This window comes from Leptonotus elevatus, chromosome 7, assembly GCF_054856555.1.
Source record: "Leptonotus elevatus isolate MCC_2025b chromosome 7, RoL_Lele_1.0, whole genome shotgun sequence".
NCBI lineage: Eukaryota > Metazoa > Chordata > Actinopteri > Syngnathiformes > Syngnathidae > Leptonotus > Leptonotus elevatus.
This window is the reverse complement of record NC_141245.1, coordinates 16,293,814-16,437,992: the sequence shown is the minus strand read 5'-3', so window position 1 is coordinate 16,437,992 and position 144,179 is coordinate 16,293,814. Positions and strand designations below refer to the sequence as shown.

The 144,179-nt window shown below is 38.5% G+C and overlaps 4 protein-coding genes across 8 annotated transcripts in view; 3 read left to right on the top strand and 1 right to left on the bottom strand.

The window, feature by feature from the left end:
- The window catches only part of LOC147171263 (uncharacterized), a 26,970-nt gene extending 24,635 nt beyond the window's left edge, over window positions 1-2,335 (top strand). Inside the window, exons 30-32 of the mRNA XM_086079874.1 lie at window positions 1-96; window positions 1,276-1,446; window positions 1,554-2,335. The exon at window positions 1-96 is cut by the window's left edge and continues 51 nt beyond it. Coding sequence (XP_085936000.1) covers window positions 1-96; window positions 1,276-1,446; window positions 1,554-1,667 — 381 coding nt within the window. The 3' untranslated portion in view covers window positions 1,668-2,335. The remainder of the gene's footprint in view (window positions 97-1,275; window positions 1,447-1,553) is intronic.
- ttc12 (tetratricopeptide repeat domain 12) lies at window positions 1,493-50,013 on the top strand. Of its 3 annotated transcripts, none has more exons than XM_086079876.1 (23): window positions 1,493-1,523; window positions 5,979-6,084; window positions 6,585-6,670; window positions 6,934-7,088; window positions 7,189-7,210; window positions 7,367-7,444; window positions 7,558-7,679; window positions 8,559-8,618; window positions 9,716-9,787; window positions 10,348-10,408; window positions 11,788-11,976; window positions 13,627-13,696; window positions 16,362-16,450; window positions 17,154-17,322; window positions 17,762-17,857; window positions 19,520-19,583; window positions 19,655-19,789; window positions 20,760-20,852; window positions 20,961-21,029; window positions 22,617-22,718; window positions 24,464-24,563; window positions 24,749-24,977; window positions 26,507-28,070. In XM_086079876.1, exons 3-23 carry the CDS (start codon window positions 6,601-6,603, stop codon window positions 26,574-26,576), a joined length of 2,115 nt encoding a protein of 704 aa, XP_085936002.1. In that variant the 5' UTR covers window positions 1,493-1,523; window positions 5,979-6,084; window positions 6,585-6,600; the 3' UTR covers window positions 26,577-28,070. The 3 variants fall into 3 exon arrangements, 2 of the variants coding, with proteins under 2 accessions (XP_085936002.1, XP_085936003.1); XR_015095505.1 differs by lacking the exons at window positions 1,493-1,523; window positions 5,979-6,084 and adding exons at window positions 37,970-38,041; window positions 49,673-50,013 and having other exon boundaries at window positions 6,302-6,670; window positions 26,507-26,580; XM_086079877.1 differs by lacking the exons at window positions 1,493-1,523; window positions 5,979-6,084; window positions 24,464-24,563; window positions 26,507-28,070 and having other exon boundaries at window positions 6,302-6,670; window positions 24,749-24,924.
- A 3,221-nt stretch (window positions 50,014-53,234) lies between these two features.
- ankk1 (ankyrin repeat and kinase domain containing 1) lies at window positions 53,235-63,421 on the top strand. 2 transcript variants are annotated; one of them, XM_086080609.1, is made up of 9 exons: window positions 53,235-53,576; window positions 53,645-53,945; window positions 55,005-55,156; window positions 55,354-55,403; window positions 55,751-55,906; window positions 59,036-59,160; window positions 59,698-59,731; window positions 60,044-60,284; window positions 62,030-63,421. In XM_086080609.1, exons 1-9 carry the CDS (start codon window positions 53,386-53,388, stop codon window positions 63,063-63,065), a joined length of 2,286 nt encoding a protein of 761 aa, XP_085936735.1. In that variant the 5' UTR covers window positions 53,235-53,385; the 3' UTR covers window positions 63,066-63,421. The 2 variants fall into 2 exon arrangements, with proteins under 2 accessions (XP_085936735.1, XP_085936736.1); XM_086080610.1 differs by having other exon boundaries at window positions 53,663-53,945; window positions 62,030-63,418.
- A 26,140-nt stretch (window positions 63,422-89,561) lies between these two features.
- drd2a (dopamine receptor D2a) lies at window positions 89,562-142,571 on the bottom strand. Of its 2 annotated transcripts, none has more exons than XM_086081076.1 (8): window positions 142,060-142,571; window positions 106,634-106,944; window positions 101,358-101,467; window positions 98,047-98,183; window positions 96,267-96,475; window positions 92,872-92,955; window positions 91,328-91,700; window positions 89,562-90,491 (listed from the first exon to the last, which is right to left on the bottom strand). In XM_086081076.1, the coding sequence occupies exons 1-8, from the start codon at window positions 142,127-142,129 to the stop codon at window positions 90,295-90,297; spliced, it is 1,491 nt and encodes a 496-aa protein (XP_085937202.1). In that variant the 5' UTR covers window positions 142,130-142,571; the 3' UTR covers window positions 89,562-90,294. The 2 variants fall into 2 exon arrangements, with proteins under 2 accessions (XP_085937202.1, XP_085937203.1); XM_086081077.1 differs by having other exon boundaries at window positions 106,634-106,877.
- Between the last annotated feature and the right edge of the window lie 1,608 nt (window positions 142,572-144,179).

Below are 144,179 nucleotides of genomic sequence, written 5' to 3'. Positions count from 1 at the left end.
GGCTTTTCCCTGCTGCTGCTGCACTGTTTGTCCCATATTGCAACCAAGGACTTGATCAACGATTCCGCCCCTGCCTTTGGAAGACTCTTCTGTAAGGTACCAACAAACAAGCATCCTGGAAATGAATCCCGCTTTTGAGTGTGTTTGTGGACAGATTGGACTTTAATTGTACCTTGAAGTGAGACTATGGTTCTTTTCCATGGTGCAAGTCTTACCTATCAAGATCGATTACTCTTCTGAACTTTGTAACAATTTGCCCAAACATATCTTTACAATAGCCTTTTTATTTGACCATTTTAGACTGAAACATTTTTTAAATGAGTAGATTAACACCTTAACTGCTCATAACGGGTTTCGGGTTCAAATTTCCCACCCTCTGTCTGCAGATGTGCGCATTGTGTACGTGAAGAAGGGAAAATGCAGTTTCATTTTTCAGCCACAGGTGGCAGTAGCGATTCAATTTTCTGCGTTCAGTAGCTTTTAGGCCATCTTTTGGATGACATTTTAGGATGAACAAAAACGCACTACAACATTTGCAACTTAATTGGATCTTTCTATACTTCTGACGGTTTCACATCACGAAAGTAAGACATCGCCTCATAGTTGATCATCAGTACCCTTGTCCAGGTGCGATCTACTTGTCTAAAATGAAGAGTCTCTGTAGCGCCCTCAGGATGTAGCATGAAGCACGACACGAGGTTTAGCAAAATAGAGGGTTAGTTCCTTGGCAACCCGTGAGAACTGGGTATAAACATGGATATAAAGCAAATCATTACAAGTTGCACTTACAAACAGTAAATAAAAGACAACAATTGTCAGACAAAGACAAATAAACAAAAAGACATACAAACCTCGTGGGCTCACATCCACAAGGGGCTTAATATGCTTCTTAAACTTGCTTGTCTCCTTCTTTCGTGCTTTTAGTCCATAGTTGATTCTTTGGCGTTTTAACTTTCGTAACGGCTGCGCAGAGCTCATGAAGTTGACGTCTAACTGCGTGCGTGTTGGCGAATTATTAATTAATTGGTGTCGGGTCTTTTTCCCTTACATTGGTTCCTATTAATGATCACCACTAGATGGCGCAGGATCACTTGTAATGCAAACAACTATTGTAAGCAACTAAATAGGGAATGAAATGAGAGACTGTAACAGTCTCCATTTTCACTTCCTGGTAGTGTCAGCTCAGGACTTCCAAATATGGCCACGTGTGTGACCCTAACACACTGAGCCAGTACGTCATGATAAGGCCTTTACTGTTGTCATCTGCCTCCATAGGTACTGCAGGCATCTCTTGGGGAGCTATTCCAGGCCAAACTGGGCTTGGGTGTCTCCGCACAGGAAGCCCATTGGTCATTTCGGGATGACGAATCCCTTCAGGGACGCTCAAAATCTTTCATTCCTCACAGCTGTGGAGAATCCTCCGCTTCTCTGCCACAGCCGAGCAGCGTGAGTACAGAAAGATAGTAAAGCCAGTGTGACCACTTACTCCCCAGTGTGCCAACGCCTCCTTCGCTGTGATCCAAGTAGGTAACAAACATTTCTTTGGGGAACAGGGCATGGAGGAACTCGGACAGAAACACAAAGAAGCGTCTCGGGTTTCTCAACTTGAAGGGGTTCTAAGACGAAGAACCTCAATGGCAGAGGAAGGCCAAAAGCATCCTTTATAAGGAGCAAACATGTTGGGCAACAAGTTGAACCATAAAGCTGTCATGTGGTTTCTTACAGCTAATGAGCAAAAAAAAATAAAGTAATGGGGGAAAAAAACATGGTGGAACAAGTAAGGACGGTCCTATAAATGATTGCAGTGGGCATGACATATTTGCGTGTCTAAACCAATAAAAACGCATAATTTGGATGACATCAATTGGATCCTAGCTAACCAATCACAATCGCAAGTTGATTTGCATGGTGTTCATGTTAAAAATGTTACATAAAAGCTTGGTAAGTTGACAACACGTTACAGCCATACTATCCGTGTGTCCGCTATAACAAATAAAAACATGAGATAACCCCAAAATGTTCTTTCCAAAAGAGTCAAAACCAGTAGAAAAAAAATGCAGGTCTGAAGGTGTTAAATAATGACACAAGTTGCTCTGTAAATTGTGGCTCTCGGGTAAGATGCATTTTTAGGGTGGGCTAGTAAGAGAGGTCGAGAATGCGCATTTTAGCGAGTTTAACACTATGCTCCACAAATTCAGTACAACATAGTTCTCAGTCTTTGTAGACGTTTTCAGCAATTAGCGTAATATCATGATTGCATTGTCCAAGTCATTCTTGAATGTTTTTGATAAACAAGAGAGGGGACACAGCAAACAAGATAGAGTCCAGTTGCCTTTAATTCAACATTTGTTGATTACCATGACGAATAATCTGCAAAGACATGAATAAAAAACATTTTAAGCAAGGACATCGGTGTTTTTTATTTATTTATGTATTTACTGTATTGAAATTGTGATGAAAAGGACTTTGGCAATTATGCTAGCAATCTTTTACATAGTCGATTTTATTGTTCTGCAATTTACTGTAAATCAGCATCAAAACTCCCTTGTCACATGATTATTTATTAACAGTATTTTATGAATTTTAAATATTAATGTGTGTGTAATTTTAATAATGGATTTAACAGAAAGTTAATGTAACCATAATCAATTGGACGACAATAAGAAGTTACACATTTTCCTGATAACACTACAATCAACACCCTTCACTTAATACATACTTTTATAATATCAATTCTGGGAGAGTTACACAATAATAAGTAGACCACAGTCTGCTGAGTCAGAAGCAATTATCAACATTGTTTATTTTATAAAAACTAGGCTGTGTTGATGACTTCCAGGTGTTTGTTGTACTTCTTCGTTCTTCTTCTTTGAAACCTACATCGTCTCAGAGTAAGTTGTGTGCCGCTATAGTGGTCAAGAATGTAATTACACCCATAATAGAAAAGATTCAGAACAACAAAGGAGTTATGAACTGTAGGCTACATAGGTCTAGAGTAAAAAAAAAAAAAAAAAAAAATTGCAGAACAGCATGAAAATAATGTGCGTAACAGCAGGATCGCAAACGGAACCAGCGATGGAGATTTATATACTTCAGGGTTCTGCACAGAGCTTTTTGAATGTTAAAATGCTACTTCAAAAATTGGCCCTATGTGATGGTCTAAGCTTGGAGGAAATTAATTTAACTGATGATTGATTGGCGACCACCAGCCTGGTATCCAAGCCGACTTTGACAGAGGCAGTACACACTAGGCTAATTTTGAAACACAAACCAGCGTCATAAAGCGAATTGTGTTCCACATTGGAGGTTACACCGAACTTACTATAAGTTTTGCCAAAAGTAAATAAAGCCTAACTTGTAGTATTGCAATTGGGAAGTCAGCGGGGCATTTTTGGAGATAACCCCAGAGAAAAGACTCAGAGCCTCGAGTGGATTGATTGTGGAAAGGCAGATAAAGAGCGAACAGGCCATTTCATCAATGACACGGGCCATTGTGCACTGAGACATAACCTCCGTGACATCCACAGCAGTTGCAGAGTGACCACAGAAAAAATGAGTCATCACTGAAACTTTGTTTTGTTGCCACCAAACTTCTTTCGCACGCAACAAAATAACAGCCAAATTATCTTCAGGTTACTTAACATCCTCGTGCTTCTTCAGTAGCTCTTGACCTCTCAAGTTGTGAACATGGAAAAATATCAACCTTGCTATTTAGAGACTTTAAAATCCTGACACTGTGCAATGTGCTTGATAGAAGAGCAGCGAGATGTGTAAACAGACATGATATCAAATGATGCAATTCATGACAAAGTAATGTTAACGTTGCTGTAGAAGAAGCACACGCAGAAGGGAAGTCAGCCCCATGAGTGTAAATGTTTTAAATACACCTAAAAAAAAAAGCCCAAAATTATTTGAATTAACTCATTCACTGCCATTGACGGCTATAGACGTCATAAATTAATTTAAACTATTTCTATTAGTTTAACATTTTTTTCCCACTTTTGTTAACAAGAGTATTAAAACCTAGATTTTTTTTTGTACATTTACAACAGATATAAAATTTGTGATTAATCGTGAGTTAACTAGTGGTCATGCGATTAATTACGATTCAAATTTTTAATCACCTGACACCCCTAATTTTTAATAATCTTTTCTTTTTTTTATTTAAGAAAAGATGATTAAAAATTAAGGGTGTCAGGCGATTACCATTTTTAATCGTAATTAATCGCATGACTTCACTAGTTAATTCATGATTAATCACAAATTCTATATCTGTTCTAATACAATACAAAACAATCTAAGTTTTCATACTCTTGTTACCAAAAGTGGGAAAAATGTTAAACTAATAAAAATAGTTCAAATGAATGTTTTATGTCTATAGCCGTCAATGGCAGTGAATGAGTTAAAAGGGAAGTCAAGTCAAAAATCGTCTTGACCATATTATGTTATATGCAGCCTTACTCGTCTAAACATGACATTTTGATTAATACTGGGTTTGTTTTTTATTCATCTCATGGGGCGACCATTTTGCCACTTGCTGTCGACTGAAAATGACACCACAGTTGCTCAGTTCAGTTGCTTATTTCATATTTCACAAATGTACTTTTAATCAGAAGACCGTGTTGAAACTAGTGGGGCGCAATATTGTTAAATATCGTTTTCTTACTTAACGTCCCCTTTGAGGTAGAATCAATTTCACTGTACATTCTTTTCATAATATTAGAATTTTTTATTTGTATTTGTTTGCTTTGCTTTTGAATATCTCTGACAGAAAAATGTATTAGTTTGAACATTAAATATATTGTCTTTGTGGTTGAACACGATTTGCAAATCATTGTTTGTATTTATTTTGCAACAGTTGCACACAACGTCCCAGTTTTGGGGATTGGGGTTGTAGATAACAGATAAGGTGAGGTTGAACTTTATTTTTTCAGGACACTTTAAATGAGTCATTACTATAAAAGCAGAAATCTGTTTTTCATACTTTATACGATTAGTATCATTGTATTTATACTGATTTGGAAGCTAACGGTCCAGTTAGTGTTAAATTTTGGTTCATTTCTAGTTAGTCGTGCACACACGTAGATACTAGATACTATTCTCAGAAATAGTGATAGGAAATAGGTGCCAAACCTCAAAACCCACATCTTGTTCCATCAGATTTTTTTCTACAACAGAAGAAGCTCTAAAGTTCACTTTAAAAACTCCTTCATCAAATTCAAACCTCACATTTATGATAAATGCAGCATGATAACGCTGAAAACGCTGGATGGATAGGTTATTATTGACTTAACGTTAGTGCCCCCCTCCCCCTTGCGCACTTGGTGTTAAAACACATTCACTTTTATACCGAATATAATGGTCTCAAACATATCCGTCTGTCCTTGGCCCTAACTGGTTTGTAAAATATAATCTAGTGCACAGTAACCTGCAGTCAGACTGTGGTAGGCTACTTGTTTCTTAAATTGAGGTATTTTAACTTTTTAGTACAAAACATTTCCATTCCATCTTTAAAAACGTAAACTTTTATTTAGGTACAATTGTCATGTAGCTTTTATGCTACACTTTTGAAGTGAAACAGCTAATTTTCCTATTGTAGTGTTGTGTTCAAACTGTAAACGTGTCTGACAATATCTAATATACTGTTTAGGAATAAAACTATTATGTGTTGCATTTTGGTGAATACTTACTGTATTTTAAGGTCATGGTGGTGGCGTGGTAATTATTATTATTATTATTATTATTATTATTATTATTATTATTATTATTATCATCGGCTCTGCTTAATTCGTTTGAGAACGACTGGCACTGTACAATATTTAAAAGAAACGCTAGGGGGCACTACTATACAACGGATGATATATATATTTTTACTATTATTATCATCATCATCATCATTTCTTTTAAAAATTGTAGGGTCTTTAAATTATGCGCGTTTGAGAACTGCTTCTGTTGATTTTGATGTTGTTTTGATACAGGCATAGACGAGGTCACCTAACCACGAGGTCTCTGAGGGTCAGATGCTGCTGCTGATGTACCTGCTTAAGAAAAATGAAAAGGGGGAAAAAGTGTAAACTACCACAGGTTCAAAGTCAATAACCTACTATGCTCATTCTACAACGTGTTAACTTTTAAACTTTTAAAGTGTAAATAATAACTACAGCATATTAAAAAAAACCCGTTTAAATTACAACGTAACAAATAAAAAAACGGGGATATGTTCGTTATGAATTTGACTTGAAAAGGTAGAGGATATTTTTGGACCAATAGATTGTATCTAGCTTTTTTGTTATAAATCGACTAAATGTGATGTTTAGACTTCAATTTGTGTAAACGGCGTCATCATGTCCGTATTAGGTTTGATAGTGGAATTTACAATTATCTTTGAAGGCATCGCGTCGTCATGGTAACCCACATTGTTGACATATCGGTCTCGCTGCCAACTCACCACTATTCGCTGGAGGCATAGCATAAGACGCTCTGTAAATGCAATGTGGTATTTTATCAAATAAAATTGACCTTGTTTAGTGCAGGGGAAAAAAAGTTAATCCATGTAAAAACTTGCCTGTGTACTTCACATATAGAAAAAAAGAGAGCGAAATGGAGCCAAACAACTACATAGACTCACTTGAGGACTTGGACGTTTTCTTGAAGAATGTCGACGATATAAGTAAGTGTTATCCCTAATATGTGGTCATGTAATTTGGGATTTGGCAGTAAAAAAAAAGAAAGAAAACAGGGATGTTTTGGCTGAGTTAGCTTACATTTGCGTTAGCCTTAGCCTACAGTCCAACAACGTTAGCCTCTATGTTAAATTGATCTGAGGTGTACAGTTTATTTTAATATAGTATGTTATGTTATTTTATACATAACAACATTGCTAATGACTACCATGCATTGTGAAATGCCCCCCACCCCCACCCCACCCTCCAGGCAAGCTTGTGAAGGACCTAAACTCATCAAACGTGGAAGTCCAGCAAAAAGCTATCCAGAAGGCAGACTGCCAGATTGCAGCCTTCAATGGATCCTGCAGAACAAAAGTCAACAAGACCACAATCAATACAAACCCAACACCAAAGCCTCCTATGGTAGAGAGTAGACACACACACAGACAGATGTAAACATTTTCCCTTTACAAATCTCTTAATTGTCAATAATATATTGACAATTGCTCTTTATATTTTGCAGGATGCACAAAGTGAAAATGCAGGTAAGGCCCAATGAAAATAAATATTACACTGAATGTCCCCTGTAATGAAGGGCAACAGATTCTTTATTCTTCTTTTTATTGTTGCTGTTTATGCCACCGGGGGCTCTACATCGTAGACATAAATGCCAATAGAAGTGCTTTTCTTTTTATGGCCAGAGAATTTCATGAGGTTTATGGAGAGGGATGCGGAAGACAGGAGGAAGAGGAGGCTCGCTCAAGAGAAAAGGGCCACTGGTGTGTTGTTACCTGCCACTTCAATCTGCTATTGGGAGGTGGACAGGTTGTTGTACCGTCTGCGGGGCAAGCTGTATTTCCTGTTTAGCGTTGTATGCTTTTTGTCTGCACAGCGTTTAAGGAGAAAGGGAACCAAGCCTATGCCCAAAGAGATTATGAGACTGCTGTGAAATATTACAGTGAAGGCTTGGCTGAACTACGCGACATGCAGCCGTTGTATACCAACAGAGCGCAAGTAAATACTTTTATAAATGTTTTTGCCATTTAAGTGTTCCACAGTGGAAATAATACGGAGTAATATAGAATAGTTGCCTGCAAAAGCATTACCACTTTATTTGGCATTGCTTGCCCTTAACTCATTCACTGCCATTGACGGCTATAGTCGTAAAAAATTCATTTGAACTATTTTTATTAGTTTAACCGCCCCCCCCCCACACACACACTTTTATTGTATTAGAACAAATATACAATTTGTGATTAATTGTGATTTTACTAGTGAAGTCATGCGATTATATAAAATTACAAATTGTAATCACCTGACACCTCTCATTTTTAATAATCTTTTCTTTTTTGAAAAAAGATGATTTAAAAAAAAAAAAAAAGATTATTAAAAGTTAGGTCGTCAGGCAATACATTTTTAAAATTGTAATTCATTTTTAATAATCTTTTCTTAAAAAAAAAGATTGTTTAAAAAAAGAAAAAAAGAAAAGATTATTAAAAATTAGGGCGTCAGGCGATTACATTTTTGTTGTTGTAATTAATCGCATGACTTCAATAGTTAACTGATGATTAATCACAAATTTTATATCTGGTCTAAATGTACAATATTTTTTTCCCCTAGGTTTTCATACTCTTGTTAACAAAAATGGGAAAACTAATAGAAATAGTTCAAATGAATCTATAGCCGTCAATGGCAGTGAATGAGTTAAAATGAATTTTTGACGTTTATAGCCGTCAATGGCAGTGAATGAGTTAATGAGTGAATTCCGCATGTCTTTCAGTACGGCTTAAAATATGAGATACCGCAAAGGTCTTTCCTCGACATATAATAGAATTCTGTGTTATATGTTGGCAACTATTTAAGGCATAACATAGTGAGATTGCATCTCCATAGGCTTACATCAATCTGGAAAGGTACGAGGAGGCCATTTGTGACTGTGAATGGGCTCTGAAGGTAAGGTACTGCTGGATGTTTTCTTCAGTCATTTGCAGCCTCATTTGTCATATCATGCCACACGGTGGTCGGATAGATTAATGGGATGCACTTCACAGCAAAGCAGTCATACAGAAACACTCAGGCCTGTTGGCAAAAGTGGAATTTAACTGTTTGTAATCAAGCTACAATTAAAGGCAGTTTTACTGCCAACAGCTGGCATCATTTTGTAAGACTGCACAGTTTATGAAAGTGGAAGTAAAATGTTGTAAATGTGGCTGTTTGGACACTTTGGTGTTCATGTGTTAGTCAGCCTTCCATTTTGTACCGGGGCACACAAATATGAAATCGTATCGGTCGCAGGTCTCACATTTTGCTGCTTTGGCAGCTTCAACCTTTCTGGGAATACTTTCTACGACGACATAAGAGTTACACGACTTGAGAATTTTTTTTAAATTAGGGGCATCAGGCGATTACATTTTTTAAATCGGGATTAATCGCATGACTTCAATAGATAACTCATGACTAATCACAAATTTTATATCTGTTCTAAATTTACAATTAAATGTACAATAATTTTTTTCCAAGTTTTCATTCTCTTGTTAACATAAAAGTGAAAAACATTGAGTTAATAAGATTTAGTTAATAATGTTTTTTCAAAAAAGAAAAGATGATTAAAAATTAGGGCGTCAGGCGATTACAATTTTTTATTGTAATCAATCGCATGACTTCAATAGTTAACTTATGATTAATCACAAATTGTATATCTGGTCTAAATGTACAATATTTTTCCCCCCTAGGTTTTCATACTCTTGTTAACAAAAGTGGAAAAAAAAATGTTAAACTAAGTTCAAATACATTTTTGACGTCTATAGCCGTCAATGGCAGTGAATGAGTTAAAAGCCATATTGCACACATTTTTGGTGGTAGACTGGAACAGATTCACAGCATTTCTATTCATTTAAGTGGGGGATATATGATTTAAGAATTGAGTGTTTTTACAGCATGAAAAAAATGCATACGTCAAGGCACTGCTGTCACAGGAAACACCTCACATGACTATCAAATTGCGAGATGTTTGTGCCTTTACTAAAACTGTACTCTTCTTTTTGTATCAGTGTAATAAGAACTGCGTTAAGGCTTACGTCCACATGGGAAAGGCTTACCTTGGCTTGAAGAAGTATCATGAAGTAAGTAGCGCTCATTTTATCCGATCACACTGTTTCTGTGTGCAGCCACAGCATGCTCACCGTCTCATCGAATCATGATAGACACGTTTTAACGCCGATACTTTTATGCTGGTGATACGTTAATAAGTTAACAGAATTTCAAGGCTCAACATGATTCGAGTAAGCTGCTTAGCATGAAAGTCGTTTTCGTTCGTCAGCTTTCATGTGAAATCTCCTTGGATCTTTGCTGTCGTCTGTTTCGGCAGTAGCACTGATCCATATTTCTGTAACATATTTATGAAGAGGCAGTAGCTCTGGAGCTGTTCCGACGGTAGCGGTTGGAAGTGGAAGCATTTTGTGTGTGTGAATATTTAGAGATGTGAGGATGGGAAAGGTGGAAAAGGAATAATGCAGGAAAGTGCATACTTGAACATCTCATTAAACATGGCAAAAACATGTTATTGACTCCTCACTTTTTTCTGGGTAGCGCCTTTGATGGCAACGTGGTAGATAATGAGATAGTAATTGAGTCAATGTGGATACACAAGACATTAAAACAAATGCGTCTCCCTTTTTTCCAGTCCAGAACATGCTTTGAAAAGATAGCTCAACTTGAGCCACAGATGGAGAACATGGCTAAAGGTAAAGTACGAGTCGTTTCCCATGACTCATGTTAAGACGTTAAGACAGAAAAAAGAAAAATACTGGACCTTTTTTGGTATTTTGATCATTTTATTTTTTTGGGCAAATAAATAGTTTAAATGGCAATAAATTTAATTTGGGTGTTGTCAATAGGAGTGGGAATCTTTGAATTTCTCACGATTCGATTCCGATTTTTGGGTGTGCGATTCAATTCAGAATAGATTTTCGATTAAGAAAGATTTTTGATTGACAATGATTTGATTTTTGCTTCAATTGATAGATGTTCAAGGAATCGTAATGATCTACTCCAGTCTGACACTCTAATTACTACTACTGCTACTGGCGGCACTTTTATCACTCAAAAGAACGGCTCCACGCTGCAAAAAAACAACTTTTATTGGAATAACTTGATCGTGACTTTTTCCTTCTACTCTCTAATGGGGCTACAACTTAACAGTGTATCAGACTGCGTGGAACCACACTGCCCCTAAATGGCCAAATCGGGTACAACATGAACAGCACTCTTAATAAAGGCACACACAAACAAAGGGAAGACAGTATAAAGCAGTTTATAGAGTAAAACAAAAATGTAAATTTTTCTCAAATAGCAAAGAAACTGATTATTTTGCAGTGGTCTCTTTTTTTGTTTTTGTTTTATTTGGAAGGTCTCTTGGGCACTTAATTTGGTACACCTTCACCATCTAAATCAAAGATTCATGAATCCAAGGATTTTTGTTGTCCATATCCAAATACAGTAGAATTTCTCAGTTAGTTTTAGTTTGTAAACATAAAATTTAGTTTCAGTTAGTTTTTGTTTTTTAAAAATGATTTTCGTTTTTATTTTATTTCGTTAATGAAATTGTTTTTTGAATTTTAGTTTTAACTATGTAGCGATTTTTTGGGTTGCCGTAATGGCTTAATGAGAAATCTAGACGGTACTGAGAGGAGTTGTAATTTCCTCAGCAACCTCTGGGGCACCACCTTGACTTTGCTTATTTGTAGGAGCAAAATAAACGATAAAAATCCTATTATCAAGTATTCATAATCTGAAATTGCTACTTTAGTTATTAATGGAGTTCTTTGCTTTCATAAGAGAATTACTAATCCACTCGGTAAACACAAATGATTTGGCAGAAATTGAATTTCTAGACAACAAATTTATTTAGTAAACACACATATCAGTCACAGCCTAACCTATTAATGAAACGGAATAACAATGCGAATCAAAGATAAAAAGAAAATTTGCAACCTAACTAAGATAAAAAAAAGGTAGATGAAAAGATAGGTGGGGGATAAAGATGGAAACGTTTGACCTGTCAATTCTTTTATGTTTGGCAATATTTGTTACTAAATAATATAACCTTGTTCCTGTAACACAGAATACCTGACTAAGATGGAGCTGGAAGAGAAGAAGGAGAGTGACGAATTCAATGCAAAGCAAGATTTTGACAAGGGAGTGGAAAAGGCCAAGCTCATCCCTCAGCTTCTGGAGAAGCTGTCAGAGCCTGGGCAGATGCTGCTCTTCTACTGCGGAATATTGGAGATTCTCTCTCAAGCAGTGGCCGACTGTGAGTGTTCTTTAAAAAAAAAAAAAAAACTCTTTGAACAAGTAGCTGTCTCCTCTGAATCCATTTGTGGTCATTCTAATCTTTCTTCATAACTTGCTCCACTGATTCACCGATCTTGGGAGGGTTCCGAAGTTAAAAAAAGGAAATAAGTCAAGAAAAAGCAGTATTTAAGTGCTTGTAGTGACTCACCTGAAGCAGAGTAACAAATGGGACTTTTTTTTCAATTCCAATAATGAGAGGTTAAACCTAACAGTTTTAGTAATCAGTAATTCATGATAAATGCAATAATTTTTTGTGATTAACTCATTCACTGCCATTGACAGCTATAAACGTCAAAAATTAATTTGAACAATTTCTATTAGTTTAACATTTTTTTCCCAATTTTTGTTAACAAGAGTATGAAAACCTAGATTTTTTTGGGGGGGAGGGTACATTTTGAACAGATATAAAATTTGTGATTAATCGTGAGTTAACTAGTGAAGTCATGCGATTAATTACGATTAAAAAATTTAATTGCCTGATGCCCCTAATTTTTGATAAGCTTTTCTTTAAAAAAAAAAAATATATATATTTTTTAATTTTTAATAATCGTTTTAAATTTTTTATTTTAAGAAAAGATTATAAAAAATTAGGGCGTCAGGTGATACATTTTTTTAATCGTAATTAATCGCATGACTTCACTAGTTAACTCACGATTAATCAAAACATTTATATCTGTTCTAATACAATAATACAAATCTAGGTTTTCATACTCTCGTTAACAAAAATGAAAAAAAAATGTTCAAATGAATTTTTTACGTCTATAGCCGACAATGGCAGTGAATGAGTTAATTAATCAATTAACGCTTTAACTTTGACAGCACTAAAAAACAACAACTAATTACAGCGGTACACCAGCATACCACATGATGACATACAGTATTTTTCAAATCGATCAATCTAAACTCCTGAGTAGATAAAGCTCCTCATTATTATTGTTATGTATCATTATTGTGTGACTGTGAAGCTGTTGGAAGCTTCAGACTTTCCTCTCATAAAGCTACCACCACTCTCCCTCATTGTGACCCAACAGTTGACTTTGAAAGTGTGTACAGCTTACACCAACTTATTTTGAGGCATTGCCAAAAGGCGGACATTGTAGTTTGCATATAATCCATCACGCTCACTGCCTTCTTTTTCTTCTATATGGTAATTTTGACACACTTTTGCAACCCTCCCACCCCAGCATAAATACAGATGACTACATCACGCCAAGAATGACGGCACTTGATTCATTTCGTGTAGTAATCGTTTTTTTAGGCATCACTGTTTTAGTATATCTTCCTTCACACTGACTAACATTTCTCATCTCATATTTCTTTTTCTTCATTTTGATGACTACTTCGTGATAAAAAAAAAAAAACGGTCTGACAGTGCCATTCAGTAGTAAAGGGCAAGACTTACATAACCTGCCGCTGAAAGTATCTCAGCAGGGTTGACAATCCGCCTTATAAAAAATAATGCAGCTCATTGTTAGCTTGGAATCACACCATTGCTTCCAAAGCTCACTCCAACAATGTAAATGCAACTAAATGTGAGAGCTTCCGTACGGGAATGATGAAATATGCTACACTGTCATCTCGTGTCATTTACGACGTTTCGCCCTAACAGGCAGTGGCCAGACGCTTTTCAGGCTGCACAACGGCTTCAGTGTCATCGACAGCAATGACACAACGAGGAGGTAAGGAGACCAGAGGGAGAGTTGGCTGTCAGCTCTCAGCGGAGCTTTGACAAATGAAGCAGCAGATAGGCACATTCACGGACAATGATGGCCGAGTGAGGGGAGATCGCTTCCTGACCCGACTCCGCTCTTGTTGCGCGACGACAAGATTATAATCAGAAGATTGAAATAAGTGAGCTTTTTTTTTCTCACTTCTTTCTCAGAAATTGCGAATCCTGACTCCCTCATGGCACATCAGTAAGGTTATAATTAACTTGTCGCATCCACATCAATTGTTAGCACTGACATTACAAAGTGGGAACACTCAGTGTCAGGGGAATGCAGCTGCAAATTGATAAAAATAGTGGATTTCTATACTGCCGCATATCTGGCAGAAGTGTTGAGATCATTGTACATCCACACTCAGCAGACACTTCATTTAAGTTCACATGCACATTTAACTCATTGACTGCCATTGACGGCAATAGACGTCAAAAATTCATTTGAACTATTTCTATTAGTTTCACATTTTTCCCGCTTTTGTTAACAAGAGTATGAAAACGTAGATTTTTTTTTATTATACGTTTAGAACAGATATAAAATTTGTGATTAATCGTGAGTTAACAAGTGAAGTCATGCGATTAATTACGATTAAAAATGGCGATTACCCTAATTTTTAATAAACTTTTCTTTAAAAAAAAAGTAACAATACATTTTTTTCTAGGTTTTCATACTCAGGTTAACAAAAGTAGAAGAAAATGTGAAACTAATAGAAATAGTTAAAATGAATTTTTGACGTCAATGGCAGTGAATGAGTTATAATGAGGTCCAATTTGACAAATGTTTCAATATGGCCACCTTAGTTTTGACAGGTAGAGAGAAAGGGGAAGTCAACCCAAATGTTTTTCTTTGCAGTGCAGGTAATATGTTGTATGTGCCACCACTAGCCTAAACACAGCATTCTAATTAACTAATTCTCTGCCATTGACGGCTTTAGATGTCAAAAATAAATTTTTAACTATATTTATCAGTTTAACATTTTTTCTACTTTTGTTAACAAGGGTATGAAAACCTATATTTGTTATTGTACATTTAGAACAGATATAAAATGTGTGATTAATTGTGAGTTAACTAGTGAAGTTATGCGATTAATTACGCTAAAAAATTTTAATCGCCTGACGCCCTGAATTTTTAATAATCTTTAAATCGCGTCAGGCGAGCAAAATTTTTAATTGTAATCAATCGTATGACTTCAATAGTCAACTCACGATTAATCACACATTTTATATCTGTATTTCCCCCCCAAAAAATCTAGGTTTTCATACTCTTGTTAACAAAAGTGGATTTTTTTTTTCAACTAATAGAAATAGTTCAAATGAATTTTTGGCGTCAATGGCAGTAAATGAGTTAATATGTTATGGACTGCTATTTATATAGAGCTTTTTTTAGCTATAGTGCCCAAAGTGCTTGACAAAGCTTCACATTCACCCATTCAGACATCAGTGGGTGGCTGCTGCCACACAGGGCACTGCAAGCAAATCAGGGTTCAGTGTCTTGCTCAAGGACACTTGGATGAGCTCACCAGGTGTGAGGATCGAACCCACAACCTCACAGAAGGGAGACGGCCGCTCTACCACTGAGCAAAATCCATCCGTTTTTATCCATCTTAGCAGGGTGGCCGTTTTGCCACTTGCTGTTGACTGAAAATGGCATCACAGTTGCTCAGCGCTCAGATAGCAACCAATCAAGGTTCAGCTTCAAAAAACAGAGGGTGGATTTGGCTGCTTAACTCATTTTCCACATACACAATATTAATCAGAATAGTGTTTAGACTTGTGGGGCTGCGTTTTTGGGTTGACTTTCCCTTTAATGTAACAATGCAGCAGTGTCTTGAGAGCAGGCCAGGTAGCTGCCAAATCATTGGACGGACAAACTGAGCATGGGGTCGATATTTATTTAATTAACCCTGATTGTACATCTTAGGGCCAAAAGCTGAGCATCTCTCTTGAAGACACATTTTCTCACAAAAATGTACATGTATTCAGTTGTGTAATTTCACATTTTAACTTATTCACTGCCATTGACGGCTATAAACGTCAAAAATTCATTTGAACTATTTCTATTAGTTTAACATTTTTTCCACTCTTGTTAACAATTGTATGAAACCTAGAATTGTTTTTATTGTACATTTAGAACAGATATTAAATTTGTGATTAATCGCAAGTTAACTAGTGAAGTCATGTGATTAATTACGATTAAAAACTTTAATTGCCTGACGCCACGAATTTTTAAGAATCTTTTCTTTTTTTATTCTTCACTGCCATTGACAGCTATAAACGTCAAAAATTCATTTAAACTATTTCTATTAGTTTAACATTTGTTCCCACTTTTGTTAACAAGAGTATGAAAACCTAGAATTTTTTTTATTGTACATTTAGAACAAATGTAAAATGTTTGATTAATCGTGAGTTAACTAGTGAAGTCATGCGATTAATTACAATTAAAATTTTTAACTGCCTCTTGCCTTTAATTTTTAATAATATATATATATTTTTTTTTTATGAATTTATGGCAGTAAATGAGTTAATGGCTGGCCAATTACCCCAGTGCCCCAAAAAACAATTTAAAAGTCAATTTTAATCAGTTAGTAGAAAACAAATGATTTTATCTTTGTTTTTTTCCTCAGTTGTCTGTTGCAGGAAGCAAATGACCCGTGCAGCCCAGACTTGTGTGTTTGCATTCTCAATGTTTGGACAATCACCTGCAGGGAAAACGGTATGTAGATTTATTTTAGTTCTAGTGCTGTCAACTAATCGCACACATTTCTGTAATTAATCGCGATTAATCACATTTTCCTACTCCTGCTTCTACTTTTTTCTTTAAAGCTTGCAACAGATTTGCTTGAGTACACACTCACATGCACGCACACATGCACACACACATACACACGCACATGCACATACTCACGCACATACAAAAAAAAAAGAGAAAAAAAAGAGAGAGACATGTCGAATCGGTAAAATTACCGAATGAACAATACTGAGCTCTCTCAAGAAAAAAAAGAAGATTTATTTGAGTAAAATCTTTGAATGAATATAAAATCCTCAAATAGAAAGTATATTTAGAATCAAAGTTCTAATAGAATTCTAGGATCCTTGAATAGAGAGTACAGGCCCCCCGTGGAGGTAACTTGAGCAGCGTATTTTGCTCTGAGATATGCCAAAGACGTACAACTAATATGCTATTTGAATTTGGCCTTGTAAAGTGCAGAAATTACTTGAGATTTCTCCTACAGGCGTCAAGTAAAACTGAAAGTAAGCCAGTGACTAAGTTTGCCTGCAGGTTATTGGCCATAAAAGGAAGTAAATGGAGTCAACGCTTTCATTTTGACAGCCCTAATTAGTTCCCACTGTGTGTTCCAATACTTTTGTCCGTATGTCTTGAGATTGATGTAAACATCTCTCTGTGTGATTTTCAGAAGAAAACCAGAAAACGCTGCTGACATGTCCCGTGTCCAAAGAGTCCATTGTTCCCTTGGTCTCATCGGAAGATGATGCAGTGCAGAAAGAGTGCCTGCAATTGTTACGTCTGTTCTCGCTTACTGCGCATGGCCGACGTCTTCTCTTTGACAACTTGGATGTCCCCATGTATGATGTTTTGTTTTGTCATCGTCGGATACGTGCTGTCAGGTTTTTGTGCTAACTTTTTTACATTGCTTTCAAATCTGTTTCGAATGTGATGCAGTTATTTCCTTTATTGTCACTAATGTGTGATCATGCCAAATTGAATTCCAGAGCAATTACAGTTTATAATGCAGCTTGATTATAGCCTTATTAAAATCCTAATGACTTAGCTTTGGAATATGATTTTAGTGTGGGGCGTATTAGCATGCTATCCGAGGACTTCTTTCCTCTGCATTTTTGCCTCGGCACAACCCTCTCTCAGCATTTTCCTACAGTTTCCGACGGAATGCAATTTCAAGTTAATAAGGTGTCATTTGCCAGAAACGCTTTATCATTTCTCCCTTTTGTGTCCTTTCTTTTGACTTTCCTTTCCTATCTGCCCTTCCTTAATCTGACTCTAAAGGTTAACGAGAAGCCTCATGGCGTGCATCTCGAGGCCAGGGCAGCAACGGGAGAACAGAGCGCTCCTCATTTTCCAGGAGTTGGCGAGAGAAAAAAAGTACAAGCACAGCACTACAAACCCGATTCTCCTCACATACCACCATATGATTCGTGTTTCCAAATGTGGGATTACACCTTTCGAGAAATGAGTGTGACCCACAGGCCAGCCTATTTTACCTCCATGTATCATATCTATATTAAACGCACTTCAAAATCTGGCTCCATCACGAAAAGGTTCTCAGAGAAATGGAAAAGGTAGCAAGTGTTAATGTCGCTTCAAGGCAAAAAGCTGTTTTCAAGCTGTTCCCCTTTCCGAAGCTTCATGAAAACAGACATGAAAGGACAACTGGGGCTCTTGAACACAGCAGGAAATAAGTCGACGTGCCAAGCACTGAAATCAATTTCCGCCGTATCGTCCTTGGAGAGTTATGTGGCACAGAGTTCAGCGGGAACACAATCGTGCGTTTTGTCTGTATTCACACTTACCGACCACAAAAGAAACATTGATACCCAGCAAAATTAGAAAACGAATGGAGACTTTTAAGTCTTAATTCAATTTGACAGTCAGGTATTAATTCAACAAGTTATAGACCAGTCATTCTTAACCTGGCTGGAGGTACTTAACCCCGCTAGTTTCCTATGCATATTCACCAAACCCTATGCTATATTATACCAGATCGAATGAAAACAGCAGAGGCCCCAGAACGGAACCCTGTGGATCACCATACGTAACGTTATACATGTGAATTCATATTGCACAGATTCTTCTGACTACTTTCTTTTTTTGCTCGGCATAGTATGAAATCATTTTAATAATGAATAAATCACGACGTACCATACTGAGCGCGTATGTTTTGGATACCGCTCATGTTTAGAATAGGGATGTAACGATAACGGTAATATCGTGATATCGCAATATTAAAACTGCCACTATATCGCCGTTGTCATGTCACGATATTAAAAGCAGCACATCTGTTATAAAAAAAAAAAAAGGTCAGGTTGATTTCCATTTGTGCAGTTCGAGCACCCTCTGGTGGCTAGTTTTTTTTGGGGTGCAGATAAACAGTGATGTTTTGGCTCTTCTATGTTTAAAATCTAAATGTCAGATGAAGGGTAATGCAATATGCCTTTGAGTCATAATGTGTGCGTTCATTAGCAAGTAAGTGCCTCAATATTAAGCGTTATTAGAGATCGTAGTTGGTTTATATGCATTGCTGTTATGTACAAAAGCACAATATGCTTTTTTTTCTCAGTATGAGCTCTTTACTGCCCTGAGTGTTTTAGAGGTGGTACGCTATGCAAAAACTCTGCTCTACGTTATTCAGGTGTTCCAAATGAAGTGTCCAGAGAGTTCTCTTGTGATCCTAAAGAGCAAAAGCACCACAGGCGATTGATTGAACTGGATTAAAAGTAGTTTTCATCAACTCGGCTTTACGCCAAGTCAAATCTTCCAAGGCAATCACAAAATACAGAATTGGAGAAATGTTTCCTAATTGGTTTGACATTTCTTGTAAATTAGGGAGTACAAGATGGTCATTTAATTTCACCAATTTGTCGTCTTGAAAGGTTACATTTGCTCTTTGTAAATGAAGTCTCCATATGGCGCATATTAGGTCGTGTGCATGTTGGACTTAATCGCACATTCATTATTAATTTTACCCGTAATGTGTGGCAACATGCACACATATCGGCCTTACTTGCGTGTTATCATGTTTTGCAGATTTTGCCTTCAGATAAGGAATGTACTGACAGACTCTGTCTCTGAGCCGTTCGCAACGATAACGGTGAGATGATAATATATGGATACAGTATTTACTTTTTGTGCATGTATGTCATGTATGTTTTCACTTTACAGAGCAATATCGGCAAGGACAATCGGCACGTAGTCCCTTCGCTTTTATCAGCTGTTGGCAGTCTGAGTAGAGATGATGTCATCCGTCACACTCTCGCTCACGATGCAGAATGTTGGAAGGCCTTCCTGCTTGCTATCGTGAGTGCCATCGCATATCTGTATTGTTGTGTAGAAAACGTAGAAGTAGTCATGTAGATCAAAAGAATTGCTTTGATTTTTTTCCCTGATCATGTCACATGTTTGTGACCACCAATTACGAGGCAGACTTTCAGCAGGGCTCCACCAATTTGGAGTTTTTGAGGTCGGATGTCGATTACAAAATTTGGTAGAAAAAAAGAGCTGATGAATCGGCTGACTAGTTTCAAAATATAAATAATGACTGAATTCACTTTTTTGGTCACTTAACGCTTACAGCAATACTGATGTGAATTACAAGCAGATCATTTGAGTGTTTTGCAACACTTTTTCATTATTTAACTTGGGCTCAGCTTGCGAACGTCGGATGACCAAACCCAGAAAACAGGTGAGCCATGGTTGGGTGATTTTCAATTGACAGCAAGTGGCAAAATGGCCGCCCCCTTGAGATGAATAAAAACAGGTGGATTTTGCTGCTTAATTCATATTCCACAAATGCATTTTAATACATATTAATCATAATGCTGTGTTTAAACTAGTAGGGGAACTGGACTAACGCTTTAAAAAGTTTCCCATAAAAGTGATTCCAACACAGTGGAATTTACTTAGGAGAAATTAAGTGTTTATCGTTTGTTTAATTGGCAAAACGCCATCCAATTATAATTGTCTTGAAATGGGCTAATATAAGCCGATGTAATCAGCGGACTGTTTAATCAGTTAGGTCCTATTTTATATATTTTATGCCATACTCATAACTGCCCCATAGGCCAATGAAAAAGATGCCAAAGGGGGGACACACTTAGGAAGTGACAAAAAAACCAAACAAAAAAAACCACCATGATAAGATTTATCTGCGTATGCATACACATGAATCTCACAATTTTAATTGTCGTAGTTTCCCAAGATAGATTACAAGTCTTTACGTTAATGGAAAAAAACAAAAAAACATACCATTCACTGACTGTCTTTACAGAAGCAATGCATCACATGCAGTTACAGTGAAATTCTTTACCCTCTCCTTGGGTTGATCATCAACCTTTCAACCCTGACCTCCCCTGTCATCAAGGTAAGGTTATGTCATCCTCTTTGAGAGCCACATAAAAATAAAAAGCAGCATATATGTTGAGTGTAATGCTTGATTTCTTCCATTAAGAAGTGAGAGGTTTATTTGTAGGAAAGCGCAGTTTCACTGTGTGGCTCCTGTGTGGACCTGCTGAAGAATGACGACGAAGGTGTTGTTACGGTGAGTAAGAAATCCTTTTTATAGCAATGTAACACACAAACAAAATGCATCGCAATGGCCTAAGTCCCTTCAGGTTTTCATTTTTTACAGTCGCACTGAAGTTTCCTGACAAGTTTTATTTTCCAGAGCAAAGCCACATGACATTTGTGGGGTCATTTCCTGGCTTGTAAGGCCTCTGGCAACAAAGTCCTCACGTCGAAGCTGAATTTCTCATTGTTCAGGGGGTGCTGTATATACCTCACTGTATTTGATTAAAAGCTCCAGCTCCAGGTGCTGCTGTCTGTACTAACGGCTGTTTCAGCAGTTCCACTCTACCTTAAGTGGCGGCCTTAGTGTCCCACACCTGCACCCATCTGTCTCGTCACTCACTTTTACTGCACACCAACTGCCTGGCAAGCTCATTGTTTTCTTCCTGCCTCATGTCAACATCCTTTTTTTTTTTTTTTTTTTACATTGTCCAATCTTCTGCCTTTTTAATGCATTGTTGGGTTCGCTAACATCCCTTCAAGCATGAATACCAAGTACTTTCTTCTTAGAAGCACTTATCGATGCCCTTTTTTACATTGCCTTTGAAAAGTATTGTACCGTTCAAAATATGTGACAAGAGACACTATATGGACAGATGTTTTGAGACACACCTCTTAAATTGATGCATTTGTCCGTCAGATGTGATGCGAGACATATTGGCCCTTTATCCTGTGCTTCTATGCTTTCAACCTTATGGGAATACTTTGGGCAAAAAAGCCTCACAAAATGAATGAAGACCACGACATACTACCGGTATTCAATTAATTGGGAAGGTATGGGTTGGGTTGAGCTGAATGCAGTTATATAAGAAGCAGGAAACAGTTTGTGGAAATAGGTGACCATAAATCTGAGTACAGCAACATCACACGTGGAGTACCACAGGGGTCAGTATTAGGTCCAAAAATATTTATAATATATTATTGACATGTAAAGTATGAAAATTGTTAAAGTTCAATTTGTTTGCTGATCACACAAATATTTTCTGTTCCGGGAGAGTTTTCAGCCAATTTTAGAGGTGATTAACCCTAACCCTAACCCTAACCCTAACCCTAACCCTAACCCTAACCCTAACCCTAACCCTAACCCTAACCCTTACCCTTACCCTTACCCTTACCCTTACCCTTAGATACTGAAGCAGTGGTTAGTCCCTAATCTATAAATTGCCTCCCAAATCAGACAAGACCCTGGGGTCTTTCTTAAATACTTGATTTTCTCTTTTTTTTATTGTCCTGGCCTTTATCTTTTTTATGGCCACACTACAAGGCTGAACTCTTAACCACCTGCAAAATGTCATTTTCCTTCTCTATTTCTTTAAATCCAGTTTTAAATGCTTATTGATTCCATGTAATAAAGCTTGCATCTGGTATTCTTTCTCTGTTTTCAACCTATCTCCATTAGGAGTCATTTTCCTTGAACGCTCTCATTCAGCCTTTTTCCACTCAACACAGGAATTTCTTGATACACTCCACACTCTTGATTCTCTACCACTTTTGTTTTATATTCCTTCTACATTTAGTCTGAATGGCCATTGTTTGGATAACATTCTTCTTTGTCCTCCAGAGAGCCATGGGTGTGTTGAGCAGCGTCCTCCCTCAGTCCTCCGAGGCTGTTAATCATGTTGTTCAGCGAGATGTGGTGAAGACGGTGCAGCGACAGCTCAAGGTGCCCAACTGTACACACAACCACAATCGGTTTAGGGGTGATGCCTGAAATGGAACATCATCTATTTCAATACAGACAACCAAGTTCAATTTATAGTACAGTGTAATCAATATCGTAACCCTCCGCATACTTGCCAATTTTTTACTTGCTTCGCCTTTTAAGGTTTAGGGTTTTTTTTGTTTTTTTTTGCACATAGTTCTATATACCCCTTCAGGTCTAAAACACACCATTCTGGTTAATATTGCGTTTGTGAAGGATGAATTAAACAACAAAACCCACCTGTTTTTATCCAGCTCAGTGGGCAGCCATTTTGCCACCTTCTGTCGACTGAAAATGACATCATAGCTGCTCACACTCTAAATAGAATTATATATATATACTATATATGTCAAAAACGGACCAATTCTCTCCTTGGGTCAATTTGACCCAACTTTGAGTCAAGAAATGGGTCGTTTATAGTATATAAAGTGGATCGATCCATTTTTTATTCATAATGGTAGATGCCACGCATTTTGGACTTCCAGGTTTCACACATCAGCATTGTTTCCGGCCACTGATGGCCGCGTTTCAACACTCGCACCCCCACCCCTGCGCCCCCCAATCGCGCGTTCCCGCCCATCTGAAATGCTTCGGACAACTGCGACAAACACACGACACACTCGCACCGTCGACGGGAACGCGCAACCGAGGGGCACAAAGGCGCAAGAACTGGGACGCGGCCCACACGTTGCAAACAGGAGATGGAAACTAAGCTGATGTTTGAAAACCAGGAAGTTGGAAGTCCCGCCTCCTCCGTGGCATATACCCCCATTGGGTTACTTTTGACCCAACTGTTTTTAAGGTGCAGGGTTCAGGTAAGGACCAATTACAGCTCACCTGTTTTCTGGCTTTGGTCGTGTGACGTTCATAAACGTCAAATGATCAGGTCCTGAGCCGTTAGGAACTGTGATGTCATTTTCAGTCGACAGCAAGTGGCAAAATGGCCGCCCCCTGAGATGGATTAAAACGTGTGGATTTTGCTGCCTAATTCATATTCCACAAATGCAATATTAATCAGAATGTCGTTTCTAGACTAGACGTCATAAATTCATTTTAACTAGTTCTATTAGTTTAACATTTTTTTCCCACTTTTGTTAACAAGGGTATGAAAACCTAGATTTGTTTTGTGTACATTTAGAACAGATATAAAATTTGTGATTAATCGTGAGTTAACTAGTAAAGTCATGCAATTAATTACGATTAAAAAATGTAATCACCTGACACCCCTAATTAGTGAAGTCATGCGATTAATTACGATTAAAAATGGTAATCACCTGACACCCCTAATTTTTTAGAATTTTTAAAAATTAGGGGTGTCAGGTGATTACATTTTTTAATCGTAATTAATTGCATGACTTTACTAGTTAACTCACGATTAATCACAAATTTGATACCTGTTCTAATACAATAAAAAAAAATCTAGGTTTTCATACTCTTGTTAACAAAAGTGGGAAAAATGTTAAACTAATAGAAATACTTAAAATTATTTTTTGACATCTATAGCCGTCAAAGACGGTGAATGAGTTAATAGATGTTTAAGTTTTATTTGTGTAATTATAGGTAGTGCCATTTTTTTATGCCTTACCTTGCTCAAATCTGATCATTAGTTCCTGTTATAGTGGCCTCTGGGATACTTTTATTCAGTTCAAAAACATGTCTCACAGTATAAGTCGAATAATGTGTTGTTTATTTTGACTGGCTGCCAGCAAGCTGACTTGGCTGCCACTAAGTACGCTATAAAGATTCTGACGGTGTGCACGGCCGCCAGCCAGTTGGCCCGTGAGGAGCTGGTGAAGTCTGACAAAAGTAAGAAATGATTGACAGATTGACTTTCCACAAGCATGGATGATATTTTAGGCTTGACCAAATATGCAAAAATACATTTGTGCATGCCTGTTGATGCTCACGCCATTGATTGCACATATGACTGTTCACATATTTGAACACTCATATTCTCCTCTAATTTGCTCTTTGTCTATCATTGGCAACAGAGCTGTCTGTTCTGCGTCGTTTGCTGAGCTCCGGCTGTGATGAGATGGTGTCAGGAAATGCGGCCCTGTGCCTGGCCCATTGCCTCGAATTGAAGGGTATTGCCAGCAACCTGCTGGGCACTGATATCGTGCTTGAGCTGCTTCGCCATGCTGCCGGAGACGCCAAGAGGACAGCTGTGCAGCAAAATGCAGCCGTTGCTCTGGGGAAGCTGTGTCAATTCGAGCCCAGGTGCGCAATCACCTCACTTTGCAAAGCACATTGTCGTGATTATACGACAGAACGAAGTCTGAAGCAGCAATAAGTGACGAAATGGCAGTTAGCTAATGGTTTCCCCAAAATTCTTCAGCTCAGAACCCAAATTTGAAATTGAGTTCCTTGCTAGCGTGGCACCCGTATTTACCAATATACAGTTGGAACAGCAAGGCCAATTCTTTTGCGTACTGAAGACATTTGAGTTTCAGATCAAAAGACGAATATGAAACTACATTTCAGAAATCCAGCTTTTATTTCGTGGGATTTACATCTAGATATGTTAAGCAACTCAACACTTTTTTTGAACCCACCCACTTTTCAAGTGAGCAAAAATGTTGGAACAGACATTATTAAATAAGTTGAAGTGAATAAGGTGACAATGGTCATACATTAATGGCTTCCGGCTGCATTTACATTACATGGTTCAAGTGTACAGCAAAATCGCCAGTGTTAGATTAACACTGAAAGTGTTAAAGATTAACAATGAAAGTGTTAACTCTAACACTAGAAAAGTGTTTACATGTGTCCGCGCCAATGAGTGTAACTCTTACACTTTTTAAAGTGTTACTTTTTTTTACTCTTAACCAATGTCACTCCAACACTGTATAGTGTTAAAAATCTACACTGGTAAACACTGAGTAGTGTCGAAAGTACTCTACACTAGTGTCAGTGTTAAAAATTGGACTCAAATGGTACTTCATTTATATAGCACTTTTCCTCCTTACAAGGCCCTCTAAGCGCTTTATGTTTTGACTACTGATGATGCGGCAGTATGGGGGTTCAGTATCTTGCTCAAGACATAGTCACACTGGCCTGGGATCGAACCCACGCTACCACTGAGTCACACCGCCCTGACAACAACAACTGGATGTATCGCTATTGAAATGTCGACAGCATGCTGGAAAATTAGAAAGGTTCTCCTTTATCGGAAATGAAGGTCAATTTAACATTCGAGGAATTTACTCTGACTAACTTTTTATCTTAACAGTGCTAAAATAACACTGCTTACTGCATATTTGATCAAACACTGAAAATTTAACACTGGAAATTTAACACTGACCAATTTGCTGTGTATCGCGCGCTCGCATGAATTGGTCATTGATTCCCAGTTAAACAGTATTGGAGCATTTAAATAATTTTTTTTATCAAAAAGTAGATAAAAATCGTATTAAAAATATTTGTGTTATTTTATTTATTTACTCTGTAACTTACGAGAATAGGAGAGAAAGAACAAAGCATCAGAGAATAAAGAAGTTCCTAAATCTATTTATAAACCACGTCCGCTTGCTATATTTAGTCCACAGCAGAACTTGTTAATAACTCTCCTCATCGACAGCTATTTTCCTCACTGATTCGACCCGATGTTGCGTAAAATCAAAGTCAAGCACATGCTGGAAGTGATGGGCCTGCAGCGACACCTTCACTGTGTCGCTTTGTTTTCATTTTTGTTCTCATGACCAAAGAATATGTTTACAACTTGTCACCGTTCTAATTTTATTTTTCAGACACGTGAGCAAACTTCGAGAGCTGCACGGCTTTGAGATCCTGCACTCCTGTATGAAGCTCATTAAATAAGGATGTGAGGATAATCTCTTTTTTTTTTTACAACTTGTAACTGACCTTGTTTTCTAAGCCCATGTGGAATGTAGACTCATTAGCATGAAGATGCAGCGGCGATGGGGCCAGTTCAGTCAGCTTTGCCATATTAACGTGATTAATACATTCCCAAATCGCACTGACTGTAATGTTATTAATTATGTTGGATATGATACATGAATCCAGCAAGACGTTTGTCCCAAATACTTCAGCAACCTCGCCACATGAATGAGTGATACTCGCCAAGCTGCAGTAACGCAGTTGGAATAATACGTCTCTGCTTTAAATGCGCACAGCTGCTATAGTTTTAAATTGTGGTCATCTTTAATATTCTGAGCATGTTCTTTCTTTTTGACAGTTATGTCTAGTCTATATTAGGAATAATTGATTCCTTTGCTACGTTTTTTTTTTTTGCCTGTCTTTGGATGGTGTAGATGGTGTCAACATATTTTAAAATGTTCTTACATTATACACGTGTGTTGAAAAGTGAGTATTAAATGATGAACAAAAAAAAAAAGTTTGAACATTTTATTTAAGAACTTACTGGGTCAGATGAAGGAGGAACTATCTAAATATTGAACAAACCCACAGGGGGAAGGTCAGAGCTGGAACTCTGAAAGAATAATGTTTGCACACCCCATATGTGTTTGGACAACTGTTCTGCAGATAAATATGAACCTTTTTTTCCCCCTTCCCTGAACAACAATGTGAACAGATGAATATATGGAATGAGGTGGTCCTATAAATACAGGTACAGTAATTTCTGGACTACAAGGCGCACCTGACTATAAGCCGCGCCAGCTAAATTTGGGGAATACTACTCATATAAGCCGCACCCGACTGTAAGCCGCAGGTGTTTTTAATGTTACCGCACCGGGTTCCCGCTACTTTATTTTCCATAATGAGGGTGCAAATTGTCTCGCTCTCGTTCTGTCTCCTACTGTATTTGGGCTCACTTGGTTTGTTTTGTTCTGCCTGATGCGCTTGCGCTTCCTTTATAGTGCGCCCCCTTGTGATCTGATGGATAAGCCGCACCTTTGTATTAGCCGCAGGGTCGAATGCAAGTGAAAAAAGTAGCGGCTTGTAGTCCAGAAATTACTGTATGCCCAGAAGACATTGTTTTGGAAAATTAAATCAGGGGAAAACATTCATCCTAACTGTTTATTTAACTATATTTATAGCTGCTTGTAGTCTCTTCACTTTATTTTACTATATTTTACTTTATTGTCAACATTCTGCATTATTTTATTTATGTACACAATTTGATTTTTTTTCCATTTATCTAATGTAGCCAAACATTAACATAACATTTTTAGGGGTTCACTAAATCCACGATTCAGAAGTATTTTTATTGTTGTTATTGTGGTATGTAAATATTTTTATTAATTAGAAATATATATTTGTCTGTCCATGCAAGAGGCATCCTATCATGACAAGCAGAAACATTAAATGCTCTTCCATTGAACATGTAGATCTCAAGTCGTAGCTTTCAAGTTTCAATCAATTCCAAGTTACTGTGGAAAAAATAAAACCAAGCAAGTCAAATGGCACCACAAAATGTCTGTCGAGTCAAATCATTACTTTGCTGAAGCAAATCCAAAGTCAAATCATAGACGCTAACTCAGCAAGGCATAGCCTATATTGGAGTGATAAAATATTTTTTCACTGATCAACACAAAAAAAATACATTTATATCTCTAAAAATTCAACTTAAGAGTATGAAATAAATGCATGCATATATTGTTTAGAAAAAGGCACGTTTTATTTATTTATTAAATATCTCTTAAATAATAGCTCAAGTTAAACAAGTCTTACAGTATTTGATGCACATAGACATATATGTACTACCATAGTGATTTCCAGCTAATTGTGATCTCTCCAACGCAAGATCTCTGTTGTATGAAATGGAAGCTTATTTTATGCACGTATGGTATGCTGGTATGAGGTCTCGCTGCCGTCTGGTGTGTTATGCAAGTAATGCAAAGTACTCCAAATATGTACTGTCGTTCGTTAGTCTCTTTTGTTCCTGGCGGGTGTCGCAAATGTTCAAGTGAAAGTGAAACAACCAGGAGCCCCCACAAACAGGCATGTTGTGTACTGTACACATCATTTGAACTCTTCCTTCGTTTGAATTTATACATAAAATCGTCAGGCCACTGCTCCAATCTTAATTCATTTTGATTTCTTTCTTTTTTTTTCAATTAACCAAACATAAGAACATGGCATTAAGTAGCATAACAAACGTCTCTAAAGCTTTGTAATAAGTCAATTTTGTCTCCAACTTTTTTAGGTGTATTTTTTTCTGTCTGGCACCCGTTGTACATTTTTCTTTACTTCTTTTCTGCATGGCATCTAGACGCAAATCTAAGAAAACTTTGTTCCACATCTCATTTGTACCATGAAGATGAATTTCAGGAAGACTTATTATTTTTGCAGTTCTGGCCACATTGTTCCTAAAGTTAAAATAAGACACCTTTCCAACTTTTGCTTCAATTTTTCTTTTAGAACTGCTTGCCTCTACTTAAGTGCTTCCTTACCTGGGGATCTTCAAGGTGTTGGAGCGTGTCTGTTTAACATTTTCACCATTTAGCCAGCTGGACATTTGAGGGATTTGGGTTGAACCCCAAAGGCATTTGATAAGGTTGAAGTTTGTTCTTCTACACCCATGCGTTGTTTTATGGGACTGTACTTTCTTAGTGAATTGGGGCACAGGAAAAGGGCCTTCCCCATCGAACCATACATTTATGCAAAATGTTTTGGGAAAATTAAGAAATAATATTATATACAAAAGACTGTATCCCAACCCCTGATTAATTGAGGGATTTTGAGTTGTGCCCCAAGTCTTTTCCAGTGACGTGCGGTCAGGATAGGCAAGGTAGGCACTGCAAAGTTGAAACTGTTTGACTTTTTCTATTTATTTTAATTATTTCTTTCATTTCAGAAAGCCTACACTACCTACAGGTTTAAAAGTGACAAGATGTGGTGATTTTCATACCTCAATTAAAAATGACTTATTACTTCGTCTGGCCTGCAGGCAAAAATGCTGCAAAAAATGATCCTCCTGAAGGCACACCGCTAGTGTGCTTTTCCCAGCCCTGTCCGCGTAAATAGGCAGATTGCTACGCAGCCTTTTTACGTCGCTGTATTATACCTATGCGAACGTACGTTCGCACAGTGCATTCGTGAATTCAAATCACACTTCTTTTTTTTTTTTGCCTAATTTTTTTTTTCCACTCAGAAAACACGCACACATACAAATATGGTCTCCCAGGTAGGAAAGCGAAATTCAAAACACACTTAGTGCACAGCAAAGTAGTTAGATGCCACCACTCTAGAGAATATAAAACTATTTTCACGCCTTTCTTTTGAGGAAAAACATCAGCTTCTGAAGGATGGGAGACCCAACGCCTCAGCTACCGGATCTTCAGCAAAGTAAGGGACAAAGAATTATTCGTACTTTTCACAAAGAATGGTGCAAGATTGGCTTTGTGGATGTGCTTCGATTAACTGGCTGTTTCACTTTGCATGGTGTTTGGCATTGCTATTGCTAGCTTGATTTTGTGAGGAGCTAGGCTGTTTTACAGGGAGATATTCACTTTATTACATTCGTCCGGGCGGGTTTGGAATTGTCCGTTTTACCTTTACTGTGGCTGGCAGACTGTGCACGGGTTGACGGTGGCCCAGAACTTTAACTGTGTGGCAAGTGTTAAAAAAACCATTTTTTTAAAATGTAAGACTTCAAAAAGAGTATTGTTTTTTTTGTTTTATTTTCTACCCATACAGAGGAGACATGTTAAAATAGAATGTATGGCATCTTGTACCTGAGTATCAAGTATCTCGAGGTCAGGCTGAGTGTCCTCTTTTTTTGGAAATGAAAATATGGTCACCCGAGGATACGTTGTACTTGCCTGCCGACACACAAATTTGTAATTGGTGTGTGCGTCTCAATTTGCCACTGCCTGCCTACCCAATCCTAGAGCTCAATGCACATCACTGCCTTTGTCCATATAAAGACTTCTACAGTCCCTACTCAATTCTTCTACAGAAAGATCTGTGATATCACCCGGATACATGTTTAATGCATGCACTGTTTGCCCTTGTTAATGTCCTGGCACATGTGTTATCAGATTAATAGGTTTTCCATTCCCTCCTGCAGAATACATTACAGCCCTGAAAGCTAAAATAAATTCTTAATGCTTGATTTTAAAAAAGTGGGGCTGTTGGGATAACAATAGGACTGCTGGGGGAGGAAATCAGATATAGAGAAAGTGAAGCAAGGCAGACCAGAAAATAGCAGAAACGGCACCCGCACGTGTCGGTTCAGGAGGCAGGACTGAACTCATTATAAACTCTACATACACTGAATCTACCGAAATGAGATGGACAAAGATTAAAGGTCATCAGACAGCTCCCATATGTTTTGTCGGTAAACTACTTACTGAACTGCGATTGGCTGGCGACCAGTTCAGGGTGCACCTCGCCTTTCGTCCAAAGACAGCCGGGATTGTCCCTCCAGTGACCCTAATGAGGACAAGCGCTTCAGAAAATGAACTGTGACCGATTTGTGAAGCACTTAAATTTGATTTACATGGAATATGGAACAACAGTAAATGGTCATCAAGAATAACACTGTAACCAACTGCACAATAAAAATAAATGTGCAGCTAGAAATGAGCTCTTATGCCTTTGTATACGTTAGTTGCATCAGTTGGCTCGGTAAACATGTTTATGAAGGCAATTGATTTAATTTCATGTGTTTACCCCTTTTGCACTCTGCAATAAGACCCATTTCCAGTTCTATGCCAAAGCAAAGCAACTTGTAGAGTGAATTTTTTCTGATGCGCACGAGCTAAAGTTTAATGAGATTTGCGAGATGATTACCATGACCTGATAACTTTTGAGGATTATTTTTTTTTTTATAATTTTGGTCACATTCCTGTTTCGGGTATAGTTAGTTACACAGTAGATTTTGAAAAGTTACACTTGGAAGGGAGTAAAATATTCATAGTAAATTTTACTCAAAGTATTTTTACTGTGTACGAGAGGATTGGTCCCATGACAAAAACCTAGTAAAGTTTTTTTCACAGAACATTTTAAAATGATTTTTTTTTTGTACATCTTATTAGTTAATTAAAAAAAAAAAGCCCCTGCTGCTGCTCACCGCTCCCTCAATGGATGGGTCAAATGCAGAGAACAAATTTCACCCCACCGGGCGTGACAATCAAAGGTACTCTCTCACAGAAGATCTCCAAAAAGACATTGCCACCTGATATGAACATTGACAAGCACACTGGCTGCCAAATGAGGCCAGCCATTGTGATCGTCAACCCTCAAATGTCCCAATATTGACTATCAATTAAATTCACCTTCAACTCATGATTCCAATTGATCTCAATGAAACCATCATCTGCAATTAAATTAGTGATGAATACCACCCCGAAGTCCAAATTTCATTCGTACACATTACATTGAACTGGTCCGCGCTATACATGCTAATGAAAATCATAGCAGCATTATCTCTATATGACTGCAGTAAGTAGTTGCGGTTAATGATGACAAGCAATCTTTAAACAACGATGAAAAGAGGCTTTTAAACCAGCGACCCAATGAGTACCAATTAGATTGCATGTGATCCATCTTCCACTATGACAGTGCTGAGGGTTTAAAGCAAGGAAATATCTTGACCAAGTTCAGTTTCATCCAGCTGATAGATGGGAAGGGGTCAATTCCTTTTGCGTATGGAACAATCCCCAACCTCATTACTGGGTTTATGTCACTAGTGCCTTCAAGAGGGAGAAGATATATTGCGGGGGGAGAGATAAGTCACTAAAAGATTACTGTGCAGGCGACATGTGTTTTTCTTTGCTGAATACATGGCTCAAGTGAAATAATACTTTAAACAAAGAGAAAAGGGATGCTGTGTGGAGAATATAGAAGGGATTCGGGCACTGCAGTCCTGACCACAAGGACGCATGTTGACTTGGACGTCTTCAAGAAAGACATCTGGCAGGACTGGAATTTTCTGATCAGAAAAAAAGTGCTATTTCACTTATCTGGTTCAAATGAATTAATAGGTCTCATGCTCAGGTAAAACTTGCGCTCATCCTCCTATTTAAATACCATTTAAAAACCCAGAATGTAAAAGTATTTTTACTTTTTATTTATTTTTGTAAAATGCTTATCTCGCCATGTTTAAAAAACAAAACAGTATTCCAATTCACGGCAAAATTCAATAAGTCCATATCCTGCCACTCCATAAAGCTGTGAGCAATCTTTTGTTATTGCACAATTCTGCTAATTAACTCCAAAACATGCGATGAAAACTTGATGGTAAAAGAAAAGGACTGGAAGGCTAGCACCTCTAGATTTTGAAACAAATAACGGCAAATGAAGACATGAAACTGCAGGCAAACTAGGGGCAGGATGTGACCTGCAATTTTAATCCTATAAATTTTTACAAAGGGCATGTTATTCCTTCCTGGCTTTGATTTAATAATTGAACCACAGCACCAAGGAACAGCCATCTGGGTAAATCACTTCCAGAACTGATAAAAAGCTCTTTCATACCCGTAGTCTAATATATCTAAACCCAAACACATCAATCACAAAACAAATCTCCTAAAAGTTTGCCATAGAGCTAGCTGTTGATGTCAGTGCAGTTATGCCTTGACTTGCAAAACAACACAAACAAAAGAACCAATTCCAATAACAATCCTTGGAACTCTTTGGCAAGTCATTTAAAAGTTATCACGTCGCGCGTTCACGAAAGCTTGAAGCCAGCAATTTCCTCACATTAGTGCGACTAAATCAGTTGTTTGTATTGAATGTCATCAGTCATAATTTGTCATCCACTGCCTCCCCAGCGGCAATCAAATGCAGGTACAGAGTGCTCCAAAGTTAAAGTAAATACTTCTCACAGTGTAATTGGATTCTCGATCGGATCACACATGACAAATCTTTACAGGCCTGGCAAAGAGCAAGTGGCACATCTTAAACCAGGCATGTTTATTTAAATGCCAAAGACACTCTGACCTCAAGCATGATTCAAGTTGTTTATTTTATTCCGAAGAATCCTTTGAATCATTTTACATATGTACAGTACTGTGACTCGATCATTCAGGTCTTCCACAGTCCAAGAGCAGACTGCCTCTGAGGTTCTCAAACAAAACAAAACAAAAACCGATGAATTCCCTGTCAGCGACACGTCACAGCATCCACATCTCATGCTGCTTGAAGGTGACAATTTACCTGGCACCTGTAATCAGACATAATTAACCAAAGAAAAAAAATATTGAGGGCACATTTTGAACCCAAATATGTCAAGTGCGAGTGGCCATGCTGGGTCCATGTTAGGCATAACTGATGAGACAATTAAGTCAAGCTGCTCGGGACTGTATGCAAACTCAAATGACCTCTGCTGTAGAGCGCTCCTTTGCAATTAGGCGGCAATTGGCAAAGAACGGTGATTCAATGAACACATCAGTTTTAATAATACAAATGCCGATGTAAACACCATCCAATAAATCTGATGAATTGAAAAACCAAAACTGACAGTAAAAAACAAAACAATGAAGGCTGCCAAGCTGACTTGTTTGTGGCATCAATGATGATGAATGAAACAATAGAGTGGAAACTACTTTCAGAATAATCATCTGGTATGTTTTTGTTGCTGTAATAACAGACACAATATTGGCCACCTTTGGATGTTTGTCCCTTTTTCCACAAGGATGGATTCCTAATTTTCATCAAAATAAGCCAATACCATGTGATTATTTTATACGAGGCAAATAAACAATCATTAAGTGTTGAAACCACACATTTGTTACTAAAGACAAACAAGCTAAAGCCCACTAGCAACACTTCGCACTATTTTCTTCTAGTTCAACGAGGTAATTGACAAACTGCACAATTCTCTTATCAACACGAATGTTGCCCTCAATCTCCACGGTCCATCCGGGTCACAAGATCATTACTACTCAGCACAACACCATAATGAACAAATCCAGTCCGAGTATGAGAAGCGGCAGTGTTATGGAGGCTAAAATGGCAGTCCAAGTAACTCCGAAGACACTGCTGTGGAGGAAAACAAACGGTAGGAAAAAAAAAAAATCGACATCAAGTTAGTGACCAATGTAACTCATCTTCATGACCTCACAACGAAGCCAGTCAGCCCAGAGGCAGCAGTGCTCATTAGGAAGCTAAAACCCATCTGCTAGCATCAGTCGTTAAGAAGGAACCTGTTAGTAAGTCAAAAAAAATGTTTTTTCTTTCTTTCCTTTTTTTAAATGACGAGTGATCATGACAGCACTATACGCTTTTGGCTAGAAATGTAGACTGAAAGAAGTCAAAAACCTAAGCCTACCATGAAGGAAATTAGCTAGTATCCTAACGCTAAGCTAGTCAAGTGTAACACCTGTACAGTTTGAAGATGTACAGTATTTTCTGTTACCTGCTCTGAATATTATTTCCCCTGAATATTATAGCAAAAACATCAGCAGTCAGTCTTGAAACTCAAGGAGCTAACAACTGTGATAGCAGATTTGTCTTTTGTGTTCACCACGCGTGGGAGACACGGGTTAAGTCACCACTTTCGGGACTTGGGACCGGCTTGGTTTGCTTGCTCAACTTGATTTAAGGTTGACTTGACAGGACAAATCCAGCCTGTTTATATTTGAGTGTATATATTGAAGTTTGTAACTCAAAGATAAGAGACACAGCGAGTGATGACATCCAGCTCTCTCAACTGTCTCTACGAAACCCAAAGATATGTAAATCATGTTAACTTCACAGTTTTAGCCAACCAATCGCTCGTCAAACATCACCTTCATGTCGGTTATTCGTTTAAATAACCTGATGAAGTGATAGTCAGCATACAGTATAAACTGGTTTGAGACCATTACAAATGATAAATTATAAATAAACACAACTACTGTTGTAGTTACCTATGGTTTGCAAAGTGGCTAATGCGTGAACATAACTTGTGAGTGAGAAAGATTGTAATCACTTGATTTATGTCTTGCTAAGGCCGGGTTATGAGTTCTGTTCAACAAACTTAAATCATAGGGTTTCTCTTATTAAATATATTCAACGTAATAAGGACATCTGCATTTTTCCAGTTTTCGATTAGTTCATCTACGTTAATCCCTCTGATTAAAATGCGCACCAAGGACTGATATACGACGATGTTGGACACAGAAATTAATTTTCAAGGTTTTATGAGGCGAGATTAACCAACGTTGTTGTTGGCTTGCTTGTTTCAACCTGGAAATTAATTTTTTGAACACTGTCAGCTGAGAATGTCTGAGTGGAACAGTTCACTTACACGAACTGTGTGGCTGGAGCAAAGACAGATGGTCTGCCTGCATTTTAATCTCTGGTGAGTAAACAAACAATATTTACAGTTTCTATGTTTATTGTGAACCGCTATTTTGTAGCGTTGACGTTTGGAGCTGTTTGGGGGTAACGTATATAGGAAGATAAAGGTAACTGTTACTTCTTTAATACCCCGCATTATTTCGCATATCATTACATTATTTTGCGACGTGGATGGGTTTATTAAGAGGTTTGATTCGGTCGCTTAGAAACCCACATCATGCCCACCACTACTTCCACTTTTGATTGGACTGCCATTACAGGAGCGAGCCGAATCATTCGTCTTTCTACTAAAGCGTACCGAATAATAACAGTCATTTATGATAGAGCGTTATGAGGTATGTACTGAAAAGCATCCGTGATAATGATGCTCATTTTCACACATTCAATTCGAAAGTGACCTTAAGAGCGTCATTTTTTTAGTCAGAAGTACGGTATTCGGAGATTATGATCCTTGGTGTTATGGTGCATTTTCTGTATTTTAATCCGTCGAACTGAGGCTGTATATTCAAAGAATACAGTACGTCTCATAGTGTATGCTAAACGAAGCAAAAAAAAAGAAGAAAAGCTAGTAACCTATGCAACTGCTTTGACGTGAGAACTGTGAAATTAAAACGCATGCCAACACGTGGGACATCTGCAACTCCTAGGGAGAACAAATGCGATGAAACAAAAATCAATATACACATGTTGCATGAGCTGATATAGTCACAGAACACAGTCTTATAATGGCAAAAGTGGTACAACTAGGAAATATCGCCAAATCTAGACTATTCCATCTCTTAACAAGGGTTGGAAAACTTTCAAAGGGCCTTTGAAGGCGTCGCCTCCAAAGACGTATCAGCTTCGTCCTCCAAAGGTTAGAGTGCAGAATTGTTTCAGAAAGTCTTACTCTTAACCTTGGCTGGAGTTTTTATAATGTAAGGAGAAATGAATTAGGAAATTCATACAAAACATCCATTTTCTACCACTTATCTGGTTTAGGGTCATGGGTGAGTTGGAGACTGTCAGAGCTGACCTTGGAAAAGTTTTAATCCACAAACTTTGTTCCCTATGTATGAAATATGATTAATAAAAATATATGTGACCTTGCTTTAGAACTGCAGCAAAAACCTATAGAGTTGGTGTTGCCTGTGTCACGGAGTAGACTTGACCTGTTTCTTTGCGAAAAACCCAAAGGAATTCAGAGAATTGGTGTTTAGAAGTCAGGAAGCTATTGCGGCAAAGGTCATTTTTTACCTGAACTTGAAGATGAACAACTACACAGACAATTGAAAAGTGTGCCGGCCACCGCTGACCATAAAAAAAAAGGAAACCCCAAACAACAACACAATTATACGGCAGCGTAGCCAAAGCTGAGATATTAGAAGCACAAAATGCCACCAGGTCAGCTTGTGTTGTGGATAAAGGAGAGATAGCAGTTCATGAGTCTGGGCGCAAGCTGGAGCAGGCATCGACATAGCCGGACTTAAACACAAGGGAACGACTACAGCATCTTTATCTGCCTGCGGAATCTTATCTTGTATTGCTTTCATAATAGCTTTTAGAAGAGCAAAGAATCAAAAATAAATATTGAAGGTCATAGCTCTTTGGCCACGATATACCATTTGCAAGGTAATGAATTCCTAATGACACAGAAAGGCAGAAGAACAATGATAGACTGCCAAAATTCCGCCTTCACAGGGAGCACGTGGCAGAATTTTGGGACGGGGTGTGAAGTTTAACACCTAAAACTCCTGCTGCCCTATTTTGTCGAACGCAATGTTGTTCCGCCGCAACCAAATTGGCCTTGGCTTCGTTACAGTTTTGTCCTTTTTAAACTTATTGTGAGCGCCGGGCCTTCATTTCCTTTGTCACAATTTGGTAAGTTTACTATTTTTTTCATAAATATGTGGGTGTTATTTTAACACATTTTGGTTGGTCTACAGATTCATCTTATGTCTCCATGTTTATTGGTTCCCAAATGTAGTTTGATCGGATGTTCCCTGAATATATTTCAGGTCTGCAGTGTGCTCTTTTTTTCACGAGTTGGCGTCCAGGATCCCAGAGGGTGCTATTATTCCTCGGTAAAGGTAAGCTGTTACTGATATAGATACACTTGTTGACATTCCGCACAAAATCAAGTTCAAGGGCAAACCATTCAGTATGTACAATGATCGTGGGACAATGTGTAAAATAAAAACAGAATGCAATTCTTTTTCCCCCCAAAATTTTTTCAACCTATATTGGATTGAATACATGACAAAGACAAGATATTTTATTTTAATTTTTTAATTTTTTAAAGAGCTCAGTATTGTTCATTCGGTAATGTCATCATCATTGCTTTTTTTTTTTGTATGTGGGTGAGTATGTGTATGTGTATGTGTACGTGTATGTGCGTGTGTGCGTGTATTCGTTAGTTAACCAAAAACCTATTTAAAAAAATCCCATACCGTTCACCTAAACCGAACACCGCCGTCAGGAGACCCGAGGAAGGACCAAAGAAAACAAAGGAAAGTGAAATTTGTGAAAAGACAAGATATTTAATGTTTTAACGTTTTACACGACATCCCATCTTCAGTCACGTCTGTTTTTAAAACCCACCTCAAAAAACATTTTTATTCCTTGGCTTTTAATGCATCTTGAGATTCTGACCTTGTTTTAGGGTCTCATTGATTTTTATGTAAACTTGATCTTTTTTTTTTGGTTTCTGAATTATGTTAAAATCATTTTATGCAAAGCACTTTGTTGCTGCTGTGCTCGTGATAAAATGCTGTTGGGCTGAATTGAGGTTACACTTGTTCCAGATACAGGTATGAAATAAATTCCATTTCACACAAACACACTATGTTATATGGAAATGATCAAACCTTGAGAGCATGGCCCCCGTCTTTACATTTAAATTAAAGATGTTGCACTTGCGCATTTCGGAATAATCTCAAGTCTTATTTAAGCAACAGAAATGTAACCATGTAATACTTGGTTTGTTGTTTCACAATTACCACAATTACCACAAAGGAGATTGCGTATTTGAACCTATTTAACCTATGAACACATTTGAAGAGGAATACAAATTGATATGGTAATTCAATTATAAATATGTGCTGTTAGAAGCTGAGAGTGAATCAGAAATGGGGTTTTGTATACACCATATTATACGATTACTTGGATGAATAATTCATAAAAGTCACCATCTTTTGGTCAAATGTCTTACTCAATTTATCTGGACAACAAGTTTGAAACAAGCTATTTCAATCTGAAGAACCACTGGAACATTTTTTGAGAACTCCTATCATTTGATAGTAAAATGGAGGGGTGCTATTAAATAAAATCAAATTAAGAAATATCCCTTAAACCAGATACAAAAATCTATCAAATAAAAAAAAATGGATTTCATGACTTGCCCAATGTGATAACTGAGCGCACAATGAGCAACGATACTAAAAGGGATGTTGACCTTTACTTAACATTTCTTCTCTCTTAACCTTTTAACTCAATTCAATTTAAGATATTGATTGCAAGCCAGTCTGCATTTTCAGTGCCTTGGTGTCGTTTGCCACTTGACATTACCTGCGGGATGTGGTCAGCGTCAGGTTTTCCTTCCCTTTTCTGTTGTAAAAGGGGTTTATTGCGAGACTGCGTTGGTCTCTTATGTTGGCCGGCGGGGGATCGCGCTGCTGCCTGCTGCCCTGTCAAGTGGTGCCAGCCTCGCCATCGGTCTCCAGCAAATGATTAATTACTATGTAGTGTACGTGCACTGTGATCTCAGGACTTGCCTGAGGAAGCTGTGAGAGGGTAAGACAGTGGCGAGTGGGTGTACTGAATGTGAGTGGACGAAAGGGGGATTTAAATTTAGCAACACGGGGGGGGGGGGGGGGGGGTGTTTGAGCGTCGCTGCGAGAGAGAAAAAAAGGCAAGGATGATGTTGATGACGGTCTGGGGAGTGACGGGAGGGATATAGTATAAATGGGTGCTTATATGATAAAACAGTGAGGGGAGGAGGGAGTATTATTTGCAAGTGAGACCTATTTTTGCCATATGAAGTCAAAAGAGGGAGGTTTATTAAAAAGTGACGAGTTCAATTTCAAAAAAGAGATAAAAGCCATTCTTAAAGTGGATAAAGAATGAATAATAGACTCTCGCGGCTTTCTACATCTGTCATGTCGTTAAGCACTCTCAAGGTCAGATATGGGCTTCAAAGTTAAAGTACAACACTAGCAGTGTGGAAAAAAAGGACGCTGATGTTCCGATACGAGCTCCTGTCTCCGGATGTTGTGGGAATGTCACGCAGCAATTGGTTTCAAATCTTTTTGATGTGTGCCTTTGAGAAGACCCAGTGATGATGAATAGCTCTAATAAAACTCCATATAAACAGCGCTGAACGGTATGGAATAATATGGAACTGTGTATAATAGGGTTGTCTCTGTATAAACGGCATCATGGAATCAAGGTGATATACTGTAGTTGACCAGGTCATTTTATTCCTTCCGTTCCCATATGTTACGTGAAGCCGGTGACTGAAAAAGAGAACGACCGTCACACATGATTGAAAATTCATTTCCAAGCCGTAAACCACAATTTTAGATTATAAGGTTTTCCCAAGCAAAAAAAATTATTTTTGTGTTGAGCTTTGGGGCTGTGGTGACTGCAGTTAGTATTAATTCAGCAACGAGCCACATATTCAATGTCATTGCATGTACAAAGCTACATACTAAACCATAATCATAAACATCGTCATCTAAATCGGTCGCGTCCAAACTACAGCCCGGGGGCCATTTGCGGCCCTCCATACATATTTTGGCGGCCCTCAGCATATACTAAAACAAATTTTGACATGGCCACAATGCTATTTTGAAAAAAATAGGGTGGATTAAACTTTTCTAGCTATGCAAACACACACACATTTACAGCTAAAAAAGTAACTGAATTTCTGTTTGTAACACTGTGGAGATCAAGATCATTCAGTTTCAGAAACGCAAATGGTTTCATCCACTTGCTGCTTAGTGTCAAGATCCGATTTGTGAAAACATCCCATTAATGGTTCTAGTTTACTGCAGATTGTTCTTGTTGTGGTTCAGAATGTTGAACTCGGGATTCAGCTGCTGTTCAGTGGAAAAGCGGATCTATTTTAGTGGCGCACAGGGAGCATCCCAAAACAAGATTTCAACTATTTGCCTTATGACCTTTAGCAGTTGCAGTTTTTCATAAATAACGACATTATATCAACAATGTATAATTTCTTCATTGGTTTTACTGTGTAAAAAAAGAAAAAATATATATTTGTATTTTTCTGTATGTGAAAAGTTTGGACACCCCTGATCATGGCGTACACATGCTTAATTGATTAAATCCATTTCTCTCTCTCTCTCTCTCTCTCTCTCTCTCTCTCTCTCTCTCTCTCTCTCTCTCTCTCTCTCTCTCTCTCTCTCTCTTTTATTTTTTACAATCTATCAGCAGTTTAATATTATTAAACAGGCAATTTGTTACTAGCACTTCATTGTCACTTTAGGTCTGCAGCTTAGTTATTTTGATTAATTATTCTCTTACTAATGCAATGTTAATGAGAGTACGGCCACAAATGATGTATTCATCAGCATCCTAAGTATGAACTCCAGAAGTGTGATTTTGATGATGTTCATAGAACAAGAAATTCAAGCGACCTAGCATGAAAACCACGCAATATGGCTAAGCTAATTCTAAATAAAAAAGAAAAAAAAGAATGTAATTTACACTGGAAAGGGAGCTGCATTCATATATAAAGGTGACCTTAGTGGTTCTTTTATTGTTGTTATTTTGTATGGTGTTATTTGAACAAGGTGCATACTGACACATCTAACAATGCTGACATTCAACTTTCTTGAGCTGCTTTTGATTTGTTTACGCATAACAAACAAATCCATCTTTGCCTACATGCCACTCGGAGAAATATCACTAACAAAAAGCTCTAGATTAGATCTCACAGCACAGATGGATGTGTGATTTAAAAGACAGTGTCACTTTAAAGCTCAAATGATTCTTTTGCACTTCTGCTTTGCATGGTCTTTGTCACTGCACTTGAATACCCCAAAGTAAACATTCTGACATTAATCATAGAGCTGCGCTTGTATTACTGCATTTGCCATGTGTCTGCATTGCTCCTGCTATCTTTGAAACAAAAACAGGACCCCCATCCTTCTTCCAAAAAAGTGAATTACCCGTTTGCTACTCTGACATTTTTCATACTCGCACGCTACATTTTGCTTTTGTCTCTTGTTCCCACTGTCTTAGGCAGGAGTTTTCCCTCCACAGGCTATTGTCTGCATTCTCAAGAATTCCATACACTTTGGTTGAAAGAAGTGAAAAACTATGTCTTGCCAAGGGTGAGAAGTAATTATTAGCACTGCCTTAAAACCCAAATGATCAATCTGAGATAACAGGCCAAGCATGGGAAAATGCTGCAGGAAAGGAAATTGTGAAATGGGCATCCCGTTTATCTGTGGTATGTGACAAGAAGAGTCGCATTGCCTAATAACCTTTGGTGCGCAAATACGGGAGATAATAATAGCTTTAGAATAAAATGTTCAAAGGCATTCATGCCTAAAGGAGCCAAAGGTCTTGGTGACATACCGCCAAATTAATTAATCAGTCAATTAGGTGATGGGCTAAAATCTCTTTCAATCTTAATATTTCATTTGACATCTTGGATAGTTCTGTAATTCCAAATTTGGCAAAGTCATTTTTCTGTTCCAGAAATGACAGTTTTTACACCTCATGCTAGCGTTGTTGTCAAGACCACACCAACCGAGACCAAAATATTATCCAGACTAAAGATTATCAAGACAGAGACAAGACCAAGACTTTTGGAGGTCAAGACTAAGACAAGACCAAGACTGTCTTTACCAATGAAAAATCACATAAAAAAAACACACAAAATGACTAGTAACTTTTTACAGTACGTTTGCATCAAAAACAAATTCTGCTATGTTGTTTTTGAAATAGTACAATGAAACAAATCTCAGTCTATGTACATTTGTTGTTTTACTGATCACAGTAGTACTGGCCTGGTCTCCACTGGCCTTGATGAAAAATCGGATTCAAAGTATGAGATAGAGTAAAAATGCCTTTGATTCTGAGACGAGGCCCTTAAAAGGTAGTCTTGAGACCGAAACACTACCTCATACCTTTTCTGATACTGCTCTCCCATTTACATGTGAATGTTGGTTGTTAATTAATTTGCTCCCAACACGTATAAAAACGTTCTAATAAAAATTTTGACATGGTCCCCAAAACGTATATATACGTTTTTTATGTTTGTTTGTTTTTTTATGCTAGAGCATACAGAAGGCTTTGAACTCTGAACTAAAGAGAACGCTTAAAGGTGCATTGTGCCGTTTAAAAAGGTAATGTTAAAGCATTTTCTACATCATGCATGCTCCACCAATGCCCAGATGAGTACGAAGAGCCCTGACTGTTTTACTCTGAATGCATCCATCAGCTTTTATCTTCCCTTTATAGTAGAGTGTGCGGACCCTCACACTCCACAGTTTCTTTGCTGAGTGGAGGGGAGGAGTTTTTCTTTCCTCATTTGAACTCATGTCTTCCTTTGTCAACTGTAGCTGTCGCTTTAAGATCGCGCACATACTCGCTCGCGCACCATAAACGGCCCTGACACAGATGCTGCAGTTACGCTTTGGGCCAGAGGTGGCAGTCACGAGTAAAAAAAAGTGACAAACTGCACAAAGATCCTTTAAAGCAATGGTAGTTCTTACAAAAATGGCCAGCAGGTGGAAGCAGAGTATAAGAGATCAACAAGGGCCATGTCCCAAAAAGCAAAAAGTTTTAAACCGATTTGTGAATAATGATGAAACTTAGTTATAATCTAATGCCAATTGCTGCAAAACGGAAACAAATAGAAATATATGTTTTTTTCCAGATGAAAGAAGAGACTCTAATATTTATTTTGGTATGTTCCATGTTTTTATAGCAATAGAACATAATATTCTGTGGGCCTTGCAAAATCAATCAAAATCCAGTAAAACAGCTGGGAGCAAAGGGGGTTGCGTCAGTGAAAATGGATGGGAGGCACTACTGTGACCTCACTGCACACTGTATTAATAAGTCAAATAGTCTGAGAGACACAATCCCAAATCTTGTTGAAATAGCCTGGGGTGCCACATCCAACATCAAAGCCTGCTGAATATTCCTCCCAATATGTGTTGCTTTGACGTTCCTGTCAGAATATAATCAATAACTGTCCACCAGAGTGACCTTCTTATACTAGGTTGTGTTTTAAACACCTTGATTTTTGCAGCTCACCTCATACTTCCTGATTTCTCCGTGTTTGGAATTCTCCTTTCCAGAGGTCTTCCCAAAACTGCAAAGGGTTAACCAACTTCAGTTCTGTTTTTCCACGTTATATATTTTCAAAAGTAATCATAGCTGGGACCTGGCTTTAGGCATTTTCAGGCCAGTGGGGGACTCCTCTGACGTCACAGTAGTAGCTGACCCACCTTCAATTTCAGCGAAACAACCTTCACTTGCGGCATGCTCGTTTCCTGCTTATCGAGGAGGACACACGAGCCTCGAGTGACCGAGGAAGGACCACCGCCAATTCCACAGATCATGTCCTTTACCAAAAATAGCAGCAGACAATTACATTAGTCAACAGACAGTGGTGCAGTCAATTGTATTAGCTCTATACAGCGGACAGCCATATAGAGCAGGCCGTGATTGTGATTCAATTCATATGTTTACCTCCAGGTGCTGCAGTCAAATTTCAAACATAATCACAAGTGGCCCAATTAACGGTCGTTCAGCCTTAATACCTTGGCCGAAGTGAGTAAAGCTCCTCCCCTCACAGAGCAAACAAATCAATACTTTATGAAATTGGACTGCAAATTTGCTAGCTCATTCATATAGGTTGTAATATAATGTATGCATTGGTGACATGCTATTGAGCCGCTGCGATCAACAGTCCAGCAAGGGTGTCTGGGAGAGGGGAAATTCATGCTCTTTCATCACTGCAAGAAAATAGGAGCGCTGTGTAATATCGATCTTTGGATTTTAGATCCTGGGATCATGACTGTCATGTTGTAAATAAAGTAGCCATTACAAATAATGGAATAAACAAATACTGTTCTTCATTTAGTATTTTTTTTCTTCTTAAATTGCACCCAAGAAAGCCCAAGTCTAGATTCTCAAAGAGTTCATAAAGTGCAGAATATTAAGCACCTATGATTGGTAAACCCATTTCCTCGTAAAACACAAGCATATGTATTGTACTCTATTCCTATTTGCATAGATAAAACATTCCATGTTGCCCTTGACTTAAGTCGGCAGGGTCATAGGCATAAATACAAACTAAGGGGAGCAGTCGATAAGAGAAATTGAAACGTGTTAAACAAGGTTAAAGCCAATGGAGCACCAGAATCAAAGAAGAAAAAAACTATAATTGCGACCATGGATGTACAAAATTTATTTATTAATGCAATGTATTATTTAGTAATGTCTTCATTGGATACAGAGCTACAGACAAAAAATAAAATAAAAAATGAAATGAGAAGTTGGAGGCCAGCCCAGAACTTGACTGATTCATTTATGCACTGGAAATCAGTGGGATGTAAAGTCTCTAATGCTTTATAAAATGGTGCAGATAAAATCTGTATAATCATTTTGATGGTATCAGATTATTTGTAATCAAAATATGGATAATAAACAACTCAAGAATCCATTGATGCGTTCGTTTTAACGAGAATAAGTCGTTCATCCACATACTTCAATGTGCACGAATTCACAGTAAATCACCAATTTCTTGAAATATCTTTTGTGACATAATATAATTCTTATAATTTGATTTAATCATTGTCACTGATAGTGTAACGGTTCAGTAAAGGCAACATGGCTTTAGTTGCACTTCCTGCTCCATGATGGTTTGCACTCCTCGACCCTAAAGATGATAAGCGGTATAGCAAATGGATGGAGGAATATTTAAGGATTTTATTTATTACAGTGGTCCACATAATAAAAAAAAAAGAAAGATTTTTTTTCCCGTTTTTTGTTGTTGTTGTTGCCATTTTGGTAAGTGACTAGGTCACTAAGTCACTTTTAATCCCAGCCAGTGACTTTGAAACATGTGAATGTTTATCAGGAGTTTCCAAAGACCAGCTAAAGGTATGTGCATCCTCTACTGGTGGTAGCCTCAACAAACAGTCTGTTATATGCATCCTAGACCATCTGAGGTTTAGTTGATAGCTTAAGACATATTTGAGTGGGCAAGCATTGTTGTTTTAAATTGTGGCTACTGCCATGTGAACATTTCTTTCAGCTTTGTTTTGACAAGTTATTATTATTACTATTATTTTATACTTTTTCAAATTACCTAAAAAAAAAAAAAAAAGCGGACCATATAGAGAAAAACTAATATTTGGATTTGACCTCTGAAACCTATAGAAAATGTTGTCTACTTAGTTTATGTGGACTAGTATTACTGTTATTTACCTTATTAGAACAAATTTATTAACTGGTGAATTCATATGTTATATGTTTCTTCATAAAGTATTTGAGCAAGATGTAAGAACACATTTATTTATATTTTTGTTTGATAGTGAACGAGGCCCAATTTTAAAGGAAAAAAAACAAACAATTTTGATGGAAAATCAACAATCCTTATACTGAAGCTATTATAACCAGAAATAGTACACTGACAAGCAAAACTGGATTCCCAAGCGGATTGACTAGTTTTGCGTGCGGCAGGGCTAAAATTGTCACCTTGAGAAGATGAGTCAAAGGCAGACAACCACGAAGTTATTATTTTTGGGTGGAGTAAATTTGTACGTCAGCAGCGGAGTGTAATAGAAACAAAGCAGTCAGAGACAGATGCAATCGTTGTAATTATGAACACAACAGAGAAGGTTCAGATGATAGCTTGAATGTCCCTCGGGGTCGGCGTTTTGTGCATCTCATTGGTTTGCATCTGGAACACTCTCAAAGAGACAAAAAGTTGTCATTAACCTTTTTAACCTTCTTCACTGAAATACCGGATAACTCGCTCACACTTGCCCTCCGAGATGTTTGCATGTGTGTTGCTCATACAAAGCGAAGACGGAAATAATCAAATGGAACGCACGAGCCACTTATTTGTCACTCCTCTTTTCCCATGCTGCCAGAAATACTTTTCCTTCATAATCTCGACACTGCGTCTGTCACGGTTGCCTCTCACGCACGCCTGCAGTTTGGTTATGAAACACACACTCTCCTGTTGATTCTGGAAGTTTGCCTAGCGTATCTTGCCCCAGTACAAACCACGAGCTAAATCAATTATTCAGTTTGCTCTTGGTGATCCATTGAAGAGACTCCCTCTCCACATGCTGGCACTTCTCGAGCTGCACCAGTGTTGTACAAAAATGGTGTTGAGTGCAATGTAGGGCTCTGTTTCTCAGAGGCTCGCTATTCTTTAATTTATAAAGCTGCTCCTTTATAGTTTACCTTCCTGTCATGTTTCCCTTTCGACATTATTCAGATTGAGTCTTCCACGCACAGAAGTACAACTTGAATTAATTCTGTGACGACAAGAACACTCCTATTTTAAATCATCTTTCCCCATTGAAATGAATGGAAACGCCATTAATCCGTTCCAGACTCCCATTAAATTTTATTTTATTTTTTTAACATATTTGGTCAAATGTTTTGTTTAAATTCAATGGACATTGCGCTGCTTCTTCTGGCGTTGTCAGCTGGGGGCAGATTTTTTTTTTTAACTCGTAGGGTCACTTGAATCTCAAGCTACCGCTGTGTAGTCCTTGTCCACTGGATTGGTCTACGCCAGCCCCAGGACCTGTTTGGTTGTTGTGTTTCGGATTTATTGCAGAAGGGATGCCAGTGCCCTTGAGCTATGCACCGAAGTCTTTAACTACCATATGTATGGTGTTCATTTGTCTGGTGTGTTAATGGGGGAAAACTAATTTCCTGTGGGGGATTAATTATCTAATTTTACTCATCAAAACTGATCTCTCTTCGTTTAAAAAGTCATCAAGATTCTCCCTGAGACTAACAGAGAAGTAGCAAAATACGCACGGATATGGGCGAGGCATCATGATAACAATCTAGCATTTTTCCTGAAGGCTAATTATCAATTACTATGCAGACTGGTGCGAGACTAAGTGGGCTAATGGTGGAGAAAGAGTGTTTGTGTGTTGGCGTACATTTCAGACTGCAATATAAGTTTTGCAAAACCCCACCCACCCATCTGTCTGTGTGAAATATGCGCTATTATTGACGTCCTGTGCATCCCTTATCGCATTACAACCTTCCCTCATATGTTAATTAGCCTTGGGAAATATACGTGGCAAAATGTTGGTACTGAGCACAGAAACAAATTAATGATGGAGTGACTTGCATACTTCAAGCATTCACTGTGCTCGATTTCCGCAGTGTCCCTTTAGTGGCCGTCGCACTTCAATTTTCTTTGGGTCTGTTTCGCACCCTCCAAGCCGACAAAACAGACAAAAGACACTGGATTTTAAGCAGGCTAGTTAATAGAGGACATTAGGGGGCGAGAGTGGAGGCTGGTCGGCTTGCCCCGACGTGGTGGAGCCTGCTAATGTGATTGGCCGCCTGACGACATGCAGATTCCGTCAGTGAAGATAGACTTCTTCCCCCTGAGGTAGCACATCAGGAATCCGATCACGAGCGCCGGGTTTTCATTGGAACATCAATCCACGAGTCTGTCCCAAATAATTGCGTGAGTTGGTGGAGCATGAAGAAACCGCGGCCGCCAGTGAATGTTAAATTCATCAATTGCAACACCTGCATACAGAGGTGCAATTGAACGTTCCAAGGCAGACAAATTTGTACAAATGAACCACCAAAGTCACACAATTTATTCTAAATTATTTTCAAAAAGTTATGAAATATATTGATTACAATGATTAAATTATCACTGTTATAAGTAGAGGTGGGCATTTTGTGAATATTGACGAGAGGTGCTGGATTTCACTTTCCCTTCTTTTCTTTGATCCTTCCTCGGGTCTCCCAACAACCTCACGACTCTAGCTTCTAGATTCTGAAGTATTCGGTTTAGGTGAACGGTATGGGATTTTTATTAGGTTTTAGGTGAACTAATGAGTACACACGCACGCACGCACACACGCACATGCAAATACTCAAGCACATACAAAAAGAAAAAAAGAAGAAGAGAGAGAGAGCAATGATGATGACATGTCGAATCGGTAAAATTACCGAATGAATCTGAATAGAAGTTATGCTGTATGTACAACAATTAATTTTGGGAAATTTATCATATTGTGATTAGATTATTTGTATATGTAGGGCTTTATTTGATATTTTACACTAATATCTGTGCATTTAAGAAAAGTGCATGTTATGTTTATTTTCCATTTGTGTTTTTCTTCATTTGCTTTATTTTCTATTTTAATGATTTATTATTAAATATAATAACTTATTGTACATGATATAAGTTAGTGGGGGTAGGATTAGATAAATTCTTGTACTTCTGACTTTACTAATAATTATTTTCCTTTTTAACTTTTATTTTCTTTATTTCACTTTTATTTTGTATTGCATTTATATGATCAATAAACCACACCAAAACAAACCCAAAAAACGAATTATGATATAAAATATATATGCTGTATAACATATTTTATTTTTTAAAACCTAAGGGGGAAAAATATTTTATTATCTCCTTTTTTTTTTTTTTTGCCCTGCAACTTGGCCCCCCTTCCAAGGAGCAACCGCCGAGTTCGTCGTCCCGGCCCTGACAGGCTAACAATGTGATCCCAATTGTAGAGGAAGACAATAAATCCCACTGAAAGAGAATGACTCATTATGTCATCCACGTCTTTTAAACGAGAGTCATACAGTCAGAAAGGATAACAGAGTCAATGACTGCAGAAATCAAACCCGTGATTCCCCCCTCATGAGACACAATCTGTCTGCCAAAAATCACAATGAATCCCTTTTACAACAAAGCGGAATGAACTGCTTCCCAGTGAGAGTTGCTCACGATTGCGAGCATGCTCACAGTAGGAGCCACACCGTATCTAAATCTACTCTGGATGACAAAACCCACGGGAGATGGCCCAAATATTTATGTGACTGAAAGTAACTTGCTGTATACGTGCACACAATTTTTTTTGTATGTGTCAGCATGTTTCTAAAAATGTGCATGTTTGAACCTGTCTCAGGCTACAAAACACCTCGCGTCCCCTAGAAAAGATGCAAAAAGAGACTAGAATGTGGTGAAATACAAGTGATGAATCTGTTAAACCCAACAGCAGGCGGAAATAGAAACAGAGGTGGGAAAATGTCCTTAATTTTGGGTGATCGGTTGATCCTTTGAAATAAAACCAATCTCACATCCCTCCTCTGAGGTCTATACAAGTCAGCCAGCGTCCTCTTCTGCTGAGATGACTAATAGGGGACAAAATCGATTCGGCAATATATCGCAATTCTCGAATCGATTCGATATGCGGCCGAATTTTTTATGGGAATATTCAACAAAACGTCTTACTTAGGGAATAATGTTACATTAATGGAACATTAAGCCTTAATATTTTATTTCATTTCTGTTCAAACGTTAAATGCAGTGGCTCAGTTATAAGCCTGAATTTTCAGATAAATAAATACATTTTCATACAAATCTTACAGTGTACATGTACAAGTTTATTGATTAGTATTTTTTAAATGTGAGTTTAAAAAAATCGCAATAATCAATTTATAGAATCATATCGGGATTAATCGGTATCGAATCGAATCGTGACCTATGAATTGTGATAAGAATCGAATCGCCAGGTACTAATTCACACCCCTAATGACTAATATTTTCTTTTTTTGAGGGGATAGAACTACTTCATGTGATTGGTGCACCCCTACAACTAATGCTACCACACCAATCACATTACATGGATTACCTTAATCATTAACGGAAAAGTAACTTTTAAAGGGCCAATTTAAATCATAACAACGTTCTTATTCTCTAAATACCTCCAGATAACTGTATATGAATAATAATGTACAATGTCACAGTTATATCCAAAACAAGTGAAACCAGTCTGACTAACCACAAAATGGTGCATGAGAGAGAAACACGTGTTTGGAGAACTCCCAATTGACGCTTGAAAATGAAGGCGTCGGCTTTGGTTGACAAACTGAAGTTTGTGTTCTTTTGACATATTGACACCAAACAACTATTCGCCTCCACTTTTGCCTTCACCTGCTCTCACCCCCGTTGAATGAGAGCTGTTAGCATTCAGCTGTGCGCTCGGAAAATCCGCAGCATACAATTTATCTCAGAGACGAATCAGCATAAAGACGTTAACCTCCAAGCAACAGTTTTACTTCAATTCCAAAGAAAGACTTGAAAAGGTGAAAATATGCAGACTGATACAAGATGCAGGTCTACCCACTAAATCTCTTGAATTAATGTACATTTTATTGTTAATTATTTTTGTCTTTCCCAAGTCGTAAGTCATGCAGTTTGGGCTGTTCAGAGTAGTCACACACGCACACACACACACAGTTACACCCAGGGCTGGACTGGCGCGATAAAATCGGCCCTGGCATTTTAACTTAACCAGCCCGCTCTTGCCTAACATCATGTAGTTCTACCACTAATGTTTATTGATGATGATTCAGTTTGCTACCTATATTCAAAATGGATTAATGGACTGGTCCTTCTAAATCTCTTGTTGTAAAACGTAGGGAAATAATCATTAAAAAGCACTGCATCTGCCCCAAAAGAGGCCGGCCCACCGGGCATCTGCCCTGTGCGTCAGATGGCTAGTCCAGCCCCGATTACATCCAACTTAATGGCTTCAACATGAAACCGTCAAACTGCGGACAAGTGAAGTACGGAGCAGGCAGCGGTGAAGTGCCTTGTTAAAGTGCGGTTTGGTCGGTCCATTAAGCACATCATTTACTATAAATATATATGCTATATACTTCCCTTTATCACAAAAGAAATTGGAGCAATTGATGACGGGAATGTACTTAAGAAACGCCAACCTCTAAATTGAAACGGATGTGTACTCTGACGTGTTCCCGTGAGAGCATCACAGAATCCATCTTGAGATATTTTGCTAGCCAAAATAAAACATTACAAATCATTCTTCATGTTCTGTTGTATATTAAGTTGTCAAGGAAATAGCATTGTTAGCCAACAAGTATCAAACGACGCTTTTTTGGTTTAAGCTAGCAGTCAAGAACAGCATCCGGGTATTCCGTACGTTTTTTTTTTTTTTGTTTGCTTTAAGTATTATTATTTGACTTTTGCCATTAATGAACAGGACATATGAAACATGTCAAGGGATTCTTCCCACAGTCGCCTGTTCTGAGGACGAGTCTTAATTGTGTTTTGCCAGTTAGCTACACGTGAACTAAACCTTGCCGCCGTTCTTGGTTTAATCATACTTTCAATCCGAACAGTTTCACGAAATCATATGAGAACAGACAAGAGCGCAAAATGAGAAACGGCCGTTGTTTTTGTACCTGTGATCCCGTTTTGAATATAGTCTGTAAGAGACTTACCATGTGTTAAGGGCACCGTTGTTCCACAACCCCCACCCCCCACCCCCCACCCCCACCACCCCCCCTCATCTCGTTTTCTCCTGTTTTTCATTAGGACTCAGGTTAAGGGTTTGTTTTTTGATTGATATCTTTCCTTGTAGGTCACAAAGTCGTGTTGGCCGTTTTACATCCGTTTTGTTGGTTGCCTTGGCCTATTTCTCCCTCTGAAGACTTAGAACAACTAAATGTTGTGTACATTGGGGATACTCCGGAGTGAGAAGCCAGTGTAAACTTGCAGTCTGAACATTACAAATCATTCTTCATGTTCTGTTGTATATTAAGTTGTCAAGGAAATAGCATTGTTAGCCGACGGTAATTTTGCGTAATTTGCACTCATTAGCCTTTGGGGCTTAAATTGTTCAATTGATCAGAGATAAGTGGGAAAAACATGCGATATAGTATGTAGTGCCAAACCCTGTATTTTGGTACTTGGGCCTATAAATACACACACATATATACATGTACTGGAATCAGTGTGACTTTTAATTACGAACTGGAATACAGAATTAAATGCCAAGAGAGTACAGTGGTGCCAAAGTGGGTTGGTGTCACAGTATGCCACCATGGGGTGTCAATCATTTGTGCAAATATGTGTTGCTACGTCCCTTGTCAGAAACGTAGATCTGCAGTATTGTTGTTAGTCAAAAACCGGCTGAGCAACATTTAGCACAAACCGGTTCTCAAGACTCGGCTCCTCCCACATAACAGCTGATTCAATGTGCCTTTCACTTGATTGTGGATCCGTGTTTTGCATTTTGCGCACAAACCCCGGGCTTCGCCGAATCGACGGGACTATGAGGAAAAGCCTTGTTGATGGTTGGGATTCGCGAGCGAGCGCCTTCACGGGATTTGTGTGAAGTGGAGGACAGCACTCATGGATTGTCCGGAGGTGGAGGGGTTCCCTGGACATCTCAGGAGTTTTCAGAAGACCGACTTTGAGACGGACTGGACTAAAGTATCAGAAGGCAAATTTGGCCAAGTCTTCCAAGTCAAGATCAAGCTGTGGCGGGAAGTTTGTGCCCTGAAAGTTTTTGACACAAATGTGGGTACAGGCAAACTTTGCAGGTGGGTTTTTTTTTTTCACATTTTTATATTTTATACATTTGTATTGTACCACATTGTCCTCTTTGAAGACCATTGTTTTGTTACAGGAAACTGGTGGAGGATGCGTCCAACATAGCTAAAGTGAAATTCAAGTACCTAGTGTCGGTCTATGGACTGTGCAACGACGTGCCTGCCATTGTAATGGAGTACATGAGTAATGGATCCCTGAACAGTCTCTTAAATAGTCACAATCTGATGTGGCCCAAGAAGTTCCAAATCATTCACGAGGCCTCCATGGGCATGAATTACCTCCATAGCCTGCAACCCCCGTTAATCCATCTGAACCTGAAGACATCCAACATCCTACTGGATGACCATCTGCATGTCAAGGTCAGTGACATGTTGAGGTAACAGCGTTACCTTTGATTGCTGTTGATTGAAAGATTGTTCCATACAGAAATACACAGAAATATTGTACAAAGTACAAGTACCTATCCCTCCGCGTTCGCAGTAAATAAATCCTGTTTTTCCAAAAAACTAACTTAACTTTTCATCTCACAATATATTCATGCTCAAAGATGTGCATTATAAAATGAATTTACAGCTGAAAGCGTTCATTAATCATTCATTATCATCAAAAATTAGGTTGTAATTGATGAAATACAGTGTTTATTCGTCTTTCAAATTTACATCTCAAACTAAATAAGCACGGGGTCATCTAGTGGTAGAAATTGGAACTGCAGTGTACCCAATATACAGGAAAATTGAACCAAAATAGATAACTGTAACAAAAAATAAAAAATAAAAAATCCTCGAAATAGCAGGACAGAAGAATCCATAATGGAGGAGGGTTTATTGTATTTGAAATAATAATAATAATAATAATTAACAATAATAATAATAAGCAACCTTCAGTGCGTGCCACAGATGTGATTTAATAATAAAACTTGCTCTGTGGGAGGATGAGAAAATGCTGATGTTAATTTGTGCCAGCTTGGAGGCCTTGCGAGGATGAAAGAAAAATCTGATTGTTTAAAGATTGTTAACATAGTTTACATTTCATTGGCCAGCACTATTGAGTCTGAAGGCCCTGAGCAGATTGAATTGACATGGTGTCTATTAATGTAATTACTTAGAGGCTGTAATTGGATTAGACACACACACACACACAAAACAAAAAACAAAAAATCCGCCATTCATATGTGCACTGGAAGCAGTACATCCAATAGAATTGCTACAAAATAAGACAGTAAACTGTTGGGAATAAATTGATACAATTTCATGATTAAAAAGTACTGAAAGGTGAATCTGGATGCTCAGCAGCTGAATAAACTGCCTGACGTAGGCAGTGAAGATTTGGCACATTTTCTCTACATCATTCACATTCACGCCGCACAAAATGTATTGAATGCAAGCCGCACTTTTCCCAACATTTTGATTTCTGTTTAGATTTCAGACTTTGGTTTAATCCACTGGGAGAAAGGGACAAACACGAAGTTGTTCATGGAGCATTTGACAGCAAGAGGGAACATAAGCTACATTCCTCCTGAGATCTTCAGTCCGTCCTGTGATCCTCCTGGACTTTCCTTCGATGTTTATAGGTGACATGCAAATCACACGGGCATACTCCACATTGAACAGCTTACACCAAGTACTCTTTGACAGACTGCCAGTAATTTCACATTTCAGTCTGATGTATCCTTATTGAACTCATGAGGGATTTGGAGTTACACTAAACGCAAATCAGATGAAAGCAGTCATTTAAAACTCAATTTTCTCTCACTCTTTCCATCTACAGCTTTGGAATAGTTATATGGGAGATTCTGACACAAAGGAAACCTTACACAGGTAGGAACAAATGTTTTTTTTTTTTGGTTTGGTTATGGTCTTCATAGAAATTGAAAAAAAAACACACCATAACATTGGATCACTGCCTAACCTTTTACAAACGGTCATTGCATTTCATTTTATTTCATTGCATTTCATTGCATATGCATTGCTTATTTTTCTAAAAGGAGGCAGCATCTCTCGTAAATTGGATTCTCTGCCAAAAAGGCAACATATAATCCCATTTTGAAACGGTGCTGCCTTCAAGTGTCACACAAATGTATCCTCCAGAGCTTTAAGTTAATGTGGACACCCATAACCAATTACTTTTGCACCTGTCTTGGCTGACATCTATTTTGTGGATGCAGGATGCAGCATGACCACCGTGCTCTTAAATGTGTCACATGGCAGGAGACCCTGCGTGGAGATCATTCCTGAGCAGAGGCCACGTGAGTGTGATCAGATGATCAGCATCATGAAACAGTGTTGGGATCAGGAACAAAACAAGAGGCCACCCTTCTCAGGTACAGCACATTTACTCATTTGAATCCAAAAACGTGTAAATACTTTTTTTATTACTTTGTCCTTCAATCCCAAAAACGTATTTACACGTTTGTATGCGTTTTTTTTTTTTTGTTTTCTTTAATGCAAGAGCATAAAAAAGCTTGGTTGCAGCTTCTGACATGAAGAGGTGGCTTAAAGCAATGGTAGTTATTACAAAAATCGGCCAGCAGGTGGCAGCATAGTATAAGAGATCAGCCAGGGCCATGTTGCAACAAGCTTTTTTTGCCAGTGTTTTCTACAGAAATGTTTTTATAGCAATAGAACACAATATTATATGGGCCTTGCAAAATCAGTCAAAATCTAGTAAAACAGCCGGGAGCTGTTTTAGGCATCATATAGGCATATAGATAGGCATCATTTTTGTCTGTCACATCACATATCCATCTGTCTGTCCATTCACATAACATCACAAGTCTGTCCATACACTTTGTTTTCATCACTCTGCCCGTTCAGAAATGGCCAGACAGTCAATTCACATACACATAAATGGTATACACCAGTATGTTTACAAACACACATTTACATACAACAGTCTGTTCATTCACATACATCATGTAAACATCATTCTATCTTTTGCTCCACAAAATAAGCACGTGTCACTCTGCCCCATTCATACATATATGTAAAACCTGCAGTATGCTCATTTACATATATAAAACATGACAAAAGCTGGACTACAAGAAAACTCTAAAAGAAAAGAAACCAAATCTTTCTAATGAGCTAGTTTCTTTTTATTTTAGTTAGCAATTTTAAAAAGTATTAAGCTCCCTTTGATTTAATGTCCAAATACTTCTGTTCATATAATGTATTGTGCTTTGTAAGGACTTCAGGCCAAGTGCCTTCTATTTTCAGATGTGGTAATTATTTGTGGCTGCAACAGAGAAGCAGCTGAATTCCCAAATGGCCACCTATGAAAAGGCACATTATCCGCTATTGCTGATAAAAGTCAAGGGTGTTTTAAGGACAACTCTTGTTGTTATCAATGTAGACACAGAGGCGATTATTTAACACTCTGTAAATTCAATTTTCAAGTTTCTAAATACATTAAATATGCTTGAAGATTAAGTGCTGAAAACATGTGCGAAGACTGACAACAATTTAGTACGGTATTGTTGACGTTTAGCCTTAAACTCTTCTTCAGCTTCTTAGTTTTTTTTTTTTTTTTGGTCATTGCTAAAATGGGGCCCAGATACATATTTGGATGTCTAGCATATGTCAGCCCTTTCCTACTATATTTCTACATTTCATCTGTGTGTAGCCTATGAATAACTTAGCCCTTTTCTACCACTACAGCATGCGGTTAGCTAGGAAGCTATGCTAAAAAAGGCAACCTCCCCTAAGTGTTAGCCTGTGTGTTTTGTGTCATTTGGGCAGCATTGTCTGTTGTGTGGCGCGCGGAATAAGGTGGCGAATTAGATAGTTCGCTAGTGGGAGCTAGCAGCTAATAGTGGGCTAGCAGACCGACGGACAAATACACGCATGGGTCTACTCAACAGAGACACTTCAGTGAAAGCGAAACAATTATTACGCTACAAATGGTGGCTAGCTTGTGAGCTAACAGGCATCTCAAGTTGACGAGGGGTGGTGGTGGTGGTGTTGGGTAATCCGATTCGTCAGCACAAAGTTAACCGTTATTAAACACAGTAGCACATAATCCAGCTGTGGCTCACACTACGCATACTGGGTTTGCTGACATTTGAGCTCATACTGTGAAAATGTACTGTTTGAGTGGCAGTCGGGAAAAGTGTGTTTCCAGCTTATTCAGCAAACAGTGTCTGAGAGCTGAGGGGAAAGTCTCAAATTGATATTGTTAGAAAAACAACTTTTTGTTTTCCCGTGTTCACAATGTTGATTATCAAACTCAGACAATGAGATCGGTGAAATCAGGATTTATTTTACATAAGCTTATGGACACATGGAGTTGCAGCCAAACGCCGCCATTTTTTCCCCGCACGTGTGTCCTTCCTCCTCCGAGCAAATCACTAGTATCCTCCCCTGATTCTTCAAACCCCTCCCCGTCTTCTTCGTCCAATCCTCAGCCGTTCTTCTCCTTCCCAGACAGTCACATGATACATAAATACACTCACCAAACTTCCCCCTCTTACAATGATGTTGTTTTCAGAGCAAACCTAGATGTCCCTTCCCCCTGACCACAATGATGTTATGCAGAGATCAGATAAGAATTTGAGTTGTTTTTCCAAGCAGACCTGCTGACGCCTATTTTAAACAAAAAGATCTAATTAACACATTCGCTCTGCTCTCAGTACTGTGAAAAGAAAAACTCCCTCTTCACCTTAAATTCCCCCATAGAGACATACTGAGTAAATTAAAGCAATTTTGTCCACTTCTAAATAGTAATATTATAAAGCAAACAGTTAAAATTAATTAATTCATTTCAATATCATTTTGAAGCCTGATTTCATATTCTTGAACACTTTTCTTTTCATTCAAATTTGCCATTCTTGTTTAGAACACTTCTTTGTGAAGTGTCAAATGTTTAAGACGTCTTTCCCCACTTTACCGTGTTTGTAAGAAAATATACCATTTCTATCAAATATCTATCAAATTCATAAAAATCACATTTTCAGTCTCCGTGCATAGAATCCAAATTGGATTTTACAGGTTTGTGCAAGCCATCCGTAACATTTATTTGTACTACCAGCAGTCAGTTTCCAAGCTGTGACAAAAGATTGTGAGAAGCGCTGACAACATGCACTTGGCTCCATCAACAGTGATTTGCCATGTGTTTAATTGCTTTTTCCGAGCAAAGTTGTTTTTTGTCAATGCGTGTTATGCATGAGTGACGTTGGTGCTTTCAAATGAGATCAGATGATACATCTGGCCCAGCGTTGCTCAAACACGATCTTACACCTTTATGAAGTCATGTTTATTCATGAACAGTAGCTAATAACATAGATACAGTCTCTATGAGAGCATTAACCTGCAAGTCATGTGTGAAGGTATATTCCATAATATTGCTACAGTGATAATAAAATTCCACGGGGGTTTTCGAATCATTTGCAAACAAATTATCTGGTTTAATTAGGTAAATTCATACTCAGTCCTTGACTGCTGTTGTGTTGTTGCAGAAACTGTGAGGAAAACAGAAGCCCTAAGTGAAATCTTGAAGATCCCTGGACCAATCGATTGTCACAACAGCCGGGAAAATGGACACAGTGTGGAACCTCGATGCCTATTTTTCCCCGTCTATGAAGTTAATTCCGTTTAATAAATAGAAACACACAGGTCCCAGTTTAGTAGAATGTTTAGAACTTCTTTCTTGAAAAAAATCACTTCTTCTTTTTTTTTTTTACATTAGAAAAAGCTAATGGCACACCACCAACTCCAAAATTTATAATGGCTTGAGGTACTCATTCAATCGCCTTGGCTCAGATATTTGTTGGAATCAAATTCTTGCTTTGACACCAAATTCCCAGCATTAAAACTAAAATCGTTTTCTTTTTTTTTCTTTTTTTGCCCTTAAGGGCCACTGTAGTTTTACAGTAATGTTGAAGTGAGACAAAATGCACCTCAGTGTTGCTCCAGTGGCCAACTGTAGGACAGTAATGGCATAACAAAGGTTTGGGAATTGCAGAGCCATAACAAGCCAAGTTTTGACTGAAATAAAGACATCAAGGTCTACCCGCGACCAGGATCGAGTTGTGTTTTTTGCGTAGTGTTATGCTTAATGAGTAGCCACAAGCAAAATGTCATTTGTTATGTTTTCTTTTCTTTGTCATTCCCTCCTTAGATTTCTTCGCCTCAGTTACCTGACCTTCCTGCAGGTAAACACAGAATAGAGCATGATGGATCCTCCGCCAGAGGGGTTGCTATTTCAAAAGTGTGTCATGTTGTTAATATTATGGCATTGCAGAGTGAACAATCAGAGTGTGGAAGAGAATAAGAAGCTTTTTTATCCCCAGTATCACACGCAATGACTCGCGAGCAATCTTTTATTTGATACGTTCCACTGTCACTACATTTGGGAAATTTGGCTCTTTTCCAATTGTTTACATAGTGGACTACATACCAGAACAACCTGACTTGAAGGGCATCGCATTCCTCTAACCACCACGTCCTTTGCTCTCGTTTGACAGAAGAGCAATGCGGCAAGGACAACATGCTCTCCCTCCTCTTCAAGAAGGACTTTGGCACTTTCCGATCATCTGTGAAACGGGAGCACGTTAGCAAGCAGTTTAACGGTAAAAAGAGTCTCCTGCACTACACGGTGGCCAGCGGGGATGCAAAGAGCGTGGAGCACGTCCTGAGTCTGGGCGCGGAAATCGACTGCGTCATGGTCAAAGGATACACGCCGTTGATTGTGGCTGTCCTCAAAAGGTCCGTACTGAGACGCATTTGTACACCGTTGCAACGTTTGGGATTGGTCGATGATTAAAACTCTTTGGGAAAGGTCAGGGGTGGGACGGGCAGTCCACAAACCGTCCCCTTCAACGTTTTAACGAAGACTTGTTCTGCATCGCAAGCTGCAATCTCACAGTTCCAGCTTGTTAAGTGTTTAATGGCTTGACAGGTGTGGTGGCGGTTGATCAACCGCGCGGCATGCAGTCGGACTTGTGGTTAGGGGAGTTTCTTCGTTGCTAAGTAATTGAAGTGGCTTAGAAAGATTACCTGGAAGTGTCTGTTAACCGACAGCATGTGGTGGGCACTCAGGTAGGACAAGATTGACACGTACTGAAGAGACAGGCAAAGCCTTGGCACTCACATTCACACCAGACAATTGAATTGAAGGGTGGAGGCAATTTGTGGGTGTTTTTGGAAGGATTCGGTAGGAACAAAACAACACCCTGAGTGGATCCACAACTAATTAATTGCGATTTGACAAAAATCGAAATTAATTAAAAAAAACTTAACAGACTGGTTGAATGTTTGCAGTAGTCATGAAGGTCAGGGGTTGGACGATTAAAATTATTTTTTTTTGTGATTTGACTCATTGATGAGGTCATCGATATTTTTTATTTCTTCGCCCCCAAGCCCGAACTCGCTCACTCTCCCTCCTCTTCTTTCTCTGACGGTTAAAAGTGGTAGTTGGATTGTTTTTTTTTTAGCAACTTCAAATGTATATTTTTATCTGTTTATTTTACAATAAAGAGGTTATTGATAGATCACCGCTTACCTTCATATTATCGTCACCGACCACCTGCTGACTTCAGTAAGGTATTCGTGGCGTTAATGTCAAAAGATGCGATTGGTTATTAATCGACTTAAGCTGTCGTCATTGAGCAGTGGTAAACCCGATGTGTTCACGAGTCGACTATTTGATTGATCTTTTATAAGGTATTTGATGTCTGAGAAAGTGATTGGTGATTGGTGGAGCATCCAGGAAGTAGATAAGACAGCCGCCCATTTTCCATACAACTTGTCGTTATTAGGGTCATGGGTGAGCTGGAACATTTTCTACCTGACTTTGGGACATAGGCGGGATCTCGTCTTGGTGTCATGGGGTCAAAATGTGGACAACGTATTGAAAGAGACTGCTTAACTGCCAATTTTTATCGATCCCAGAAATGTATACGTTGGTTTTCGGTTCCTGTCTGTGCGGGTTGGACCATAGAAATTAGCTTGCTAGCTAGCAATTGGTGTGTGTTTGACTCCAATCAAGTTATTACAACTCATTGAATTATTTAGCGATTTTGATGAGGATTGTTTTGTTACAAACATTTGACATGCAGCTATTATACAAGCCACGTGTTATTTCGTAGTCGGGGTTTTACCACAGACACCATCGCAAACTCCTTGTTCAACATGGCAACTACTCAGAGTGAAGGACCTGTGTATATATGCTAACGGCCGCTTGATGAAATGTACGTGTTTTCGCGTAGCATTTGAAAATGTCTTGCACAGCTTGGTAACTTGTTGCACTGTTGGCGTGTGAATTAACAAAACCGCGATCAACACACGCATTTATATTTGCTTTACGTCTTGTGTTTTAAGTGCTCATTATGCTCATTATTTCACGAGGCTGGGCAAGATTGTTGTCACGGGACATTTACTTTAACTTTTGTTTTGGCTGCATTGTGCACGCTTAAATGTTGCTTCAGCTCACGGAAGACTCATTTCTGCAGGCTTCACGATATCATTTCTTTGCTACTGGAGCATGGTGCCGATCCCACGCAGGGAGATGAGGACCACTGGACGGGCGTTCATTTCGCGGCGCAGAACGGTGACGACAAGTCCGTCCGCCTGCTGCTGGACAAGGGGGCGGACGCGGATCCTCGTGAAAAGTCCGGATGGATGCCGCTGCACTTAGCCTGCCAGAACGGCCACGAAGCGGTCGTCCGCCTGCTGCTGACGCGGCTGTCCGTCAAGGCGATCAGCGAGCGGGAGGACGTGCAGCAGAGGACGCCGCTTCACCTGGCTGCCGCTTATGGTCACAACAATATAACCAAACTGCTGCTCTCCAAGGGAGCCGATCTCAACGCTTCTGACAGCTCCCTGTCCACTCCTCTCCACTTGTCAGCCGAGGCGGGGCATAATAGAATCGTACGGCAGTTTGTGAAGGACGGAGCTGTGGTTGATAGTGCGGACAAAAGAGGACACACTCCGCTTCACCTGGCGGCTCTCAATGGCCACAAAGGTATATGCAGGCAGCTGCTGGTCAACGGGGCCAGCCCGGACGCCAGGACCCACCAGGGCTGGACCGCCTTGCACCTGGCCGCCATAAAGCGCCACGAAACCACCATGGTGGAACTGAAACAAATGGGTGCGAGCGTCAACGCTCCCGGTGATAACAGTTGGACTCCGCTGCACCTGGCCTGCCATCAGAGCGAGGCCGAAATGGTGGCCAAGCTCCTGGCCGCCCAAGCCGACCCCAACGTGAGCGAGGACAGCGAGCGGTGGACGCCGCTCCACGTGGCCTGCGCCAGCCTCAGCTTCCCGAGCATCCTGCACTTGATTTCGCATCGCGCAGACGTGAATGCTGAGAGCGCTGAAAAAGCCACGCCTTTGCACGTTGCTGCCCAGCACGGCAACGTGCCCATTGTGAAGGCGTTGCTGCTCAACGGGGCAGACAGAACTCGACAAGACTCCACTGGATCGACACCTGTCGACGTGGCAAAGAGGCACGGAAAATGTGAAATCGTCCAATTACTGGAGAAATGACATCTAGTTTTTACTTATTATTATTATTTTTTTAGCTCTCCTATTCATCTGCTTTGTTGTGCAGTATTGGTGGAATTGTATGACTTTTCATGTTGGAACAATGATATTGTGCAAGTGGAGCGTTAGGTATACGTCCTCTGTTGTTATTTATAATGACATTTATTGGAAATGCGGTCGGACAGAACAAAGCTTGAGCAGACAGACAGCAAAAAGAGAAGAAAACTTTTTTTCTGTCAACAGAAAGTCATATTGCTCTTGCTGCATCATGTATGAATTAAAAAACGTATTTAAAAAAAATAATATTTCATATTATTTGTTGTTAGTGGTGCAACGGATCACAAAAGTCACGGTTCGGCTCGGATCACAGATTTGAGCCACTGTATTGCTTCATCAGACCTATTTAATTAATCAATATATGCCCAAAAACGCCGTGAATAAAACAAGAAGTTCATTCCATGGTCACCGTCATTTGCGCCACTTCCAATCTTCTTACATAACTTTTCTAATTAAAAGTGCACTGATGGTTTGTAACGAGGTAAAAAGTAACGCTGCAAGATAACTCCAACCATTAAGTCCGTCCCTGCAGACAAGAGAAAAGCGCAACTCCGCATGCGTGCCGCTCGTTGACCACAGTGACACCTTATTAAATTGAAATGAAATGCATGACGTCTGAAGATGTGGTGACCCACATGTTCCTTTTTTTTATTTTTATTATACTTAAGCAGCCACATGAGACTCAGACTTGGCGATGAAGGCTTGTGAGCGAGGACGCATCATTTGACTTAAGAAGACTGTTTCTGTCTTTCATTTCCAAATGAATGACTGTTGCTTAAATGCTAAATTTCTTTGCTCAATTAGGGGAGTCCGGGGCTAGTTGTATCGTTTTTTTATACTTTTATATATTTCTTGGAATCAATACATTATATATAAACAAAATGTATACCAGATGAAAGACTAAAATCTTATATATATATTATATTATATTATATTATATATTTTTTGTATTCATGTCATTTTCATACTTTTTGTCAGTGCAGTTATAAGCCATCAAATAGAGGGAGTGAACGTGTGACATGTTGCCCCACCAATGGGTAAGTTGTCACACTGTATGGGGTTAGGTGTTACACTGGATTTTGCAACTAATCCTTGTTCTCCTGTTTTGTTGGTTTTTTTGTCAGCCAGATAAATAGTTTATCATTGATAATGAAAACGTACCATAGTCATTGAGCAAACTTTAACATAAAATATTACGAAATGGATTCAAGTCCTTAGGAACTGCTGGCATGTAGATCATAGCTCTCAGCTTCAAATGCCCGTTGTGCCACCCTTAACCCCTTCAGATCCATAGATGGTCCCAGTGGGCATGATATATTCGTGTGTCTAAACCAATAAAACACATCATTTGGATGATATCAACACTTCTGGTTCATGATTGGATCATAACTAACCAATCACAATCGCCAGATGATTTTCATGTTAAATATGTTGTATATAACATTGGTATGTTTACAACACGTTACAGCCATATTATCCTGGCGTCCACTATAACAGAAATAAAGTTTGCCCAGCAGAGAAAATGCGGGTCTGAAGGGGCTAAACAGAAAATTTTTGATTAATTTGAATTAAAAAATTGTTTTTAACATTTTGGTTAATGGATGGATGGTTCATCATGAAACTTAAACCAGTTCTGACATGTGGGCATATAGTTGTTCCAACAACTGGAAAATGATTTTTTAAACAATGAAACAGAACAACAACAATTCTGGCATACGTAAACCGAATTGCCAGAGTTGCATTTTTCTTTGGCCCATTCTTTGCATATGTGACAACCAACCCCAAAATGAGACAAATTGCCCCAAACTACCATGTTGGCTAATACTTGCTCTAGTTTAAAGTTAGCTTAAAACAGAGCAGTGACTGAGGCATGACAAGATGCCCGAATCTCTCCTCTAACGAGTCCACATGATTTGTTGCTAGAATTCGTCTGTGTACGACGCTTGTTTTAAAATATATGGAGGGATTTTTTTTTAAATTTGGGTTTTGCAAAACAGATAACTGGTACTCATCTCAGCTCACAATGTGCTATTCTTTTCTCAGACGGTACACAACCACTGACCATTTATACGCCAAAAAAATAGTATTCCACTTTTTGTGTGGAGAAGAAAATTGCTAGCTCCAATCTCCTATTAAGCGATATGTTTTTTCCACAACTGTTTTATCTCTTCAATTTGTAGAAACCATCCTCGGGATGGGGGGAATAGCCTCATCTTGTTTTGGGAGTTAACTCCTGTTTTGTTTTTTCATATTGGCGATATATCCTTGCTTAATCAAGGATTTTGGGGGATTAAAAAATAAATAAATAAAAATAATGTTGCATTTTCAGTGCAATTATAATGGTGTCATTTATACATGATTTTTGCTATTTATTATTTATTTTTAAATAAGAGTTTAGTTTGGCAGTGCTAGGAAATGCAATATCGAATGATTCTGTCATTATTAGGCGTAGTATGGCTCTATTTTTGCCTAAATGGCAGTTTAAAAGAGCAAGCATAAATCAAATATTCCTGAAAAAAGAATCCCCCAAAATATCATGAAAGTGATGGACGTGCCTCAGACTTACAGCCTTTGATAAACACTTTCCAGATCTGCAATCATTTTTTGCCACTAATGGGCAAAAATGTCAGTACACAAACCTCAAAGCACTGATTCGTTCTTATATAAACCCAATGTATAACATGTTCCTACTTTAATGCATTGACTGTCTTTTTCTCCGCTCGGTGATCACTGCACTCCTTTCTAATCCTTTTGGACAGCTATCAAGCAGCACTAGCAAAAGCTGCCTCCGATTTAGATGAACGACATGCTGATTTATGGTGTCAGCCAAGAAAAGAATCAGTTGACCTTGCACTCGCCTTCATTTATCCAGTAGACTTCGCGGCGTGTGCGAGTTCGTCCGAAATTTTATTGCATGATTTATGGAAACAGGCTTCCCTTCGGTGACAGTTTGAAAATGATAACGCCCTCAGTATCTTAAAAGTTGCATATAAACCACATTGTAATCGCGCACAGTAAAGCAAGTGAACTGTCACATTTACGGAATCCATGCGGGCGTCGTCGGGCACGTTTAACAACATTGATCTACTTCCGCCTGTCAAACACACTTTCTGCGAACATCGTTGTCATTCCAGGCACTCGGCAAATAAACTCCCTTTTGAAACAACGTTCAATCAGCCCAATCAATGGTGCCTCCGCAACCTTTGAACACATAAGGTGACACATCGGATCCCCTCTATTAGCCGCTAATTGAGTTAAGGCGCCTCAGCTAATTTTATTTTGCAGCAGGCAGGAAGAAGGAAGATTCCTCCCCCAGATTGCTGCACCGACACAAGGCTAACGATGTGAGAGGCGGGCTTTGTTGTTGTGGCTCATTAACTGTGGTCAATCTCTGATTTGTTGGACTTTGAAACATCGAATAAAAGCATTTGCAGCTCGTGGGTCACTCGGTACTGGGCCGAAGTGAGAAAAAAAAAAGCCTCCCCATCAAACTGCTCGTCTCTGTCATGCGATAAGGTAGTAAAAAAAAAAAAAGGAGAAGAGGTGATAACTTATTTTCAAAGAAAGGGTTAAAAAAAGTTGATTTCTATGCTTTTGCATTATTTAGTAATCAACATGGGTTTGGTGACTTATCAATAAGTGCCGAAAATGAGCTAATCGTGACAAGAAACATGTCAAACTGAATAAAGACTTAAACCCTAAAACAACAAAAAGAAGACATGAAAAAAGCTTTTCATTGCAAAAACGAATTTATTTACGGGCGTACAACTGTGAAAGGCACCGCGAGCGACACTGGGTAAGCACATGCACGGCTCAAGTTGAATGTCAATTGCTTTTTTTTTTTACATGCCGTTTATCATTCACACCACGAACCGTGTCATCTTTTCTCAGGATCGCAACACACAATTTCTACCAGGCATATTAAATTCTGATGATATGATAACCACGAGAAATATACAGTATGGTAATGTTAAAATTAGAAATATATTATGGTATTAATATTTGCAAAATATTATTTTGGGGAAAATATTTGTGTAAATTCAAACTGCATTTTTTTCTCCAATGAACAGTGTTTATTTTATTTTTTTTATTTTTTTTAAACAAAATGTAGATTATTTAGTACATGAAGAAACTATAATGAGTTTAAATGAGTGATGTCAAAATTAAAGCGGTAAGAAATTATCGCATTCATCATGTATCAACCCAAATTAATCACAGTATTAATTTTGACCACAGATGATCTTTTAGCTGACCAGCGGATGGTTACGTCAAAGGTAGCACAGGTTGTGTTTGAGCAATTGACATAACTACATGCATTAAAGTAAAGCATTTAATAAATGTTTGTAATTGACATTCAGAATATTTGTTCATGTCAAAATATTGGGGACTTTTTTTTTTCATTTTAAATTAGCAAGCAATTAACTGATTCGAAAAAGAGGAGGATGAGAGTGTGCAGTGGATAATTTTTTCTTGAAGATGTCCTTGATCACATTAAATGTAGAAAGAATGAACCCTTAATTACCCCATATATCTATATATATATATATATATATATATATTAGGGGTGTTAGAAAAAATGTATTGCGATATTAGAGCGCACAATTCTCGAATCGATTCAATATGCGGCCGAATCGATTTTTAAACATACATTTTTTATGGAAATATTCAACAAAACGTCTTACTTAGGGTTAGGGTTTACACATTAAGCATGGAAGAATGTTATATTAATGGAACATTAAGCCTTAATATTTTATTTCATTGCTGTTCAAACATGAAACAGACTGCAACCTGTTTGTTAAATGCAGTGGCTCAGTTATAAGCCTGAATTTTCAGATAAATTAATACATTTTCATACAAATCTTACAGTGTGCATGCACAAGTTTACTGATTAGTATTTTCTAAATTTGAGTTTAAAAAATCGCAATAATCAATTTATAGATTCGTATCGGGATTAATCGGCATCAAATCGAATCGTGACCTATGAATCGTGAATTCATACCCCTAATATATATATAATAATATAATTCCCCCTTGCCCCGCTCCAAATAAAAATGATAGCCTACTTTTTGTCAGTCCACACGTGTGGGTGTTATTTATTATTAGTAGTAGTAGTAGTAGTATTTTTATTTTATTTATTTAATTAATTAATTATTATTATTATTATTATTTATTTATTTTACAAATTATTGACCTGTCTTCGGTGTTAAAAATGACTTTCTCTGTTTAAAGATGCAATGTTAATGGTTTTGGGGGTCTCACCACCGCTGTATTCACAACCAAAATTTACAAACTTACTTTAGGGACTTTGTGTCTTACACACATTTGTAATGTTTCCCATATCTCTTTGCTGTTGTGCTTGAGATGATGTCATCTGGGCTTTCTATGCGAACATTTCGCTTCTCAGCGGAGAGCCATTACAGAACCCCGCTTACTGTAACTACATCGCGGCGGGCGCCCCGCAGTCTTTTGTAGATACGGCGTTGGTGTGTTTTGATTTCCGCGCGCCATGCGAGCGGGTCGTCCGTCTCTCCTGGGATGCTTATTGTCATGTCGGTGACCTCTTTCTTTTGACAGCGCAAAAAACACACAAGCAGGTTGTGTCAGAAGCTCACGCTGACTGTCGCCTCCTTGACGGAATCTCACGGGCAACTGTGAAACGAGGTTTTTAATGGCGATTAAATTCACACACTGGACTCAAAGACGACACACAATGAGTTCATAAAAAAAGAATCCTTTTAAGCTGAAATCATTGTCGCAGCTATTGAAGTGTAGCCTCTGAAGGGACTTGTAGGTCCCAGTATATTCTTATTATCCCTTCATGCTGATTTTTCTTTCTCCTGTCATGTTCCTCTGCAATGATTAATGGTGAATGCCAGCGCTATCTCACAAGCACAGAACGCAAGCCCCAACACGCTTTACAATATTTCAATGCAACTCACTCACTATAGATTGGCAACGCTTCTCCGTGGGGTGCTTCTATCAGTATCGGACGCACACTTTCTTAGAAGCATCCCAGTGTGAGTTCGCATCACCCCCGTTTGATCGACAGTGTAAACTATCACAGCTGACGTCCAGCTTTGATCATAAAACTGTCATAAGAAAAAAGCCTGCTCGAATTTGTAAAGCTTCTCAGTTTGATAAAAAATATGAGCACTCGAAATGAAAATTACGATTTGATGTGGTATGATGATCATCGTGTGTTGAGAAGCACCAATTGGCGTAATTAGATATATAACTGTGACAAAACTATTTGAATATTGGCAAGGTTGAACATAAAAAAAGATATGAAAAAACATAAAACTGTATTTTTAGCTCAAATAGGTGATGAATGCAAATTCGGGCATGCATTTATTTATTAGCAGAAAAAACCCCGTCATGGGGTTAGCTTAGCGCTACCTTAGCGCTAGCTAAAAGGCTGCGAAAAACATGACACAGATGGATTTAAACGTTACCAAACGTGAAAAAAAAACACCCTGGATTCTGCCTTTTGGCCAGTGTAAAGCGTGGGAGGCTGAAAGATAAAGTAAGTTATTTCAAACCTTTAAAACTAAATATAAAAAAACCTTTCCGTAGGCTGATGTGGTTGTGTTAGCCTGTTGGCTGCGTATGCACACCCAGATACAGTATGTTTTCAAAAAAGTCAATATGAGGCTAGGCGAAGTGCTTTGGACAGCATATGGTGCAGAGATAAAGCACTACAAAGTCTTAATTGGATTTTGGTTTTTTGGGGACTAAGACATGTTTTTCAGCAAAAGTACAATTAGTAATTTCATTTGAATGGATTCAGGATTCGGTGGTTAAATAGCAAACATGGAAACACACATTTGGTGGCCCTAAGATGTGTAAAGTAATGTTAAGTCAAATGTTTTATTTTCTCTTTTGTATTTACAATTGCTCTTTATGCAAGTAAAATATATTTTATCCAAATATTTGGTTATTTGATTGATATTCATTAGCTGCTTTTTACACTGGAAGAAACGTAGGTTAGTTAAACCCTTTTTTCAAATCAACGGGGTCAAACCGCAAAAAAAAGTTGCTCCTCAAATGATATAATTGATTAGCAAATATGCTCCTCAAAGAATTTTTTTAAATTCTAATTTAAAAAAAAGAACATGACACATTTTCATCAGTCTTTCAGATGGCGCAATTTAAAGGTTTTAATCCTAGCAAACTAAACCATTTAAGGATGTGTTTAATTATGCAATATTTACACCGTGCTCCCACAATTCAAAATTTCCAGTCTGAACACTTGATCGAGTATGTAGTATCCTTTCGGCAATACAAATGTCACAAAAGAATATTAATATTCTACTTGAACAAAATATTAATGTTACAACTCCACTTCATGTTTCAATTTAACCCAGGGCAATGATTGCATTTTGTGTATCTAGTGCCTGAATACATTCCAATAAATGGTGTTCAGGGACTTTGTGTTTATCATGCATGAGAGTGTAATGAATTGCAAAATGTCACTTTTCAGTGTTTTTGTTGATCATCTATCAGAAACAAGGGAAAAGGGATTATGGCATTAAATAAAACAAACAACAAAGAAAAAAAAAATCAAAGTTCCTGTTATGGGGAGAGTGCCTAAGCGATCCCAGTATCAAAACATCCAAACACGTCCTTGCTGTAGATTGCCAGCAGGACCGAACCCACAGCGAATTAAAGCCCACTCAGATATTCATCTCTTTCATTTCCTCTTCACTTCCCTCCTTCCCCTCTGCCTTATATCTATCCAACATCCACATTTGTTTTCCCTTATAAGCCGTTATCCCTCACTGGGAAAACACTTGCGCAAAACCATCACCAGTGCTGTCACTTTAAATAAATAAATAAATAAATAAATGCACAGTGCTGTTTTGCACACAAGTGGTCATGCATACACAAGCTTTGCACAACGTGTAAAAGTTAAGGTATATATATATATATATATATATATATATATATATATATATATATATATATATATATATATATATATATATAATAAATCATTTTTCACTTTGTATGTGTTCATAGCTGTTTTCTTCATAATATTTCCAATTTGCATATTTTCACATGGAATGTTTCACATAAATTTGGTAGCTTAGCTGTAATGCAAAACAACACTACCACCACTAATACAGGGCACATACTATAAAACATTAATGACAAAAGAAGGTACAATAAAAAATAATACAAGTCATCCAACTTCTGAATTTTTTTTGAAGTCTTTGCTTTGATTTGCAAAACAATTTACTTAACAGTAGTCTCTAAGTAAATATTAATTAATGTTGTGCATTCTAAACATCTTTAGTTTGGTTTGGCAAATTGCACTTAGCTGGATGAAAATTGATTGGAGAAAAATAGTGCAACTCACAGAAATGTCGTACCGCCTCTACCATTGATCAGATTTCCTTTCATCATTCATGCTGTCATTGGGCAGTCTACCTTACAATAGTGTATAAACATGCTGCAAACAGGACAATAACAAAAAAGCAACAACGAAAAAACTCTTAAAAAAAAAAGAGGACGTGTATAATATCTCAAATGTGTCTGCATTGCAAAGTTTGGTAACTTTTTGAGTATGTTGAAATCACCAAAAACAGTGATGTAGTTTCCAGAATAAAAACGAACGGACATAGTAATTTTTTAATAATAACAATAATATTTTTATGAACAATTACAACATCTAATATTTGCCTAGTATTACAAAAATATTAACTATTAAACTTGACACAGCCACATCCGTAATAATCTTCTTGGCACTGTAAAAGCACGTCTACGCCAAATCTCATTTAAATGCGGCACAAAATTTCCCTTGATATTCCTCATTGCTGCGAGGTAGGAAAAATTAATCAGAAATCCATTAGGATGTGCCTTTGTGAATAAATTGCCAGGATTGAGAGCGAATGCATATTCAGTGTGGGCGTGTCTTAAACTAAGACTGCGACAGGAGCGAGTCTAGCGTGTAATGGCAGTTTTGTAGGGATACACTGCATTCTGGAATAATAGCTCTAAATATAAATTTCCCCAGATCATTGGATTGGAGGAAATACTCAAATTAAATCAAGCAAGAATTTGCGTTTGACAGTTACAGTTACATAGAGATAGGAATGATCAGTTGTTTACACGCTTTTTTATTTATTATATTTTCACCTTTTTTTCCAGAAATAGAAAATAATTGCACTGAAAAAGGGATAAGCTGTTTTTTTAATACTGTATTCCTTGAACAAACATCATACTTGAAAAATTATTGGTTTGTTTTATATTTAAACTTGTTTGTTTACAGTAAGTACAAAAAACTAAAAAACTAAAGTGCAACAAAGGGAGATTTCTTAATTTCATTTTTGTCTAGTAGTTTTGTCAAGATTTTGTATAAGTTGTCGGCGACTGAAGCAATTCATTCATACTAAAAGAAACATCTTTGTCATCTTTCTTGAATTAAAAATATGCCAATTAAGTCCATTAAAATGAATTGACTAAATCAATTGTTGCATTTTGATCTTTTGGATAGTATTTTAATCATCATTTAAAGGAATACTTGACTCATTGAGCTACTTTCAGCAGTTAAAAAATTATATTTTGTCTGTCTGGATTTGATAACTTCATTATTTTTCATATACAAATAATACCTTTAAAAACTAATGTTTCCACTTGCTGTCGACTGAAGATGACATCACCTGTGCTGAGGAAGTAGGTAACGACCAATCACGACTCACCTGTTTTCTGGGTTTGGCCAGCAAATTGAGCCATGATTGGTCATTACCTACCTCTGTCATGTTCAGTCGACATCAAGTGGAAACATTCGTTTTTAAAGGTATTAATTGTACATGAAAAATAATGAAGTTATCCAATTATTTCTAGACAAAATATGAACTTTTTACTGCTGTAAATTGCTCAATGAGTCAATTATCCCTTTAATGGAAAGCAAATTCCAATGGAACATTTATGTCCTGATCTCTGTTTTGGTTATTTCGCTTATATTTACTGTATGTTTTGTGTTGATTTCCTGTCTTATTCGTTTCTACCTTTTCTCATCAGCCTTATTTGTTAAGAATTCTTCAAGTTGTTTCGTTTGTAATGTTTATCAATGTCTTATTTTGAAACGTCGTGCCATATTTTCGCTTCCTGTTTTCCCGTCCTCCGTTCGTCAGGCAGCTCGCAGCGTGCAGTAGTAAATGACGACGTGAGTGTCCATTTTGACTCGTTACGATTTTAATTCATGCAAATAAGTTCTTATATGTGCTTAGTAAAAACTATGAGGGTTAATGTCTCTTATATGTTCGTTTTTTTTTGTCTAATGTTTGCACTTTGTATCAGTAGTTGATAGCTAACTGCTAGCGTGTAACTGTTAGTAATTTGCCAATGTAATCTAATGTAGACTAACAATATAGTTAGTTTTTCATACCAAAACAGCCTGTAAACAATTTATTCATTTGAGTTTAATTTCATTAGGAGTTTAATTTGCTTTGAATGATAGAAGCACTCATATAGTTGCTTTAAAGGTAATTGTTTTCTTTCTTTTATTTTTCCAGAAACTGTAAATTTGCACTTGGCTGCATTTTGAGTTTAATAAATGGTTGAGTTCAACTGAAGACTTGCATTCTCTCTTATCGGAGCGCCTTGTGGTGGTTAATTAATCCTAAGTAATCAGTTCAGTGGTTGAATACTCAACACTATTCTTTGTCTACCGGCCACTTGTGTCTTGTCCAGGCATGGCTTTTTGTCTTGTCAGTTTGCTTGTTATCAGTTGACTTGAGTTTGTTGCAAGTTTGTGTCGGCTCAGTGTTTCTATATGTTGCTGTTAGCGGGCAAGTAACCTTTTTCCAGCTTTTTGCCACCAAAACCCGCAACCGTAACACTTTCAAGTCAAACAAAATCAATTAAAAATAAATAAATGCCAACTCTAGCCATGAATAGACAATGACGGTCGTTCTAAGACAAATTTCAAAACATGACTTGACTGACCTCACCGCATGTATTATGTGGTTTTGGTTTTCCTGTAGTCCTCCACTCGGACAACCTCAATAAAAGCGGTCGTCGATTTGCTGTTGGAGGTGCTCAGGTCCTTGAATGGAAGTTTTGACTAGTGCCTTCAAATCCGCTTGCTCATAATTGGTTTGCAGGCGTATTGACAGAGCTAAGCGCTTATCTCACTCAAGGTAGGAATACAGCTATTGCTGAGGCCATAAACCTCTTGAATGGCTTCGTATAGAAGCCCCTCTGGGATGACATACAGGCTGTGATACAAATGGAGTTTTTCAGCGAACAAGAATAGTGACGTCCTCCTTGGACCATCCTCTTGGAGTAAGACTATTTCCGTGAGCTATGGTCTTGTATTCCAAAGGGACTCGGCAGCCCATCGACTCCTTTGAATTACCAAGATTTGACGTTCTTTTTTCTTAACAGTGATTCATAAGCCCGTAATGTAGTTTTCAGTTCCAGCAGTACAGTACATGATTTCGGGCCAATCTCGGGAATAGTACAAATCACTCCTCGCACAACATGAAGCCATTTCCCATTTTCCCGTACTTGTATTCGAGCAGTTTAAATGGATTTCACTACCTTACTATCCTCCGAATCATAAATGTACTTTCAGTGCACTTACCATCCTGATGTGATCCAACGCAAGGACTGTTTGAAAAAAACAACCCTCCATGCTATTAATAATGTCAATTTGCAGGGCTTTGTTCTTGTTGCACAAAGCATCAATTCCCCCACAAATCCTGGCAGTTTTAGAATGTATGCCAAGCTTATACACGCTCCGACTATTTGTGTACCCCTCTGGTACTTTGGAATGGGAGGGATGCGCCTACGCAGCTGGCAGATCAATTCCCTCATGCTGAGGATGGAAAGAAGACATGAATTATTACAACTGAACTCTTCTCCATTTTGTGGCGACTATTGGTGGCAAACGCTCGCTAATTTGCTTTCTTACGAGACATGTTGGCTGCTCTACATGAGCTTGATAAGAGTGCTGTGTTGTTACCGCAGCGCTATCCGACAGTCCAAATTTTACATCTGGCCCACAATGGCTTCAATGATTCATTTACTCAACAGGTCTCACAGGAGACTTAAAAAAAACCAAAACAGTTTACAGCTGTTTACATGGCATGTCTGTGAAATAGTTTGATCAAACTACACTAGTCAGGTTTCCATCCAATTTCCAATTTTTTAAATGCAAATTTACTGAAAATGCGCAAAACGGACGTGCGACTTATGCCCGTTTTCATCTGTTCTTCTTTTGCGAATATTGAAAGGAGACTCCGCCGCTGTAGGTGGCAGTATACACCATAAAGATGTGATCCACCACTAATTTAAAAGAAGAAAAAGAAGACCAGGAAGCAACTGCGCCGTGCGAGGCCGTTGTATGCGTTTGCTTTTGTAATTCTATTTGTATTTTGTATTTTTTATTTTAATTTAATTTTTTTTAATAATTCTTGATGAATTGTAGCGTTTATTTCCTTTCATCTAAAATAGCCTTAATATTCTCTTCTTTATTTAATTCCAAAAACATTTCAGTTTTGTCGCCCCCCCAAACATACCTTACTTATCATCCGACATTGCTTTGGGACGTAATATCCGGTCAAAACGTGTGACGTGTATCCGGTCTCGCGCAAACCCCGTTTCCATAGCCAAAATTAGCATTTTCCTTTTTTCGATACGCTTTAAAATCCACCCCCTATAAGCGTAAAAACTTTTTTGCAAATTTTAGGCCCTTTTTTTTTCTTCTAGCGTTTGCATTCAGTTTTATTTTTGCATTTCTTTCAAATTCAATAAAAATGGGTGGATGGAAACCCAACTACTATGGATCGAGAATTACGGCACGGTTAACACACAATTTTCCATCCTGCTGAAATTAATATGAGAGATTTGCTGCCAAGTGTAGGGGTGAGAACTGGGGTGGCAAGGCATTTGATGGAGGTGGCAACTGCCACCCCTTGCCACCCCTTGCCACCCTGTAAATCCGCTTATGCTGTAAATGCAAATTGTCCGTGTGCATGTTTTTCTTTTAAAGTGGAAGTCAACCTTCAACATTTTTTGACAATGATGTTAAATGTGACATCACTAGTCTAAACATGACATTCTGATTAATATTACATTTGTGGAATATGAGTTATAAAGCAAAATCCAGCTGTTTTTATCCATCTCAGGGGGCGGCCATTTTGCCACTTACTGTCGACTGAAGATGACATCAATGTTGCTCAGGTCTCAGGTAACAACCAATCACAGCACAGCCTCAGAAAAAAGGTGAGCTGTGATTGGTCATTGCCTGTTCCCTGAGCACCCGTGATGTCATCTTCAGTCAAGAGCAAGTGGCAAAATGGCCGCCCCCTGAGATGGATAAAAACGGCTTGATTTAGCTTCATTAGTCATATTCCACAAATGTAATATTAATCAGAATGTCATGTTTAGACTTGTAGGGCTGCGCAGAAAATATTATTGTCCCAAAAATGTTTTTTGTGTTGACTTCCCCTTTAAAACAGTATTAGTTCTTTGGTCATTTAACTTTAAAGGTTGGATTCATCAGCACATACAGGTTGTACTGGAGTGGACTGCAATTTATATGATTATGGAAATAATCTTGGAATTATGATTCAGACCTTTATACACCGAAGCATACACCACTATTAAGTATGATTTCCAGTTAAACGAAATTGCCTCCTCGTGTGCAGTGAGAGCTACTTGTATGGCGATCAGCACACTCAGATGCAAGGGCACGAAAAGAACGACCGGGATGTATGAGGAGAGGCTGCATTGTCTTGGCAGCGAGGGCTGCTGACTGAGAAAGTAGGCCGCAAAATTTGGGAGTACAGCGTGGAGGTCACGAGAGACTCAAGCAGTATCGTGGACAGGCATGCAGTGATTATGTTTAGACAGGTGGTCTGAAATCAAATCACCGGCAGGTCTGAGCAAATATGACAAAGCTCGACGTCACACGCCGGCTGAATTGGTGATGTGGCGATGGCGGCATGAAAAGCATGTTTAATATTCTGCGCAGTTGATGAGATGATGGATGGCAGGTGTGCGAGCTGATCAGCAATCAATCAGGTGGGTGGGTGCGACATGCACATGCACGCACACAGATTGAGACACAAATAGGATTCAAGTCAGAGTGAGATTTTCGTGGAAAATGGAGCTGAGATTGAAAAGTAAACAATGTTATTGCAATAGCTACTGTTTTTTTTGTTTGTTTTTACAATGACAAATGATGTTGCGGACTCCCACATTCTATACTGTAGTGTCTGTGGTTTTGAATGCGTGAGTTGGGAGTCAGCAAATGAGAGTGTGGTGTTGGTTATTGGCGCAGGATAACATTGGACTGTTGAATGGCTCAAAGTTAACCAGTTTGTGTATTGAATGTCTCTGGGAATTATGTTGTTATTTTTTCAATAAAGCAATTAAAAGTGCTGATCAGTCGCTGCCCCATTGCTGGAGAGTCCTGCCATGTTGGCCCGTCAACTAAATCCTTCACCAAACTGCCTGCAAGTGTTCTGAGTTATCCATAGTTACATCGTCCTTAATTGAATTCCACCGTTTGCATTTATCCGTGCCAGCAAGAGGTGGCCCCGGGCCAGTCACCGACTCACCACCGTGTTATTGCTTTTGTGTGAAAATTCACCACTGCACAAGGACTTTCGATTGTGCCATTATTTGGGGTGCAGCCAGAACAAATCCTTAGTTCAAGACTCAGCTGTTTACCTGCACCTCAAAGAGAAGCCAGCACTCAAAAATTGACATATTCTATACAAAGGAGACAGATGGTTTGAAAGAGGAGTGAGAGAGGCCATCCTCCACACAATGCTGTCCTTTTTAATCCATTCCAAGCCAATCTTTTTTATTTCTATTTTGGCTGTATGAGGCAGTTCCACTACCTGAAGAAAGTATTAATGAGGGACTTTACACCCAATGACTTATTGACTTTCTTTGCAAGGCGTTTCCAAAAGAATGACACCATTCGGGGTTGGGGTGTGCCACAAATATAGCATAAATTGTTTTCCCACACCAACTCTGGCTGGTCTGCCGTAACCAAGACTAGTTGGATAAATTGATAAAGCCTGTTAACAGTTCAGTTGTGATTAGTTCAGCGTCATGAGAATTACTTTATGTGGATAAATTTGACTATTCAGATAGCCTTTACGCTTTACAGGGGAAGTCAACCCCAAAAATATTCTTTGAGAATAATATCTTATATGCAGCCTCACTAGTCTAAATATGGTATTCTGGTTAATATTGCGTTAGTGGAATATGAGTTAAGCAGTAAAATCTAGCAGTTTTTATCCATCTCAGGGGGCGGCCATTTTGCCACTTGCTGTCGACTGACCAATCACAGCACAGCTTCAGAAAACAGGTGAGCTCTGATTGGTTGTTGCCTGACCCCTGAGCAACATTGATGTCATCTTCAGTCGACAGCAAGTGGCAAAATGTCCACAAAAAAAGAAGAAGTAAATAACGGAGTTCAAACTTTAGCAGTCAGTTAGTAAACAGCTCTGCTGAGACATTTTGCGTTGTTATTCATATATTTTTCATGAGACGCAAAGGCATGCCGCGTCTGAGGGAGTGGCGTTTAAAGGCAGAAAGGGGCCTGATGTTAAACGGAGCGCAAGTGGAGCCACTGAAGAGCGAAGTCATCTAAGAATGTGATTACGGCTACCTGCGGCAGCCGGGAGAGCGCCCACAATCGCTCATGCTGACTCCCAGCGCAATTAACAGCAAATCATGCTTCCTTTATTCCACGCTCATTTCTTCTGATTGGCTAGCTTGTGTTCAGGTTGAGATTGATACGCTGCCTGGGGGGAGATTAAATGACGACAAATGACTCGGAGGCTCGTCTTTGCGGAACTCCAAAGAAGCGGGGAAGAGCCAGGTGGAGGCAAGATGTAAATATACCCAAATTTACATCAAAACGGATCTTTTTTTCAAAGGTGCTTATCAACACGTTTTGTGTGTGGTGAAATTGAAATGACAAACAGGACAATAAAGGTCAACTGACATTGGCCAGTTGAACTTTTCTTGCCAGAAAAGACCAAAGGGTGCGAGTAGCAGCAGCAGCAGTAGTACAGTTATAAAATCGAGACAAATTTTTAGCGTATCTGCTAATTACATTGCATTTGCAGGCTCTTTTTCTCGTCATCGTTATTGTATCTAACGTAATTGCTCTGCCATGGCTAGGCCAAACTCTGCGTTGACCCCACCACGCATGAGAATTTGTGGTCATAAATATTAAAAGATTAAATATTTCCCCAAGCAGATCAGGGCAGAACGATAATTATGAATTTACCGCAAATAGGCTGGAGTTAATCTTTTGAAGAGAATAGAGGGTTGATTCCCGGCTGAACTTTGGTCATTTGTTTTCAGCAACACACCGCGATGCAGATCAACTCGAGTTTTCTGAATCAGAAGAATAAAAGTATGTCATACATATCAAGTAGTCAAAATCAGATCAAACCTGGTCGTTTTCATGTCGAACACTTTTCCATCCCTCAGGCACTTTTTTACGATGAAAGAAGACGCGGCTTTTGAAGCTGCACTTTGTTCTGCTTTTACACCTCTCTATGCACCTGATTTACTAGAACCACTGTAGAAGAACGCAGGCCACTTCCCCTTTAATGGTACCGTCATTAGTGATGCTTCATCCCTCAGAAATCAAGATGAATATTGTGGGTCTTGATAACCATTCACACTGATATGTTTGCTGCCACGCTCTTTGCTCATTATCTATGAGGAGTGTAAAACTGCAATTTAAAAAGCTCTACTCATGACTGCACTTGGCTATAGACAGCCTGTCGCGCACATTTCATTCATCCATTAACTTTGAGGCTGACATTGAGTCGGAGACCGTTTCCATCTTGGACAGAAGGCCAGCCAATCATGGCCCATCCATCCACCTGAAACCCAAAACTCAAAACTGTGCGGCAGTTACTAACCAGAAGAGCACAGATATGAAAACCGCTGACTTGAATTATAGAATAGGTTGATGGAGATTTTCAATTTTAAAACCGGCAGTTGCACTGAAAATCAACTACACAATAAATTCTCACCAAGAACTACAAACAAATTTAATCACTATCCATCTGGTGACCGTTGGCTGTTGCTGCTTTAGCTAATGCTAAATGCTATCTTGGTTGACAGTTCACCAACGCTAAACGAGCCAACCTTTTTTTGCTCGGTCCCGGCAGCTATATATTTCCTCGCGGTCCCACGTTGTAACATAGGAAATATGCCGCCAGAGACGCTAGTTCAGCCTGCGCTTCCCGTGATTCTTAGATACCGAAGAAGAAAGTATTCCTTGTGCCGGTGTGACGAAAACATGGGATGCCTGCAAGCTATTAGATGTGAAATTCATTTATTATTGGTTTATCGTATTAATCTCTATGACAACTATGTGATTGATATACATATAGAAAAAAAGATTCCGTAATGGCACCTGTGTAAAAATGGGACAAAACAATGTAAAATGTGACCACCATCAGTTACATTACCTTTAATGGGATTTCTACATTTACAGTTGTAACGGCACCTTTCCTTTCCTTTTTGACGTTACGTAAACAGGGCATGAAGGTCTCTAACGCGCACCAACCGCAGTCGATCTTTCCACCTCAGCAATGACCACAAATGCAAAACGGCATTGCGTTTTCCACTTTATTTACTAAAAAATTGTGATTACAAAAGCATAAACACACTTACAATCAGCACGGTTAGACAAAGTTGTTGCTCCTAGCCCTACTTGCTTTTTCTCTTTCTTGATGTCAACAACACACTTTACGGCAACTCCTTCCTTTACGACAGGACAACCTAACAAATACTCAAATATTCTAAATAAATCTACATTACACAAAATAACAAAAATCAAACGCCAAATTACTGACTAGTAAACACAATTTTATTCAAATGGAACACAACTAGATAAACATATATTCACATTTGAATGAATCTATATTCACAGTTATGATTCATCACTCAAAACAATACACCATTTCAACATTTACTTACTGATATTAGCACATAACTTTATTTTTTTATTTTTTTTACACACAATCACAAGTTGACCGGTGAGGTCCTTATAGAGAGTCCACAGGATGCATTGCTTAGCCCCTTTATAGTCATAGTGATTGCATAAAGTCAGCACAATTTCTGCAGCAACGATTATGCGGCTATAATAACATTGACGACATAAAGAGCAGTATACACTGACCGGAACACACACACCCCAGACTAAACATCATGTTGTCAAAGTATATTGATGAAATTCTTTCAAAAACATGTCCAAATTGGGCCAAGTTGTCACATAGCCCACTTTTGGACCTCCAGGGGCTCATCCAAGAGAATAAATGAACATCCCGCTCTAATCAAACTTACAGATTTGGTCCAGGGTCAAGAAGTACTTAATAATTCAGGAAAGTCATCATGATTCAGTTAATTAAAAACGTCCTTATTGCTTGAACACACAGTGTAGCCAGTGTCACCTCCAGGGGGCTTTGTGAGAATTACACACACAGCGCGCAGCCCATTCCTCGCAACAGTTGCAACGCATTGAAAGTGCTTGAGATGTCTGTGATGTTGCAATGTTTCCATCACACGATTTGTTCCAGCTAAGGATGACGTGAATGACAACGGAGCCAACCATGCTACATGATCTCAAACATACATAACAAGCAATGCTTCTTCTGGTTAACATAAAGTCTACTTTAAAAACAGAGTCACATAACATGGAAAATTGCATTTGCGTATGATGTAAGTGTAAGACTGCTTTAGACTGCTTTTTAGTCGCTCACACAGCATAAATACACTTGATATTGTTTGGCATCAGAGCTTCGTACAGCTTTGTACAGGTGAAAGTGTCAAGATCCAAGTTCGGGGCCACACCAAAAAAAAAAAAATTGCAATTTTCTTCTGATTTACTCGAAAACTGGTCACAGTATGTCAATGTCAAATGTTCTCCACATCGTGTTTTGCGTATTAGAATAAAGTGCAATTGCACATCCACTACAGTAGGTGGCAGTAGCGCTCAACAGTGTTTTTAAATCTATCCACATAACGGTGAAAATAGAAAGAAAAGGACAAATTAGGTTTATGAAGATAATATTTGAATTTAGCGGGAGCGTTTAATAATTCCAGCCCCTCACGCGCACACGCACACACAACACCTGATAATGAGATAATGGTACATGTCATATCCACAATATAACCTTTTGTATTATTGCCGGGGACAATGCTTATTTTGGCAATGGCCTCTTTGCAACAGCTCGACTACTTCCTGAATTTAACAGTAACACCACTCCTTTGTTTCCTGCCTTTCATGATTCAACAAACTGATTAATTCAGGTGTGTCTGACTATTGTCGTCGTGGTTACTAAAGTCAGGCACACCTGGATTAATCATCTTGTCCACTCATGAAAGACAGGAAATGAAGGAGTGGTATTGAATTTAGGAATTAGTGGATTCACTAGAGCCCTTTAGCGAATGAGCAGCCAGCTAGCTTGCTGCTAGCTGACTGCTGGCGCCCCATAGAGCAGTCCAGATGACTTTGACAGTTCGCACTTTTCTTTGTAAATGTTAGTTTAAATGAATTGAAGTCTTCCTGCGAATACAAACAGTCACCACTTCTTCCTTTACTCCATATCACTCACAAACTGGCCGCTTTTGGTCTGACTCGGCCATTTTCTGACATCACTGACTAGCAACTTTTTCCTGTTGGACTTCTCTCGTTAAAACAACTTTAAAGCTTACATGAGCCTTCATGGTCCAAATGGCAGAAATGATGACAACTCGTTGCACTGCCAACGTTGGAAACAATTCCTCCGCTTGCTAGCTTGAATGTGGCTTAAAGTTCAGTAACTGTCGCGGAACCAAGTTACTTTTTTGTGTGTGTGTCAATTCTAATTATGCAAAGCCATTACGTGTGTTCTATTGCATTTCTGACCTTCCTCCCGTGACCGCTGTAACTATTTTTATAGCTGTTTGTCACCAAGGTGTGGAGTGTTCAGAGGTGACAAGAGAAAACACTTGGAGGAGAACCAGTGAGACGGATGCGCTCAACTGAGACAGCCACTGCAGGATCTCCCATCACGCGTCGTCAACCGCTGAGGTTTTTCGACACGGCCTCGGAAATTTCTTGAAGCATAAATCGATAATATGCGAGTGCATGCTCATAAATCACAGCTGAGTACCGCCGCATGGCCATGTGTCATTGTAAGATGTCTTGGTAAGAGACAAGGCCGCAAGATGGACGAGAACGTTCGTTCCGAGAGCGGCTTCCTGTGTCTGGATTAAAATCACATTAGGTGCAGGAGTGTGGGTGGCCAACAATGAAAAGATTGCATCTGATGTAATCATAAAATTAATAAGGGTGTCCCTGAAGCAACAATGACGACATAATTACTAAATTCATAACTTACAAACCAATCAGGCCTGATTGAATTACAAACGAAGCAAATCACCCGGCCGTGTTTGTGTGAACACGCATGCTACAGTCCGTGTGTCACCGAAGCGGAGCTGAGCACGCACTCTGCAATTATTCATGATTGCAGATGTGCTTCCCGTGTTATTTTCCAGTTTGCTTTTTTACCACTGAAAGTGACTTCAATTATATGAGGAGTTAATTATTTGCACAGCTATGTAAATATCAAAACAGCACAAACTAATATAATCCACAATGTTAGGGAAAAGGAAGTCAAAAGTACATCAAAGCGTCAATAATTATCATATGGGAATAGTCATTTTTTAAATTAAAAACAAAACAAACCAAAACTCTTTGTCATATTTATTAAAAACTTAGTATGACCTGACAGTGGTACATGAATAAAATGATAAGTTTAAAACAACAACAACAACTGTCCTGAGGCCAAGACAGAAGTCATAACTGACATGGTGTCAATGATTTATTAGGCACCTGCTGGCAGCCCCCCCCCAAGGCCTTGTGTTGACCTGTTACCTTGGGCTTCAATAGTTTTGCTGAAACTATGAATGAATGCCAATCGCAAGAAAGGAAAAAACAAAACAATTGCAAACGAGGGTGAACATAGAATTTCTATGGTGGAGGCATTTTAGTTAGCTGAGAGCAGTCAGCAGCGACGCAGAATTAGAAAAAAAATTCCTCGACCAAAAGTTGTTTTTCCTCTTTTTTATGTTTGATTGATTGCACATAAAAAAAAACCCAACAACTTCCAAATGTCAAAAGTCATGCTACCAACATAGCAACTGTGGCTAACATTGGCTTGTTGACAGTGCTAATGCTAGGTGAGTATTGCTAGGGCTACGATTTTGTTGACACTGAATATAATTTGAGAATTGCTGTCGTGCGTATTAGTGAGTGATGTGTACACTACACAGTATATGTGTACCGTTACAGTGGACCCTAGCATACCATTTACGGATTTGTTGTCAATTTTTAAAAATACGCTTTTCAGCGTTCATATATATACATATATATATATATATTTAATTATACATGGATTTTGTTATTTACAGTACGGCCCAGTCCCAGACAATGCTATAAGAAAATGGATGTAAATTTCCTTAGAATTACATAAATATTGAAAACCCTTCTTTCAAAGCACAGTAATTTTATGCATGCATTACTGATTAGCCAACAAAAGAGCCTCAATTCCAAGCCTTTCCTTTTTAATGCTTTGAAATCATATTGGCATTATACGCAGACAGGCACTAAATTGATTAACCAAACAAGACCCATAAACATGAGTCGGTAATTGAATTGATGATGTGGATATTATGTCAACAGAAGGAGTGCAGTGAAAGAATATGCAGCAGACGTGACTGAAGCGGGTCCAGTGCATTAATGTGGGAAATGATCTCCTGGGATTTTAATGGCGAAATTCCATATGGCAGACATGGATCATGTTAGGTTCTTTTGGCAGCAATAAAATACATCATCAGGATATAACATGGTTTGTGCACATGAACATGTCAAATATTATGTTTGAAATCTACTGACGTCCTGATGGAATCACCTGGCGTGTTTAATGAACTTATCCAAATGCTTTTTCGTTTTACTTCCCAGCTGTACTGTAACCACTTCCCTCCGCTTTTGTCAGCCAGGGGGCCAAACAGAACCCAAATGTCCTTGGAGATTTGGTAAGTCCATTAAACTGAGTCGACAAGCACATCGCATCAGTCATTCAGCGTCTGAAGGGATGGAGTGGAAATGACACGACACCTTCGCTACTGATTTCGTTGGGCCACCGGGAAATGGCAGGAATTCACCTTCCGCTACGTAAAACCCCCCTGAAACGTGAACTGACCAATCGCAGCCGCAACACAGAAAGCAGTCCGATACTTACCTGTCACTCACTCTTTGTTTCTACAAAAATGGACTTGCCATATGGAGTGCATAGATAACTGCTGGTCATTAATTGTTTTGGGAATATACTTTGTTAATTAATGGCATACTCTTTCAAGGCGATATCACATTGTGCTGGGCTGAGAGGGAACAAAGTGAAACGGATTCTCTCTGAGACTTTGGAAAGAAGAACTTCAGGACACAACAGACACGCATTCAATCTCAAGACAAACTATCAAAAGCTCCAGAAAGAAGAAACAAAGCTGAAATCTGGCAAGCACAACGAGGTGAATTTCTTTGCGTTTATAAAAAGACAGTTGCATGCTTCCTTTTATTTTCTGCTATTCATTTGCACTTAACCAAATTACATGATCTGGTGGTCACGCTAGTGTTGTTCCGATACTGTTTTTTGGCCCCCGATACCGATTCCGACCCAGCTTTGCAGTATCGGCCAATGCCGATACCATACCGATACCTATGTTTTTTTTTCTCAACGTGAAAAGGCTTTCTTGCCACCGGTTCAGAGCATTCAAGGGCCAATAGGAAATCTTAGCTCGGCATGCAGTGAACATGTCACATGCTGCATCCAAAGTCCTATATTAGCGTCAGAATTAATGGTATCGGCATGTTACTTGTGAGTACTCACCGATACCGATATCACTGTTTTAATACAGTATCGGGGCCTCTTCCGATACCAGTATCGGTATCGGAACAACACTAGTTCACGCCAAAGTACAAAGAAAACTGACCGCTGTAAATCAGAGCAAATGCTGCTCAACATTCTAATATTGGCCTGAAACGAATTAGTGACTGTTTTCTTGAGAAAATGATTAGTATGTATCGGATATAAACACGCATATTGAATGCATTGTAGACTTGAAATTGTTTAAAAGTGTGAATATGAGTGTGAATGGGTTGTCTATAAAATATCTGGCGTGGGAATGGCTGGCAACCAGTTTAGGGTGTACCTCTTGGCCAAATTCAGCTCGAACAAGCAATATAGAAAATGAATGGAATGAGAAGAAGAAAATAGTGCCCCGTACATTGTGGGGGTTACGTTGCAGACCACCCCTGCAAAAAGTAAAATCCGTAATATAGAAATAGCCTATTGAATTAATCAATTTTTTCTTTTCTTTTTTTAAATTGCGTCAGGCGATTACAATTTTTAATATTAATTAATCGCTTGACTTCAATAGCTGATTCACGATTAATCACAAATGTTATATCTGTTCTAAATGTACAATCATTTATTTTTTTCTAGGTTTTCATACTCCTGTTAACAAAAAAATTTGTAACTAATATAAATAGTTCAAATGAATTTTTGACATTTATAGCCGTCAATGGCAGTGAATGAGTTAACTGTAAACAAACAAAATCAGCAAAATAGCAAGACCAACCATGCGCACCTGGAGGGGGCTTATCCTTATCTCCAAATGTGAGGTACATTTTCCAGGGGGAAAATGAAGACACGTGTTTTTCATTGGAGGGCAACAATATTAATTTGTTAACAGGGCCTCATGGGGAATCAAATTTATGTCAAGCAGCTTTCAAACCAATGCCATTACTACACAACACAACACAACACAACACAACACAACATGCGGTCCAACAACATTGCTGAGTTCAGTGACACAGTGTTGACAACAACAAAAATTGCTGTTCTTTATAATTTGGGTGAAGTCATACCGTTGCAGACTTTCACATAATATTGACAGACCAAGCACATGAAAAAAATAAAACATTGTTTTAAATCTTTCACATGCTTTAAACACATGTAAATGTTTTAAAATAGACCTATAATAAATATTCCTTAGTGCCTGTTCTTCCTTAATTGCTTGCACAGATGCTTCAAAAAAGTGCCGAGGTGTGCTTGCTTCAAGTGGTTTGTTACAAAAGCGTAGAACTGTCAATGTGGAGTAAACTGTTTTGACTGGGCTATGTCAATTGAACGTATTGATAAAAACGGTCCAAATTAGCCAAAGGCTAAAAACATAGCATTTCCCCCCATAATGCCACAGGACATTGCCCCAATTGTGCATGCATAATTCAATAATACCCTGTAGTTTATGTGGAAAAATATCATAATTTTTTTTTAGCATTTATCATGGTAAAGTCAATACTGCACTGTATGTGCAATAGCAGCAAACGTTCAAATGACTATCAATACGTTTGAACGACTTTACCAAGACATTCGAACGATGTTGGAGTACGTTTGAACGACATAGCCCAGTCAAAACTTTTACTCCACATTGGCAGTCTTCTATAGTTTGTCACCAGAAATAAAGTTGACTGTAAACAGGACACAACCCAAACCATAAAAGTCCACTGCATACGTTGTGAAATGCTTTGTTTGCATTATCAAAATGGCAAAACAGGGATCTTCTTCTTCTAGTTCTAAATTACACTTACAACCTCCATGCTGCCCACTATGGGCCATTACGTGGTACTACATTGAAGGCACAAGTCACAATTTCAAAAGCAAAACCGATTGCTTAGACATCTGCAATACCGTACCCAGCGTTCACTGTAATTGTCTTTTCAACATCTCCCATTGTGAGTACAAATTATTGCGGAATCAATATTCACCTTTTCTGATACGGTTTGCGTCTCTGGACTTCGGTTGCAAAACTGTCAACACGTATTCATCCATCATGTCACTGTTCATTTTCCTTTGATTAAAAGACATTTGTACATAAAAAGGCCTGCACTTGCATTTCCTGACTGTCAGCCGCAGCACTTCACGGCAATTGATGAATTGCTTTGCAAAGCACAACATTTCGGGTCACTGAATATTACCAACTGCTCAGCAACCTCCATATCTCACTCGCTGCCACCGCGGAAGGACGCTTCCCCTTTGTAGCTGCTTTTGTATGCGTTCGACCGCTGGCTTAGAATCCCAACTTTATCGTCATCACACATGCCCATAACGTTGCTGGGCGCTTCTCAAACTCTCATGGGAGTCTGCGGAAATTGTGTTTCAGGGCCACAGTGAGACAGTGATAGATTCCTGTGAGGTACTGAGGCACACTGGCTATGTAACGCCACATAGAACAGCAAATTGCTAATTTACATTTTTTTTCTTTTTTTCCCCAGGGATGAATTTACTTGCACTTTTGCCCCGGCTCACAAGCATTGAACAACAAACACACATACAACCTCCTTCATCTAGTTTTGCTTTTGAAGCCTCTCTCCACATTTAAATATGGGCACTACAGTTCTTTGTTGTAAAGCAGCATTGCTGTTTGCATATTTCACATAGTGAATCCATAAATTAAATTGCGGTTCTAATTACAAGAGTAAACAAAATTTTATGGTCGATACACTTTGAAGGTGGCGTACCAGACTCCTTGAGCATTTAACTCATTCACTGCCATAAATTCATTTTTAAAAAAGGATTGTTAAAAATTAGGGGCAAGAGGCGGTTATTTTTGAAAATGTTTAATTAATCGCATGACTTCACTAGTTAACTCACGATTAATCAAAAATTTTATATCTGTTCTAAATGTACATTAAAAAATGCATACTCTTGTTCACTAAAGTGGGAAAAAAATGTTAAACTAATAGAAATAGTTACAATTAATTTTTGACGTTAATAGCCGTCAACGGCAGTGAATGCATTTTTTTTTTTTAAAGTAAAGAAAATATTATTAAAAATTTGGGGCGTCAGGCGATTAAAGTTTTTAATCGTAATTAATCTCATGACTTCACTAGTTAACTCGCGATTAATCACAAATGTCATATCTGATATACAATATACAATAAAAACATTCTAGGTTTTCATATTCAAAAAGTGGGAAAAAAAATAAACTAATAGAAAATGTTTTGACGTTTATAGCAGTCATTGGCAGTAAATGAATTAAAAGCTAAGTAAGATAAATTTGACTACTCTTCCCCCTTCTAAGTCATTATCAATCAATAAAACTTTATTTATATAGCACCTTTCATACATTAAAATGCAACTCAAGGTGCTAAACAATTCAAACATCCATAATACAATAAAAAGAAAAAAACACACCAACTACCCCCCCCCAAAAAAAAAAGAAAAGAAAAAAACATGGCGGGGCACAGGGAAACCATGTGAGTAAAGGCACCCAGGAAATACTGTTAAATGATGACAGAGCAATTTTGGCCTATCCAAAAATAAAATACTGTTAATCAAATGGCACTTGACAGTGTCTCATCCTTTATTGGACATCTTTTCGAGTTGAACATATACATATCATGGGAAGCCGAATAGAGAAACAGTGAACATGCATCACATTTCTGTCGCAGGCATATAATAGAAACACAGTAAATGTGTTAGGAAAACATTTTTACAGCAAATTATAACAATGATAATAATGAAATATGACATTCCAATTTATAAAATTGCAATCATGTGGGTATTGGCATAGCCACATTATCCAGCGAGTACCATAAAGAGTCTTTCGCCATGAACACATTCCAAGTAGGTTTTCAAAATATAGAGCTCACGGATCTGAAGACTGAAATGAACACTGATTTTATATATACATATATCAATGTATATTTTGATTTTTAGAAACAAGAAACACACAATAAATAGCCGTTTTTGTGTGCAGTGTATACAGTACACAGTGACAAGCACAATATTTTTCTTTTTTAGGTACATTTGTCTTTGCCAAACAAGCCATTGTTACAGACATTTCTTGTTTTACATTCAGAGTTTCGGAGCGAGGAAAAGCACTCCTAGAACAATTAACACGAAGAACCGTTCCAAAATAAAAGTCTCTTTTTCAGTCACTTTGTTCCCTGACTTTGAAAATGTAATCTCAGTTACCAGCCCCCCCGCAGTGTGTTTTCATTTCCAAAATGAGGTATTTGCCCAGTGACACGCTCGTGTTCATCCTTCAGTGTAAAAAGCCTCGCTGTCTTTCAGCAGTGTAAAATCTTGATGAAGGCCTTTCGGAACTCCACGTTGAAGGTGGTGTAGATGATGGGATTCACGGCGCTATTGACGTAGCCCAGCCATGTGAAGGCATTGTACATCTCGGCGGGAACCTTGCATTTTGTGCAGTGGGTGTTCAAGATGTGTGTAATGAAAAATGGCAGCCAGCATATGATGAATACACCTGAGGAGAGAGGAGGAAACGGACATTTGGAACGACAGGTTTATGAATTCCTTCCTTCGTCATTGCATCACTACCCCAGTAGTTTGAGGCCTTTACACTTTATTTTATACTGACTTACAGGAAGCTGGGGATTGTAATGGTTAGTAAGTTGTCATAACTTAAGCTTGTGAAATTATCATAAATATCATAAAGTTCCTTTAACGCCACTCATTTTTTTAAACTCGCGATTAATGACCGCCCCTTACTTGGAAAGACTTTACTGGGGGAATTCCAGTTGCAACGCAGCAGAGACGTCCACATCAAAATTTAGCAGTAATCAATTTAATAATGCATAGATTTATGGAGACATGTCAAGTTGTATTTTGCAATTTTTTAAATGTGCATTTCACAAGTTAGCTTATGTCAAAGATTAGATAGCTGCACCGTCTTACAAATGCAATTATTCCACCCAGTGACAGAAAAAGAATGACCTCAACACAAATCAATATCACACTCATTTGACTAAAAGATGCAGCTATATTTCTATTAGTTTCGTGAGTTTAACTATTGAAGTCATGTGATTAATTACGATTAAAATGTTTTTATTTTATATATATATATATATATATATATATATATATATATATATATATATATATATATATATATATATATATATATATATATATATACACACACATACATACATACTGTATATATATGAAAAAATAAAATAAATATCAAAAATATAAATATCATGGCAGGGGTTTATATATTTTTTCCTTAGCATTGTTTTTCATGGGCTCTCTTTTTCTGCAACGTAATAACTGCAACGTAACTCACGTGAGCAAACTTACCGAGTACGATGGCCAACATCTGCGTGGCCTTCTTCTCCTTCTGTTGGGAGATCTTCCTCTTGCTCATGCTTTTCAAAGATGTCTGCGTCTTGCCGTTTGGCAACGTCTGAGTCTGGAAGACTTTGGCCACCATTTGCGCCGGATCTCCCAGGGCCTCCTTGCCTCTCTTCTCCGCTCTCTGGCTTTCCTCCGGGGGTGTCGGGGGCGAGGAAGTGGGGCTAGCGTTGGCCTTGGCTGGCATCAGTCGCTGGTGGCTGGTGGCCGGAGTGTCTCCCAGGGTACGATGCGACTTCTGTTTATGGCTGCTGCTTCCGCTGTTGAGCTCATCCAGTTCCACATCTTCGCCCTTGCTGGCGACGTCTTTAATAAATATCTGAGAAGTGTCACAAGAAGGGAAAATATGGAGATGGATCATTATTGTTAAAAGCTCATCCAAGTGTGAATGATTTCCAGACCTAATAAAATCTTTTTTAAGAAGAAGGGATCTTTCTTCTTAGGTAGAGTATAAATCTCCCTGTCATCAGCAATGGAAAGAAAATCCCATCTCAAGTTAGAACCAGAGACATCAAATACAAAGAGAAAGGCAAGGGTTCTAGAATTCATCCCTGAGGAACCCCACAAGATATATATATATATATATATATATATATATATATATATATATATATATATATATACGCACACATATTTTCCACGCATTGTGGCCAATCAAACCCCAAACTTCTTTGTGCTAGCCAATATCTTACAGTTTCAAAAGTCAAACAATTTAAAAACAGACCAACATCACAAATTTACAACAGAGGTTATTTTTCATTCAGATAGCGTCCCAGTAGCATTTCAACCTATAAAACCAAACGTATCATATTAGATTCAAGACATTTTGAGCCCTATATTTTAGGAGTATAATATTTTTTCCCCCATTAAAACCCTGACACATATGATCTGACACATGTATTGCACGGATAATCAATTAGAGGGCACTATCACCCAGCTAATGGTATTTCCGGCGAACTTGCAAGATCGCCCCAATTGAGAAAGGAGAGACACCTATACTTATTTATAGTGAGAAATGTTATTTCAGATTTTTGGGTTTGATATGTCTGTTTATTGTTATTATAATATTTTTGACGGTTATAAATGTACGAATTTAAAGCATTGTGACTGGATGTATCAAATATGACACAAATGAAAAGTCATATGTGGAAGAAAAACAATGTTTGTTAAAAAGGACCAAAAAATACTCTATTTACAAACAATCAGAATTTTCTCATATATTTTGTGGTTCAGGCTTTATAGGGTTAACAAATAGAGAAACTGACCTTTGCACTGGAAACGCTTAACACCTTGCCGTGCATATGGTCCATTAATTCAAAACACAATGAATCCGTTCTACATAATTGACTAACCGATTATTATGCCTATCCCTAGTTTAACATAGTGGATGGGATGTCACATCTCAAGGTGACATGCCGCTAAATCTCCCCGTAAGTCTGTCACATTCACTTTCCCTCACACTCGAAAAGATGAACATAATGACAACGTACCACCTTCTTCTTGTTGGCAGGGAAACTCCCGTTTGACTTGACAATCACCGTGCACAGCCTCACGTCTTCCGGGTGAGTGCACTCCTGCAAAAAAAATAATAATAAAAGAAGTGTCAAACAAGCAGCGAGTCCAATGTCAGCTCACGAGTGACAAAAAAGGGGACTGTCATAGCGCAGATACGGCAGCCTGGAAGGTCAAAGCAGATTACACGAGCGTTGGCACGGCGAGACAGCTCAGTGAGAATGTGTTCTTCTGTTGAAAGTCAAGCCATTAACTTGACAGCATCATAAAGTAGACAGCGAGGTTATTTCACTACAGACAAACAAGTGCAGCCAGCCAGCCAGCCAGCCAGCCAGACAGTAGCTGTATGGAAATTAATCTGCTCCACAATGATTATTTTCACATCATAATCATTATCTGCTTGTTTGTCAATACGCTTACCATGTAATGACTTCACAGGCCATTGCATTACACTGTAATGTACTGTAAAGAAAGCTACGAAACCCCTTTTCGCTGTGCCATCATACACACACACAAACACACCAAAATAATCTTAAATTATTAGTATTCAAGTACGTTAACTCATTCACTGCCATTGACGGCTATAGACGTCAAAAATTTATTTGAGCTATTTCTGTTAGTTTAATATTTATTTCCCACTTTTGTTAACAAAAGAATGAAAACAGAATTTTGGGGGGATTAGAACAGATCTAAAATTTGTGATTAATCGTGAGTTAACTAGTGAAGTCATGCGATTAATTACGTTAAAAAAATTGTATCGCCCGACGCCCCAACTTTTTAAATAATCTTTTCAAAAAAAAAAACATTATTAAAAAGAAAAAAATTAATACATTATTTGGGGTTTTTATAAAGGAAAAAAAAGAAAAACTTATTAAAAATTAGGGGCATCAGGCGATTAAAATTTGTAATCGTAATTAATCGCATGACTTCTCTAGTTAACTCACGATTAATCACAAATTTTATATCTGTTCTAAATGTACAAAAAAAAAATCAAAAAATTCTAGGTTTTCATACTCTTAACAAAAATGGAAAAACAATTTTAACTCATAAAAATAGTTCAAATGAATTTTTGACGTCTATAGCTGTCAATGGCAGTGAATGAGTTAATTGTATAATTACGTAGTGAACTCCCACAGATGTATTCACCAGCAATGATGACATCTGTTTCATTAATCAAAAAACAATTTGGCTTCTGCCAAATGACATCAGCTATGCATTCATAGCTTAGATTGCTTTTTCTGCCTACTCATGTTGATTGCTTACCACACTTCCTACAGCGAAGAAAAGAACGCCTACGGGCTTGAGTGGGTCGTAGGAACCGCAATTCGCATTCACGTTCTCTGGTTGACCTGCTGGTTTTATTCCACGGGCCATTACAATTTGCAAATGGAGACCAAAACAGCCTCTTGCATGCTTCTAAAGCTCCAAGTGGGGTTCTTGTAGGCAGAATTATTAGTCAGACATAAAGTGCGTTTCCATTATCCCCAAAGCAAGCTGGTAATGGAAACACATGATTTACGAAAAAACTCAACAAATATCGCAATAAAGTTTTTACGCTCTCGTGAGGTTGTTTTTGAGGCGTGTCGAAACAAAAGTATTTCGCAAAAGTGTAATGGAAACACTTTTTGCGCATTCCCTGTAGTAATGTCACGTAATGCCGGTCACGGCGGAAAGGAAGTAGGAAGTACGAGGACACGCTTTCGTGTCGGAGCTACGTCCTGAGGTGATAACAAGTCTTTTCTTTTTTAAGGACAAAGCGATTTAGCTATAGCTGTTCAATGCACGTTCCATATCGTTGCATGAGAAATGGCCGTTACCCCGGGCAACGAGCAATCGAGCGACATACGGTGCACGTCCTCATTGAAATCCATCCGTCCACAACATAACACAAGTTGTAAGCGCGCGCACACACACACACCCCCCCCCCACACACACACACTTGTACTTATATAATTGTGAGGACATCCATAGACATAATACATTTCCTAGCCCCTCCCCCTAACCCAAACCATCAAAAATGATTGCCTACTCCCATTCCTCACCCTAACCTCAACCATAACCCAATTCAAACCTAAAGTCCTGACCCTCAAAAAGAGGTCTTGAGTTGTGAGGACCGGCCAAAGTGTGCTCACTTCACGAAAATGTCCTCAATCTGTTGGTTAAAGACGTATTTTGGTCCTCACAATGTAGTATGTACAAGTACACACACACACACACGGCAACACCAAATGCCCGAACCCGCCCGATGAAGGGAGCGAGATGAATTTAAAGTTATCTTAACAACTTTGGGCGTCCGTCTTCCGTAAACATCACGAGCACCTCACACAGAAATGTGAGATCTCGCGAGACAGGACATTATGAGAATTGCGCCTCAGAAGCTAAACGCTCATCAATGGAAACAGCGGCAAGTCGAAATTGTACTTCATCAAAATGGTACAATATTGCTTTTATTTTTGCGAAAAACTGTAATGGAAACGGAGCTATAGATGACAGTGATTGAGATACTTTTTTGTACTGTATCCGTTTTTATATACCGCTTATTGTCACCCAGGTCTGAGTAGCAAAGTGAGTGACATGTGTTACCAAAAATGATTGTGTCTGATTGGAATGGCAACTTTAACCTGAGTTCAATACAGCAAGAATTTGGAAAAAACTAATTGAGATTTTTGTGTCAGAAAAAATGGCCTTTTTGGAGAACGTTTTTGTCTGATATTGCCTACAGAAAACCAAAATTAAAGTAAAACAGTGTAACTTCACAGTCAACCGACCCCCCACACCCCCTTTTTTTTTTTTGGTCTGCTATTTGGGGAAGACTTGCTCTCTGGTTTGCTGACAAGTTTCAGTTAAAAATATCCACTGATTGCTAGAGCTTGTCTCAACTTAACTAACGCAAATGGAAAATGATTGGTAGAATAGCAGCGGGTCATGTACGTCAATGGTCAAATTTAATTATTATTTTTTTAATTAATTTAGTTGTTATGGAGTGTTTTAGAGGCATCTCAACTGCTCTTTCCATTTAAAATGTTTGCTTTTTTTTGCTACATTTTAGCCAATACGTTTGAGCGACATAGCCAGGTCAAAAATGTACAGGTGAGCTGACGCCTATCAGTAAGGTAAATATATATTTCTGATGTGTTTTATGTGATGGGGCCCTGGAAAATGTTGCTTCTGTGTGGGGTCACGCAGTCCGCGCAGGATCATGTGACTGCCTGGCTCCGTTTGAATTGTCAAATGGAGTCAAATGTTACTTAGCAGTAACGTTGCATTGGTGAAACTGAGCCATGTGACACAAGACTCTATTACATACTAAAATAGATTTTTTTAAAAAATTGATATTTTTAAATCGGAGTTTGAACAGGGTCACAAAGCCCACCTTGAGTGACGTGGCCACTTCGGGGACGGCGGCCTGACACAGGCGCTGCTTGGGTTTGGTGTTGACACGCTTCCGGCGCTTCCTCAAAACCACGTAGATTTGCACGTAAACCAGCAGGGTGATGATGAAGGGAACATAGAAGGACACGATGGAGGAGTACACCACGAAGGCGGGGTTGGCGATAACACACAGCGTTGCGTCCCGAGTCGCTGTGAGGAGAAAGGAAGAGATTCAAAGCTGAAAAAACAAAAGGATTTGTGTTCAGCCCCTTTTTATGACTAGTGCGGAGTTGCTTCCTCTATTCGAAAAGCTTTCTTTGGTACATGCCATGCTGTATCTTGAAATTGCATTTGCGGCAACGCTGAGGGTTTGTGTGTGATGTTCAGTTTCTTGAAAATACATCAGAAAATGTCAGCTCGCCTCACCTGAGGGTTATTTACACAATTTCTTTTATTAGGCTCCTTTCCCATTGCTTGGAACATGACAATCCTTTTTATTCCGCCCGGCTCGGGGACTCAAACACAAGTGAGTCATCGCGGTGCCAAACACCTCTGTGAGTCCAAGTGCTTGATATTTACATCCAGCCATCCATTTTTAACACCGCGTGTCCTCACTCGATCTCGGCGAACTTTGGGTGAGACACAATTTATTTAAATTTATGGACAATTTAGAGTCTTCAATAACACTAACAGGCATGTGTTTGTGTGAGGACGCCAGAATATCTGGAAAAAAAAACCTTAATTATAATAGTTTAGGATTTTTCATTATAGTTATTTTTAATAGTTATAGTTACTTTTTTTAATTTTATTTAGACTTTTTTTTTTACTTATTTAGACTTTTTTTAAATGAATTAATTTATGTATTTATTTATTTGTGTGTAAAGCACTTTGAGTTGTTTCTTTACATGATAAGGTTCTATATAAATACAATTGACTTAACTTGACTATTAGTTTTAGTATTAGTTTGAGTTAAAAAAATATATATAGGTGGAGTATTTGCTGAGTGAGAGCTAATTTAAAAAAAAATCACAATAACTATTGCGCACTCTTTTCGACCTTCCTTCTTCTGTATGGCTGAACAGTAATACCAAAATTAATATATTTAAAATGAACCCCGAAAGCGTATGTATGGGAAAAAAAGGCCATTTTTGTTCGTTACAGTTAGTTTTAGTTGGTTTTATAAATGTAAAATGTAGTTCCAATTAGTTTTCTTTTTTTAAGAACTTTCATACATTAGTTTATTAATATTATTATCATGTATTAATATTAATGTTAATTTGTGTTTTGTTAGCTACAATAACAGGGAGAACACACAAAGTCCACACAAGTGGACCTGATGCTGTGAGAGGTCTGTTATATTGACTGATGCTGATTGCTGACTGAAATGTTCTCCTTCACTCTAGAATCGCAATCTCTGGCAAAGTTAGTCAACTTCAACTTTGAGGGGATTTTTCACTTCCAATTTTGAAATATAAAGTATCCAGACAGGCTTTGAATGAGATGTTTGAAGGTTGAAGACGTTGAAGATGTTTCGAAGGTCAGAGCGGCAACACGTTTTTTTTTTTCTCATTGCAGTTGAGCGATGGTTTCGCAAGGGAACAGTCGAGCCAGCAAATAACATTACGATTAAGTCCGACCCTTGAATTGAACTACTCTAAATGTACGACATAATGCAGATCAAGTGTGGAACCACAACGCTGATGGATAGACAATGCAAACAAAATACGATTTTTTTTTAAGTAAATAGATTATGTGTTCTCTCAAATTGTGCTTTCTCTTACCTGTGTTATTGAGCCCAAAGAGAAGAGGACAGGATATGGCGAAAGAGAGCACCCAAACCACTGAGATCATGATCGTCACCCGTCTTCTGGAACTGTAGCGGGTGTTGTACAGCATCGGCATCGCAACTGCTGTGTAACTGACAGACGGGGAAAGCAATTTAGTTTCAAATCGACACAAACAATATGATATATGAAATATTCACTGAAACACAAAAAAAAGAAGGAAAAAACAATCACACAGCCCTTATTAAGTGATTGCCGTACAGATTGGGATCAGGGCATTTTTTGGACTGTTTCCTGACATCCTGTTTTGCATTTTTCCAGTGCAGCCATCCGCCACCAGGCGTGCCCTGACAAAATCCACGCTCGGTGTCAAGAGTGGGAGACAGTGCAGATCGGCAGAGGAGGCCGTATCATCACTGAGCGGTGTCATTTTGCTGATTGCTAGCATTATGTTGTTTGGTTGTAACAACCTCACTTATGATTCTCTGAAGATCTCCAATTCTATCCCCAGAGCCAGATTAAGGTGATCAGGGCTTACTGTGGGCATTTTCTCTCTGATTGCTCAAGAGATTTGCATTTTTCCAGTTGCCTTGCCACTATCATGACCCGACGAAATAAGTCGACACGGGTTGTTGAGTTCTCCAGGATGACTCATTCATACGCGCTGTAACCAGGAGGTTTGGACTGATATGTTGATTACAAATCTTGATTTAAAGTTTGTCGTGTCTCCGAGCAGAGAGTGTAGGAGATACCAGGGGAGAGGCCAAACGGATTAATCAATAGATTTTGATTATCTTACTGATATTAACTTACTGACATTATGTTGGTTTGTTCTCTCTCTCTCTCTCTCTGTGTCTCTGTCTCTCTGCCTCTCTCTCTTCCCTCTCTTGCTCTGTATCTCTCTCTTCCCTCCCTCCCTCCTCTTTCTCTCTCTTTTCCCTCTCTTGCTCTGTTGCTCTCTCTCTCTTCCCTCCCTCCCTCCTCGCTCTCTTAGTCTCTCTCCCCCCTCTCGTTCTCTCTCTCTCTCTCCCTGTCTCTCCCTCTTGCTCTCTCTTCCTCTCTCTCTCTCTCTCTCTCTATCTCTTTCTCTGTCCCTCTCTCTTTTCCCTCTCTTGCTCTGTCTCTCTCTCTCTTCCCTCAATCTCTCTCTCTCTTTGTCTCTCTCCCTCTCTTTCTCTCTCTCTGGCTCTCTCTTTCTCCTCCCTCCCTCCTCTCTGTCTTTCTCTTTTCCCTCTTTTGCTCTGTCTTGCTCTCTCTTCCCTTCCTCCCTCCTCTTTCACTCTCTCTCTCTCTCAAAACAAAAAACTATCCGATAACCCATTTCGCATCGTGAGAGCTGCAGTGTGCAGTGTGAGGGGGCACATGGAGGGTCTGTAATGTGAGCTCCGTCTAATTTGCTCCACTTTGATGAACAAGAACATGGTGAAGGATGCACAAGCATCCAGAATAAGAATAAGCAACTATCCTTTCATGTAGAAAAGAGGAAGATGCCTCCAGATGTTCAAGGGAAGAACACATTTCATCCAAAGACTCTTCTAAAGTAACTATCCTTTAAGTGGATGCTTGGATGTTCTCAAGCGGAAGAGGAAGGAAGTCCTGGAAAGAGCCACGGTCATTCCCTTGAGGATCAGCAAGTGCACACCAAGGGTATACGAGTCTTACAAATAACATCTAAATGCAAATTGTGGTGTCGTTTACCTTTGGCTTATATACATACATTCATTTCAAATACAAATGATGATGTATCAGGCTATTACTCGGGATGATGGGATTTTCTCGACAAATGAGAGACATGCATGTATCCTAATTCAATACGATCAATGAGGGCCACGAGCTTTGATTTTGTTGCCAAGCAGAACATCATGGGAAGTTAAATATGACAATTTATATTGTTTTGATTTCTTTTAGCAGTGCATATATACATAGCATATACACTGCTCAAAACAATTAAGGGAATACTTTGTTGCTTAAATTTTTTTGAGCAGTATAACACATTTTTTTAATGCACAATTAATGACCGGCCCTTACTTGGAAAGCTTGTACTGGGGGAATTCCAGGCGCAACTTAGCAGACAAGTCCATGTCCAAATTTAACAGTAATTTAATTATAATGTTTATATTATATTATATATATTTATATATATATATATATTGTATTTTACAATTTAAAAAATGCGCAGAATTTCACAAATTACTCCATGTTAAAGATTAGATAGCTCTTAATGTGAAAAGAAAAATGCAGTGAGCGGTCACCAACGACTTACAAATACAACTATGCCATCTAGTGGCAGAAAAATGACCTCAACACAAATCAATATCACACTTGTTTTTATACAGTATAGCACAGCTTTTTAATTTTAACTCAATTTTATAAATTATCCTGAAATGGTATCAGTGAACTAAAAGATGCAGCCATATTTCTATTAGTTTAACATTTTTTTTTCATTTTTATGTTCAAGCTTGGGGAGTAACAGAATACATGTACCGCCGTTACGTAATCAGATTACTTTTCTTTTTTTTTTAACTATTCCGTTACAGTTACAGGAAAAAACATGTAATCAGATTATAGGTACATTTATTATTACTTCGAGGGAATTACAATTTCTACGATGAGAGAGAGTGTGAGAGAGAGCGATGGCAAAGGAGAAAGAGAGAGAGAGGGAGAGAGAGAGCGTTTTCTTAAACTGTTCATATTTACTTTGTTGGGATGAACCCCAGTAGTTTTCTTTTATGATTTTTTTTTTTTATAATTGTATCTCTCATGGTAATTCACTGGCTCCCTAAACAAACAATGAGTTGTTCATCTGACCAAAGCAAAGGGTTGGTGGTCTGCAACTAAATTTCAACAGCCTCTAATTAACTCTCTGTTTTGCTTCCCCTTGTGACTAGTTAACACGTATAAACATAATTCCAGCTACAGTCATAAACTAGAAAGGATGCGGTAGAGCGCACACCCCTCCCAAGATATGTAGAAACCTCTTACGAGACTCATTTCAGTAATTCATATCTTGCCTTATTAATTGGTTCCTGCTGGTTGCATCTATGAATACTGCTGTTAATAAACATTTGCACTTTTTTAAAGTACTGTATTGAATTAAGTGTCTGCACTGTTGCATGTCAACATGTACCCACAATTTACATGGGGTGGTGTAAAAATGAAAGAGTTTGTAGTGTAATTGACAGTGATGGGCATGAACTGAGAAAGGTTGGAAGCGGCTCTCCTGTTATTCATAAGGTAAAGATTTCCTTTTAGAAAATCCATGCAAAGCTGCCAGAAGGAAAGAGCAATCTGAGCATTGGCCGACTCACCGATCAATGCTGATGGCACACAGATTGAGGATGCTGGCTGTACACATCATCACGTCGAGAGTGACAAAGATGTCACAGTGGATCTTGCTAAAGCGCCACTCCCCGACGACCTGCAAGAGGAAAACACCAACAAGTGGCAATTTAGTGCAACCATTAACAAAAGGAAGCAGAGGCACTCAGGAAAAAACTGCGCAGAAATTGCTTTCACGAATAACACACTATTTGAATTTACACAAGAGGCCAAAGTAAGTGAGCAATTCCAATTGAATGCATGTATCGTTTTTTTTTATTTTATTTTTTTATATGCACATTTCAAAGCATCTGAAATGGAACACATTCATAACATACATTTTTAATGTTATATTGTTTTTAGTTTGCATGCATGGGCTGATTGGTTCCGTCTAATTGATTTAGATGGGGTGACCTCACGTCAGTCTGTTTAAACCATGTTTAATTGCCAGTGTTGCAGATTCACACTGAGTGTTTTTAACTCATTCACTGCCATCAATTCATTAAAAAAAAAAAGATTATTAAAAATGAGGGGCGACAGGCGATTACAATTTTTAATTACATTATTTTATATTAAATTATTTTTTACATTATTAATTAAATTAAATTAACTCCCGATTAATCACAAATGTTATATCTGTTCTAAATGTACAATTAAAAAAGTATAGGTTTTCATACTCTTGTTAACAAAAGTGGAAACAAATGTTAAACTAATAAAAATAGTTCAAATTAATTTTTGACGTTTATAGCCGTCATTGGCAATGAAAAAAAAAGAACAGAAAACATAAAAAATTTGGGGCGTCAAGCGATTAAAATTTGTAATCATAATTAATCGCATGACTTCACTAGTTAACTCACAATAATTCACACATTTTATATCTGTTCTAAATGTACAATAAAAAAAATTCTAGGTTTTCATACTCTTGTTCACAAAAGTGGGAACATTTTTTAAACTAATAGAAATAGTTCAAATTAATTTTTGTCGTCTATAGCCGTCAATGGCAGTGAATGAGTTAATGTACTGAAACAGTGATGGGTGCATTTAACCTATCTTTGACGTCATTGTCATCATCCCAATATATATGATAAATATAAAACAAATATGTACGCGGTTTCTATCCACATTTGGAAGATCCAAATTGTGCCATTTGTGCCTTTGAGAGAGAAAAAAACCCAGTTGATATCCATTTTGTGGAATTAGAAAATCAATATCAAACTCACACAAAACGGTTTCAGCAATCCATCCATCTGGAAATGAGTCTGTCCGTCTGTCAATTCCACTTGAGGCAAATTAAGTCAAAAACATCCTTGGCATTATGAAAAATGTCCATTTATGTTCTTCAATGAACAAAAAATTAAACGTTGTCAAAACTTCCCATAACAATCATCAAAACAAAAATCCAACTCTTTTGCACCATGGATTGGTTTTATTTAACTCATTCACTCCCAGCCATTTTCACTGAAGCATCCCCCTTCGCTCACGGCTGTTTTACTGGATTCTGACTGATTTTGCAAGGCCCACAGAATATTGTGTTCTATTGTTATCAAAACATGGAACCTACCAAAATAAAGATTAGAGTGTTTTCTTCTATCAGGGAAAAAAATATTTGTATCTGTTTCCATTTTGCAGCAGTTAGCATTAGAATATAGCTATTTTCTTTTTTTACTGGGGGAAAGAGCTTGTTGCAACGAGGCCCTGGTTGATCTCTTATACTCTGCTGCCACCTGCTGGCCATTTTTGTAATAACTACTATTGCTTCAAGCGACCTCTTCAGGTCAGAGGCTGCATCAAAGCCTTCCATAGCACAGGGATGGCAAACTGCGGTCCTCGAGGGCCGGAGTCTAGCAGGTTTTAGAGCTTTCCCTACTCCAACTGCAGCTGATTCCAATTAAAAGGACCGTTATCAGGCTTATGCAGAGCTTGCTGATGAGCTGATCATGAGTCACCTGTGTTGAAGACGGGAAATATCCAAGACCTGCAGGACTCTGGCCCTCGGGGACTGGATCTTGCCATTCCTGCTCTAGCATAATAAATAATAAACGTATAAATACATTTTTGGGACCATGGCAATATTTTTAATAGAACGTGTTTATACGTTTTTGAGACCAAATCTGTTAAAGAAATACATCCAAAGAGATTCAAATATACAGTAGAGGTGACAAATCACTGGTAAAGAACGGACATTATTAAATGAACTTCATGTGAATAACATTGAATATTTGGTGGCGAAACCCGTATTTGCAATAACTGCACCCAGCTTGCGACCTACTGACTTCAAACGGTTTCATTCTTCATTTGAAATGATTTTCCAGGCCTTTAGTCCAGCCTCTTTCAGTTCTTGAGGAGGTAAAATGCATGCTCTTTTGGGTTCAGGTCAGGTGATTGTCTTGGCCAGTCTAAAACCTTCCACTTTTTCCTCCAGATGAATAACTCATTATCTTGTTGTATGTAAAAGCTTCTCCCAATTAGTTTGGATGCTTTTTTCCTGCAAATTGCAAGACAAACTGGTTTTGTCGACTTTAGAATTCATTACGCTGCGACCATCATGAGTTACATCATCAATAAAGAAACAGCCAATACACCCAAGCTTCACAGAAACGTGTTTTCAGTTGGCGAGAAAATACGTACAAGGCCAAATATGACAGACATTGTCCACGTGTTCGGGTTGCTACCAACGTTTACAGTTTATCATTCAAATGTTTCCTACCAATAATGAAGACACATAAAACTGCTGCTACCGCAAAAAGCAACGGCAATATCTTGAGCGGTTGGTTACCTTTCCGGTTTCCAAGTGTGTTTACCTGCGCTTGGAGCCCGCCTGCGGCTTTCAATCAAAGCGCGTGCATTTATAAGCTTACGGTTCCTCCAAGCACCCCATTATGAACGTAACATTATCAGCGCCGGCCTGACAAGCCCACCTGCTTCCTCGCACAGCGCTTAAAAGGGTATCAGATGTATGCGCCAGGAGGTCAATTAATCTTTTGTCCCTGAGGCCTTGTCGTCCGAAAATGGCGCGTTTCTGCTGTCCGAGACATTGATTGCACAAAAGGTTAGACATCATAATCGAGTGGCCTTCCCGCACTCCCAACCTCTCCACTTTGCTCCTCTTTTGCATTTTTCAACCTTTAAAACTTGACGTCTGCCTTGACGGACTTGCTAACACGTCTTCATCTCAAACTCTGTGGACTGACCGGCTTTAATTTAGAACACAAACACGAGTCGAATCCCATTCTCAAGACAATACTTCGCAGTGTCGTCAAACTGCTGGTTTTGTGTCTTTTTGACCGTGACAGCCGAACCAAAGTGCAGTTGGGGGCCGCAGCTGTTTTGGTTTCCGCACACGCAATCTCCAGCCGGCGAATATGCTTTCACAAGCTTCTCGCGATTGAAATCGTGTCAGCATCCTGGCTTAATATGCAAAGGTGTCACGATGAGGAATTTGAAACGTAGTAATGGAGGCTTGGGAGCAGACAACAGAGGCGGCGGGAGCAATTTTGGATGTCAGTTGAAATCATAGAGAAAGGAAAACGAAGATGAGTGTGTGTATTACATTACTATTAAAGTGAAAAAAAACACGCTATTCTCGTTATCCGATTAAAACTCCCACTTGATCACAGCATTTTAACATTTAGTTAACAATTTTGTTTCATGGAATGATTATTTTTGTCGATGTCAATAACATCCACTGAGGCCATTTCACCATTCCCTTATTTTTGGTCTGTGGTTTAACTCGTTGTAATAATCTGTCCTAAAATTGTGCTACTGCAAGACAACTTGCACAGTCGCCGCCATAACGTCGTATAGATTTAAACGCTGTAATCGGATCAGAGTGCTAATCCTCATGATTTACTGCGAGTACAGTGGAGGCTTAGTGACCCTGCACTCTTTGATTGCCTCTCTTTATTACACAGCGTGACTTCAAGCTTGATGGTCAAAAAATACCCCCCATTACTCCCCCCCACCGCGACCAGAGAAAAATATATTTTAAAAAAAATCATATTTTTGGTTGCTTTTGATTTCTTTTTTTAACTTGAGATTTTACGCTCAACCCGTCCGTCGCTGCTCTCCAGTTTGAGTTGCACTGAACAACCATGGCTGACGAGTCACAGCTGCCGAAAGCAAAAGGTCCCCATCATTTCACACTATGAAATGATGATGGATTCCCAAATTTGAATTCTTCATAATCATGTGAACTGTGACTGGCGTGACATTTTCACGTTATCACTACAATATAGATCATCACCTTTACTCAACTGCTATGTGTACTTGATTATCAGCTTTACTGTAGCGTCCTGGTTTTTCATTTTGAAAATCTGGTCACCCGATCACACTTTTTTCGTTTGTTCGACGGCTTCTTTTTCAGCTCGGCAAACTTTGTGTATTGAAAACGACAACGTAGTTTTGCCTTAGGAAAGTCCAATTAGCTTAATGCTAATTAAAATACTAAACACCACCGACATGCTAGCTGACAGTTAGCATTGATAGTTGCGGTTTTAGAAACAATGGATGTTTAATTGATGGAATGACCACATGCTGAACATTAGGCAATCACTCATGATTCATTTTTAAAACCTGCCTCAACACATTCTTATTTCTTAGCTTTCAAGATCGCTTGAGATTCTGCCATTGTTTCAATTTCTTCTTTTTTTTTTCTCCCCCCCACAATTTTAACTAACTTAAAAATGAATTTGAGTTATCTTGTGCTTGAATGCTGGAAGATGAGCACAAAAGTGGCGCCAATTGACTCAAGATTTTTTTTAAATTTTCATTATGAATATATTGGTCGTTTCTCTCCTCCCCTCCAGACACAACACTGCTCCTCAAGTGAAGTGGAAAAAAAAAAGGGGGAGCCACAGCTGCTGATTAAGTATAAGCCGAAACAGTCAAAAACACAAATAAGAAATGAGAACACTTGCGAGGGGATGCAGTGGGCGCATGAAGAGCCATTCACATGAAGAGACTAACAGGCCAAATTCCTGACGTCACTTATTCGGCCCCGCCCCTTCAAGACACTTATACAACACTACAATTGTTGTTGAGACTCTGCTTGTGCCACCATATAGTAATTCTATTGACATTCTCTTGTATTATGTCATGGCTATGTTTTGTTCTATAAAATGCAGTAATATTCTTCTTTATTGAGCATTTGTACTATAATAAAAAAAACAAAAAACGTTTTAAATAGAAAATATTTTAACCTTCGCCTTAGAACAAGCTCATGAATGAAGATACCACTGCAGGTCATCTGTGTTTTATGTACGAATACCTCCAAGTAGACGACCCAGGGCATGACCAGCGTGGCCACCAGAAGGTCAGCGACCGCCAGGCTGACGATCAGGTAGTTGGTGGTGGTCTGCAGGGCTTTCTCTCTTGACACGGCAATGCACACCAGCACGTTGCCGAAGACGATGACGAAGATGAGCAGCGTGAGCAGCATGGCGTAGTAGTTGTACTCGTGCTTCTGCTCTTGGTCGGTCTCGTTGAAGCCCCATGTCCCATTGTCATAGAAACTGTCGTTGTAGGCATAGTGGGTAAAGACATCCATTAGCTGTGAGTGATGCAGGCCAGAAACAGGCCCTGGGAACGGATATGGAGAAGACGTAGGTTAGATTTGAGAAAAAAGCATTTGAGATGCTAAAATGAGTCTTATTATGAGTCAATTGAGATTTTAAACTGTTTTCAGAATCTCTCAGAAAAAAAAGACTCAATGTTCCAACAATCCCAGATAAATATAGGCTTTGTGGTTTGTCACGATAACAAAGAAGCCAAAAATAACCTTTTGCTTTCATCACCAGCACTTGAAAGAGACAGTAGAAAATTTAAGAAAAAATATAGTGAAATAAGAAAAGTATTACTTCAAATAAGCAAAATTATATGTCAACAGAACAAGGAAATTTTACTTAACACAATTTTTTTTTTAGACTAAAAACTAGTAATTGAGTTCCTTTAAAGTTCTTTGAACGCCACTAACTATTTTAATGCGCGATTAATGACCGCCTCTTACTTTGAAAGCCTGTACTGGGGGAATTCCAGTCACAACGCAGCAGACACGCTCACGTCAAAATTTAGCAGTAAAAACATGAATAACAATGCATATGTTTGTGGGGTCAAGTTGTATTTTACAATTCTAAAAATGTGCAGAATTTCACAAGTGACTTCATGTTAAAGATTGGATAGCTCTTAATATGAAAAGAAAAATGCACTGATCTGTCACCAACTTCTTACAAATGCAATTATGCCATCTAGTGGCAGAAAGATTATCACACTTGTTTTTTTACAGTACAGTGTATCTTTTTTAATTTTAATTAAATGTTATGAATTATTATTAAATTACTGTATAAATGACTCAAAGATGCAGCCGTATTTCTATTAGTTAATTTGTTTTCACTTTTATGTTAAGAGCATGAAAACTTAAAATATTTTACTGTACAATAAAATGTAATTTAGAACAAATATAGTTATAAATGTTGCTATTAATCGTGAGTTACCTATTGAAGTCATGCGATAAGATACGCTTAAAAACATTTAATCGCCTGACACACCTGCTGGTTATATTGACTTTTTTCAAGCTCAAAGAGATATATCTGTTTTTGTCTTTTTTCAAATACATAAGTATTTACTTAAACTTACTTATACTGCAGAAATGATTCTGTAAAATAGGCAATACTATTTTCCAAAGTGATTTCTTCCTACGCAACATTCTCTGCCACTGAATGCTGGCTCAATAAAATCTCAATTGTTATACAGTATACGGACGGGTAGAAGCTATAATAAGCCAAGTTTGTTGCGGCTGTTACAAAAAAAAGTAGCAATTTTCTTGAAGAGTGCTTGAGATGATTCACTAAATGTTTTTTTGTTGTTGCCTGAAGCAAACCACACACCCAGGGAGCAAAACTCTGACTGAGGTGTCAACTTCCTGTCTATTGAACACCCACGATTGCACCACTACTCCCCCCTCCCCCTTGCCGTGACTTCAGCGCGGGACCCAAACAAACGGTTTCCCCTCGTGTAAAAATATCCAAAAGGAGGCAGCGAGATTGCGGGAGATGTTTAGACAGGAAGACAAAGAAGCCTGCTTGCTTCTTGACTCAATAGCTCTTCACGTTGCTTCTTTCCTACAAATGATGACTGCAGATGCTGCTTGTCTATAGTAACATGCCTGAAGCGTAGAACTGCATACGTAATAATAAAATGTTGACAAATTGTTTATAAATAGGCCAACCATGTTATGCATGCTTTGTGAAGGAGGTGACATATTTATGTGAATGTAATTCCCTACTCCTTTATGGCTACCTGGCAGTCACAAGAAGGAGTCATGCCACACTATGCAATTACCACAAAAATCAAACAAAGCATGGCTTCGTTTGGTTCTCGGCTTCCCAAAAGTTATTCGATTTAGTGAAATCTTTATTTGACGATTCCACTAACAAATACAATTCCATCACTTTGGAGATGACAAGCCAGGCTGTGGTCCACCTTGCCAACAATTCCTCTATGAAAAAGCCTTTCAGATGGCTTGGACATCCCCGATCAACATTTCAAAACTCTCAAATACCACAAAAAAAGTTTTACTCACACAGCATTTTGCAAAAGTGTCATGAAACGATTTAGATATAGAGCCAAGGCCACAATTTCAATGATTGCACTCCACAAAATCAGCATAATCATAAAAAAAAGATTATTAATAAAAAAAAATTGAGTTGTTTAAATGTATACATTTGCACTTTATTATTTTTAAATAACTAATTTAATAAATTTTGCATCATCCAAAAGGAACTTGCATAATTATAGTGTTTCAAAGATTTTTTTTTTGTCTTAATATTTTTTATTTGTTTTCTACGTTTAAACATTTTCTTGTTTTGTACCCAAAAAAATTATTGTTTTACAGCACTGTGCACATGCTGCACTCTAACTTCAAGTTTTTGCCAACATAAATAAATAAATAAATATATAAATATATATTAACATATATTATTAGAAATTCAGTTTGGTCCAAAAGGAACTTACATAATTATAGTGTTTCTATTTTTTTAAATTAGTCTTAATATTTTTAAATGCTTAAACATTGTCTTGTTTTGTACCCCAAAAATAATAATCATTTGAATAATTGCGATTTAAATTATTGCCAAAATAATAGGGATTATTATTATATATTTTTTTCCCATAATCGAGCAATCCTAGTTGCATGAGAAATGGCCGTTCCCTCTGGGCAACGAGCGACACGGGCTGGCCTGAACTGCACAGCGTGCGGGTTCTCCCACAAGATTTCACAAGTCTCGGCCACTGATTTTGTGGCGATTCATAATATGAATTGAGTTGCGCGATTTGCCGACAAATGATAACCCGTCAAATGCACAGAAGCTCTCTACACAGATGAAATATCAATATATGTTCTCTTCTCTGGACGATGTCAGTCAAGGAACACGCAAGTTTGTTGACCTGTTTTAAATTCTTCTTCAAGTAATTGCTTTGCTTATTAAAGTGACAACAAAGTCATTTGATAAAACAAACAACAACACCTTTCAGAATTACGAAGGGTGATACTGGTAGTTATTTCAAAGCGACAACAAAAGCAATCCGCAATCCTTCATAAACACCACATATTGTTGTCGTTTTCACATCATAAAACCGTTACGACGCCTCAAGGATCAACAACAGACACCTGCTACGGTTGCTGAGGATACCGCAAAAGCCTGAGGCGAACGTGCAAAAACCTTCTAATACTCTGCGCAAACACACGAGAAAAAAAGTTAACATCTCCACAGGTCAAGGCCAAACAGTGTTGATATAAAGGCTGAAACTAATAAAAACGTATCTAACACAGCAAGGCCAACAAAAGCAAAGCAGATGAGCAAGGACATTAACTGCAATTTCACAATTACAGAGATGTTTTTCAACCGCCTGCTGAGTGAATAGTCATCAATAGAAAACACTCATTTCAAGCTACACAATAAAGTCAGCACAATACAACTCTCGAGAGGCGCCACGCAAGTTTCGCGAGTATCTCCATCCGCGGGACATGAGTCACTTGAAGGACAACCTCAGCAGGGGAATCAGCATTTTGGAACGCTGTCGATTTTCAACGTTTTTCCACTAACAAACAATGGAGACAACAGTCATTTTCATCATAGGCACACACCGTTATTTTATGAAATAAGTATTATAATATTTGGTAGGGGCGGGAATCTTTGAATGTCTCACAATTCGATTCGATTCCGATTTTTGGGTCTGCGATTCGATTCGGAATCGATTTTCTATTAAGAATGATTTTTTATTCAAAATGATTTGATTGACAATGACTTTTGCTTCAATCTATAGATGTGCAAGGAATTGTAATGATCTACTCCAGTCTTACTCGCTAATGCTAATTAGCGCGCTACTCGCGGCACTTTTATCACTCACAAGAACGGCTCCACACTGCAAAAACACAACTTTTATTGGAATAACTTGATCGTGACTTTTTCCTTCTACTCTCTAATGTGGCTACAACTTAACAGTGTATCAGACCGCGTGGAACCACACTGCCCCTATGTGGCCAAATCGGGTACAACATAAACAGCGCTCCAAATAAAGGCACACACAGACAAAGGCAAGACAGTATGAAATAATTTAAATAAAATCGATTTTGGGACATTTAAAATCAATTCTGAATTGTACTAAATGAGAATCGCGATTCTTATGAGAATCGTTTTTTTGGGCACACCCCTAATATTTGGCTCAGAACCCTGGGACCTCAGGAAATATTTTAATGTTTTTTTTTTTTGCCGTACTAAAATAAAGTGTAATTGCACATCCACTATAGTAGGTGGCAGTGGCGCTCTCAGCTGGCAGGAGGACCGAGCAAAAAAAGTTGGATAAGGGTGAGTGCATCGGCTTGTTTAGCGCTATTGAACTGTCAACCAAGATAGCATTTAGCATTAGCTAACGTTATAACTCAACTACTTGTCACTGGACTGACTAGCGATTAAGTTTGGTATAAGTAATCCGTGGTGAGAATTCATTTTCAGTTAAATTGTAGCGTCCTGATTTTTTTATTTTGAAAATCTGGTCACAGTAGTCGGAGCAGAAACGGGAGCCAAAATTGTGTTGGAAGATGATCAAATACCAAGCAATCAAACGAATTATTTCAAAAATAATAGTGACATTTTCCATTTGTCATTTGTTTTTAGATCCCGTCCCTCACATTTTCCATTCTTTGCAAAATGGACGACTGAACATTGCCACATTTACGGTGCATCAAAAACGTATTTTCCCCACTGTAAACTCATTTCTATTTATTATTAAACGTCAGTGGAGCGATTGTATGGCTTATAAATTCAAATGGTCAACATGTTAGCTACTGTTGTGCTGAACATCCGATACATGAGGTTCAAAGCTCAATTTTGATCGACATATATATTATTTAAAACAATATGTTTATTATTGGTGTTCTATTTCTAAGATTTATTCCTAATATTATATGGCACTCGTGTTAAATTACGCAACTAAAATGTTATAAATTATAACTTTGTAAATTAGTCCAGAAACACAAGTGGGCATGTTGCGGCCAAGCAGTCAATTTTTTTCAACTTCTCAGTGACTGCAAATGCAGGAAAGGGTGAATAATCACATTATCCCTCCTCTCACACACTATATGTAAATATGCCTACATAATGAGGCAATGTCCACGTTTTGCGTTCAGTGTGTGTGTGAGGATGTGCAACTGCATTTTTCCAGCCACGTAATCCGCCTATTTAATAAGAGAAAATGCCAGAGGAGGCTGCCTCAATGCACTGAGAGATGGTATAATTTCTGCAGAGAAACAAGAGAAGAAAGACTTAGTGAGTAAGTGAAGCAAGAACGATATGCTCCGGGGGACCAGTTTGTGGATGAAGCCTGCAGATGCCCTGTGCTGTCAATTCTTATTTATTTAGCTGCTCTGCTTGTGGATGTGTGAAACTGCTGGCCTGATTGCGTTTTTAATTTTTTTTTTAATCTTTCATGCTGTAATTCCTCTGTAGATTGAGATGATAAGATCTTTAAATGACTAAATACCATACCAATACAATACCATTTAAAGAAAAAATCTTATTGGTGGAATCTCCCCCCAAAAAAATCTAATTTAATGGCCGTCAATTTTACGTTGGATTTCCCCATCAACTGCAAGTAATGAGGTTCGCTGTACTGACACTGCCGGCTGAAACATTAACTTTACATTTGAAATGGATATTCAGTGATCCCTAACGCCATCTCGTGGTCAAAGAATAGCATTAGTAGCACACAGGAGCACGCAGACTACGGTGGCTCAGAGAGAGACCACATTTTGCAAGAGTACCACCAATTCTTATTTTGAGTGAGAAAACGACCATCTCGGCGAGTGACGGCGACTGCGAAGCCCGGTGAGCGACGCCAAAAAACCGAGCAAGCCATAATTAGCCGGAGCAGCTAACAAGAGCGGGTAGCAGGGAATATTTATGAATGAATAAAGTTATCTAGTTTTATAATCGAGTATATTGTGTCTGTGTTTGCAAAAGGGGTCGCCATTGTAGAGTGACGCCACTTGTAGTCCGTCGGTGAAGTCAGGTTCCTTCTTTTTTTTCTCAACTTCGCAAGTGGAATTTCTGAGTTCAAGGGGCCGTTCTCGTATACACTTCCTGGTTTCAGACTTCCGACCATCCTCGAATGCAGCATTAGTCTGAGGCATAGGCTGGCGTGGCTAACAAGAGCAGCTAGCAGGAGGAGCTAGTAAAAATACAGCTAGGCAGGCCCCAGTTGTGGAAGGTAAGCTGTGGTCGACCCATTGGGTTCGACGCTCGATGCAATACCACCCGGGCTAACTACTATACGTTCGCGAAGTTGTCCTTTGGGCATCCGGTGCAGGAAGATGGCGGCAAAACATGGCAGCTCTAGTAAGGTGATACTACAGCCATGTCATATAATTAGTGATTACTAGACCTACGATTATATAAAAAAAATATGTTTATGTGATTTTTGGGGTATTTTTTTATAGGCTACTTTTTGAAATAAATAAATGATTAGTTCACCACTAGATGGCGCTAGGGATCACTGTATGTCCCTTTAAAGGATAACTCAACACTAAATCAACTTTTTTTTGCTGATAAACTGTATAAACTGGTGTCAACAAATGCTGTCTACATGTCCTGGTCATTTTTTGGACACGCCTCCTTAAACGCCTTCTTAGCGAGTTGCTGAATCACAGCCAAAACCCCCCCCCCCCCAACCACCCCCCCCCCCCCCCGAGCGCCGATTTCAAATCTTAGTGAGGGGTGGAGCAAGACTCTGATTTCCTGCTGAGTAACAACGTGTTTATTATATTGAAATGTGAATTTAATTTAAGACTTATTTATTTATGAATTTAAAAGATTTGTTTCGTTTTTGCAGTGCGCCCACACATATGTTCTGCTTATGTCCATAAAGTTAAGAGCCATATGTTCATCCAAAACAAAAAAAGTTACCCTGTTGCCTTGCCTTACAAACAGCTGCATGCTGGGAAGTACCTCCAAGACGGACTCCTACATTATTGTTGTTTGTCTCATTAGGACCGATTTGCTGTGCTTTCCAGTTTCCTTTTTTTGAATCTGGAAAACCGCCACACACTTTCAAGCATACTGGAGGACTGAGGTTTGCAACGCATTCCGGGGATGGCTGGCAAAAAGACACCCAATTAGGCTTTTGCCATAACGCGCCGCCATTTTGGGCAAGATGCAGTAAACAAAAGACAGACACAAAGAGACCGATCAATCTAAATTATGAAATTGCGACTGGATTTGAGTGCAGTGTCAGCTCACTGTTCTGCGTCTGAATCAGCAATTACCTAATTCTGTTTGTAAGCTCCTGATTAGGCAAGCGGCTTCTTTGAAAGCGCCGTTGCCCACCAGAAACTTTTTATTTAATTAAATAAGAATCATCCATCAAATTATTATTGGTATCTTTTTTTTTTTTTTGATCGTGTCAAGGATTAAATGCAGTTTCTGTCACTCTTAGCAACACGCCACTTCATTACTCACTATCACTATAAAACTCCGACACGCCAGACTGGAACATTTCACGTGTTCCTGTTTATTCGAAACGACTGTTTGAGAGCCGTCCCACGCGGCACTGTTGCGTTCACCCATGCGACCTACGAAGCAATTACGTGTCACGCCACGGCGCGATTTTCTCCGTCAATCACGTCCTTCCCGGGAGTATTCAGAGCCCGCTTCGGTCGAAGCAGATGCTGAGGCTCCGCCCACATCTAAAATTGTCATTCAGAGGTGACATAATTGCTTTGACGGGAGAGACAATGGAACGGGTCGGCGTCTGGTTCACAGCTGGTGTAAATTGCCTGCTTCTCTGCCAGTTTACAAATACGCATGCCGGCATTGTAACCGCCAAACAATTCCGTTGCGTGCAATCTCCCCCGTGCCTTCTTTTCTTGTAAACATTGAATCAAGTACGGTACGGGAGGGCTCGCTGATTCTTTGTTTGTATGTAGAAGGAGGCGCGAGGAAGCAGTCTGAGAGCGTAATAGCCACTTGGCAAACACACTGACAATGGATATTTAACGATTGAACTCTTTTTTTTTTTTTTCCCCCGCAATATCGCAAACAGGATTAGGCACGAAGCCCACATGAATACACAACAACGTATCAACTTGAATCCACTTGCTAACAACTGCCGCAAGGCGCAATCCGCGTTGACGGAAAATGACATTATAGGGTTCGTTTTTTGGCAAAGCTTCAAACGCTTTCTGTCACATTCGGATTGCCTCTCGTGCGTTTATTTTTGGTGGGATTGTAATCAAGCGCAATGGCCAATGAAATCCTTCCAATCCCCGCTTTTGCAGTTTACTTTTGTTGCCTTCCTGATTGTCATATTGATTAGAAGGCTGATTGGAAACGCTTCACGCTTGCACCGAGTCATTTCCTGCTGTGACGGCACAACAAGAGTACAGTTTCACAATGCACTCTGTTGTCTATTCAAGTCACATGCTGGAAAGCGTCATCCTCAATGATGATCCATGTCGATGTAATCCCTAAAAGAATGACAGCTGCTTAGAACGCTGGTTGTTTACCTTGTTGGAGGTACTCCAAAGCACATCATGCGTTTTCACTAAAACCTTCTTTACTGAAAAAACGAAATGTGATTTTTTTTTATTTTCTTCTTTTCTTCAAATTCAAGACATAGGAATAGGGAAAGAAGTATTTTCATCTAAATCTGGCTCTCTTCAACTTGAATTCAGAAAGTCTTGTGCTCTTTGTATTCCCCATCTTCATGCTGTCTTCCTTTTGTTTTGCAAGATAGCTAGCTAGTTGTGCTGGACAAGAAGTGCTCAACTTGGCGTTGCAAATCTTGCAGTTTGGACGCTGGCTCCCAACTCTAGCCAACTCTACAGTATATTTATAGAGCACTTTAAAAGAACCGCCGCTGTTTTCTTAAGATGGAACCCAGGGGCAGCAGATAAAAAAGAAAACAGCAGAGGCCCCAGAATTGAACCTTGTGGAACACCATACATTAGCCATTATATTGATTCGCCAAAATGATAAAACTTGAAAAATGTTCTCCAGGTGTCCGTTAACTCATTTGCTGCTTGGATCCACTCGTAATGACGTCAAAAAGTGCCAACAGCTCGTTTTCTCAGGTTGGGAGGGGCTGGTGCTTGGAGAGCAGAATGGCCAAGAATTACTTATAGAGGGGCAAATGGAGGAAAACACAATGTTGGTCATGTTTTTGGTGAGGAATTAACATTTTAACATGGCTAAAAGCTCCCAAAAGTTGATTTTTCACCTTGCTGTCCCTTTAAAGCAGGTGGCAGCAGAGTATAAGAGATCAACCAGGGACATCTTACAAAAAGGTTATTTTCTCCACTTTTTTAAACAGATTTGTGAATAATGATGAAACGTATACAGCTATATTCTAATGCTAATTGCTGCAAAACGGAAACAGATAGAAAGAAATATACTTTTTCTCCTGATGAAAGAAGTTGGTAGAACTTTTGGTAGCTTTCATGCTTTTAGAGCAACAGAACACAATACTCTGTGGGCCTTGCAAAATCTGTCAAAGTCCAGTAAAACAGCCGGGAGCGAAGGGGGTTGCTTCAGTGAAAATGGCTGGGAGTGACTGAGCTAAATGGATGCGATACCAATCACTACTCATATATATATATATATATATATATATATATATATGTCTATGGAACTTTATAGAAAATGTAAATATACAATAATCCCCTCCAGTAAATATACAATAATCCCCTCCAGTTGATACCTTGAATTTCTTTTGTGATTTTTTATTTTTTTAATATGTGATGCGGGCTGAAAGGTTGCAACCTTGGATAACAGCCAGGGTGGCTGCGTTTCCCGTTTTTATGCTCTCGTCTCCCGAGTGCCCCCGTGTTGTGTGAAGTGGAGATGAGGAGGCCGGTTAATAAAGTGCCGTATGAAAGCTTTCCCCAGCAAACCTCCATGATGACCTGGCACGGCCGCAACATAATTGGGAGCTTAAAACGGTAATTTTCTGTGCCTAAACCAAATGCAAAAATCATGCTAAAACTGAGTCAAATTTATGGTTAATGTTTTGAGAGTGGACTTTTATTATTTTGGCTTCAACTGTGGAAGTTGTTGCTACAAACATCAAAGAGTGAGACTCACAAATGGATTAAAAGAAAGTTTATCATGGGTGATGTGTTTTCTGTACAGAAGATCAGAATTACAAATCAATCAAATTGCTATGATTTTATTCAAAAGAATGTCTGCTTTCACCCTATAAACACCTATTTGAGAAAACTGCATTATAACAAAGCAAACAAGTAGGAAAGAATAACGCCTCTTTACAAATCAACACAATTCAGCTGTAGTTTAAATGCTAATTCCTCCGCCAATAAAACTGCAATTGGGAGGAACAACAACAATAATTCAATACAAATATCAGCAACATAAATATATTGGCAGTTCAAAAGCAATTTCCGACCGTGCCAATAAACGTGCGTGATTACAATTACAGCACAAGAGATGCTCAATTCAAAGAGGTTCAATCAGCGGCGGTCCCAACTTCAATGGAATTTTTAATACATTGAATTGTAAACAAGAATTCGGCAACAGCAAAAAATATTTCAGATTAAGGAAATAAACAAAGAATTTGAGAAAAAAACACTAATCTTGCCCTGCAAAAATGAAAAAATAAAATAAAATAAAACAAATAACACATTATATACATATATTTTTCTTAATTTTTTTTTTAATCATTACTATTTTTAATCAATGTCAATTAATGACCCATTGGCAAAATGCTGGATACACACCCAATCGTAGGGCACATCGAAGTAAACAGCCAACAAAAAACAAACAATTTTAAGTCTTAAGTGAAGCCAAAATGCATGTTTTCGAACAAAAGCCACGCAAGCACGGGAAGGAGATGCAAAGTTCATAAAGGATGTCTGGAGCTGAGATTCTAACCCTGCGCCTAACCATCATGATCCCAAAAAAACTGACAGGCAATTAAAAATGTTTTACAATTCTATAGTACTACAAAATGACTTATTAAATTCCATAATGACAAGAAAACAATAAAACCCAAAGTGCAGGAAAAATGGGGGGAAAATGCAATCATATGGAAAAAAAAGTTTCATTGTGCTGCCTAAATAACAGTTAAACAAAAACAGATTCTGTACTATTACAACAATAATCATTGTTGAACTTCACAGTGAACTACAAGCAAAAACATTTTTCTTTTGAGCAAGGTGTGTAAATGCAAAAAAAAAAAACAATAAACAAAAAAAAGTGTAACTTTTGAAAATGTATTACTAATCTGAACTAATAATTAGCTGTGCTTCCATAATGAACAGTAGGGGTGTGCCCAAAAATTAATTCTAATAAGAATCGTGATTCTCATTTAGTACGATTCAGAATCAATTTGAAATCCCAAAATGGATTTTATTTTAATTATTTTAATTATTTTATTGTGTGCCTTTTTCGGGAGCGCTGTTCATGTTGTACCCGATTTGGCCACTTCGGGGCAGTGTGGTTCCACGGGGTCTAATACACTGTTAAGTTGTAGCCACATTAGAGAGTAGAAGGAAAAAGTCACGATCAAGTTATTCCAATAAAAGTTTTTTGTTTGTTTTTTGCAGCGTGGAGATGTTCTTTTGAGTGCTAAAAGTGCCCCGAGTAGCGCACTAATTTATCTATCTTGTTTATTGTAATCCCTTCACCTTCATACTAACTATAAATTTAAAAAAGTGTTCGGGCGAATATGTGCATTGTTGTATGAATTTGCATGACAACTGAACGTCTGGTGTTCCACAGGGTTCAATTCTGGGGCCTCTGCTGTTCTCATTGTATCTGCTGGCCCTGGGTTCCATATTAAGAAAACAGCGGTAGTTGTTTTGAAGGGCTCTTTAAATATAGAGTTGAGTTGAGTGATGGGAGTCGGCATCCTAACTGCATGATTTGCAATGTCAAGTTGAGCAATTCTAGTGCAGCACAACGACATATCAAGCAAAAAAGAAAAGGAGCATTTCCTTAAGATGCATGGAGATGGGGAATTTCGAGAACGCAACATTTTCTGAATTCAGTAGTATTACCGATTGTAAATAAATTCAACAGCAGATTTTCATGAAACCAAAGACTTTCAGACAGGTGAAGGATATGCAGTAAATACGTGGTTCAATAAAAGAACACGCATAAAGAATGATTTCAGCTCACTACAGAGGGGAAACCAGAGCAGACAAAGATTTTCCAATAAATACAGCCAAAGGCCAATTAGCTGCCGTATAAAAGAGACTTATGAGTAAGCCAGCACCCTGGTAAAAAGCATTGGGTAATACAAATTACAGTGAGTTGGACCTTGTATGAGGTCCTCCTTTTATATGCACAACTTAAATGATGGTATAATTTCACCTTTGCTACTTTGGCACAGCAGCACAATCCATCTCATAGTGCACATTTATTCTTCATTGCAAAGGTTAATAAATGATGATGATTGTGGAAATAGGAAGGAGCAGGGCGGAATGCGAGTTTTTGTTTGGACTCCCCCCCCCCCCCCCCTGCAAATTACTAACGACTCAAGTAAAAAGATGGACTGTAATTAGCGAGCAATTGGGTCTTTATATCTTTTCTGCATTGAAATTGCAGCAATGAAAGAAAATGGGCTATCATTTGCCACGGCAAAAAAATATCATCATTTCACCCGAGACAGTAGAACAATTTCCACTTTTGACTGATACCGTCTGCAAATGGCTGAAGTCTAAGGTGTGTCCCTCCCCCCCGCCTCTCGCTCCAAGTCAGCTGGGATCATCACCAGCTCATCCGCGTCCCTAATGAGGTCAATTTAGCGCCGAAAAAAAAAATCAGCCCCTTCGTGTGCCATGGGACGTGAAGTTGTTTTTTTCAATGAGTAAGTGTGGAGGAGGGACGTCGGAGTTTTGGATTTGAGATCAGCGCAGATTTTGTGAAGTACACCATACATTCTAACTACTTCTACTTTCCTAAAAAAGAGGGGGAAAAAAAATCCCTTTTCCCAAAAGAAATGAACATGAACGTACTGAATAACATTACGTCAACAGATCCTTTTTAAATAAGTTGACTTCGATTTGAACTAAGATGAATGAAGTCAATTTACTGAGGGTTCAAGTAAGATGAATGAAGGACATTCACTCGAACGCCTCAAGATTAAATGCTTAATGACTTTCACTTGTTTTGCGCTTTCCTCCCTTCGAGGCACTCAGAGTGCTTTAACGCCACCTCCTCATTCACCTTCCGATGACCTACTAATGACGCAGCATCAGCGGTGACTGGCGGCTCAGTATCTTGCTCAAGTACGTTATTTAAACTCGGGACTAAAGAAAAAAACATTTGGGTTGGGAGATAATCACTCTACCACCTGAACCATGCCGCCCTCATTACTGAATGACTGCAATCAAGACCTTCATTTATCTCAATAAAGACAAGCTTTAGTTTGAATAAAATGAGCCACGAATCCACACGCATACGCAGATACAACAACATACTGTATATCAGGGTCAAGGTCCAATAATAATAATAATAAGAATAAGAATAAAAGATTCATAGAAATAATCATATCTCAGAATACTTGGAAAAACAAATCACATTTTTCCTTGAACCACATTAAAAAAGGTTTACACCGCTACCATTTAACTCATTTTATTGAAAATAGCACTGGCTTATTTCGCTTAAAAAACAACAACATTTGTTAGAAAACCCACAAAATAAATGAATTCACTTCATTCAGATGGTCCAAATTCAGAGCATCACGGGTGGAATTTTTCACACTCAAAACGTCCTTTGCTCCTGTTTGACATTGCGGGCGACGCCTGGCTTGCGTGGGTAAGCGGAAAGTCTTGCTCTCGCAGTACAAATGCAAAGACAAAGCTACTTCTTCTGTGCCTCCGTTAACGGTGATTTAGCGCCACAAACGGCTCATTATTCAAACCTGACGTCTCACACTTACTGAGTATGATAACTTGAACAATACCATTTCGGCGAGCTCCTCGTGCCCCCTTTTATGTTCATAACACTGAAGCACTGATACGTATATATATTAGGGGTGTCAGGCAATTACCGTTTTTAATCGTAATTAATCGCATGACTTCAGTAGTAAACTCAAGATTAATCGCGCATTTTATGTCTGTTCGGAATGTACTATAAACGCACAAGAACTTCAAACTTTTTAACAAAAAGTGGATTTTTTTTTTAAAATATAATCTAATTGATCATAATTTCGTAATATTTCATAAAATTGAGTTACATTTAAATAGATGTGCTGTACGGTAAAAGACGAGTGTGATATTGATTTGTGTTAAAGTGTTGACGTCATTTCTCTTCATAATTGCATTTGTAAGACGTTAATAACTGCTCAGTGCATTTTCCTTTAATATTAAGAGTAGTGGTGGGTGGATCGATCCAAATATCAATATAATTGAGACCAAGCCAGTATCGATATCGGATCGATACTGGCACTATATAATATCAAACTAGTATTTTAGTTTCAGTTTGGCTCTTTTATGCATTGCTGCGGTTTGGTCCAACAGAAAACAGTCATGTCACATTAGCCACGGGCAGACTTGCTCCCGCTCTCCCTCCCCGCCTTCTGCGTTTCGATCCTGTGCCGTCACGTGACTTCGCATCTCATCTTTTGAAATTGGGTATGTTGGGTATGTTGTTTTATGTTTTATCTTTGCTGTTGCATGATCATCTTTAACATCTTGTTTATTTAGGTTGAAAAAGAAGTGATGAAGTCAGATTATTTATTTTTTTGTATTTGTACTTTCTCAACAGTATATGATGATGTAATTGTTGAAATTTCTTTTTCTATAATAAATAATAATAAAATAAAATTGTGCACTTTAAGAAAGTTTAAAGAAAAGTTATGGTTGTTATGTTTCTGGGGGAGGGGGGGGGCACATTGATAAAGTATTTTCCATTTATCATTAAACATTGTCTTAATTTTGTCTTTTGTTGGAAAAGGAAATAACACAAAAAATATATATTTATCGAAAATTCTGTGCGAATAAGCAATTTGATGATACAGTTAGCTTATTAATATATATTTTTTAATTATATACCATCATTTTCAACAAGTATCTGTATCAGTATCGGCGATACTGGCCCTGTATTTCCTTGGCATCGTATCGATACCAACATTTGCAGTATCGCACACCACAAATTAAGAGCTGACCAATCTTTAACATGAAGTAACTTGTGATAATTCTGCACATTTTTAAAATTGTAAAATACAACTTGACCCCAGTCGCCACAAATTATTAAAAATGTATTACTGTTCAATTTTGATGTGGACGTGTCTGCTCCGGAATTCCCCCAGTATAGGCTTTGCATTAATCATTAATCGCACGTTTAACTCAAAATGAACGCACTAATTTTGACAGCAGTAGAAAAAAAATTTTGGGGTGAGAGAGGAGTCAGTACCATACAATGTTTTGTGGGTATTCAAAGAAGCTCTGAAAACGTTCTTTGTAATGTTAATGCTAGAAAACGCGCAAACCACTGCGTCTTGTGGTATTTAGAACATGGCCACCGTAGTGTAGTGGTTCACTCAGTGACAGAGTGCCCTGCAATGAATGAACTAGTAGCAACCAATACAAGGTCTATGAATGGATGGATGGGATACTTTACAGTGTCCCTCTGGCAGATCCAATCTCTCGCAAAATAGACCTTAAAGCGTCCGCTCTGCAAACCTTCCACCGACCTCAATTCCGAAAGTGTAAATTGACAGGATGTACTGTAACTGAAAGATGCGACAACAGCCAAGTCGCTGGGATGAGGTGACACACTGTAGAACGAGGCGCTTGCACCCTTATTAATGACGTATATCCAGACGTGATGCTTAAAAGAGCGCCAACAAAATAACTGTAATAAACTTTTAATGCAATAACTGTGAGCTATTCGTGGTGCTTTGGGGGGCCCGCTGTGGGCAGAAAATTAAAAAAACAAATGACTTTGCAATATAAGTGTGCCTTATAACGTGCTGTAAATTGTGCTTTGTCAGGTTTTAAAACAATAGTTAGAATCACACTGAGCAAAGTGAAAAGATGGATCAATTTGATTAGCTTATGTCAAGCATTAAGATAGATTTGGTGAGCTAACGAATACACACACTCGCACGCACATACACAAACTCACCCACATAAAAAATAATAATAATAACAATAAAATAAAATAAAAACAATAAAGAGCAATGATGATGACATTACCGAATGAACAATACTGAGCTCTTAAAAAAAAAGATCGATTTGGCCTCCAGTCTGATCTATGCTGAGCTTTTCTGACGGCATATTTACAAAGTTACAATGTGTAAAAAAATAAAAAAAAAAGGCTGGATAATGGTCTGCCTGATTAACGTCTTTGGCGCCCCTCCGTAGGTTTTTACTAAACGTTATTTAACGTTTTTGGCAGTAAAAGAGTTAATAATTGTGATTCACTCGAGGGAGTTCTTCACATTATCAATCTGGTACTTCACTAACCAGACCCGTTCAGGAAAGGCGGGGCTTCCTGTGCAATACTTTAAGCGCCGATTAGACGATGCGGCATTTTTACACATTTTGTTGGGACCAATCAAGGCAACGGATGGAAATCTCGTCTTAACCAGATAAAAATGCACAAAACTCCTTTCGCTGTTCAAATTCAACAAGGAAACAGTGAGTAATTCTGCGAGAACATAATTAATTGCAGCATCTATTCATCTGTTAGGTTTGTTTGTTTCCCCCCCGCCATCGGTGCTTATTGGTTTTGTCCTGCCTAAACAACGCCTGATTGGTCCGATCGGTAAAAGATTGGCTGCAAATGTATCAGCTGGAGTGGCACAAGATATATTTGTAAGTTTGTGAACTCACAAATACCGCGAGAATTCATCTTGCTGGCAAGGTTAGGATAATGGTAAGTGCATTGGCTTATTTACAGCTTTTAAACAGATTTAACATTAGCTAAAATATTAACTCATTCACTGCCATTGATGGCTATAAATGTCAAAAATTCATTTAAACTATTTCTATTAGTTTAACATTTTTTCCCACTTTTATGAACAAGAGTATGAAAACCTAGAATTTTTCTATTGTTCATTTAGAACAGATATAAAATTTGTGATTAATCGTGAGTTAACTAGTGAAGTCATGCAATTAATTACGATAACAAAATTTGATCGCCTGACGCCCCTAATTTTTTATAATCTTTTTTTTAATCATGTCAGGCGATTAAATGTTTTTAATTATTATTAACCGCATGACTTTAATAGTTAATTCACGATTAATTGCAAATGTTATATCTGTTAAAAATATACAATAAAAAAAATTCTAGGTTTTCATACTTTTGTTGACAAAAGTGGGAAAAAATGTTCAATAGAAATAGTTCAAATGAATTTTTGACGTCTATCGCCGTCAATGGTAGCGAATGAGTTAAGACAAACAAGATTGACTAGCAATTACATTTGTTATGAATAGTTCCTGGTGAAAATTGATTTCCAGATTTGATTTTCAGCAAAATTGTACTGTCCCAGATTTTAATTTTGAAAGACCGGTCAACAAAGACGCATTCGCATTTAATACAAATGGAACTCAGCGCTGCTCGTATGCTGCATGCATCTCACTCCATCAGCAAGTTCAACAGTACCTCAGCCAGCCAGGTAACCTCTGCATTGTGAGCAATTGACCCGCCCTGGATGCAATCCTTAAATAGCCCGACCTCACTTTCTACCCACAATCCTCCGTCTCGCATCCGAGGGCGTCCACTTATTCCCTCGCGACCCCGCCACTGATCTATGAAAGCAGGAGGCATTATCTGACTCTGCTGCACTTGCACAGTACAGCGACTGGTCTCCCTTTCTCCGCGGAGCGCCAAGTTTCTCCGGCCTTAAGATAAGAAGCACAAGAAAGGATGTTTGTCGCGTTCACAATAACTGCTTTTTTTTTGCTTTCATCAGATAAAGTGGAGAAAATCTCACTTTTTAAAAGGTAATAGAAACTGGATGTGACCTCTTGACATAGAGTGAAGGATGAAGATACTACCGCAATCTTCTTTTTGTGTGTTTTATGTGCAATAAAGCAAACTGTTAAAGTGTGAAAGTTTTCCGAGACGGTCAATTGGTGGTGATTATTTCACAGCAACATGACACAGTTACTTTGAAGAATTCATGTCCTGACTCTAACCAGCTTGGCCATAAAAGTTGGATCATAAGTCACAAAGTTAATGCACAATTTATGGTCGTTTTTAGCTGTTTGACAATTTGATAATTATGTTTGGGCCTAAAAATGATTAAATGATTATAAAGAATTTGGTCAATTATAGAATTAGTTGTTCCTCCATTTTGTATTGAAGAAACTGAAGCGAAATCCTGCGGCATTAAGCCCTTTTCACACTGCATTTAGCATGACGCAGACCCATTCGTTGTGTATGTGGTGAGTTCCGTTCCGTTCCGTCTTCAATTCCGCTTATCCGGGGTCGGGTCGCGGGGGCAGCAGCTTTAGCAGGGAAGCCCAGACTTCCCTCTCCCTAGCCACTTCAGCCAGCTCCTCCGATGGGATCCCAAGGCGTTCCCAGGCCAGCCGTGAGACGTAGTCTCTCCAGCGTGTCCTGGGTCGTCCCCGGGGCCTCCTGCCGGTAGGACATGCCCGGAACGCCTCCCCGGGGAGGTGCCCAGGAGGCATCCGAACCAGATGCCCCAGCCACCTCAACTGGTTCCTCTCAACGTGGAGGAGTAGCGGCTCGACGCTGAGTCCCTCCCGAATGACCGAGCTTCTCACCCTATCTCTAAGGGAGAGCCCGGCTACCCTGCGGAGGAAACTCATTTCGGCCGCTTGTATCCGGGATCTTGTTCTTTCGGTCACGACCCACAGCTCGTGACCATAGGTGAGGACAGGAACGTAGATCGACCGGTAAATCGAGAGCTTTGCCTTTCGGCTCAGCTCCTTCTTCACCACAACGGACCGATACAGCGTCCGCATCACTGCAGACGCAGACTATGTGGTGAGTGTTAACGGAAAATTGGAAAATGTCCTATTGGAGAGCGGCGGCAGCGTGGCATCAAGTGACTCCGACTGGCGAGGAGCTGACGGAGTGATTTAGCGTTATTTTATCCGAGTTCCCGCCAAGCCATTCGTTTTTCTCTGCTGCTCGTATCCTTCTTCTGCTTCTTGAAAGCAGCAGCAAAATCTTTGTTTTTTCTTCCTGGTTAGTTGCTACTTTACATTTCCAAATATGGGCACGCTGGCAACGAGCGAGTGCAGTGTGAAAAGAGCTTTATTCTACTCACTACAACACTGGTATGGAAACAGGAATTGAAAACAAAGTACCGTACCATTTAAAACTTTAAAATGAGAACAAGCCTTTAAAGGGTAAGTCAACCCCCCCATTTATTTTTTTTCATAAAAATATGCTCTATGCAGCTCTCATTGGTCTAAATATGGTAATCTGGTTAATACTATTAGTGGAAGTTAGAGTTAAGCAGCAAAATCCAGCCATTTTTATCCATCTCAGGGGGCGGCCATTTTGCCACTTACTGTCGACTGAAGATGACATCAATGTTGCTCAGGGCTCAGGTAACGACCAATCACAGCTCAGCTTCAGAGAACAGGCGAGCTGTGATTGGTCATTACCTGAGATGGATAAAAATGGTTGAATTTTGTAACGACCAATCACAAAAAGGATTTTAAAGTATTCTTCTGTCAAAGCACACAAATGAGGATATACTGTACGGCTTTCGTCACCATGACGACCCCTCTACCGACTTATTCTTTCTGGCCATGAGCAAAAATATCTGGTGACTTTTGTGCTGTTATTAGAGACTGTCGTCGCAACCGTTGCTCGTTGTTCAAGTGAGTTGAGTTCACTGCCATCATATAGCACTCGTAGCTCCAATTTCTGCACCCAAGGCAAAGCACAAGAAATGAATCAATAAAAAAATGGACGAACGACTGCTTGAATTTCTGTATACACGCCGCCCTTCTCATAGAGGTGACCCATCTCATTAAGCTGCAATCCAGATATGAACCACTGCATAAATGTATGCTTGCTCAACGAATAATTTTTGACAGTGTCAATCAAAATCATATTTTTGACACAGCTCTTGTATGGGATCTTATTAGAGTTGAGAGTGCCTAATATAGTGGCCTGTGAGTGGAATTCATTAAGATGTGCTATAGTGTGCGCTGTAGAGGATTTGAATTTATTGCAGCAGCAAATGATACCTTACCCTTTGCAACAATAACACAGTAATGATCTCGTAATTTTAAATGAGATGCTATGCTACAATGCGTCATTGATATAAGCCATTTTTAATTGCAGTGCACATGTTGCCTGAATTGCCAATAATTTCGGGGGTAAAATAAGCAGCCGTTTGTTGCTAATCCGCGAGTCCGCTTGATTATGAGACATTCAATGCAGTCAATTGTTTGACACTTAGTTCATTTTCTGCATAGTTTTCTCATATTATTATACTATAGCAAGCCTTTAATAAGTCACGGTTATTTTACACACTCCCACGCACGCACACATGCACACACACGCACGTACACGTACAAAAAAATAAAATAAAGAAAGAAATAAAAAAATAATAAATAATAAAGAGAGAGAGCAATGATGATGACATGTCAAATCGTTAAAATTACCGAATGAACAATACTGAAAAAGAAAAAAATGAAAATAATAATAATCACGGTTATTTTATTTATGGCACTTTTTCACACCCACTTTTCTTGCTGATAGGCTTTATAGGCCTAAGAGTTGAGGGTTGACTTTGGTCACGCTCAGCTTCTTCAATATAAAACGTGCTCCCGAGTTCCAGAATCTGTCGAGGAAAAAGATAGCTGGCTGATACCATTTTGTCAATACTGTCAAGGTGTTGATTTAGCCATTATGGCCTTCTACCTAATTAGCTTTCTATCAGCCGCAAGCGTCTTAGTTGCCAGGTCAAAAGTCATCGATGCGGGCAAAATCGACGACTCTCTCGTCAAATTCCATTTTTCTATGAAAACCTCTCTTTTGTTGTCATACGAGGGAAACGTCACAATTATGTTGCCATGTTCGGCAGGCCGGCTGCGGAGGTGGAGGCTGCGCTGACATTAACTGAGGCTCAAAATAAACCTGCGCATTTTGGTTCGAGCAATTACTGTGTCACCATCCCTGGCAGTGCAATTATACACCCCATCTCTGTGCACTTGTCATTAGCAAAGATGTCCGTGTCACATCACTGAATATGCATTTAGTTTGGTAAGGATTTTCAGATAAGAGCGGTTTAATCAGAAACAACAAGGAGAGGATAAAAACACATTTCTGAAGGAATGGAAACATTGACAACTATGAAAATAGATTAAAAGTACACTTTCGACGGGGGGGGGGGGGGGGGGGGGGGGGTGTTCACTGGAGGAAACCCTCCACCATTTTGACGGATTGCGCCAGGAAATGATGCTACTAAAAAGCCACATAATGAGTGAGAGGTCTTAAAGACTTTCAGATGAAAAAAAAAGAAGAGAGATTTGCACAAAGTTCACACTTACACAGTTGTCACAAACATTAGTCATACATTAATCAACATTGACCGATGTAAGATAAGCCACACATTTTACTAATATGCGAAAATAGAAATAAACTATACACAGGTGACGTGACGCGTGTGAAATCACAGGAAAACTATCAATTGACTATTCTGAACATTTGGTCCTTTCTGATATTTCCCCAAGGCAACGCAATGCTTCCTTTCGTGACAACAAATGGCTGCATCGCTTTTGTCTGTGACTAGTAGTCAAACATTTCAATTTCATCACATTTTGAAATCAAAATAATCCTCACAAATCAAATTACAGCAATCTAAAGTCCTTGTGTTAGTGCTAGCATTAATGCTAACGCTACTGTCTAACATGTGGGATGACCAGCCTAGACCCGTCTCATGCTGTTTTAGTCCCATGCTATTGCTAACGCGGCTGTCCATAGCTGAGGTTAAAAGTAAAGAGAATTGAGTCAGCAGTTAGTATACATGCTAATGTTACACTTCAAAGTAAGGCCGTCAGCATTACTGCTGTTGCCATGGTGACCTTGGATTATTTATTTGAGTAGTCAATAAAATTGCTGGACCAGACTGTACACTACATGTTGTATTAGTCCTCGCGTCAGTTAAGTCAAGTAAGATAAGAGATTTTCTGCTGTGGCTACCATGGATTGCTTACTTTTGTTGTTTTAATATATGAGGACCAGGTATTCTTTTCTTGTTCTCAGATGATGGGTAGAAAATAAAACAGAAAAACATAACTCTCTTCATTAACAAATGAATATTAACTCATTCACTGTCATTGACGGCTATAGACGAGTATGAAAACCTAGGAAAAAAAAATGTTTTATTGTACATTTACAACAGATATAAAATTTGTAATTAGTTAACTAGTGAAGTCATGGGATTAATTATGAAATATTCCTAATTTTTAATCTTATTTTGCAAAAAAGTAAATTAAAAAAAAAGTTTAATTTTTTTATTTGTAATCTTTTTTTCTTTTAAGATTATTAAGAATTAGGGCCGTCATGCGATTACATTTTTTAATCATAATTAATAACATGACTTCACTAGTTAACTCACGATTAATCACAAAATTTGATCGGTTCTAAATGTACAATAATAAAAACATTTATAGGTTTTCATACTCTTGTTAACAAGTTAGAAAAATGTTAAACTAATAGAAATAGTTCAAATGAATTTTGACCTCTATAGCCGTCAATGGCAGTGAATGAGTTAATGAATACATTATGTTCTAAGTCTCTCTCTCTCTCTCTCCCTCCCTCCCTCCCTCCCTCCCTCCCTCCACCCTCCACTAAACTGTGGCAGGTGGGCCGATGTTTGAATGTGATTGGCATTTTACTGAACATAGTCAAATTGTCTCCTTTTTTTTTTTTTGTATATCACAAAAACCTGACATTATAACTGTGGCGTGTAGACGTTTTACATCCACTGTAGATATTTTGAAGGACAGTTGTGGCACCCATCAAAGTTCTTTATATGGCATTAAAAGACATGCAGGACATGTCACCATGTAAGAAAACACAAATAATATCATGTTAAAAAGTGGGGTGGTGATATGAGGTTATCATTGGAAAGAAAGGACATGTTACTTTAAAAAAAAAAACAGGCTGGAACCACTCAGTCGTGTATTTGACTGACATATGCAATAATCTGTGTTGGCAGAAATGTCACTCAATAAAAATATTTTGCAGCTGGCAGGGGACCGTTCTCTACAGCGAGTTGTGTCACAAAGTGATGAAAGCGAATGAAACATTGGATACATTTTTGGAGGTGTCACGAGAAGTTGCATAAAATTATATATATATATTTTTTTTTTTTGAAGGACCAGCAACATAACAGGTTAAATATGAGGCACTAGGATGCCGGATTTCAGAAGGTACAAATGTTTGAGCATCCTCACCGAGGAGAGAGAAGTTGGTAACAAGCCTTCATCAGCCTCATTAGCTTTCAGGAAAGCTCCAACCTAACAACAAGGCTTGTCTCATGTGAGGCTGCTTGACACACACACGCGCACACACCGGCTTGTGTTACACGCATTGACGCACACAAAAGAAAGGCTGCACACGATCATGGCCCCAGCTAAATCCCATGTCGTGTTGTTTATAGCTAGTTGTCATCAATTAAATGAAGCTAATCAACCTGAGACATGAATGATGAAAAAATGAATTGTAATAGATCTAAAAGGTTACATTTTATATGCACTAAGAGCTATATTCTGCCTTTTTTTGCGCTCGCTTAAGTCTTCTTTTACGCCGGTGGCTTTGCGCATCCACGCGTAATCTCCCCTGCAGACTTCTGACAAACGAGTGCTGAGGAGGCGTGATTCTTTTAATTTTGATGCTGTCTGCAAATCATGGAACATGGAGTTTTCTGAGACTTGTCAATGTGGTTGAAATCCATGAGAAAAAAAAAACCCACTTGAAACATGAAAATACCTTCAGGGCTCTAGACTCTTTATTTTTTATTTTTACTAGGCCTCTAAAGCTCGTATCCCACTGAGGGGTTCAAGGTTCACAAACGTTCACTAAACATTCGCTGAGAACAGTGATTCTTAACTGATCGAACCCCAGGGGTTTGGTGAATCAGCTAGTTGTGCTGGACTAGACATTGCAAATCATGCAGTTAGCTGTGAATTCTGACTCCCACCACTCAACTCAACTCCATATTTATGGATCACTTTAAAACCAACTGTTTTCTTAAGCAGAGGCCACACTTTCCGCTATATGTGTGAATTCATATTGCACATCCGTTACTTTTTTCCCTCGACATAGTTAGTATGTACGGAAGCGTATTGCATTCACTTGAAAAAAAAAAAAAACTCCTGTTTTTCTGACTAATTTTTGGGGGGAGCTTTGTTTTTTTGAGTATTTTTTTTTCTGTTTTTTTAAATATTTTTTTCTGTTTTACTGAATATTTTTTTTCTGTCAAAAAAATATTCCGGAAAACAGGCTGAAATTTTTTTCTTCAGAAAAACGGGGGGAAATTATTTTTAAAAAATGATTTTTTTTTTTAAAGAGATTTTTTTTTTTCAAAATAACATTTTTTTTTCTTCAAAAAAACAGAAGACATTTTTTTTCCGAAAAACAGAGCTGGTGTTTTTTGGAGTATATATATATATTTTTTTTTTTTACCTCTGAACTCTAATTGACTTGTTGCAGACTCGCTAATAGCAGAAGCGGCTACTTTTCCACATACCTCCATATGCAATTAGATGGTTATGTTTACTTACTGGCTCTCAATAAAGGAATGAATGTGTATACTGTATTGCGGTTTGTTCTCTAATCACTGAGGGAAAACCCCTTTAAAAAAATATTCAGAAAAACAAAATATTCAGAAAAATAATTATTTTATAAAACAGGGAAAATTACTCAAAATAACAGAAAAATAAATATTCAGAAAAACAGAGAAAATATATATTTTTTAAACAGAAAAAAATTACAAAAAAAACCGGAAAAAATATTCCATAAAACAGAGGAAAAAAAATACTCAAAAAATCAAAGCTCCCCCCAAAAATTAGTCAGAAAAACAGGACTTTTTTTTTCAAGTGAATGCAATACGCTTCCCTAAGTATGAAGAGATTACAACAATAAAGAAATCACACGATATACCATCACAAAAGCCCAAGTCAACTACTGAGCGCACTACTCTAGTACATTTGATAGTTTTTTGGAAATCGGTTACGTGTGATGACCATGTCAATTTCTTTGTTGTACATATGCTGTATTTTCAAGCAATTATTGGTATTTTCACAACATGACTAAGCCACTGCAAATTGCTTTTCAAAGGTGAATGTTTTACTCTATTATTTTTACATCTAGCATTGATTTTCCTGCCAAGCCAAATTCTGTATTCCGCTATTTATGTTGAACAAAGGCTTTTCCTGAAAGCGGAATTAATAAGACAGTTTCCCGGTGAAAGAATCGAATTTCTACATAGGTGGTTTGTGTTTTTCATGCTTTTCTTCAGTTGCTGTGATTTTGCCACGCTGCTACAGAATGACAATTGCTGCCCTTAAAAGCATATTTTACTTGCAAATCATGAACCAACACTTGACACACTGAACAGCGAGAAAGTGGCATGCGCGTTAAGAAATAAAGAGAATCATGAAACATTTGTTGTTGTTTTGGAGAGTTGTGCTTGGCTCGTCATAAACTCTCTCCTGCTTTGCTCTTTCCTGCCGGGCTTAACAGACATAACTGTGTCTCCATGGGTCGCAAAGGGGTTTCAAGCGCACAGTTAGTACAAAAGCAATCAGAATAAATTGGCTTCAAACACATTTAAGATGCCAGCTTTTCTGTTATACTTCCATCAAATGCATACAATCTATAAGCGTATAACAGCTTGATTGTCTTTTGACGCTAAGTTAGCCAGTTAGGTTTTATTCAACCTACCATACCCAAATTCATTAAGAAGAATTACTCTCCCGTCATTGCTAAATTACAGCCGCCATTTTAGAACAGACAGTAAATTTCATGGGCGCAGTCCAACAACATTATTTTAGCGACACTTCCGTGAGGCTAAAGTACATTTTGTCACCATAATTTTCCACTTAAACGTTTGTTGTTGTGATAACTGCCGCAAACACCGCCTTGCGCGTGCCAACAGACTCAATGCTACTTCCCCTTTTTTGGACCCCCTTAGCTGTTTAATTTCCTTCCTGACGTAAAATGGCGCCTCAAAGGACCCCTTAGTAGTCTAACAATGTGCCTGATGGAAATAAATGAACTGAGCACTAAACTAACGCTTGTATTGACAATTCCGAGCTTACGTCACAAGTAAAAATAGTGGCTTTATGCTGCATTCGAGGAAAGTTTGAAGTTGGATTCATCCCACTCGGAGTGTCACAGCTCCGCAAAGCGTTTGTGGCGAATGTAAACAACAAAGACGGCTGATTCCGATAAATTGTTTGTTGTTCTGGTTAACGCAGTCATTCCAAATTACGTTGTGCCACGTCAGACGCAATCAGAGTGGGAAGATTCCGATTTCCTACTTTCCTCGAATGCAGCATTATTCTCAGTGAAAGAACCCTCTTTGCTCATTGAAAAGCATTGGACTTTGGATCGTTGTAATTTGATGTGTGAAGATTATTTTGATTTGAAAATATATAATAACGATAAAATGATTCCTGGTTTGAAAATGAAGCGTTGCATTGCGGAAATATCAGCAATGCCCAGATGTTCGGAATTTGTCAATAAACGCAGCAATGACGAGGAATTTACAACAGGAGGAAAACATTATCATCACAGTCTGTAGTCATGTTCGGTATCTTGCTCAATGGCACGCTGAGGATCAAACCCACAAGACACACCTGAGCCATGCTGCCCAAATCTTCTATTTGAGAGGTAAGACGGCTTTGTTCACCAAACAAAGACTGTCTTGAGTAAAATGTCAATGAAGCCGCCAGTATAAATGCTGTTTAGTACCACGCGCGCAATATTTGGCACTCGACACAAGGGGTTTGAAAATAATTATTGAAGTGAGGAGTGCACCGCGTGTCGCTTAGCGGCTTTATCTCGGCTCCGACTTTTTTTCAAATATGACCTTTTTCATGACTTCTGGTCAGAGCGCAACCAAGTGATTCAATCAGCGGTTCTGAGCCAGCTGAGAAATAAATGTTCCCTGTGTGTCAGGTTTCATGTGCTGCAATCAGCCTGACTGATTTAGCAATCTATATACTCCTCAAGTGGACTGCAAATTCATGCGCCACGTTTGCACACCTTCCTGAGCACAACATTCCTTATTTTAGCCTTCCTTAGGTTTGACCTGATCCTCAATTTCTCTGTAGATGTAACCATTTTTTAAGCCCCTGATTGCCGATCGTAAATATGGAACCTGTCTAACGTGTCGAGAAATGCAGTCCCACACCTCAGATAAAACGGTTAGGATAATCTTTCAGAGGAATCCCCCCCCCCCCCCAAAAAAAAATTGTGCCTTTGTATTTTTACTTTGGTTGGAAGAAGTGAATCAGCTCAAAATGTCTTTTCCCTTTTCCCTCCACTTTAGTGGTACAAGGGGGAAAAAAAAAAGGAATAACGGCAAGGACAGGTAGGTTTATTTGTAGAGCACAATTTGTACACAAGATGATTTAAAGTGTTTTACAAGAGGCAAATAAAATCCTTCCCTGGGGGTCTTAGAGCCCAAGACGGTTCATATTGCTCTAATATGTCAGAGTTGTACTTTGGCGCTAGACCATGAAGAAACCTGCGCACAAGCAAAGCTGTTTTGAGGTCTAATCTCTCTGAGATTGAAATGTTCAAACAGCAAATTATTTTTCAAATTCAAATTTGAGTGGCTTAAACTTCATTTGGCTCCATTACAGTATGTGTTAAGTACTGTTCGTTGTATTTAACTTTGTTGATTATTTAAGTATGGTTATGTGTATTCTAATATTATACCGTACGTTTTTAGGAATACGTATTATTTTTGTCTCGTTTTTGATAAAGACTTAGGCCTACATATTCTAATCTACAGTATGTTTGTAACAGTAGTTGAGATCTAGAAATGCCCGCAAAACAGAAATAATTGCTTTGATTTCGATTCAGTTATTTGACTTTTAAAGCACACTGAAGTGGTGAAAAAGGGAATGTGTTATTTAAGATAGCCCTGCAATCGGGGCTTGATATTTGTTTTGTTGAACAGTATCATTATAAGCCAACATGAATTTCTATGTTTATTTGTGTTTAATTGAACGAAAAAAGTTCAGTGTACAAGTCAACGAAGGCTTATCAAGATTTGCATTTGCTATTTTTGGAATGGTCTTGTTAGAGGCCATTATTAACTCATTTACTGCCATTGACGGCTATAAACGTCAAAAAATAATTTGAACTATTTCTATTAGTTTAACTTTTTTTCCCACACTTGTTATGAAAACCTTAATCTTTTTTAATTGTACATTTCGAACAGATATAAAATGTGTGATTAATCGTGAGTTAACTAGTGAAGTCATGCCATTAATTACGATTTAAAAAATGTTAATCGCCTGACGCCACAAATTTTTAATAATCTTCTTCTATTAATTCATTCATTCACTGCCATTGACAGCTATAAACGTCAAAAAAAATTGAACTATTTCTATTAGTTCAACATTTTTTCCACTTTTGTTAACAAGAGTATGAAAACCTAAAATTGTTTTATTGTACATTTAGAACAGATATAAAATGTGTGATTAATCGTGAGTTAAGTCATGCGATGAAAATTTTTAATCGCCTGCCACCCCTAATTTGTAATCATCTTTTTTTTCATCAATTCATGGCAGTGAATGAGGTAATAATCAATCAGTTATTTGTATATTAATTTTCATACAAAAAAAACAGTTTAAAAACAAATCCCCAGCCCACCACAATACCGACCCATTAAAAATAAGTGCATAAACAAACATTCAAAACAAAACAAAACCTAGCAACGAAAACACTCATCTCAGGGTTCTCTCTTAGTACATTTAAGTTAAATGTCATACTTAAGTACTAACTCTACCTCTAACCTTAATCTAATAACAAAGAGGATTTGTTGCACTATAAACCGAGTCGGTGGTTCTAAATGAGCCATCTGAATGATAGATTGAATTACAATAAAGAGGAAATAACAGGAATGCAGATTTTGCATACCGCTAAGATTTGTGGTTCACACACAATCTAATTTTAAGTACATGGCGACAAAGGTGTTAGTTAACTTCAAATGTTTTAACATGAACAATGTGAAGCATGTGGACATCTAATCACGTGCCAGTGTAGGCGGGCCGAAAATGTGTGAGGGCAATTATAACGAGCTCTAAAAATAATGACGATTGTGTGGGAAAACAACACCGAATGAAGAAAATCACACTTTTCATACATCAAGCAGTTTACACCGAACTGTTCATATGATGAAGCATGTGGAGCAGTTGACATAACGTTATCGGCATTTAACTGCTAACCTGGAGCTCATCCAGATCATGATTTCGTTTTTTTTATAACTGTCTTCCTTCATTCATTTAAGTGATGCTGCCAAACTGGCATCACTGACATACCAACAATTGCCTTTGTGGAAAGCGAGAGAGAAAGGGAGGGAGGGAGAGAAAGAGGGAAGAGAGAATGTAGGCCACTGGGATGCATTCACTGAACTCCAACACAGTCCAATGATAAACGTGCCAAAAGCCAAAACAACCCGAGAATTACCGCCACATTGCAAGGCATAACACAACCAGCAACGGCGTCGTGCTGCCGGTTGGTGGACGGCCGCACGGTCACAAACCACTTATGAAATGTGTGCGAAATACCCACAAAACCCACTGCCTGGGCCAGGTGGTGACTGTTACACACTGTGTCATTCAGGGGTCAGTCCTAGCATCCGGTTAATAGTAGTGCTGGATTGTCTGAGTCCAGATGATCCTGATACAAGCACACGCAAAGGTCAGAGAAGCTCATGTCTACATCCCTTTGCCTTTTTTTAGGGTCATCATGGGCCAAATAAAATCCTTTCGCTCAGCCCCCCCCCCCCCCCCCCCCCACACACACACCTGGCTCAAAATGACACAGGATGAAACACAGGTACGGATTCTGTGATATTTTTGTAAATACAGTATGATATTAATGTTCTTGTATTTGATGTATATTTTGCAGTATGGTATAATCTAATATGGTATAGTATGGCACAGTATAAAATAATACTTTTTATATTATACTATGGTGTATCATTGTATAGTATGTATACATCATAGTATAGTATATAGCAAATTATAGCATAGGATAGGATACCATAATATTGTTCATATTATAGCCTAGTTGTATGTTATGTTATTGTAAGTACATACAAACTGCATTATTGTATTGCATTGTGCTGTTCAGTATAGCATAGCATAGCATAGCATAGCATAACATAGCATAGCATAGCATCTATGTCACCAAACTCGGAAGCACAGAGTTACTTTTTAAATAATGATAAATGCAAATTGTGACAGTGAAGTTTGCATTTTGACACTTGTGAAATAGCAAATTAGCTCAAATGACCTATGATTATTTAATTAATGATAATAATAGTAAATAATCTGAGACGACACTTATCGTGTTAATGTTTTCCACCCAATAATTTTCAACAACAATTTAGAAATGTAGGAAATGTCAAGTTGTGTGTGTTTGGGGTGTGGAGACAAACGCAGGGAAGCATGGAGGCAATGCGCTCCAAAAAGTAATTTCATTAAACAAAAATGAAAATGCAAACTTGAATCATCTCAAAAATGACAAAAACCAGCAAAGTGCAAAACAACATTCAAAGTAACAAACGCAAGGAACACGACGTGGCAAGGACGTAATATTCACAATGAATAAACAAGGACTGAAAGAAAGCATGGAACTGATGCTGCATTCAAAGAAGGTGGGAGATCAGACATATCCCACTTGGAATCTCCAAGTTCCGACCTCGAACGTTTGAGGAAAATGTAAACAACACAGCTGATGATTTCGATAAATTTTGTTCTGGTTGACACAGTACTTTTTTCAAATAACTAACTTAATGCTATAATAAATATGTTTATAATTGTGTAAATGATGTTTTGCCATTCATGGTCTTTAACTCTATATGGGGGTTCACCATTATGGAGTGACGTCACAGTTGGGATTCCGACTTATTCCCGACTTCACATCTTAGATTTCTGAGTTCAAAGGGGCGTTCCCTTGCATACTTCCTGGTCGGACTTTTCCGACTTCCTGCCTTCCTTCGAACGCAGCATTAATACACACACTCACTAATGAGAGACACCTGGACAAGACACACGTGGCTAAGGATAGTGATAGAAATGTATTAGCCCCTTTGACCTTGTCATAGCGATGGGCAGGATGACAGATGAATTAGAACTGAAATCCCCATGGACCACATGATGTTTGTAGATGACAAAGCAAGGAGCGGGTGGGAGGAGCATTTAGAAAGGGGGCGGCATGCACTGAGAAGAGATGGCGGAAATGAAGACGCTGCGGTTTTCTTTGTGAGTGACCAGGATGTACACGGCAAAAATGAAAATCTTAAGTAAGTAATAATTTCTTAAATGTAACCTAAATGTGCTTATTTGGATTTGACAAGTTATTTTTTACTTGAAATGAAATTGTCAGGCAAGATTATTGTGCTTATTTTAAGATACTTATTACTTAATGATCTTATTCGATCAAGCAGTTTTGGCATTGAGTGTTAATAGCCAGTTTTAAGTACTGTGAGGATTAAAACAAGCATTTCCCACATTTTAAGATGACAACTAACCAACATCAAAGGCCCCGAACTAGGGTTTCATAAATGTTCTTATTTTAATATTTTTTGCATAATCTAGTAATAAGATAAATGGAAAAAAATACAAGTATGAAAACAGACGAGTGCAATATGGTTCATTTACTAAGCTGATTTTTCCTTATTTCGCTACCAGCTCAGTGGTCTAGTGGTCGAGTGCCTACCCTCAGACTTGAAGGTTGTGGGTGCAATTCCTGGCTGGGTCATGACAAAGAAAATGGGACCTGTTACCTCCCTGCTTGACACTCAGGCAAAGTTATCCAACCGTAAAAAAAAAATAAAATACTTATGCAATTTAAGAAACAAGTTCCATTTATTACAGCTTGAAAAAAGTCGACATTACTTGTCTTTAGTGTAAAAATACTCTTTTTAGATATGGGCCTAGTATTATTTTCTTATTTCAAGTAAATTTAAGTACATTTTTCTTGTTCTGTTGGCGGATAATTTTGCTTATTTGAAGTAATAATTTTCTTATTTTACTATATTTTTTTCTTTAAATTTATTTTTGCAGTGTATAGGATTAGAGATACTTTGGGGACACAGTTATAAAGACCGGACTTAGATGGTTTGGAAACATTCAGAGAAGAGACATTGAGTATATTGGCAGAACGATGATGAGGATGGAGCTGCCAGGCTTATGATACGCAAAGTGTTTTTTTTTGTTGTTGTTGTTTTTGTTTTTGTGGTTATAGCTTGCAGACAGTGGTGTACAACTGCAGTGAATCATACTGAGAGTTGTTTTCTAAGATTTTGGGCACCTTGTTTGACTCACATGAGCGGATAAAAAACATTTTCCGCACCACTGCCAAGTCATACAGATTTAAGGATGCAGTAATGCTCTTTTGAAATACATCGTCACATTTTAACACTATTACTTTGACATGATGATATCAACTTTTGGACACAACGTTAAGGTACACCTGCTCAATCTAAGGCAAGAGTAACGTATACCAAAAATTCTGACTTTGCACCTTTTGGGTCTGATGCTATCCTTGGAGCTACTAATAAAACATTATGTTTATTATTATTATTATTATTATTATTATTATTATTTTGTACAACTAGACTGTGCCATACTGAGCCCAGATGTTCAAAACTGGTTAAGGCGATTTAATCAACAATTAACTTTATTAATTACCGTTACCATGTTCAAAACTTAGTTAACTTTAATCGACTGTTAACTTGACGTAAAAAAAAATACATTAAAAAAAAAATCCTGATACTATTTTTCCTAGGAGTGCTTAGGATCCCTTTTTCGCAAAACCGCAACACTTGAAAAAAAAAAGGAAATGAGGAATTGTGGGGTATATTGGTGCTAACCAGTGGCTGTTAACTTCGACTGTGGCATTTAATTGAACAACACATATTTAATGGTTCGATAGCTCACATTGGATCAAGAATTTAACCGTTAGGGGTTAACCAGTGGTTAAAATAACCGAGAAGTCGATAAACTTCAACAAGGAGAGCAAAATGTTGCGTCCACTTGACTCCCCGAGAGTGATGCGCTCTCCAATAAAAGACAATTCGACGCGGATCTCGTTACACGAGGTGCGATACGATTCAAGGACGGTGCATTTTAAAGAGGAATGATTCAATTTGGTTTGATTCAGTGGGATTCCGATGCGATAAAGTACGACTCGGTGCCGGAGGGCGCGACTATGATATGGTAACGAGTTTCTTGTTGAAAATGGGAAACCCCTTTACAATACGAATGAACGTGCTAGTAATGTAAATGTGACGTGCACGTATCGCTCTAGCTATTTGCCTATCTGTACATGATGGGAATCTGAACAATAAAAGGCGATTCGATATTACGTACCGAATCTCGTATACAGTACATGGGACGCAATACGGTGAAATGATTCACACGTTTTAAATCAAAATCAATTTTCCTGTTCAAATCGGTTTTCGCTACACAGTAGAGTCTGTTTGCTTGTTTTTGTGTTTATCAAAAAACGTCATCCCACCCTGACCACCAAGCCATGCTCAGATGTTTTGCAAGTCACGAGTGTTGTTTATTTTGGGGTTTTACGGAGCAGGGACTGTGAGACACGAGGCCTCCGTATGAGAACAGTTTGTACAATTCAGAATTGACTGACCAGCTGCATGAAGTGATTTGGCTTCCACTCCCTCTCACACTCCCCCATCCCACATTTGTGATACACCTGAGCTTCTATTCACGTAAAAAGACGGCACACAAAATCTAAATGTGAAGTGATAACCTATTTTGCTCAGGAAATGCTTTCCCGTTGTCATTGGTTGATCGTAATCCAATGCAGCTTGGCTGGACATGCCTTTCAGACGGAGCCTTCTCAGAATCCCTCCAGGAGATTTGATCCATTTCTGTCAAATAGTCTGCATGGCTTGATAAGTGCTCAAGAAAAAGCTGAATCAGATATGAGGGATGTGTAGGATCCATATGGACCAATAGCGAAGATTCCAACTGGGAAGCAAATATGCAGAACATCTTTTCTCGTACAGTACACTGCTATTAAATTGGCCGTGTTTTGTTGCTACAGGATGCACTTACAGTAAGTGCTTACGTGGTGTTTAACTTATCTTGCCAAACACAGCTGGACATAAGGGTCTCTTTTTTTTTTTTACAACTCCAATTTGCGAGCAGAACAGAACAGCTGCTCAGTAAATATAAAAAAAATATTCACTTGTTTGTTGTCTACAATGCCGTTTTTGCTCTTTCCTCCTCGTCCCAAAACAGACTATATCAAATCTATCTTGAAGCCTGCAGGTCAAAAATGTGACTCATATTTATAAAACAAAAAACAAAAAAATGAGACAAAAATCAACAATGGCCCCACTCTTAACTTCATTTTGAACAGCATCACATGCAATACATTCTCACACGCTGCAAAGGACAACTCGGCACACACACATTTGCAAATCAGCACATTAACTTTTAGCAAGGATGTGAACCCAATATTAATGCTGCCAGGGTTTGGCACCCCATGGGCAGTGCCTAAGCCAATAAAAACCTCTCGTCTCAACTGTTATGTATTTAAAAACAAAAACACTCACCCCATTAATAATCATAATGCATCATAACAAACGTATCTTCCTCAAAACACACAATCAAGTGAACCAAATGGTAAATCAATAAAACTGTAATTTCAGGGGTAGGATTGCCTGAAGTGTGCACCCGAGCATGTGAGTGGTTTTAGTGGTCAGCATCATGAGATGATTACGGAAAATAATATGTTGCTATTTTAGGGAAGTGGCGATTAATTTGTCCATGCATTTAGACCCCGAGAGGGGAAAAAAACGGTTTCCTACAACTCCCTTAAGCAATGGAGTTATTTACACGCACATTTGGAATTGTAACAAAAACCAAGCATTAAAGTTAACCAATCAATTAACGTGACCCAGAAGATAGATGAGATGAGGGCAGCGTTATTCGAAGGCAAAGTTTGCGAATCTTACCTTCACGCCATAAGTTTGAGCGGATCTCCGTCGCTGCTTGCGTTCTGTTACCTTCGGTTAAATCCAGCATTGGCAATTAGCTGCAAACTTGATTCGTCTTCATTTGCTTTGCGCGTTGTCGACTGATTCTCACGGAGCAGCGAGTGTGGATGCATCGGCCACCAGTGCGGGAGGCATCGGGGCAATTTGGCGCAACGCCACGTAAACACTTAGGAAAGAAAGAAAAAAGGAATCGCAATGAGAGCCACAGTCATGCTCAGCCGGTTTTGAATGATGGGAAAACGCATTTCTAGGAATGCTTTGCGCGCGAGGAGGCTGAGCGCATCCAAGGTGCAGCTTTTTACGCACGGAGTTACCTTCCGTACTGAAGTGAGTGAGAAGGCGCACGGCGAAGACAAGGAGTGAGCAAGTGGAGAAAGAAGGCGGGGTTACATCTGTCCAAAGCCCTCGTTGCTCAATATGCACACTTTGCCGGAAGAACGCTCAGCACGCTGTGCCTCATCGGGTCTCCGTTTTTCGCGGATCAGCTCAAATGTGCGTAATATTATACGCGTCCTCTTCAGATGGAAATCAGCTGGGAGGAAAAAAATGGACACATTTGCCTGCCCTGCACCAGTGGATGAGTGGAGGTGGTAATGTAGCGGGAAATTAAAAGGGTATTAAGTGGAAATTAAATTTGGAAGGATGCGCTTTAAACAGCGGAAATGTGGGATGCTTGAGGCGTGGTATTAGGACGCATTACGAGACACTCCATCCTTCCTTAGTTAAAGGGCTTGTTTACGAAAACAGTAGCACGTCAAGTTTGGGGCTCTATAAAATGACTCATGTTGAAAATAACACCCACGTTTTTGTCACATTTAGCTGCAATAAGTGTTAATTTAAAAATAAAAATAAAAAAATGGGTTGGGCATGTGGCCAAAAACTAAAATCTCGCAAAAACCAATCACAACTCACCTGTTTTCTAATGCTGATGCTGCATTCGAGGATAGTCGGAAGTCGGATATATCCGAGTTGTTTTTTCCCCCCAGTTCCGACCTCAAAGCGTTCGAGGCGAAAGTAAACAACCAAAATGGCACATAGTGATAAATTGCTTTTTATTTTGGTCCTCAAAACTCATTTTGACTTTCAGCAAACTTGCCTTCTCGCAATTTTGCTTCTTTTATTGTTTTTATCTTATACTGTCATGTACCTTGTGTTACGTGAAGTTATGTCGATTATTTATGAATGAAGAAAGCTATCTAGTTTTATACTCAAGTAAAATGTGTTTTACCATTCAGGGTCTGTGTTTCCAAAGGGCTCACCATTGTAGACTGACGTCGGTGAAGTTGGGGTCGTTTTTTCCCCCGACTTTGCAAGTGGAATTTCCAAGTACACACTTCCTGGTTTGAACTCGAAAAGTCCGACTTCTGACCATCCTCGAATGCAGCTTGAGCCCTGAGCAACTGTGACGTCATTTTCAGTCGACAGCAAGTGTCAAATGCCCCCCACTGAGATGGATAAAAGTGGGTGGATTATGCTTTTTAATTCATATGCCACAAACACAATATAATTCCGAATGCTGTGGTTAGACTAGTGGGGCTGCATACAACAAGAAAATGTTTAGGTTGACTTCCCCTTTAATGAATACATTTAACTCGCATGCTTTCGGAATGCATGTTCAAGCGGGACTACACAGAGAAAGAGAGATTCAAACACTGAACCTCAAAACTGCGAGGCAGACATGCTAACCACTAGGGCAATGTGCTGCCTGGCATCATACTGTACGTAAAGATGCACCAATTTATTTTTTCAGCATACACTTACTTTTGAGTGCTCGCTCATAATGAGCATTGATATTTGACAATGCAGATAAATAATGTACAAAACATAAAATATTATTGTACCAGTAAAATATATGTCTTTATTAATATTATACACACAATATATACAAATGTTTTTCAAAAAACTGACATTTTATATGAGCACGGTGTACGTTTCACTCAAACGTGGAGTACACGTAGATTTGATGAAAAATAAAAAAATGAAAAATATTGAGTCACAGCTGTAGTAATATAACGTTTTACATAAAGAGTACATGCCTGTGAGTTACGTTATGTCATTTTTCAATCCATGTTATTGTG

Coding starts and splice junctions, on each gene's coding strand:
- ttc12 (XM_086079876.1), top strand. CDS start 6,601: ATGGAGCCAAACAACTACATAGACTCACTTGAGGACTTGGACGTTTTC. Junction 7,445..7,557: donor TCAAGAGAAAAGGGCCACTG/GTGTGTTGTTAC, acceptor TTGTCTGCACAG/CGTTTAAGGAGAAAGGGAAC. Junction 24,564..24,748: donor GCTGGTGAAGTCTGACAAAA/GTAAGAAATGAT, acceptor CATTGGCAACAG/AGCTGTCTGTTCTGCGTCGT.
- ankk1 (XM_086080609.1), top strand. CDS start 53,386: ATGGATTGTCCGGAGGTGGAGGGGTTCCCTGGACATCTCAGGAGTTTT. Junction 53,577..53,644: donor GGTACAGGCAAACTTTGCAG/GTGGGTTTTTTT, acceptor TCCTCTTTGAAG/ACCATTGTTTTGTTACAGGA. Junction 55,157..55,353: donor CTTTCCTTCGATGTTTATAG/GTGACATGCAAA, acceptor TTCCATCTACAG/CTTTGGAATAGTTATATGGG.
- drd2a (XM_086081076.1), bottom strand. CDS start 142,129: ATGCTGGATTTAACCGAAGGTAACAGAACGCAAGCAGCGACGGAGATC. Junction 98,184..101,357: donor TGTGCCATCAGCATTGATCG/GTGAGTCGGCCA, acceptor CCCGTCTGTCAG/TTACACAGCAGTTGCGATGC. Junction 90,492..91,327: donor GATGTTGGCCATCGTACTCG/GTAAGTTTGCTC, acceptor CTCTCTCCTCAG/GTGTATTCATCATATGCTGG.